This window comes from Opisthocomus hoazin, chromosome Z (genome assembly GCF_030867145.1).
Source record: "Opisthocomus hoazin isolate bOpiHoa1 chromosome Z, bOpiHoa1.hap1, whole genome shotgun sequence".
Taxonomy (NCBI): Eukaryota; Metazoa; Chordata; class Aves; order Opisthocomiformes; family Opisthocomidae; genus Opisthocomus; species Opisthocomus hoazin.
In genome coordinates this window covers 74,698,981-74,843,159 of record NC_134454.1, presented here as the reverse complement: position 1 = coordinate 74,843,159, position 144,179 = coordinate 74,698,981, and the positions used below count along the sequence as shown (strand labels likewise).

The window sequence follows — 144,179 nt, the reverse complement described above, 5'->3', positions numbered from 1 at the left end:
GTTTGCTTGAACTGATTCACACGAGAACTAAAGACTGAAACACTGAGCATGGTAAGTATTGAAAGAAGACCCTTTCCTTAATCATGCTCTTTAACACTTTTCAAAATATCATTACACCACATCTTTTAAAAGCTTTATTGAATAAATATCTGACAAAGTTTATTCTGAGCAATTTCTATTTGTGCTATTTTTTTCACGGTACCTTAGCAAGTTTACTACACTCCATTCAGTTAAAGCAAGGTGTTTACCTGTGCATTTGCTTAACAAATATTAAATTATACATCTTTCTAGATCCCACTTATACCCTGTGGCTGCTCAGGTCATGAACAGAAATTCGCCTTATATTTTTAGCCTTCAGATGCACCGGTTCTTCTATTATAATAAACCAGTACCCGATATATCCAGTGTACAATTAGTTAACATCATTAGCAGAAAAATTACATGGTACATTTTGCAGAGCCTTGTCAAAAAGATTAAGAACAATTCTTCACAAACACTAGATTAATATTCTTAGAAGTTTCAAAACAGTGATTTTCTTATCAATATCCACAACTGGGAAAAAAGCTGGCACTTTACAGGAGCTGGTATTATTTTTAATCTCCTTTGAGTTTAGAATGCTTATATCCACTTTTAAAGGATAAATCATACAAACCAGTTGATTAAGACAACATGAACTCCCAGCAGCTCCAAGTTAGTAAGTGTAGCATTACTCTCACTTTGACTAAATGGATTTACATTGTTATACACATAAATTGTCAAGCAGCAGAATATATACTGAAATTTCCAGTAAAATCTGTTATAAAGTGAACCTGTAGATAAGAAACAAATTTTAATTGCAGTAGAAGCAGAGTTCTTGCAGCAGCAGCAAAAAAAGAACAGAACCAGTTGTTACTTTCACAAAAAAAAACACAACAGTTCCTGATTAGGTAACAATTTTTACAATTATTTTCTTGGTAATTTTAAGAATTATAGCAAAAACTGCATGTTAACAAAAAAATTAGTCCTGTCCAACTAAAAGACTGCAGTAGAAATTAAGAAGTTTGCAAGAACTGAAATATGAATGTACTAGTAGTCGCTTGAGCAGCAGAATTGACGTATTCCATTTCCTCCAAAACTGTGTTTCATTTTACTGTGTATTCCACTGCAGTTCTCCCTACTTCACGTAGGTCAATAACCAAGAATGTCTAATTAGATGGAACTCGAATCACTGTTAAAGCCTAGTCCACCAGGAAATATACAATAAGTTGAACACACATGCGGTCGAACAAAGTATTCTCTCCAGCCAGTTAGGTTTCTGCAGTAGCACTACCTAGGAACTGCATATTGTAACAAATTAGTATAAGAGCAGCCATAATTACAATGGCCTGTTGTGGCTCATCACAAAAATTTCTGACCAAAAATACTAACACAAAACACTTTAAAAAGTCACAAACATAATTTTTAACCCCCCACACCTTTTCTTACCTAGTTAAGTATAGTTTGGCACCATTAATGGAAATACGTCCTGCTGATCTTCCTTCCACCAGCGCTGGAAGAAGCAGCGTTCACAAACACCACTATAATACTTCTTACCACCAGGTTCATACCTCTGCAGACTCTGATGACAAAAACTGGGATAGCTATGAATTTCTGCTACAGGAAGTATCTCAGTTGCTGGAGCTGTTAACAAATGTATGTTCCAGTTACATTTTGACTCTGGCTTGTTCTCAAATACTCCAGAGAAAAACTCAGATGGCTCTCTTTGACTTTTCAAGGTTTTTACATAAAATTCATTTTGTAAAGACAGACCATTTCCTCTGTTAAAGTCAGAGGGAGGTCTTCTGCTGACTTCACTGGAACAACACTAAACTGCATTCTTAAAAATGATGCTATGTATTTGCAAAAAGAAAAAATTAACTTGCTAGCCTAATTTGTCATCAGTCCTAAATAGTGATATGACTTTAAATGATCCTGCTTGTCCAGAATTTATGCCAAAGCAGCAACAGTGGTATTATAAACCTCTGCAGAAAGAGATTCCTAAATAAAGAGCTCCTTTATTGATCATCTGTGGGAGTCAATGTATGTAGATTGCTAAACCCTTTGATTTCAGTAGCATTTCACAACAGCAGACAACCTGGCCTGTGTGTTTCCTAATGCAAAACTGGAAATCTCTCATACTTAATTCAGGAAACCATATCCTATTATATTCCCCTTAGTAATCAACACTCAGTATAACTTGTGCTGCAGCAATATGTGTTTGCAGAAACAGAACAAAGTTTATGTATGTGTTCAATCTTCCACTTGTTTAAAAAAGTGGGCTTAGACTCAATGATGAGCCCTTCCAATATGCAGTATTATAAATGTGACAGTAAGACACAGGGGTAAGCCTGCTCAGTGGAAGAAAACTAATTCTTCTACGTAAGTAGTTATTTGTGGAAAAAAATGGTATAACTAGTTTTTACTCCCAGCAGATGAGAGTATATGAAGTGACAAATGCATCATATTCAAATAAAAAATTTAGAACATTTTTCTACGCTCATCTCCATGGACAACTAATACTATGACATTAATTTTAGAGCACCTATAGCCCTAACTAGCACACTAAAAGCATGGAAGTTGCATTTCCTTCTCCAAATAAATAATGCCTCATTTTATGTATGACAGAAGCAGCAAATCTTTAAAAAATTCAGAGAAATGAAAGTGAGAGAAATGACAGTAAGTCCACACTACTGCGCAATACAACAGCGAGAGGTTAAAAAACTGCAAGATTGATGATTCCAAATTTATTTCTTTTTATGTCTTATACAGAGATCTGTTATTGCCAACCACTGTTAAAACCAGTTACCCTCAGTGCTGGGCTCAAGTGAAACTTCACAACTTTGTAAGAATTTTAAAGGCTTATATTCCTCTTGCCTGGGTAGAAGCACAGCTACTGAAATCATTAGAAAAACTTAACGAAAAGTTGGTAGAGGTAAAAGGAGATCCACTATATGAAGGCTTTCGCCATCTACACTCTCTTCAGATCTCAGTTTGCTTTCAGTATCGAAAACAACCATCTAATTCTGACAAAGAGCATAAACATCTGTGAGGCTTCCTACACACTCCAATGTAGGTGGATGCTGGCATTGTGTGGGTGTATATACTCATGAGCTTTATACCTCATTATTCATCTTTTAATCTTTTTATTAATTTAATTAAGCATCTTCATCTCATGTTTTTGGCATGTGTTCAAAATACTTATACTTCCTTCGATTAAATATACAGTAAACTAGACCTACTTACATAGCTAAACTGTACACGAGACCTGACCCACTTCAATGGTATCAGTTCACTGGTTTTATTTCAGTACAGCTAGAACCAAACAGGAATGATGCTGGTAAGATAAAACCTAACTAGAGAATCCAAATAGATACTCATTATGTATGTATTTAAATATGAGTGATCCCAACTTAAGGAATGAGCTGAGAAGTTAAATTCCTCTGTAGGCTTGTTGTTATTTGCCACTCAGAAGAAAAACATTGCAGAGCTCAGGAAGAGCTAATAGATCTATCAGAAGCCTATCAACATTTTGGGAGAAAGACTATTTGCATAAAGCATGTGACAGCAAGCTCCAGCCTTTTTTCTCCCTTTTCTTTTAAATCCGTTTTACAGAAGCATATATTGCTACTAAATATTCAGCTTATACTAGCAATATGTCTAGCTTACATTTCAGGAACAAGGAGGAGAGATGAACCTGGCCGTAATATAAGTTAAAATAAGATGACTCATGGGCCAAAAACTTGGACTACCATTCCCTTTGCCACTCTGTAAAAATACTATACCCCAGCCCTCTTGAAGGGCTTAGTGTCTTAAAAAATGTAAGGTCATGCACATGTCAATAATGTTCAACAAATTCTCCTCATTTGTGCCCTTCTGCAATCACCACTGATGTCACTTCTACTTGGATTGTAGCATTACTGCAATATTTCAGAAATTGGTCTTTCTGGTTCTTCACAACCTGAACAGCACTCACAAGGGCTGCCTCTCCCACTTTGACAACTCCATCTTCAGATATGTTCTCCACCCTATTTCCAGATTGTCCCCAGTTACTATTGTAGTTATTAGCACATAATCTGAATTATCTGTTACCTGGATTTGCTGGTCGCCATCTCACGAACAGTAGTCTATCATCACAACAGATGTCACCACAGATATCAATGAGCAGATCAGGATTTTTTTCCCTAAGGAAGAAGGATTAATCTTCCTGCCCATGAACAAACTTTTTTTTTCTGAACTGCTGGCTCACCCTCAGCCCCAGATCTTGTCATTCCAATTTCTGAACAGATGGCCCCGTCAGTTTAAGAGAGAAATTCTGTCTCACATTTCCAAATTAGTCTTACAAATATGGACATCTGGCTTAATGAGAATAAAACTAAAGAAAAAGCATCCACTCAGACTGATGACACATGAGCATAATAGTGCAATAGAAAAGGAATAGGCCCAAGAGTTGAACTGATGTTGTGTGAGCTGTACTCATTAAAAACCTAAAAAAGCAAGGGTGTTTTCATTTGGCATCATCATGGAACACATCATGGCAAAAGGCACAGAGTTGAAACAGTACTTGCTGAAATGTACAGTTTTTTGAATAGATATTTCTTGTCTTTGACTACTTTTGTTATGACATGGATTTTATATTTGAGTTTGCTCCTGCATTTTACATCTGAACTGTATAGCATCCTCATCTTAAGTGTATGCATTAAGACCTAACTTGGAATACATTGCTTAAAAAATAACAGCAGCTGAATGGATTTTGCCCAAACAGAATGAAATAGCTGTTACACACAACAGCATAAGCACTCTTCCACATATCCGCAGAATTTGAAAGGATGATCTTTCCCAGGAGAGGCGGAGAAACAGATAGTCATAAAAGTTGGAAAGCACAGACTGAGTCACAGATTAAAAGCTAGGTTAGCAGATGTGCACAAAGTGTGTTTATACAGACAAAGCAGTGCCATGCAGTGAGAAATGAAGTGCCTCCACATGAGCTAACTCCAGTACTGGAAGCAGTGTACACCACTAGCACAGTGCTATTCAAGGCAATGTCTGAATTCTTACCAAGCTGGTAAACATGGACATTGTTATGCTAATGACATCGCAGGTAACATCCTTAGATGTAGCTTAAAGTATCTTTACCCAGCACTGTCTTGTGCCATAACTACAGGAGGCTCTTAGTACACAGGGGTGAGTTCTGAGACCACAGTCTGACATGCATTGTTGCTGAGAGCTAGTTCTAGGAAAGGGAAAAATAGGGATACCAGCAGACTCTGTAAGTGAGAGGACTCTCCTCAAAAATAAGTCTTGAATATCTTGGGTCATATCTTCAGCAACTGTAAGCTGGCACAGAGCCACTGAAATTTCAAAGCTACGCAAAACACTAGCAGCTGGGACATGGTCACAAAATTAAACCCAGTGCTGAGCAATTACTTCTGAATGTGTTTACTTGTGCATTATGCACTGGAACCTCCTTTCTTAATTATAGTAATGACCCTTGTACCTGCCAAGCCGTGTTGTATATATTCCTTAGGCATTAATGTCCCCTTTCAGAAAACATTGTCCTAAGGGTGAGAAATAAATATAGACAGCCAAAATTCATAGACGTTCAGACTGGTGAAAAGTGGAAGAATTTTATCTTTGAAAGGGCATCTATGCATATTTAGTAGGAGCTGATAAGTGATAAAAATCAGTTCTACAGTTAACAAGACTAGCAAGATATGTTTAGAAAAGGGAGTGGAGGCTTATGCACAGAAAACCAAGGACAGTGAAGCTGCCAGGTAAAATAATTTGCTGATTCTCGGACGGCCCCATCACCTGACTGTGCAAGAAGCAAAACAGATGGTAGATGTTAATACAAATAGTCTTATAAACAGCATGCAAAATTAAAAAAATATGTACTGTCTAGCATGTGCAAGGGACATCTAACCTGTATTATCCATGCTGCAATAGGAATACTTTGGGTGTAATATATTTCTTAGACTTTTCATTTCCAAGTGGTGTGGGCAGAGATATCTTCATGTCAGTCGCAGCTGAAATGCTGGAAATCATACATAAACTAGCCATGTATGTATGCTCCACAAGCCCAGGAAACAGATGGCAGAACTCAGTACAGAATTCCCAAAGATAAGTACATAGCTATATACATTAAAAAAAAAAAGATAAATTTTATCATATTATCCTAATGAAAACCCTGTGATGGTGCTATCAAAACACTTCAAGGTATTTAGACTGTATTTAAAAGACTGATTACAGGTTATGCACAGAAACTAGCCAGCTTGGAAATAGACAGAACTCTAACTGGGGTAGGGAACTGCATAATGCTGGCTGGTGTTCTGAAGTTTATATAGGTTTCCAGACATACACTGCATTGCATGCTCCACTCCATACTACCACAGTTATGTGGTTATCACCATCAGAACTACTTAATTCAGGTTGGGCATGTTGGTGTGAATTGCTGTCATACCTAAGACTTCAACACAGATATTACCTCCTCCCCCCACCCTGCAAGAAAGCCTGGGCTAATTAACCTCTGGCAACCCTAAAATCTTTGTCAAGATCTGAATGGAAGAAAAATACTAATCCTGTAAGTAAACATTTAAGAAAAACTTTATACAAATCATCAGAAAAAGCTTTCATACAGGCTGAGTAGCTAATAAAACACTGGCATGGTACAGACAGAACCTGAAAGAAAAGCAGATAGAAAAGAACAATACATCAGTAAGTTGAAGGTGGGACATCCAATCTTCCATATTAAAATGAGTCATTCAAGAAAAGTAATGAGAAACGCAACAGTAAAATCTGCAGATGACACAACAGTGTTGCAGATAATCAAGATTAAATGCTGTGAGAAGTTTCAGAGGATCTTTACAAAGCTAGGCAACAAATAAAATTTAGGACTGTGACATTCAAATCAAAGATGGTGTAATCTGAACATATTTTAGTTCCCAACAAACTGCCATTAACCAACGATCATTTACTTAGGAATGCTGCTCAGTGTGTAGTAATATCCCAAAATACATACAAAAAGCAAGCATGTTCGAAGAAATATCATAAAACACTTGCAGAAAGCAGCACTGCACTCTCACCTGCAAGACACTTTTCAGTTCTGTTTACCCTGCTTCAAAAATTTTAAAAATTAAGAGCTGTAAGAGAAACACAGCAAGTTCAGAAAAGCCTCATTCTTTCAGTTTCATCCTTACTCTGTGGACCAACTGACAGTGTTGGCTGGGCAAGGGCTCGTATTCTTCTGCAGAACTCAGAACACTTTTGGACCACTAAATAACACACACAGCAGTCTGTCATTCAGAATCACAGTAGTGTTCTTTCTCTCCTTCATTCATTTAACTTTTCCCTGTGGGCTCCTCTCCTCTGACACTCTCCTCTGTGTGAGGGATTGCTTAAGTGATCTGGACGTCCACAAATTAATGGGTCCCGATGGAATGCACCCAAGAGGGCTGAGAGAGCTGGCGGATGTCATTGCTGAGCCACTCTCCATCATCTTTGAGAGGTCCTGGAGGACAGGAGAGGTGTCCGAGGACTGGAGAAAGGCCATTGCCACTTCAGTCTTCAAAAAGGGCAAGAAGGAGGATCCAGGGAACTACAGGCCAGTCAGCCTCACCTCCATCCCGGGAAAGGTGATGGAGCAGCTTATCCTGGAGGCCATCATCAAGCAAGTGGAGGAAAAGAAGGTTATCAGGAGTAGTCAGCATGGATTCACCAAGGGGAAATCATGCCTGACCAATCTCATAACTTTCTACGATGACATGACCGGCTGGGTAGATGAAGGCAGAGCCGTGGATGTTGTCTACCTAGATTTCAGCAAGGCTTTCGACAAAGTCTTCCATAATATCCTCCTAGGGAAGCTCGGGAAGTATGGGCTGGATGAGTGGTTGGTGAAGTGGATTAAGAACTGGCTGAATGGCAGAACTCGGAGGGTTGTCATCAGCGGCGCTGAGTCTAGTTGGAGGCAGGTAACTAGTGGTGTCCCTCAGGGGTCAGGACTGGGCCCGGCCCTGTTCAACTTCTTCATCAACGACCTGGATGAAGAGTTGGAATGTACCCTCAGCAAGTGTGCTGATGACACCAAACTGGGAGGTGTGGTAGATACACCAGAAGGCTGTGCTGCCATTCAGTGTGACCTGGATAGGCTGGAAAGTTGGGCAGAGAGGAACCTGATGAGATTCAACACAGGCAAATGCAGGGTCCTGCACATGGGGAGGAATAACCCCATGCATCAGTACAGGCTTGGGGTGGACCTGCTGGAGAGCAGCTCTGTTGAGAGGGACCTGGGTGTCCTGATGGACAACAGGTTGACCATGAGCCAGCAGTGTGCCCTGGCTGCCAAGAAAGCCAATGGCATTCTGGCGTGCATTAGGAGGAGTGTGGCCAGCAGGTCAAGGGAGGTTCTCCTTCCCCTCTACACTGCCCTAGTGAGGCCTCATCTGGAGTACTCTGTCCAGTTCTGGGCTCCACAGTTCAAGAAAGATGATGAGCTACTGGAGAAAGTCCAGTGGAGGTCTACAAGGATGGTGAGGGGACTGGAACATCTCCCCTATGAGGAGAGGCTGAGGGAGCTGGGATTGTTCAGCCTGAAGAAGAGAAGGCTGTGAGGGAACCTAATATATACTTACAAATATCTGAAAGGTGGGTGTCAGGAGGATGGGGTCAAGCTCTTTTCAGTGGTGCCCAGCGACAGGACAAAGGGCAATGGGCACAAACTGAAGCACAGGAAGTTCCTTCTGAACATGAGGAAGAACTTCTTCCCTCTGAGGGTGACGGAGCACTGGAACAGGCTGCCCAGGGAGGTGGTGGAGTCTCCTTCTCCAGAGATATTCAAGACCCGCCTGGACAAGGTCCTGTGCAGCCTACTGTAGGTGACCCTGCTTTGGCAGGGGGGTTGGACTAGATGACCCACAGAGGTCCCTTCCAAACCCTACCATTCTGTGATTCTGTGATTCTGTGATTCTGTGACACTACTCTACATTCTCTGCCTCTTTGCTATGCCATTCCTCCTTGGACAAGCTGAAGAGGTGGGCCTGTGTGAACCTCATGAGGTTCAACACGGCCAAGTGCAAGGTCCTACACCTGGGTCGGGGTAATCCCCACTATCAATACAGGGTGGGGGATGAAAGGATCGAGAGCAGCCCTGCTGAGAGGGACTTGGGGGTACTGATAGACGAAAGGCTGGACATGAGCCGGCAATGTGCGCTGGCAGCCCAGAGGGCCAACCGTGTCCTGGGCTGCATCAGGAGAAGCGTGGCCAGCAGGTCGAGAGAGGTAATTCTGCCCCTCTACTCTGCTCTGGTGAGACCTCACCTGGAGTACTGCGTTCAGCTCTGGAGCCTTCAGCACAAGAAGGACATGGAACTGTTGGAGCGGGTCCAAAGGAGGGCTACAAAAATGATCCGAGGGCTGGAGCACCTCTCCTATGAGGACAGGCTGAGAGAGCTGGGCTTGTTCAGCCTGGAGAAGAGAAGGCTGCGGGGAGACCTGATTGCAGCATTTCAGTACTTAAAGGGAGCCTATAAGAAAGATGGGGACAATCTTTTTAGTAGAGACAACAGTGACAGGACAAGGGGTAATGGTTTTAAACTAAAACAGGGTAGGTTTAGGCTGAATATAACGAAGAAATTCTTTACAATGAGGGTGGTGAAACACTGGAACGGGTTGCCCAGAGAGGTAGTGGAGGCCCCATCCCTGGAAACATTCAAGACCAGGTTGGACAGGGCTCTGAGCAACCTGATCTAGTTAGCGGTGTCCCTGCTCGCTGCGGGGGGGTTGGACTAGATGACCTCTAGGGGTCCCTTCCAACCCAAAACTTTCTATGATTCTATGATTTTATGATTTGTCAAAACACAATGAACTCCACAGACAGCATAGTATTCACACTTGCAGACTGCCCACTTGAATCACAGGACTGCTTTAGCTTGTTTGATTCAAATAAATACAATGATATTCCAAGGGTTCTGCAAATTCTGACATTTATTTAAAATTACAAGCCAAAAATACATCACAATCTAATCCCCTTCCTTCCAACCTGTACCACATAAAAACAGCTTTCTGTACCGCAATTTGCCTACTTGTCTTCAAAGGCAAACTTAATTATGTGGGATCTGCAAAGTAATTGCTATATTTTTCGCATATTTCCTGCATTACCATAGAAAAATATAGCAGGTGTGTCAATAACCATAGTCTAGTTATCTATAAAAAAGCTGAAAAAAGTTTAAGCAGATAATTTACGTATTTGAAGGTAAGGGCCCAAGATTTTTCTTCTCTACCCTCATCATCTCCCAGACAAAGACAACAAAGAATTTTCCCACTGAGAAAATAAAAACAGACCCTTACTTTTTCATAATCTCATCCTTGAACGCTGTTAAACACCCAACATATTTAACAAAATCGTAATATAAAATGCCAAATAAAAGTAAACAAAGCCAAACTTGCTGAGGCTACTCATGCCACCTCTATCCAGCAGGCACAATTTTCATTCCTGACCAGCAAAGTCCCAGGAGACAAACTGAGTTTCAAAGATTCCAGCTGATGACAGCTACCCGGGAACATCAATACTGGAATTGTCAAGGGAACAAACAGCAGATTTGGGGCTTTCCTGCTCTTCGACACCCCCAATCATTTTGCTTTCTGATACTTGAAACTGCCTTCCTGAGATAATCTCTATGGGACTACCTGTTTTGTCTCTGCACAGCATTGCAAAAATGTCAGCTGTGTCCAGTTTGTGAAACTGCATTTTACAGAAGTTGAGTATGAATTGGAAATGGTACAACATGGAATAATAATAACTAGAAACCTAGACAGCATGATCAGTGAAAAAAGATTGACAATGTTTAACCTAAGGAAGAACGGAGTGAAGGTGAAATCTAAAACATACTACAGATACTCTGATAATGCAAAAAAGAGTGAATAATCTGCCCTCCACATCTTTGATGGACAGGCAAAAGTGCCGTTGCTTTAAGTTTCTGGAGCATTGATTAGGTTTAAGCAACAAGTAAGCCTTCAAATGTTCAGGAAAACTTTGTAACAGTAAGGACAGGTTAAGGTCTGAGACAAATGGCTTGAGATGCATCATCAGAGGTCTTTAAAAACAGATTAAGCATTGTGAATGACACTTTATTAACCATGCTTTGCCCTGTCTCCTATGACTGTCACTTACCCTGCTACTAAAGTGCAAGAACTAAAGACCTCTTTTCAGCATCGAAAAATACAAAAAAAGCGGTGATAATTAGAGAAGTAGATTTATTCAGTAACCGTCTGAGAATCCAGGAGTTAATGTGTTACAAATTAATAAAGGGCAGAACATATGAGCTGGTTGGCACCTTAATAAAAAAAAAAAAATCAGACTTTGACAAAGTCCCTTTCAAAATGTCAGCAGCGAAACAGTATATTAAATATGTGACCTGTGTAGTATTGTCATAAATCAAAACTGGCTGACACAAAAACAAAGTAGTAAAGGGTCAGTTTTCTTTACTGAGAAGGTAAGTTGATCAGTATGAGATCAAGATGTTTGTTTCTTTTTAAGTATAGCTTAAATAAAACTGGAACAAAGGCAGAGTAGTTAGCAAGAAAAAACTGCAGGTGCTTCAAAGTCATTTAGGGTGGTCAAGTCCAGACAGGACTGTGAGAAGTTTACAAGAGAAACCAAAGTAATCACCAAAATGGCAAATGAAACTCAATGTTAGTACATACAAAATAACCCACAATGGACAGAAGAGGGAGAGTATACTTTCATCATCCTAAATTAACTGTGTGAACTTGGGAAAATAGTCTGGTATCACTGTAGAAAACTCATTAAAGACCTCAGCTCAATGCTGAGCTGTGGTAAAAAAGCAGACATGATGTTTTGAAGGATAAGAAATAGGATGGTGAATAACACAGAAAGTATTGTAATGCCATGATATAAATCAGTGGTGGAGTCTCATCTGGAATGCTGTATGTGCTTCTGATTACCCAGTCTCAAAAAGGATACTGCAGAAGTAGGCAGGATTCGGAGAAAAGCAATGCAAATGATCAAAGGGCTGGAAACCTCATACACAATAATAAGAGAGGATGAAAAAAACCTACTTTGCTTCTGAAAGGAACAGACTGTCAGTGACAAATGAACACTATGATGAAGTATGGAGAAAGCAAACAAAGATTTTCCTTCTCCCTGTCTCATGACACAAGAACAAGGTCATTAAATGACATGAAAACATTACAAAGCTAAAAACAAAAACGGAGATACTGCACAACTAACAGATAATTAATCTGTATAAAGGATAAACATGATTAAAGCCAAGTACTTATACTCAGTCATTTTCTTTCTATATGTTGAGAAGGAATTAAAAAAAAAATTAAAGAACTACAAAGTGCTAACAAAATTTGGATGGAACAGTAAACCAATTAGGGATAAGGAGTAAACCAAACCTAGGAGGCAGATTACCCTCTGTTTTACATGCAATTTCTTGTACTTCCTCAGCTACCTGGCAATGACCAGAGTTGACTGCAGCTTGCTGAAATAAACCAGCTACAGAACTGATCTTACTCCAGTCCTTTCCTGGTGTCTGTGAGAGACAAAGAAGTGACATGCATTGTACATCAGCAATGGAGACAGCTAAGCGAGAAGGTGTTGGGAAATGACACACCATCAGTGGAAAGAAAGAGGGAAACGCGATTTACAAGAGATTATCAAAATCCATTCATCAAAATTGAATTTAAGAATGACAAGAATGCTAAACTAAAGTTGCTGACCACGGAAGGAACAAGGATGCCCTGAACACAACTATAAAATCTAGATAAACAGGGAAAAAAAGTAGTTTTACTAAGGTGTATGTGAATATGCAACTGGCAGAGATCAGGCTTAGGTCAGGAATCTCATTCTAGGCTTCTCACAGCATTAACTAACCTTGTTAAGGTGAAAAAATAATAAATTATGCTTGTTTAAAATTGAGTATATCTGCATGACAGCAAAGGTGTGCTGGCACAGGCCTCAGAAAGGCACAGTTAAAAGCTTTAAAACTCTGTCAGCATGTTATAAACAGGTGGGAAAACAGAAACTAAGTCCAGAAAGTGACTCTAAGAGTGACTGTAGCTTGAGGCTCCACAAAGGCACTTAGAAAACTAACTTCTATTTCAAAGTGCGCATCTCAGGGACTAAAAGAGTTTTAAGCTTGACTTTCAGGGACAGTAACAGGAGTTACACTTATAGGTCCCACTGATATTCAGAATAAATTGCTAATTGTGTATATAGCTTTGCCAGTTTCCTCTTCATAGAACTAAGATTCCTTGGCTATATATATACGTGTGTGTTCGTTTGTTCATTTATACATGCATATACAAGTATATATAGGCAAAGTAAATGTGGCCAGGACCATTTTCTGACACTGAGGGCAACTGGCAATGAACTGATTGAGTCTCTACTACTAAAGTGCCTTAGACCACAAAACAGAGAAGGCACAACCTAGAAATGGATATCAGGCAGTGCAAACTCCCAAATCCTGCCCAGGAATTCCTTGGGAGAGGGGCAGCTGGCCAGCACCAGGGCACAGTGGCAGCTGTTTTGGTGATGCAGCAGCAGAAAAGACCCAGTTCTAGTGCCAGGCAGATGCCCTAGTACTGCTTGCTAGCACACAGCAACTTCTGGACCCCTGTCCCTGATTACCAGCATCTGGCCTGTTTCTTTAATTTTTTTTTTTACTTTTGGTGCTATTTTTTTCTCTACAACAGTAGGAACATGACATAAAATACAATTAATTATTATTAATTTTTATTACTGTCATTAGAAAAGTCCCAAATGGATAGATATTTTTCACTCTTGCAGAAAACCTTGTTTTCCCCCTCTGATGCACTTAGTTCACACAACACGAAATGCATCTGATTCTCAGGTGACATCACAGTCGGAGTCAGCAACAACATAAAAGCCATATATGGACAAGGAGGCAGACTGCCGCCTTCTACTGCACAAGGCTTTATAACAACATCATACTGCAAGATTTGCATGACTAAAATTAGGCAAAAAATATTCTCCATGAAAGAAAGGCAAGACAGCCTATAAGCAGTAGCCAGAGGCAGCTTCAGACACGTCAATTCAGCTGTGTAAAGAATGTGCCAGTCTCACTGTTGGAATAGTTTCCACATTTAATATACAGAAGAAGTCATTAAAAATGAGGGGGAGTAACAGGAAAGGGCGAGGCATATGGCACACAGTGTGCTACCACAGCATACCATATATTCCAGACAATAGTGTGCATTAGAAAATCCATTTACACTTTCACTGCTGACAAGTGCAGCTACTGCCAATTAACCTCTCTCTCCACCTGAACTTCTGTTTCAAGGTAAATTCCTGGCCCTGATGAATCAGTGGGAAATTTGCCATAAAAGTTAGTAGGAACAATATTTACTTTTTCAGGATCCTGCAAGTGTTTATATTCCCCTAACTCAGACATGTATACTTCCCACATATTTTAATATATACCATTTATTTCACCCCTCCACAGTACTGTCCTCAATGTTTTGTATGATTATGGAAAATATTCAACCACCCAGATTACTATCAGTTTCAAAAACCTGGGTAGCTGTTTAACAGGCAGGACTCCTGCTTAGGATAACATCTCATTTCTAGTACCAGTCGTCCTTCAAGCTTTGTGTGAGTGGATCCCCTGTAAAATGAACAAGGTGAGGCATAAGCAACATCAGCCAACTCAGTTACTGGAGGTCCGTGCAGCACGAATTCAAAGTTGACACTACAGGTGAAAGATTTGCTCAGTGCAGTGACAACCACATTCTGATTGTTCAGGTCCTAATCCTGCTCCACAAACATCAATGGAAACCTAACCATTGACTTCTGTTGTAACAAAATTTGACCCTGGATTATAAGTAACATTCCACCACCTTCTTGAAAATAAAACAGCAAGTATTGTTAATTCATAAGTCAAAACACTGGTATCCTAAAGGATTCAAACAGATCAGTTCAAAAACTATGAAAATGATAATATCCCGTACCAGAGAGATCGTACACTTTACACTGTACGCATTCATGTTGGTGACTGATTAATATTGATACTCAGGAGCTACACACACCTTTTAAAGTATTCCAATGCAACAACAGATCACACAATACACACACACAGAATTCCTGACATGAACAGGTGAGAGCACAACATCAAGCTGCACAGAATACTTTTTAACTTACATAATATACTCCTCAGCGTGGGACAGTTCAATTTTGCCAGAAATTAGTGTTAAATTACTCCCTTTGCACAAACGCCAACCCATCTGACTATTGCAAAGCCCATCAGTACAACACTTCCTGAGACTGAATAGTCCCAGTGAGAATAATAGTAATATCCACACATTATGGCACTGTTCACTATAAGGAATGCTATGACTCAGTTTGGTCTGCACTTTTTATTACATATAGCCATAAACCTTACTCATAGAAATACAATTGAATGGGCTTTAATTTCATAAACAGAAAATAAAAGTGCTTATTTTATTGCAGTTAGTATGTAAACGGCCACAGGAAATTCACTCATATTTTTAATTAATTTCCTGTGTAAGATTCTGCTACCTTGGGGACATTAAGTTCAGTGCTGATATTCAAAAGCAATCCAGGTTCTAGCTGAAAACTCCATGGTTCTTTAACAATCCATAGGTCTTATGTACATTTTCTAAGCAGGAGGGGATTTTCTTCTTACATCATAATATAGACTTGTGCAGACACAAAAAATTCTTGGTCCACTTTTCTGCCAGTCTTTAATTAAAAAACAAAACCAAAAAACCTTTTGATGCTATTTCGTTCATTCCACTTTCGAAGGATGAAAAAATCTTCTTCAATGAATTAATTAGCCGGATGCCTCTATACATTGTTTTCCATTTCCATTATCACAACTCCCTCAGTGCATGAACAAGTTCAACTACATTTGCAGAAAGACTTACGGAAAGACTTCTTGCTGAGAGTGAGGGGACCAGAGGGAAGATCCAAGGCTACAGTGCATTTCCTAAAATGTAGAATTGTAGAAATTGTATGATCTAATGCTCCAGTGTAGCAATGCAGGTGGGGAAGGATGGAGGGGATATTCAGACATATTTCTAGGGCTTCAACCTAGCAGAACCCATATGTGCTAACTTTAAAATAATAAGCAACTCAAGTGATTTCAAGTCACCAGCTGTGTTTGTTGAATCAAAGCCTACAAATGCAGACAGTCATTTGTTTTGTTCACAAGAAACATTTGCTATAGAAGGAAAATGGAACAAACAGCAAACTGGTCTGAGTCAAGTTTGTATACCTGATGCTTGTACAGGCTTTATTTGGCAATCTTCTTCCCACACTAGTTCTCCAAAATGAAAGACCAATGAAAGAATGCTAATAAAAAGCAGTCGTCCAAACAAGTGAGACCATCAAAATACATTTATATTACTTAAGGTAAACTAACTCGTCCTTTATTGGATTCATCTACCTCTTTTAGTATGGGGACACTCATCCTCAGTCCAGGCCATTAAAAGAGAAAAAATTAAAGCAACACAGCAGTCAAGTGAAACAATAATCTAGTAATACCACTTCATCCCAAAATACCACATTAAAAATGAAAAAAAAAAATCAGCCCTTCTACATATAAACATGTACAATGATTTGTACACTTTTGTACCTCTCAGATCACTAGTAATGTTACCAGCCACAAACAGCATTTACCCAGTATAGAAGATCGATGACCAATCAGGACAGAGTCCATCAAAGGCAATCAAGGAAATGAGTCATATAATTTAAGCTAGGGGTGAATGTGAATAGTTTATTTCTAAAACAACAGTAAAGACAGTTTCTTCTATGCTGTATTTTCCATATTTATCATGTACTAGAATGGTTTATAAACAAGAGATGTACATATCAAGAATGTTGCCATACAGCTTAAAGGGGATGAAATAGATCTCTGAAACGTAGAGGTCCAGAGCCAGACTGCACTGTTATCTTTATGTTCCACTTAAGCCTTTGTGCTGATCCCTAATAAACTCCATTCTGAAGAAAAATTTTAAGATGGTTTCGTTCTAAGTGGGAATCCTCTTCTAAAAGGATGCTGATGTTGAAATCTTGGTTCCACTACAGTCAACAGCTGTAGCTGCTGTTGACTTCAGTAAATCAGGCTTTCAGTTTTTTGTAAAGTTGTTCTGCCTGTCATCAGAAATAAAAAGATGACAGACACATTGATTGCTAACACATCACAGATAAAGAAAAAGAGAAAAGTTTCAAAAACCAAGTCTTTGAAAATGTGTCTGTAGCTTCATAGATGTAATGCAGCCAGAAGACATCCCCTTAACTATAAATGCTTTTGCATCTTGAGATGAAAATATCAGTTGCTGGAATGACTATCTTACTTTCCAGTGACCACACATACAAATGTTGTAAGGCACAAAATGGTAATACATTCTGGGATTTAATGAACGTACCTTCTTAAAAGGCGCAGAAAAAAGCAGACAGATTTTCTGCTATCAAAGAAAAAGCTGAGAAAATTCCTTCTCTCTTCCACAGAGCAGTCACAGACATTTTATTCCCCTTTCGAATCAATGCCACTTCACAAGCATGAAGCAATTCAGTCTAAATGGCAATGGTAAACTGGCCCAAACAACTTACACCAGCTGATATTAAATAAGAGTTTTGTTGGCATGGTGTTGTTGGGTGGATGGTTGGACTTGATGATCTTAGAAGTCTTTTCCAACCTATGATTCTATAATTATATGAAGATGAACAAGAATTCAGCTCTTGTAGGTAAGTTGCTGAACATGTGATATTTGCAGGGCTAGTATAAGTTTGTGAAGAGTTTGGACAGGATCTGAATCAGCATTACAATGTGCAGGACAGACATTAAGAAATGTTGTCTTTTGATATTGAGATAATGTTTTGGCGAGCTGTGTTTAATTGGCAAGATGTGTTTAATAACAGAGGACACTGGAAACAAAAACTAGAACCAAATTGTTCCTTTGTGCCTTGGTGTAGTCCTCACAGTATTGTATCACTACAATTATTTTAACCTCACAGACTTATTTTCCATTATTTCATTTTATTACCCAGTGCTTCAGTGAAGTCTCTGTGTTCTTTAGCACAGTGAAAATCGGAAGCTTTATAGTAGCTGTCTTCAGGTCAAAAGCATGCTTCTTTAAGCCTCTTTCTTTCCTTCATTTTGTTTCTCCAGAATGAGCGGTTGAAAACAAGAGCCAAAGCACACACAGAGAGTTTACCTCCATGGTAAAAAAAAAAATCAGCCAGAAGACATGTCCATACAAAAAGTTCCCCAGTCTATTCCTTTCCTGTTCCTTGGAATAGGTTTGCAAGCTAAAGCTGAAACTCAGTCCCAGTCAGTGATTAATGAGCAAGATCTTCCATATCTTGAGGTGCTCACAGTACAAAAAACCATGTATTGCTTTGTATTTTGTCCCAGAGAGACTGCCAGAACTACTGTAAAACTGACTATAAAACAGAAACATTGCAACTGACCCTTCATAAAGAACTGTAAGAAAGGAAAAAAAAAACAAACCAAACAGAGATTAAAAACCGTTTTCTATATATTTTTTGTTTAAATCTTGTGCTTTGTATAACAACAACAAGTTTAGAAAACGTTGTGGAAATTGATTTTTAAATTAATGCTGTTTTCTTACAGGTATCTGCCCGTATCCTACCATAAGACCTTTCATACATAATACCATGTATTAAAACACAGAATTCAGAAGAAGCATTGATTACACTTGATTTTACCATTTAAGAATAAAGCATATTGTTTCAGGAAGTTTTCAGGGTTGCCTCTCTGGTCAGAGGAGACAGACAGGCACTCTCAGACCACAATTCTACATGCTCTCAGGGGAAGTCTGTATGGCACCTGAAATACTCCTAAACTCAGGTTGCTGCTGAAAGGAACAACCCCGTCCTCCCTCAGCTGCACATTCCTACGGGCCTTTGTATGTTCACATTCAATGAGATCAGGGAACAGATTCAGGTGAAAATTAACCTCCAAATTCAGGTGAAAGCACTTCAGGCAACAGTCTTTCATAAACAAAATACCCAATATGAGTCAACAAACACCAACAGAAAAGAATCTGTACGTAAAGAAAAACAGCCTGCACTCAGTTTCATTTAAAATGGTGATAAAACTGCAGCTTAAAATCGGAAGCAGTTCCACACTGCCCCTTCATTACAGAAGAAACCTAGACAACCTTATAAGACTAGCGAAATCATATGAAACCTGCTTAAGTATCTCTAAATTCCTTATATTCTACAGAGCATGGTTATGAAATTTTTCCCACAGTGCTTGTGGGGCAAACTTTTCTCTTATATATCATTCAATTAATTGTGCAAAACTTCTTTCCAGTGAAGATGTAAACAACAAAGGGAGCCTCTAAATGTAAGATGCTTTTATGCTTGCCTTTACTGTGCAGCCAGTTAGGTCCATCTTTAAAATCTCAGAAACTAAAATCATAAACCTCTTCATGTGCAACTGAGTTTCACCTTCGAAAGTTTCTAGGTAATAATTTAAGACAACTTCACATTGCTTCTGCAGAATTTATAGCCATGGAACCTGAGAGCTGCAGTAAAAGGCACTTAATGACTACTTTGTAGAAATTCTAAATCCCTGCTGAGTTGTTTCACCATTTTTTTTTGTTAGAACTTTAATTCTTTGTGTTATTATAAGTTCATAAATTTGAAAACCCTGAAAGCTGATCCTGAAGTGTTTCTAAGTACAATGAGATAATCTCCATGGATTACTTTTAGCAAATAACTTCATACCTTTAGAACAAACAAAAATATTACACATCAGAAAGTACTGAAAATAATCTGGTACATACATTTTTGCAATTCCTATGCTGCCTTTTTTGAGATTTGATACTCCAGGTAATGTAAGACTTCTTAAAAGTTAAACTTTTCCCTTAAAAAAAAAAAAAAAGCATAGCTTCTTCTTCTACTTAATACTACCTAATAATACAGTTTGCCCAGAAAAAAAAATATCTTCTTTGTAAACTGACTAAATCTGTCATATTTCAGGTGAAAGAGTAGACTTCTCTTTTTTAAGACTGAGGATACATAAATATACACAGAATAAAACTTTATTTTAGAATTTCCATCATTTATATATCACTTATGATTTTTGTAAGACTTCCCAGCCTGTTTATAAAGCTTGAGAAGACATCATCAGACCTTCCAGATTTCCTGTAAGTGGTCGGCGTGCCTTGGTACAAACCAAGTCATACACAGGACACAGTTCATTGCACGAATGTATCTGATAAACTGGTTTGTGGCTTACTGCTGTAAGACCCATTGATCATGTGGTTACAGCTGCATTCTGAGCTATTTTCATGCCTCTCCAGCACATATCTCACATTTTGAAACCTATTCCCACCAGCCAGTCTAGCAACACAATGACCAAATTTCTTCTGTGTTCTAGAGCTTACGGTGTGCATCCTCCTGGGTTTGCACCATGCTAAGTCCTGCTGCTACTAAACAGACTCACAATATGCTCCCTGGTCTACTCACTCTTTGAAGAGAGGCAAAGATCAAGAAATCCCCAAGGACTGTAAAACCACAGTCTCTTTGAGCAAACCAGGATGGTGGTGGCTGAGAAAATACAAAAAGCATGCTGTATAAAGCCTTGTTCATGCCGAGGACATACAGGTAGCTTTGCCAGAGGACAAACTACAAAATTTAGGCCTTCAAGCATATCAGACGACTGTGAGGCCACAGTGCATGAAGTCTGAAGCTAGCACAGTGTTCTTTAAACCCTTTATAGGCAGACTTCAGCTGCTGCCGTCTAGCCTCACTGTCCATTCTCCAGCCCAAGAGGTCTCCAGCTGCCAGCAAACATATAAGATAATGGTATTATCTTTTAAAACATGTATCTGAAACCTGTTTCTAGTCCTGGGTCTCAGTGTTGCTGTTTCAGATAGCTGTGTTCTTTCCCAGTTGAATTAGTCCCAATTCAGATGCTCAGAACAGTACGGCCCCTGAAACAGCTAGCACGCTTACACTCATCTGTGAACCTCTGATGTCCCTCCTCTTCTTTTTGTCTCTCCTGCTGACATATGATCAACATTACACAATTAAAATGACAATCACACCCGAGCCAATTTGTTTGCTTTCACTTCTGTACCAGGATGTTGTCCATTGCCCTGATTACAGACAAGTGGCATACTTAATCTGCTAACTATACTGGATTTTGAAAGAAATATTTTATCCAAGAAATATGATTACTCAGTGTTTAGAACTGTATACTCTCCAATTCTGTTGGGAGTACCTGTCTCACAAGTTTAATGCCATAAATTAACTCATGGCACAAAAAAATATCTTAGCAATCCATCTTCTTCATCTGTTCAAGTCTCATTCAGGAAAGTTTAACTTTGTAAAAAAACACAGCAGTACTGCTTCTCAAACAAAAGTTACTATAAGCAACACATGAGTAGAAAATGTTTACATTACCAAGTAGTATGGCAATAGGAGCAGATCTGTATCTGCAGACCTGGAAATGGAAAAACAAACAAAAAGCACTAGGTATTTTTCCTGATTTACAGTGTCCAGGAGAATGGAGATCCAGACCATCAGGGACACCAGAGAAATGAGGCAAACCCAAGAGGAGTCAGTGTTCACAGGAGCCTCTGACAAATGAAGATATGTTGACACACAACCAAAAAAAAACAAAAAAAAGAAAAAAAACAAAGAAAAGTAAAAAGAGTGAGAGAGAAGGCATTACTCAGAAGCAAAAGGACAGAGAAACTCATGGGAAGACCTTATAATTACCAAGGAAATGGTGACATGGGTTGTCCTCTGACTCAAGAAAGAAAGAGCGAAATGTTGGACTTACCAGGGAAATATTCTTGGAAAGCAAAACTGAGCCTACCTAACAGATGAGATATTTCAAAATGTGTCTCTTTCTTTCATTGCATCATTGAAAGGCCAAACTGAAAAGAAGAAATTAATTGCCTTTCAGATACTTCTTCAGTCTGTCATCGTGACCTAAATATCATACAGAGTAGATTCTCATTGCAATGGATCCCTACAGTATAGATGAAGTATAGATCTGTAAAGATCTGCAGAGTCATTATTTGGGTGAAAGGTTGTTTTTTGCAATCTAATCTCTACGAAGACAAAGGTTTGCCTTTCAGCATTCTAAACCTGAAAGGCTTAAATTATCAGTGTAAATCAAGTGGACAAAAGTTTCAGTTTCAATTCTTTGTTCAAATTTTCTTAAGTTGCTAATTATTTTTAGAAAAAAAATTAGCATCCAGCCATCACGGCAAAGGCTTAGGCACAAGTTGAAGAACAAACAAGAGTAATATGAAAAGCAAAGGGCGAGGGTAATAGTATATACTCCTACTGAGAAGACAAATTCTATTAAGGTCTAAGCTCCCTTCTTAACAACTAGCAGGAGTATCTTTCAGTGTGATTTTTAAATGTAGTTCATTCAGGCTTAAAGATGGCAAAAATTTACACACTTTAGTAGCCCTCCAGTCCTCAGGATATCATCTCCACATGTAATCTGCTGAGTCTACTACATCTACTGTAAATAGAGCTGCTTGATTGTTCATTTCCCTAAACTGCTCATCTGCTGTCAGTCTAAATCTCTTGTGCAATATTTGAGCCTTCCAGTTACTGTAACAGCAATTTTAGCTTTCAAAAGGCTTCCCTTTCCTCTTAAAGACTGAAATTTGTTTTGCAGTTCAGTTCATTATAAATATTTAATTTTCACTTGCCTCCTTAAAACTTGTTCTGAGTGGATAGTAACATGAATTTATTATGAAGTGTATTTATCTTTCTGTACCTCATTAGTGCTTAAGAGTTTTGTTGCCTCAACTAAGCATTCTACTAAACAAAATTCTGGAGGCCGAATTCAAGTGCATGGAGGAAATGAAACTCAAATTTAGGATGCACTTCTTCTTTTATGCCCCTCTGCAATCTTCCTCAAAACCACACGCCCCACTGGAGTTCAGAAATGGCATTAAGGCTGGTGATCTGAAGACAGGAGACATGATCCAGATTAGTTTTAAACTCCCCTGTTCCGTACATAAATTGCATCAACATTACTTCCAGAAACAACCCAAAGTGGCAGCTTCAGGAGTAATAAACACATAACCCAACGTAACAAAAAGGGTGAAAAAAGTCAATCTTTAAAATGAAACAAGCAAATATGAGTCCGGGCTTGTAGTTGTTACCCAGTATTACTTTACATTAGGTTTAGTCACCATTCACTTCTCTCTGAGATATGAACACAACTGACAGTTCAAACTGAATTTGAGGCTGCTTGAAAAAAACAGAAGTGAAGAATGAAATGAAGAACACACAAAAAGTATTAAGATTAAAAAAGAAAAAAAATTAAAATCCCTAACATACAGCTTGTCAGTGAAGGAATAACTGACAAAGAAATAATGGAACTTTTAGCCCATCTGCGTATCTTATCATGAAAACGGCTGATGACATTTTCAACATATTTTCAATTCAACCACAGTTAGCAAATATTCTGCTAACATAAACATCCTGAAAACACCAGCCAGGAACAGCACAGCATGATTTCAATCTGTTTTGACTTAGGTGCATCGCTACAGTTTCATACAGGTCACAATTAATGGAATTTTATTTCTCATTTAAAAATATTTATGATGCAACTTTCTTGGCTAGCTATCAAAAACTCTCTGATCTCATCCCTGCTCAGGGGAGTCACAGAACCACAGCATTATCACAGAATGGCAGGGGTTGGAAGGCACCTCTGGAGATCATCTAGTCCAACCCCCCTGACAAAGTAAAGTCACCTAGAGCAGGCTGCACAGGACCTGGTCCAGCTGGTGTTTGAATACCTCCGGAGAAGGAGAATCCACAGCCCCTCTGGGCAGCCTGTTCCAGTGCTCTGTCACTCCAAAAGTAAAGAAGGTCTTCCTCATGTTCAGCTGGAACTTCCCATGTCTGTGCGTGAATTAGACAGAAGGTAGTAACTGACCAGCACCACAACTACTTTACTTTTTATTGGTAAGTTCACAAAGGGAATCAGATTTTCTCATTAACACTAAATAATTTGGGAGCTGGAGAGTAAAAAAATGTAGAAGGAGTTAATTCATTTTTTAATTATGACATCAGAAATCATTGCAATGCTAAACGCCTTAAGTACAGTAACTGAGTACATCAGCCTGAAAGAAAACCATACATTACACTTACTATTGTTGGCTTAATGCACTACAGAGAAAAAATAAAATAATATTCCAAACATTTAACAAAAGTATTAAAAGAACAAGTGCTTCCTACTTTGTCTCTGCACAGATAAAAGGGTTAGGTAATGTATGTCGGTGCTGAATGAAAATGCACTATGCTCTTAAATCAGCAGGAAAGCATATAGTCAAAACTACCTCTGCTGGCGCTCTTGAAACGTCATGATGATCCATTTTCTTTAAAAGCGACTATCTCTGTGTACTTCAGATAAAACAACTAGTATTTTGAATAGTTCATGCTGACCTACTAAAATAGATACTGCAGTTCTCTGTATCACCAAAATACCCATTAATCTGCCACGCTTTGATACTTCAGACATCTAAACAGGTTTCTGCTTACTATAACAATAATGGCCTTTAGACCAGGTTTTATAATTTATAAAAGATTAGGTATTGCTCTAACACATTCTCTTCTTATTCCCAGACAAAACACAAGGCTTAGAACTGCCACTAACGTCGTGCAATAACAGATACAATTTTTCAAAATACTGTTCGCTACAGATGCTTCTGGCATTTAAGTTTCTTGAACAGGAACTACTCCAAAAATTGATGTGTAGAATATCAGCTTTTGTATTAACAATTTCTAGATACTAGACATTTACTGAAGTCATGTATTTTATTATAAAAATTTTGGGGCTTATGTGGGGCTTTCTTAGCTACCGAGAGAGTCTTACCAAGCACACTATTAGCAAAGCCTTGTGACAGTCAAAGCAAACTACCATAACCAGTTTAGCCTTCTTGACTATTTAACTGGATTCTGCTAAAAAATGTGCTTTGCAGTAAAGTGTTAACTTTAACACCCATCACAATTATTTAAGATTGAAGTCACTACTCTATGCTTAGTACATTACAACTAAAAGCATACCAGATTACAGCTTGAAAATACAATCTAGTTATTATCACAGTTCCTTCTGAACCAGTAGTAAACTGAAAAAAGGTATTATTTTCTTGATGGTCATACTTATTATTAAAGAAATAGAGTGAAGTCCTATAACCTGTGTATTTCCCAAACTTTGGAAGAGTTCAGATCCCTGATAAAAATGTGACTGGTTCAAATAATTTCTACTATTTAAATCATTTGTATAAGATACTCGATGAGACATTAATCTCTTAAAAGGTGACTACCAATGACTATCCAGTAAAACAGTCAACAAAAACTATGATAATAACTCAGATAAAATAGATGGGTTAGTTCCTTTAGGAAACAACAAGTGAGCAGAAAGAACATTGATACTATCATTGTCAGACATTAGTCAAGTTGGTTAACATGGTATCAAAAGTAGTCCAATAAGGAAGTGATGAAAGCTATAAACAATCTACAGAAACTATTGGTGAGATAACCAGCTTAGAACAGATACACGATGTAGCATATTTGAAGGAGCAATTTCAGACATGGAGTCTAGCAAAAAAAAACGAGAAAATGCTGCAAGAATAAGTGACAACATATATGGAAATAGGAAGCCATGAAAATAGGAGACACAAAAGAGGAGGTTTGAGAGACACATACAACACAAAAAGGATCAAAGCTGTGATAGCAGCACAAGAGATTATATGCGACTTTAAAAATACCTTACATTTTCAGTACTGACATGCACAGTTAGATCTGTATACGCATACCACAGGTAGGATTTAGATGCTTGATTTGGTGCTTAAGTTCCAAAATTAGATACTCATCATTATCACTGCTACTTAACCCTGAATATCAGCAGACTTAGCTGCTATTGCTGAAGATAGCTGAGATCTCTAGTGCCATCTTAATCAGTTTCACTTCTGCTCATATCTATGGGTAGTTCCACATTCCTCTGCTTCCCTCATCTGTGGAATCCTAATCAAAGACATCTTCAGAAAACCAGGCTGAAGACAGACAGCAAGACTAATAACAAGCGCTCCCTGGAGCTAGGGCTTAAAACCATATCTCTCTATTCCCGGATGTGTGAGCTAATCCGTAAACTGATCTTCTTTTGCACTCCCAATTAATATTTAATTATTCCACGCAAAGCGAAACACCTTCAAAAGGAGACACTGCAATCACCCCATCTCATAGTATTTTATAGCCAGAATACTTTCCCGGAAGATAGGAGATGCTGATTAGAGCTCCCTCAGGCAGAGGAAGAACAAAACGCAAGCCTTCTGCCTTTTAACTGCTGAGGTAGTGCATAGCACGCATTGGGAGTGGCAGGCAAGGAACAGAACAGTAAGAGTTTTTGAACAAAAAAGGTTATATGGCTAATTTCAAGAAAGGGATGCTGAGTTGAAGGAGACTATGGTATCCCAGTCCCAGACAACGACACTGCTTAAGGCACTGCCCCACGCGAAGTTCTTCTCATGGTCTCTCCCAAGCAGCTCTCCATGTAGCTTGCTAGGATTTGCTATGTAACTCTCCTTTTCAAAGGGGTTGCATAAGCAGCTAACCTTAATTCACTAACACTGAGCACCTCGGCACTGCAAAGCTCAAAGCTGCAGCAACTTGTGCTTTTCTTTGTGAGTGTGGTGCCCAGCAAGTCAGAGAAGAGTTCAAGAAGCAAGGTTCCACTGCCAGAGTGGGAAATATGTTGATGACTTGAGCAGCAGCGCAACACTGGGTGGACACCAGGCAACAAAATTTAAAAGCGAGCAGCCCAGACTGAAAGCTCTTACTGTAATCCAACAGAAAGTCACGAGGAAATGGAGTGAAGAACACCTTTTGGATATATGAACAGTGAAGTTCAGAGGAAAAGAAGCGCACCTACAAAACAAGTCTTCTCCGTCTCTACTTCTCCACTTGCTCCCACTGTGTTCCTCTCTTCCATTATTTCCAGTCTTATCACCAAACCTCCCACAATTTGTACGCCACACCAGCTGTCTTCTTGAAAGCTACCATCTTTCCACAGCCTTACAGATAATATCCCTTCTCTCATCACATGAATAAAATTAACACAATTAACCATTAATCATTAAAATAAAACATTCTATGTGTATCTCTCTCCCTGAACACATAAAAATTATTTCAGATTACTTGTAACACAGATGGTAATTTCCCCTAATTAGGGATACTGGGTTAGATTCTCAGTTCTGATATGAACCAGTGCATTTCCAAGAAACTATCTGATTTACATCACACAGCTATCTCATTTGTCTAATTAATATGCATCAGGGCATTATGCAGGAATGCTTTCCACATGGCATACATGTCCATGAACTGAGTGATACATCACACACATTCCTTCCAGATCTGAGATGTCAGAGGGTGTCCCACAACACTGCTATACATGCACCTGTTCAGGTAGGAGTGGTTGAAGCACCACTGCAATAAGCATATTACAGATATACATGCAGGAAGAAATTACAAATGAGATGGCATAAACCTCTGAGATTTCCATAGGCCATTATCATCCAACAAGAAACACTGCTCCTTTGCATTGTTTTCCTTTTTTCTTTCTTGTCAGCAAGCCTCAAGGGGTCTCCAATAGCACAGAAATACTTGGTACAAAACTCAATACGTCCTGAGCTAGCATTTTTCTAAGAACTGTCCAGTCATTTCCAGGATTAGACAACACATATTGTGCACGTGAAAGTCAGTTCATCTAAGAAAGGATGGGAATCACACAGATACTTCATTTACCATACTAAATCAGTCATGAAGTGCAATCCTTCACATGACATGGTGGCAGCTTCAATATTCTTTCTTTCTTCCTCCTTCCACTCCACTTCCTAAATTCATCCCCAAGTTCTTAAATACTTCTTCCAACTGAAACCAAATTAAAAAAAAACACAACAACAACAAAACTGTAGAGACACTACAGCATTTAAGTGTTTTCGCGCTACATAACTAGGAAAGAATCATGCAGAGTTCCTTGAAAATGTTCAGACCTCAGCAACCAACAACCTTTCTAAAATTACTACTAGGCTCAGCAGCACTGCACAAGATATCACAAGCCTGTACGATCGCAGGTAATTACTCATACTCAGTGCGATTTGAGCTTTCATCACAACACCAAAACTGTTACAGCTGCAAACAGTAGCTGTAGCAACTAAATGTTTAGTCAAGAATACTTACATTATCTAAATGTCTCATCTGAAACGTGCACACACGTAAAATTCAGCTACAATTTAGCGATATACTTACTGAAATTATATAGAAAAGAGTAGCAACAATGCCAAGGCACGAAAACCAAGGTTTATCTTGTGAAAAGTTACGATTCCTGTTGACATGTGGAAGTTCAGGCTGTTGCAATCAAAAGGCGTGTTTGCAAGTCTAACATTTATAATTGCACAAACATTCCCCCACCCTTAATGTCAAACACACCAAATGCCTTTCTGACAGTGAGAGGCTTTCCAGCTGGTGAAGAAAACAGCATCAGGAATTCAATTTGTAGACTATTTAAAACTATTATCTAACTAAATTTCTAAAGAGAACGGAGTTCATTTTTATTCCAGCCTGCCACTCTACCACAACTAGATACTATAATAATGAATAAAATGTATAAATACCAGATGTATCTATGAAGATTCACTTATAAACTGCTCAAAAATATTACTAAGCTAATACATATCTTTAATAAACGGTGAACTGTTTCTTACAGAATGCAGTGGTTCAAAGTTTACTTATGCCTATTTAAAATACATTAATTGCCACCACACACATTCTCCATCTGTGACAAGCTTACAGTCTCAATTAACCAGACATTAGCCTTTTGCAAACTGTTTACCAGTGAAACCGTAGAAAGTTCGAACTAAATACATTAAATCAACTATAAATGGGTCTGTCTCCTCCACACTAAGCTATTTCCACTTTGGAAGGCAACAGTGTCAGCTGACATTGCAAGGGACGAGCAAGTAACAATTTTGTACTAACCCTTTGTGTGACTTTGCTGTCCAGGGTTCCTCCACCTTCTTTTGTCTGTCTAGTGATTAGACAACAGTGATCCTGGATAAGTACTCAGCCTGGAATCATCCAACATAAGTAAGATACCTAACCAAAATGCCTGCCTTGGGAGATGAGTTGCCTGGGATTCTTGTACAGTCAGTGGAGAGCATGACACAAATCTTCTACTGATCCATACAAAAGCCTTCCTGTATTCATTTGATCATACAGAATATGGGTTTAAAAATGGAATCAAGGTAATTGGTTATACCTGTATAGCTCCAAAATAAAGAATTTAGATACATTATTCGACACCTTATACAGTCTGCGTTTTTTTCCCAATAAATAGAAAACAATAACATGTCATTTCTGAAAGCACATTCAAAACTAGAAAAAGGAGAAAAAGAGATACAGAGGGATGCAGCTAGATTTGACTTACAGGCTTACCTGACTCAGACACATATTTTAAAAGAAAATAAGAAAAAAAAGAAGTCCCATACACCACAGCAAAAACTGCAAGTGATGGTAACTCCAAGATCAAACTAGTCGTGGAAGCATTTCCACAGACATGATTGACAACAACCATATTCACAGGTTTCTTACAGGAGTACTGCTTTTTTGTGTGTGTGTGAAAATGATACAGATGTTCAAAATTAAAATATGCAGCATAGTACTGACTATATTAAGCTTCTAAGATTAATTAAATGATAAATACTAGTTGCTGTTATTTACCATTCGGTTAGGTGGTTTATCAATGGCTGTGTTGAAAACTTCACATGCCAGCTGCAATATCCGCAGAGGCCCAAAGCAGCCTGAAGGACAAAGCCATACTTGGTTTTTCTTGTGATTCTCTCAGACCACACCCTGCCTTTTTCTTTCCATGATCAATGGACCAAACTCCTCTCTCTAGAAATGAGGTATCTATGAGGAGCTGAAACACTGCTTTGAATGGAAACAAATTGTGAGTAATACGGCTTCACTGAACCATGGCAACAGAATAGCTGCGGATCCACACATCGCTTCTGTTGTCCTTTCAAAGATTTGGTGGTCACTGCACTCCCTCATGCTCTCACATCAGATGAGCTCTTGCTGCACTTCAGGACTGACAGCCACAGCAGCTTACTGGCAGGACTGCTCCCTGATGACTGATTAAAATGAAATATCAGAGAACTCAGAGTATTCCCCAAGCCACCACGTACTATCAGTATAGCAGAGAGCAGATGCAGGCAGGTACCATCACAACAATCCACAAACACAAGTTGCCCTTAAGACCAGTTGCTGTAGCAGCAGATACAGTGGCAGAAAGCAGAGTGATACACACCACCCCCGGCAGAACCACTCCCACCTTTGTACCAGGCTTTAAGTGGCATGTGTCTCACTACCGCAAAGAAGATACCCTTGCCCTACAGTAAAGAACTAAAACCAGGTACAATTGCATCAATCCAGATCACAAAGAGTTTTTAAGCAACTATAAACAAGTCAAATACTCTTCAACTAGAGTGATTCTATGCATTCGGCACCAGAAATGTTTCATGCTCTATCTACTTTACCAGCCGACAAATGAAAGTCTAGTAGCTCTTAAGCATCAGGCCAATAATGCCACTGTTCTCAGCATAAGCAAACAGCAGTAGTTCTTACAGGGCAAATGAAATGCTTGGTAGCAATACAGAAATGGGACTACTGTTGAATTTGGCTGCCTTTTCCAGTTCCAGACTAAGAACATACCGTAGCCTAACCGTATGTTTCAGTATTTGTTATTCTGATGAGGTCACTCTGTTGAAGTTAATTTTTATTGCCCTAACTCAAATAAAAGGAAATGGGAATCATGAAGTTACCTTTCCCGATCATTCCTTCAACACACCTAGCTTCCTAGAGGATAAACTACCCTCTGCTGGAATAACAGAGAATTCACAGGCAAGAAAACATTTCCCTAAAAACTACTTGCAGACCTTCTTACAGGTACTCAGCTGTAAATATTGCTTGTTGTTTGCTGCAGGATTACTAAAGCTGGGGTTTATTCCAACGATTTTCCAGCCAGTGTCCTGAGTGAAAGATAACTGGTTCAACTAATACATTAATCATTTTCATAAAATTAGCCCTTTTTCAATGAGCTTAGGTAGATTTTTCTATGAACCAAGCTTCTCATTTACAGATGGTGTCCAGCAGCTTGTTGGTTTGTATTATTTTTCTTGGTCCTGGAATCTTTCAGAATTCAAAGTTTAATATGATATAACTCACTCCATGCAAGATTTGATTACATACAGTAGTTACATAGTGTACAAAAATTTGCTGAATAATTGCAGTTGCAAGCACTTACAAAAACGAAAAATCTTTCCCAAAGAGCCCAGCCTCAGCATTTATTAGGAGAATTCTTCCACCAAGCAATGAAAGGGCCGTTGCACTGCGCTACTAACTGTTAATCCACCCTGACAGCTGGAAATGCTTTCAAGCCCAGCCCCATAGTGGGCAGGATGGTACAAGAAGAAACTTCTATTAAACTTTCAGCTGATCGTAACTCACATCTAGCCTCAAATCACATGCCCAAGCCAGCCTTCATGCTGCAGAGGTGGCATACAGCCTCAGCATACACTATAAAGGATTCTGCCCTCTTTCCAAAGATTGTCCAGGTACCTTCACAGAACAAAACAAATTTCAACTCAAAATTATTGACAGAGACAGGATAGAAACAGAGAACATAATTTGCACGGAGGCTGTACACTTTCCGGAGAAACTACAGTTTATTTTATAAGAAGGTGTTGAAAAAAGCCAAAGCCAAGTATGACAACAAAGAAAGGAATGCTACAAAACCGTACCATAAGTTAAGCCACTTCCACAACTGTTAATCTGGCTGCAAAAATCGCAAGTCCACTGATATCATCACAGGTGCCTTTGGTACACAGCTTTTAACACCTGATAAAAGTTTCAACTTTCAAACAGAAATGCACAGCTTCAGTTCTTCCTTCAAAGCTACAGAATACGGCTGTTTAACGTGCTCCTGGGTCACGTTATCACACCTCAGGAAAAAAAAGACACAGAAGAAAGCCTGCCACTTTGTTGAAATTTCTGGCACACACATACCATCGCAGAGTTACAGTCAGGATCCTTGGAAAGCGTCTTCAGCCTTTAGATCTCTCATGGAAAATCTGCAGAACAGCTAGGCTCAAGACCTGTCAGATAACTACTTCCTGTGCGAGGCTGTGTCGTTCCACCACAGCCATCGATTACTGTACCTCGTCACAACAAAATGAACCGCCACACACAGCCAACCACGGAAAGCTAAAACAAAACCAAAATTTCCAGTTGCTAATATCTACAAAGTATATTCTAAAGTTCCCTGTAAAACCAATCTAGCAAATGTTCTAAAAAGATACTAGTTTACTTCAGTGCAGGTGCCACCATTTGTGCCCAAGAGGAATTGAATTCATAACATTTTTTTCTGCATAGGGTCTGATTTATTTGTCTACTTGTAACTGATCACGTAAGACTTGAAATAGAAAAAATTATTTTAAGGGCTCTAAAATAAGAAAATATGTTGACAGCTAATTATTAATTCTCTTGTATGAACTTCCCTTTTATGCTTTTGGCCTCTGAAAGGCAAGTAAGAACTGCCAAACTTAAAAAAAATAAAAATCAGAAAAATAGTATAACCAACAGTTGAGGAAGAAGCTGATTTAACCTACAGTGCTCCAAAGAAATGGGTTGAAAAAAATCAAAGTATTTTACCTGTTAATGCAGACTTCATAACTGCTAAAATAGAACTACGTACTGCTGCAGTGACAAATGTTATTACAGAGGAAAAAGTCATTCAGTGTACTATAAAGATTAATAGCATTGTGTAAACAGGAGAAAAACCCCAAACCTCAGTAGCATGATTGACTAATACGGAACACATGACTGTGGAGTAAAATATAGAGCTATGTTTTTTGGCACGGCAGTGTCCTAGGGGAGTGCAGAGGTGCCTCGCATGCCAGAGCACCATCAGACCCACTGGCAGTGGCAGTTTGCAGCTCTCCCAGACAGTCATGCACTGAGAAGAGCCGGGGAGGTGGGGGGACAACTGCTCTCACTGCCCAGAGAATTCCCCTGCCCACGGAAATCCCCCGTTCATCAAGATGTCTTATCAGGTACAACGGAAATGTGCCAGAAGTACTAGTAATATTGCTAGTCATACTAGTAATAACCAGAACTCCTAAAATAAATTTCATGCTTTTACTATCTCTGATGATTTTATGTGAAAATATGTGGGCAGGAAAGTATTAAATGCTTAAAAAATAATTTTTTTTTATCTACTTACAACGCTATTTCTGTTCATATTACATTACAGAATTCACCACTTCCTTTCAAACATTTTTGGAACTTACTCCTTCTATTTTTTTTCTTTCTAATGATTAATTAAAGAAAGACTATTATGTAACATTTGGTTCAGTCCACTTCCATTGTCTATTAATAATGATTTTATTCTGGCATACTGACAGAGTTTAGTCTAACGGTTGTTTTCTTCCAGTGCCTAAAGTATGACAGCTGAACAAAAATTAAGCAAAAAAGCAACAAGAAAGTTTTCCCATTGAGCAATTTCCCATCAAAGGAGAAAGGTTGACAAACTGTTGATGAAATCAAGAATGTTATCAAACTTCAGATATTTAATGGAAGTTTAACATGCAAAACGTTTTTCAGACCTGTAGCATGTTAAGAGCAGTCCAAAGTTTCCAAAACTGGCTATATACCCACTTTTACTGCCCACTGAACACATAGCTCCTCCAGAAGTGGGACTCATAGGAGCACCTCCAGAAAATACCCATCAATCCACATGCCTACATGGGCATTTTGGTATTAAAATCACAGTTACATACAGCAGGGAGATTTTTGTGTAGTTTATTTGTCTATATTTCAGCTGCCCCTGAGCAATGCAGGTAAGGTTTTGGAACCATCAGCTGACTAAAGGAGCTTTATAAGGGGTATCATGTGGCAGCTGAGACATGCTGAACAAATTTGAGCCTCTTATCACACCACGGCAGAAGAAAAAAAAAAGTCAAGCATTTTAATTTAAATCTTTCACCAGCCTAGAAATATGACCCCAGTTAGCTATACAGCTCAACTAATCAAGGTATAGCAGTTGACTCATGTATTTCAGTATTAATCCTCTAAAAATTTTAACAATGTTAAAATCAGGAAAAGTTTACTCTGAGGCAAGTAAAAATTTATCCTCATAATTTTCACTGTCCATGTTTTCTAATCTAGTATTTTTTTAAATGAGTTTTGCCCACACATGATTATCACCCCAAAGTTTTCATTTTTCCTTTGTGATATTTTGACTTGTGACCTCAGCGGTGTCCACACACACAGAGGTGCTTTGGTGGTTACTCCATGCTACAGCGTGTGACATTGCTCCTACAACAGCAGGACTACTCATGTTGCAAGTGGAATTTCTTCAGTTTTTCAGTTCTACTTCATCTCTTCCTTGCTCTGAAGACTCAGGGGTTTGTGTCATTACGCTTTTCATCTTGACTAGGAGTTCTAGATATCAGAACCGTTAGCTGAAAGGGAAACTACCAGAAGTTACTGATTTTTTTCTAATAACTCCAGAAGTTTTACAGAATGTGTAGACACAGTAAGCTCACATGCAACCTGTCCCATGATTCTGTGACAGATTTCTGTCACATTCCCTAATTAAAGAACTAACACCGTTTCATTAAACTGATCTTGCTATCCTTGTACTCAAAACCACACTTTTGTTTCTTCATTGATTTTCCTGGCTTCCCTGCATTTTTAATTAGTTCTTTAGACGTATCCATTGTAAGGCAGACCTTACAGAAAGAAAAATAGCATTCACTCCTTCACACACGCACGCATGGATACTTACCCACAGAAGGACCTGAGCACTCTCTGCTAGAGACTGAGGCTTCTGAAGACACACAGTCTACTACGATATGGTCAAAATGCCTCAGAAGGCTGGATCTGCGGATAAGGAAAAAAGCGTAAAAAAGGCAGAAACACAAATCATTTCCTCTGCCCTTAGTCTTTAAAACCTCTGCACCACTTCAAGGAGGCAAGGTAACTCTTTTCCCATACTAGTAATGACTGCTGCACCTGTGTTAACTTAATCCCAAATTATGGCCTCTAATGTCAGAGCACCAAAGTCTCCGTGTAGGAAAGCAGGACTACCGAGAAGGCACGTGCAACTACACCGCCTCAGTGCAGAGCTTGCTCTGTACCTAGGTCAGCTTTCCTGGAAGAGCCGGAAAACTGTTGAAAGATAAGAAAAAACAATCTTTGTGCTGTGCTTTCTTTTGAAGTGCTTACAATTTGCTTCTGACAATTAAGCAAACTGAATTGAGCAACCTCTACTCCCACATGTAGCATTGTGCTTGATGGAATAATTTTCTAATTTTGTAAAGATTAAAGACCTGTCAATACTAGCAGAACAAGAAAAAGTTGTGTTTGTGTTCTCTGAGCAGACAAGAGCGCCACCGCTACTCTCGTTTATAGGTGTTATTTCAAAATCAACTATTTTTTCCAAACTTGTATTTTAGTTTTCAAAGCAGTTAGATAACACTAAATAGCCGATCAAAAAAAAATCACTTTTTTCTGCATGTCTGTTATACAGCATTGAAAACCGAAACTTTGTTGCCCTTCCCACAGTACACACTTGTCCTCTTTCATATGTTTTGTTCTGCCAGTACTCTTGCTGTCAGTATGTCATGTTAGGATTGTGACTTTACCGAATGCTAGGTAAGTCCACTGGCACCACCTTCACAGGCTTAAAAAAAAAAAAGAGGGGGGCAGGACAGAGAGACTGAAAAATGGTCAGGCTTCTAGAATACATTTTGCCTTTATGTCAAAGCAGAGGCTCTTGTCAGGATGCCAATGTCATGCTTCGGGGCACAGGTTTGGTGTCCTTCGTAGCAACTGATGTCACCTAACGTACACGAAAGGGCGTCAGACCAGCTGTATCCGGGTGTCTGATCCAGCAGGACGGTGTGAAGCCTTGTCCAAGACCCAACACCATCAGCACGGGGCAGTAGTGCTTAGGCCTCCAGCAGAATGCCCACGTATGACCCTGCTGCAGGGGCAGGGTTTTGTGGACATTTCTGGACCAGGGACTCCACCACCACGTGAAAAGCCATCACACAGGCATGGTGTAAAAGCCACTGCTGTCCCTCCATCAGCCCAGCTGAAGACCGAGCTATAATTGTCAGGCTTTGCCGGCAAGTGTAACCCCATTTCCAGTTCGTAAGTGATCCTCTCACAGTCAAGACCAAACCAGTTCTTGAAACCAACGTACAAACACTTCCCCCGAACGCACACACACCCTTCCTGTGTTTGGTAACCTCGCTAAGAGCTGCAGGCAGCGCACCGGGAGGGCTTCTCCTCCGCAGCGGGACGCACCGCGGAAGCTCGCCCGGCGCCCGGCTGCCCGCTGCCAGCCACCGCGCTCTGCGGGATGGCCGCGCCGCACCGGCGCTCGGCTTCGCGGTCAGCGGCCCGGCCGCGGCCTCTCCCGGCTGCCACTCGCGGAACCGGCACCCGCTGACCGGCCCCGGGCCGCCAGCCCCCTCCCTGCCCGCGAAGTACGGCGGGCCCGGCAGCGCTGCCCTTCGCGGGAAGGTGCGAGGAGCCGCCGCTCCCCGCCCGCTACGGCCGAGCGACGGGCCCGAGCGGGCGCACTGGGCCCCCCGGCCGCGGACGACGGGCAGCCGCCCCCGGCCCGCCCGCTGCCCGCCGTCCCCTCACGCCCCGCCTCGCCCCCGGGCGGCGGCTCCCGCGCCCGGCCCCGCGCAACCTGCCCTCCGCCGCGCGGCCAATGGCGCGAGAGGGCGGGGAGGGGCGGTGGGAGCTGCCCCGGCCGCCCCCGCCCTCCGCGGCGAAACTCGGCGGGAGCGCCGCGGGGAGCGACACGGCGCCCGCGCCCGCGCCGCACCGGGCCCGCGCCGCGCCTCACCGCGCCTCACCGCGCCGGCCGGCAGGACGGAGGGGGGATGAGCGGCGGGCACCGCGCTCCCGCACCTTCCCGCGCCGCCCCCGGGGGCACCTGGAGCCGCCGCCCGCCCGCCCAGGGCCGCCCCTGTGCCGCGCTGAGCCCTCCCCGGCGGTGAGGCGGCTCGGCTCGGCTCGGCTCGGCTCCGCTCCGCTCCGCGCTCGGGCCGCTCCGGTCCCCACTGCGCTGGGCGGGGGAGCGCTGCGGTCGACGGCGGCAGGAAGGGGCAGCCTCGGCTCCCCGGGCTGCGGTGGACGGCCGCTGCCGGACGGCACCCCGCTTCGGCTCCTTTTTAGGAGTTTTAAAAATTTTTTTTAACTAAAACGCACCACTTTTTTTTTTTTTTTTTTTGTCTGTGTGTGTGTGTGTTACTTCTCCCTCATTCGAATCTTTCTTTTGACGGTAGGCTGCCCCTTCCGCTCCCTTACTCTGCCTTCCCTTCTCGGACCTGCTCGTGCCTTTGCTGGGTTCTGTGGCGTGGGCATCATGTCCTTCGACCCCACCGTCATGCCACCGGTGAACGTCTCTGCCAACGGGACTGGCAGCAGGGCCGAGGGCGGGCAGCCTCCCACCATCCCCACCGTCATGTTCATCTTCGGCGTGGTGGGCAACCTCATCGCCATCGTGGTGCTCTGCAAGTCCAGGAAGGAGCAGAAGGAGACCACGTTCTACACGCTGGTCTGCGGGCTGGCGGTCACCGACCTCCTGGGGACCTGCCTGGTGAGTCCAGTCACTATCGCCACTTACCTGCAGAACCGCTGGCCGGGAGGACTGGCACTGTGTGAGTACAGCTCCTTCATACTCCTCTTCTTCGGACTCTCTGGCCTCAGCATTATCTGTGCCATGTCTATAGAGAGGTACCTGGCCATCAACCATGCCTATTTCTACAACCATTACGTAGACAAGAAGCTGGCGGGGCTCACGCTCTTTGCCATCTACGCTTCCAATGTGCTGTTCTGCGCCCTCCCCAGCATGGGGCTCGGCAAGTCTACCTTGCAGTACCCCTACACTTGGTGTTTCATAGACTGGCGAGCAAAGGAGGCCACCCACGCGGCATATTCCTACATGTACGCCGGCTTCAGCTCCTTCCTGATCATGGTCACCGTGATCTGCAACATCCTGGTGTGCGTGGCTCTCATTCGCATGCACCGCCAGTTCATGCGGCGCACGTCCCTGGGGACAGACACCACCTCCAGCCGTTTATCTGACTTTCGCAGACGCCGGAGCTTCCGTCGCATGGCCGGAGCAGAGATCCAGATGGTTATTCTGCTCATTGCCACTTCCCTGGTGGTGGTCATCTGCTCCATTCCTCTGGTGGTGAGTAACATTGTGCCACCCTTCTTCTTTTCCATCACCCACACCGCTGAGTCTCTGCTCCTCCTTGCCTGTGCTTGTAGGACAGACTCCTATTTAGCTGGTGCTGCAAGCTGTTAAAATAACTTCAAGGCTGTTAGCATACACACATGGTGAGAGAAAGTTGTGCTGATTTATATTTACGAGACATGAAACACGCTTATCCCAAGTCCTGGGCTCCTTTCATTGGTTAAAATGCAGCGCCAAAAATTCTCAATAATTTTTCCACTCTGAACTTAACAGCAAAAATCTTACTGAGAGCTAAAGGCACTTTAAAGTTCACTTCCAGAATTAATTTGTGATGAGTGAGGTTTGGGTCTGGCCTGCATTTCTGGATGTTTATTGTGTTTTGAAAATGTGCATGCTGCTGCTGAAGGGTACAGCAGTCCCTGGTGCACAGGAGGAGGAAAGAGCTCAGCTCACTTGGCACCAGCAAAGCGCACAGTGCTTCACACCCAAAACCTGAGCTGAGCTTCCCCTCCGGAGGGATTCGCCCGCCGTCTCTGGGGCAGGTCCTGCACTCTCGCATCCCTCCAGCAGCTTCTCCACTGTGGGAGAAGTAAACGTGGTGGTGCCACCCGTCCGTGTAATTCTCAGTTAAATGAGAGTCGGGGGAATCTGGCCCACATAAAACTACAGAGCATACTGAAATGTCAAACATCACCACCGCCAATGCTTTGGTAATTTTCTGAAACAGCTGACAGAGTTATTGTCATTGATTTGAACATGCAGGATCCACTTCTATTCCTCCACCTCATCTCCAAGGAAGCCAAAAAAAAAACCTCAAAACCCCACCAGCTAGAGGCTCAGTTCTTGCTTGCCACCCACCGTAACAAAACTAGGCGAACTTCTCTTCGGGCTCAGAGACGTTAAACAAATAGCTGGCTTGCCTTTTCACCACTTCCCAAAACACAGCGTAGCGAGCCAAGCAGTGGTTGTCAGACAGAAAGTGTTTTCTAGAAGGGTTGTTTTGAGGGGGTTTATTGTCGGTGATCACTCTGTCGCAGAGGGGCTATGATGTGTGTGAAATACAGCTGGCCAGCTGGGGACATGAAACGAGCAGTGTGTACCGCGGTAAGGAAGTCTGGAGAAGTACAGGTGAACCGGACTGGAGAGGTCGGCGAGTCGGTCCCCCTGCTCCAGAGGAGCGGTAATCGCAAGGGTTGGGCCAGTTTTGCCGCATTACTGACATAAACGGGAGCCAGCAGAGTGTGGCTGTGCCACAGCGCCCGCGCCCCGGCTGTCGCCCAGGGCCTTCTCCCCTCTTTCAGCATCGTCGCTTTGCCTCGCGCCGCGGCGTGACCAGGCACAGTGCCGTGTGCTCGCTGTGCGACGGCCGGAGGAACTCCAGCGGCCCCATGCTGCTGGTGTCGGTGCACGCACACGAGGTGGGACCCGCCGTCCGGCTCCCGAGGCTGCAGGGATAAGCTGATGTCCTGCCTCGGGAGGCATCGGACCACGCAGTGGCAAAAGCCCCGACAGCACCGTAGGCTGACAGTACTTAATTTGATTAATCTAGTATTATAACAGATACTTCACAAAACGACGATACTGCGTTTCCAAAAGACGTGCTGGTAAATGCAAAGAACGGGTTCTGGGAATTAAATACAGTGTCGTAACGTGATACGGGGTATCAGCTGATGGACTTCAGCAATTTCAGAAAAAAGCCAAAACTTCTCCTGCGGAGGAGCAGCTAGAGGCAGGCTGAGAAATCTGAACGTAAAATGCAAAATGAAATTGTCTATACCCATTTGGAGCTAGGTGGTCTTTTACAGAATATTAAAAAAAAAAAGGGAAAAATCAAGAGGCAGGAGTTATGAGAGAGGGAACTGTGTTGTTGGCAGTTAAAATTAATGAATCCAGGTGGGGCAAAAGGCTTATTATTTAAACAGTAGCTAGTAAGGAACTTGCATATAGCAGAAAGTATGTGAAGGTGCAGGTTATGAAGTTGTGTAGCGCTCTCAGAGCTTGACTCCACAGCTTTTAAAGGCACAGTGCTACCCTGGGAGCATTCACGTAAGTTGGCTTTTCCCTGCTAAAGCAGCACATCTTTTCTGTATCTAAAATGACGTAAGAGACTGTCATTTCACTTAGATGGATGACTAAGAAGAAAAGGAAGCTTTCTTTTTTTAAAAAAACCACAACCACATATACACACATCATCACAGTGTCCAGTGTGGTTAAATTTCTTCTTTGTCAAGTATGTTTTATAAGGAGTCATTTGCCTCCCCCCTGCGGGAATAAGCTATAGCCATGTGTGATTCGCTGTGCCGTGGTGTGCTGCTGTGCGTGCCGCTGTTTTAAGCCCTCTGGCCGCATGCAGAGCAAGGTTAAGAACCGAGATACAAACTCGGAGAAGTGACACCTGCATGCTGTAAATCCCTAGAAAGAGCCACGAGCAGAGGCAGGTAGATAACTAACACAGACGTACATTTTCATGACTCCTAGGAGCTTTAGGGAGCTCTCGCCAAGCGAGAGGCTCAGCTGCAACCGGACAGCCTGGCAGCCATCGAGAACATGCAAGTGGCAAGGTGGTGGTGGCAATATGATTCACATGCACAAAGCAGGCTCAGAGGGTGCTTTGTGACTGAAGTTTTCTGATGAGCTGACTTCCTACTGATGATTTCAGCTGAATAAACCATCACTTAACTCAAAGCACAGCAACTTCTGAAATGTTAAGCTTTAACATTTTAGAATGAACACTTTCACAATGTAATAAAATAGCAGACAGAGGCAATCCAGCAGGCTACATTTATGAGGGTTCGACAAAAGATTTTCAGGTCTTAAAATATTAAATAGCCCGGACATAATGAGGAAAGGCTTGTGTTGATTTAAAAAGCAGTTAAGGAACAGCAAGCTGAGTCACAGAGAACAGCAGTTTTTAATAATGAGATGCTCCAGCACTCAGTTCACAAGTAGGGTTGTTTTGTGTCCTAATGATTTATTCATAAAATCAGCAAAATTTTACAGTGGCAACAAGTGCTGTAACAAAATGATGGAGGATTGTGCAAAATGCTGGATGAACTTGACAGAACTGAGGGCTGATCAAATTTATCAAGGAAAGAAAAGTTGAACGAAAAACGTTAGTGAAAGGAAACTTTTGATATAACCTGCTGTGTTCTTATTGTGCAGGAAGTGATGTGAAAGACATGAAGAAGAACCTGTTTAAAAACAAAATAAGGAAAATACCTAAATTGTGTGCTGACTCTTGTCTGTACTTCACACTGCTTATCTCATCTTTTAAAGTGTTGTTTTTTAGAAAACAGAGCTGGATAGAGTTAAAAGTAGGGAATAAGTTATATTACGAGGGATTTTGTCAAGAATAGAGTAGAAATAATTATCCGGCCTTTAAAAAAACCAAACTCTTTCAAGAGTAAATAGTCACATGCTACTGAAGTCTGTAATTCACTCCAGCAGTCTGCCAGATACTCTTTAAGATTTTAAGTGCGTGATCTTTTTCTGAGCCTGACCACTGAACATTGTTGTTAAATTACGGTGAAGTGGAAAATAAAATACAAAGTTTCAGGATGTACATCTGGTTGATTGCATGAAATAATCAGGAGTTTCTAACTTAATGTTTAATGGATCTAAAAGTTTGGATTTTCTTTTGGCTTGGTTGGTTTCGACTTTTCTCTGTAAGTGCCAGGGACAGTCCGCCGCCAACAGCGAGGTGGCAGGCATGATTTCTGAGCAATGGAGTAGCCACCAAGCAGACACCAGGCCCTTGGAGGGCAAAGGTTATTGGCTTGTAGAGCTGAAGAACTTGTTCCAGCTTATTACCGTACGGTTTTTGAATTTATCCTATCAGTACGTGGGGAGATTTTGAGGGCAGGTAGAAGCTATAAAGGCAATTACCAGTGTGACTGTAACTACACAAGTCACTTCATAGAAATAATGATTTGCATGCGTAGTTAGAAAAAAGGAAAAGCGGCGAACAGCACACAGGACTCTGATCCCGCAAGTACCTATCACTTGAGTGTAAACTCAACACACCTTGGAGACGTGAGCTTCTTAACAGAACTGCAAACAAACTGCTAATACTTTTAAGATACGTTGCCTGAATTCTGCAGCTGCAAAGCTGGCATAGAAAACTCATTCTTCTGTGACTTGAATTGTTCTATTTGCTGCTTTCTTTAAATAGGATTTCAAATTGCACAAATTCAAGGACCAGATTAGCTAGTTTAGTAGTGGATTCCACTTACTCGGCACTTACTTACAAGGCAATATCCTTGATTGTGCTACATCTTGCAGCAGCAGCAGACTTGTAGCCGAAACAGGATGCACCTCTTGCTGTTCTTGTAGATGATATGTTAGTAAATGCTGTTTCACCAGTACGTAAAGAAATTACAAAATTGACATTCCAACAGAGATTAATTTTTACCTTACTGTGATTTAGATGTAATCCCAGCGCTAGGTCTGAGTTGATAATGCATTTGACATTCTGGGAGGGGCTTCTAACACGCGACATGGGACCTTTCTGGGAAGCAGAAACAGTTTTGTACAGTCTGAAGTTTTCACTAAATCGGTCCATTTTTCGAATCTTTAACCTATAAGTTTCGCGTATCCGTCAAAAGGAAACGAAGCATGCAGAGACCGCAGAAAGCACGCTGCGCCGCGCAGTCGGCGACTGTCCTCTTCCGCCACAGGGTCAGTGCTTGCAGGCTTCCTCGCCTTTCCATAACGCCTGCCAGGTAGGCAGAGAAAGGTGAAACAGGTACGTCAGCTTCGTGCGCTGCTTATCCGCAGAACAATCCCGCTATTAAATCACTGGTGTGTAACTACAGCTCCAAGTTTTAAAAAAAAAAAAAGAAGAGGAAAAAAAAGAGTCTGGGCTCCGAAGCTGGACTGTGCACTTGTTCAGCTGTCTCCGCAGTGTGGCTTCTGGCCCTGGGATCTGGCCGGGTTCATCAGCGGGTACCCTCCCCGCCGCACCTCCGACCTGCGGGTAGTGACCGCAGCGGGCTGCAGGAGGGGCGGGAAGGCCGGGAAGGCCTCCGCTGCCTCCGCGCCGCCCTTTGGACTCCTGGCGCTCGGGGCACCTCCCCGCCCGGGCATCGGCCCCTCAGGTCCCTACCCGGCATTTACACGCTTCCAGGGTGCGTTCATCCCCCTGCAGCAGGGAGTCTCCGTGCGGAAGAAGGGACACCGCACACAGACAGACGCCTCACGCCTGGCCAGGCAGGCGTCCCGCCCAGGGCCCCCGGCCGTGCCCGGCGTCTCCCTCGGCCCCGCGGGCGCCGCGCTCCCGACGGCGCCGTTTCCCGCCCGGCGGCGGGGCGCGGGGCGGCGGCGCCACCTAGCGGCGGGCGCGGGGCCCGCCCTCCGGTCCCGGCTCCGGGGGCCGGGGGCAGGTCTCCGGGCCCGCGAGCCGAGACGAGAGCGCCGAGGGGGGCAGCGCGAGCCGTCGTCGGTCTGGCGGTTGGCTGCAGAGAGGCGACACGCGCGGCCCTTCCGAAGAGGGGCTCTGCGTTACTGTGAACGTGCTTCACTGGTGGCTTTGGAGCACACTCCGAATTCCCAACCGCCGAGGGCCACCACGTTTCCCTGCCGCAGGAAAACTTCTCCACACAGAACCGTTCAGAATTTTTCACCAGACTTGGACGGCTTCGCATGCAGAACTTCTAATAAAAATTACCGAAGAGGGCTGTTCTCGTTTGGCTCCAGTTTACGTGCTTGCCTGCCCTCTTTTCTGTAACCTTCTCCTAGCTAGGCAAGGCTTGATTCATTTCAGGAGTCAAAGGCTGAGATTTAAAAAAAAAACTTATAATTTCACTACTACATTTTTATTGTATCAGATCAAGAAGATAATTAAGGGATTTATTTTGACTTACCTTAAGGAATCCAAATAAAACAGCATCTTCCATTACCGATTCTTTTCAGTGGCTTTTCTGGGCCTTCCTATAATTGGACAGTGCATAGGTCTTGCTAAAGTGGAGAGCAGCTATTTGAGACTGATCAACATGACAAACTCGTATGATGTCATCCTTAGCAACACCGGAAAGATAACAATTGATATGAAAGAATTGGACTGTGCCTTACTTACAGTAGAATTTACAAAAATAGCTGTTAACCAGGATAGGGACTGGGTTACCGCTTTTGTATGTTGGATTCAAAGGAAGAACCAAAAGGAGACATTTCTGTGTGGAAGACAGGATCCTAATTAGTCTTAAATTTTGTGCATAACAAACTAAAATTGCTAATTAAATAGCCACTTCATGCTGCAGCTTCAACATCTTAAATTCTTGACTGCTTGATCGGTATTTTTATGCTTTTGTAGTAGAACCACAGTGCTGGCTCATGTAGGAGAGCAGAGCACTCCAGTCCAGTGCTGCAATCTTCTTATCATCTTGACCTATTAAAAGTCTCCTAGCTGTGGGACCTCTCCTTTTTTTTTTTTTTTCTTTCCTCTCAATTTCTTTTTTCCATACCACTCTGCAAACATGCAAACAGCTTCCAGTAAAGACAGGTGCCAGCAAAATGCATTTCCAAATTTGGGAGCTGGCAGCTCTGGACTTGTCTAGTATTCTTGGATTATAGTCTGGGTTTCAGTTTGTTTCTAAACAAACAATTATTAGACCTTTGCTGAGGAACTGATTGTCCAGGTCTCCTCACTCAGGTATCTCTTTGCAGGTAGTGCAAGACTCGAGGTACGCCAAGGAAGCAGCATACAGGTCTGCATCTTTGCTCCTGGGTTCTATCAGGAAAAAGGAATTTTTAAAAACGTCAGCCAAAAGTTGGAGTTTCAAGGATTAATTATGAGGGGCAGGAGAGAGAAAGAGCCATTCCTCTACTACCTGTAACAAAGAAGGCCAATTTACAGGAGATTCATCTGATTTTTTTTGCTATTGCCAAAAATAAACTCACAGCTGCCAATCTGAGATGCCTGGCTTTGCCAGCCTCTTCTCTTGTCGTAGCTTGCAGTAGCAAATCTAGATCTCTGCTTTGAAACGTAAACTTGGATTTCCTGATGTAATTGTATAATTGCGTCTTTCTCTTCCTCCACCTCCTTGGGCAGGTTCGTGTCTTCGTCAATCAGCTCTACCAGCCAGAATCAGTGATGGATGTGAGGCAAAACCCTGACCTGCAAGCCATCCGCATTGCCTCAGTGAACCCCATTTTGGACCCATGGGTCTACATCCTCCTCCGCAAGACTGTGCTCAGCAAAGCCATCGAGAAGATCAAATGTCTCTTCTGCCGCATTGGTGGGGCTCGGAGGCAGCACTCGGGGGGCAACTTCAACTGCGTGGATGGCCGCAGGACCTCCTCCGCCATGTCAAGCCAGTCACCCTCCTTCATCTCCCGTGAGCTGAGGGAGATCAGCAGCACCTCGCAAACGCTGCTTTACCCTCCAGAGTTAAGCGAAAGCAGCGCTGGGGGTCGCGTGCTGCTTCCAGGTCCCAGCGCCACCTTGGCTCAGCCCGACACGACGTCACTGAGGACACTGCGCAGCTCAGAGACCTCGGACTCTTCGCAGGGGCAGGACTCCGAGAGCATCTTTCTGGTGAATGAAATCAGGCCTGCTGGTGGGGCCAGCTCCACACCCAAGGGCAGCCCTCTCCAGGTCACCTTCCCGCCAGAGACCTTGAATTTGTCAGAAAAGTGTATATAGATAGCCGCGAAAGGCATCGACCCTGGGGATACTTCCAGTACATTGGAAAAACTGGTGCAATACATAGGTGTTCTGCCTGTTTGAGGGTAGAGGGGATCAGCTGTGCTCCAAAGGGCTATTTTTCTCTTGCCATGTGATGGGCACATTTATTTTAGACTACTGAGGACTGTGTGGAACAGACACTGCGTTGGGGCCCTGCCATCAGAAATGGTGCAAGGCAGGTCTAATGGGACTGGAAACATGAACAGCCTTGTCTTGTTCTGGGACACAGGAGAGCTACTGGGCCTCTGGAAATAGAAAGACCCATCACTTTCTTTTTTTCTTGCTTTCCCTTTGCAAATCTGCTAGAGCTGTGTTTTCTCGCCCCATGGCTGCTCAGCTATCAAGAGTTCAAGCTTCTGGTACTAGAGCTGAGTGTGAGGCAGCTGCTAGGAACTGGACAGAGCTACTCCGAGAGCTGCCTGGGGCAGGATTTAAAGTGTCTCACTAAAGCATGAAAAATGTGAATTTTTACTGTTGTATATATATGAGGAGTGAAAAATATTTAAAAGTCTATTCTTCTCTGTGAGAAGGTTTTTTATTAATACAAGGTATATAGAAACGATTGCCAGCCTTCTCTCCCCCCAGTATTTCCTGCTGATAAGACATTCTTGGTTTAGATTTGTTGTCCATGCTAGATTCACAGCTGATAATTCTCTAGCTGAGAATACATAAGCACTTTCTGAGTGAAATGGGAATATGTGCGCTTTTAAGAGGGCAAAAGAAAACAAACACATCCTTTCAGTTAAGAATATTCCTTTTCAGTATATGTACATACTAAAAAGCCAGATTTTATTTATGTGCTGAGAATGTTTCTCTGTATAACACATCCGCGCCTCTCTGAGTACTTTGGCCCACATTCTGCACACACTTAGGCACACACGCAACATCACCCATCAGAGCAGTCCCTCTGCTGCCAGGGAGACTCCTTACGTGTAAAGTTAAGGACATATACAAGTGCTTTCAATATCAGGGCCTAAAACTTTCAACCCCTGGTTATAGTCTTAATATTCACTTTAGTTAAAGCATCACTGACATAATAAAGGTATTTTTTCATAACATTTATCATTTTACTTTAACTAGTAAATAGAATTTTACGACTGTGTAATCTGATACTCCATCAAATAAATGTACAAAACCATGGAAGCAGAATCTTCATTTAAAGGTACAGGTTATATAGAAACATATCCTGATCTTGCAGCCCTTGAAAATCACTTGTTCCTAGAGTTTTAATGGCAAACACATCACCAGAACCAGCTGTTAACCACTGACAAAAAGGAGTTTTGTGTTTTATGTTGTAAGGGTTGGATCTTGTTCCAGAAACATTGTTTATCAAAATAATTCTGTACAGATATTTGGAAGATGTTTTGTCAAATACTAAGCATGTTATGCTGCTTAAAGTGTTTTCATGTGAAATGCTTTATTGTAATCTTGAGCCTTATGTTGGTATGTTTAAGCAGTTGTACTGACCAAAGTAATTTTGATGATCACAATTAAATGGAAATGTTCTGCTTGATGTCAGAAGTTTATTACGCGTCTGCCATTCAGTGCCAACTCCTCACCTTAGCAAGCGTCCCACCCTGGAACGCTTTGCGGTCAGCTACTGCCAAAACATCCTTTGTCCTGTTAGTTTCCAAAACACCACAGCATGATTACCATCAGCAAGAGGCAGACATCTTCAAAAATGTCCCCAAGAGCACCAACATAGAGCCACGAAAATTCTTTATGATAACAAACAAAAAATCAAAGACATTTTTCCTTTAACAGCGGAGCAGTTAAGCTTATTTGCCTTGATACATGTAGAAAGTGACACAAAAGTTTGCAGCAGAAGCCACTTTTCCACCAGTTAAGCTGGCGAACAGTATTACTCAAGTTCCTACTGCAGTGACAGATAAAGATCTGCCTGAATTCTTTGAGATTAAACCACTTAACTATGGTCTGTTGCTTACTAGTGACCAACAAACAGAACACACTCATCGTACTTCCCCAGACAGGAAACAGTACCTGGCAGAGCGGGAAGGTGGGCCTGCCACCTTCAGACACGCCACCTGTACCAATACTGGACCACACCTCTGCAGCTGGCCCGCAGCAGCACACCAGCGTTATTGGTACCGTATGCAATGACAGAATGAAATACCAACAGTGTATAATAAGCATCTAAATAAGCAAGGGCTTATTATTTTTAATTTTTTTTATTATTTTGTTAATCTTATTATTGCTCATCATTACTGACGAGAAATACATGTGGTCTGGAAGAGCTTTAAGCAAGAATGCACCATCTTAAGTAGCTGACCTAGCTTCCCTTAGCAAACACGTACGATAAGCCTAAGGTGTTCCTCCTGCCCACGGCACTGCTGGTGTGTCAGCAGTGGACATCATCAACACTAACTCCCTCAGTAATGAGCTCAAGGATTCCCAACCAGCCCACAGATTACAAAGTCTCCTGAGCAATAGTGGAATTGCCTGCCACAACTCAATGGCGCTGCACAGAGACAAAACGGGAGCACCTCTACCGCCTAGGTGCAAACACAGATGGGCGTTCAGAAGCAGCCTGGCTAAAAGGACTGGGCACGCGTGCCTTTTTTTAGGATGACCGACTATTATGTCTCCCCCACCTGCCCAACAGTCCTGCACAGCTTTGGCACCCTCCTCCATGCTGACCACAAACACATTACTGAATTATCTTCCTCAGTCCCTCCCTGGGCATAAGAAGTCTCGTAAAATAAAGCTACAAGTTTGTAGAGATTGACTTAGCACGTGGAATTTAAAAGGTTATTTTCCTGTTAGGTTTATCAGTGGTTTCCATACGTTCAAAAGAGTTTCCCTTCTCACACGTAATAACCCCGTTCCACTCCCGGCCCCCAGAGACCCACATACCCCAAAACAGCCTGTCTTCCACATCTGCATCCACCTTCCCCAGTACTCTCTGTTCATAGAAAATGCACTAATTTGCCACTCAAAAATTTCTCATGCCAAAATTGTGCCTTCCTGGCTCCGTCCTGCTGGTCCTGTGATTGGCAGTCCCGCTCCCTCACTTCCAGCAGTCTGTCCTGCCCACACGTCCCAGACCACCGCTTCCCACAACTCCTTCCTTTCAGAGGTACTGCTAGACCTCCCACTCCATTACCACGCCCCAAACTCCAGCCCTAACTCAGTTTAAGCCCCTGTCCTGTGGCGCGGCTTAGAGAACCTACCCACCACAGGCAGGATGACAGCCAGTATCTGCAGCAGCCAGCGGTTTCTATGCAAATTTGTAAATTACTTTGAATCTCTGATCAGTAATACGAGCTAGCATTACGACTGGGCCCAGGTTTAGGGTGTAGGATATACTGACAGAGGCCCTGCGCTACGAGGGGTGGGCTGTAGGACCCTGTTTTAAATCCAGCTGATACATCTCTGCTGTCTGCCACCCTAGTGCTGCCTAACTGAAATCGGTGCTACAGGCACAATGCCAAAGCACCAACAAAATCAGTGTAATCCACTGTCTTCAAATGGCACCAGCCATCATCCTAACCAAGAACATTTCCACAAAGTTTTTAGTTCGGCTCCTAGACACAACTGCAAATCTATTCTGCTTAAGGCAGATTTACTATTAGAGCTATCAGATACCACCAGACCTTTGCACTCAACATGACACTGACCTACAACAAACACACGGTGCCTGCAAACTGTCAGTAAACCAAGCCCACAAGCGACTACTTTCCTGTGTCCCAGTCCTAACTACGCTTATTATAGTTTTATACCTATTATATGACCTCAAGACAAACCGAGAGAGCACCTGACCCTAACATTAGTTTTTACCTCCTTCCCCTCGGTTTTAGGATCTGAAGGGCACTTGCCTTGTATGGCTAGGTAAGTTTCCAGTGCTACCTCTCTCATCTTGATCTGCAACACCAACAGAGATTCAAAGACAACTTTCAGGAACTAGAAAAGTAGATGAAACTTGTTACATTTGCTTTTTTACCCTCCATAGCTACTTTTAAAATCCAATCTCTTTTGGTATTACCAAAATCGAGTCACTGCTGTGTTATCCGATCCATACTCTTTTTACCCTTTAGTATTGTCAGAAAGGATTTATTCTCTCTCAGTATAGAATCATAGAAATAGAATCATGGAAAAGACCTTTAGGATCATCAAGTCCAACCATAAACTCTGCTTTAAGTGCAAGCCGAACCACTTAAACCTTACCATGTATGTTTAGTTTTTTAAAGATACGTATCTCCATCTATAAGGGTGGAATTTATCTGCCCTGTTTCAGCATTTGAAATTAACTGCCAGTCCGTCACCTTCATCTTCCTTTGTAGTCAATGGAAATAATTAAGTACTTTAGGAGGCTGATTCAACTCATTCTAAGATACTTATCTAACACAAGACATACGAATGGCCCTCTGAGGCTGTGTATCTCTTTCCACTGGATATAAAGAGATTCAAAGGAAAAAAATTATATTTAAATGTCTAATTGTAGATTTTTAATTAAGCAAAATTAATCCACCTAACCTACTGTTGGTGTTCAGACTTCCTCTTTAACAACACTACAAGCCTTCAGCATTTTAATATGTGATTCATATGAGAGGCAAACACATGGAAGCTACTGCAGCCACTGCCACTAGTGATGATGAAGAACAATAAAAATAAACTGCTGCTGGCAAAGTGGGAGTGTGCTTCACAGATATCCTATTTTTGATAACAAAGGCTTTCTTTTTTGGGTCTCTCTCATCTGGATACCCCTTAGAGGTTTAAAATCACTGAGCACTACCTTTTTACTAAACATTTTTCTGAGATGATGTCTTTTTTTTTCCCCACTATAACACATTAAAATGTTCAGCAGAGTCAGAAGAAGCCAACTAATTAAATGAGTAGCATTCTAAAATGGTCAATGGTAACCGTTATTCTTGTTATAACCAGAAGAACAAACAGGCATCATTAAGCAGCAAAGAAGTCCGTATTTTATTCAAACAGACCCAAAAAATCCCATACATGCAAAACATGGTATGCCGTACAAAAAGCCAATGTTGGAATCATCAATTTCTGAGTTTCCTCCCAGTTTAACAGTGTCACGAGCTTACTGCTCTACAGTGCTCTATGAGACACTATAGTCCTGACGATACCTAGAATTCATAACCTAATCTAGCCAGAAGGAAAACACATTTAGTACAGGGGATGGAAACAACCACCCCTCAAACCCAGCACGGCCGTTCCACCTGATGGTGTAGATGCACACCCCTCCCTCCATTAGTTTGGCCCCACAGTACTGAAGTCAATAGGAATTTTGTGAATCATATCAGTGGAAACAGATTCTGCGATAACATGGACCTCTGAAAGGCAGGAGGCAGTCCTTCCTGTATGAGTAAATACGTAACACTGACTCAGGTATAAAGCACAAAGAAAGAAAAGATGTGCTGGATTATAGCCGAGCTCCTTTGAAACAAAAATATACCTTACAGCTGCTTGCACATTTCCTTTTCTAGTCAGAGAATGCCTCTTCTTTGAGGAAATCTGTCCAAATCCTTCTCATACTAACTCTTCCTATGGCTGAACAGATTGTATTATTTAAGTTGTTAGGAAAACGAAGATTAAGAAATTCTTCAACAGGGACAATTAAAACCGTCTATCAAACCACATCTTAATCAAATGCCTATTCAGTCAGCATTAAGATCTATGTCTGAACTGAATGAGCAAATAAAAATGTAGCATGGTGATGTTTTACATTTCTTAATATATTTTCATCACTGCAATTATTTTGAATACTCAGCAGATACCGAAAAGTGTAAACTTTTTGTGTGCGCACTTGCAAGCCCAGATCTAAAAATTCACCTATGTACAAAAATATATTCAGGAAGAATCTTGAAAAAATTAATGAAAACTTAGTAAGTACATGGCAATCAAGTTTTTGAAAGGGATAATTAGTCTCTGCAAAGACTGTAAGTGTTCTCTTAAAAAAAGATATTCAACTGAAAGTATGATCTTTCTCTACAGTACACTTTCTATTGCAAAAGTCAGTATGCTTCTCAAGCAACATTATTTCCTTTAAAAATGTGTTATTTTGAAAATAGAAACCAGATATGAAAAATCCACAGACAACTGATTTCAAAAGGTTCCACTTGTCTACAAAGCTATTATTCAAATGTTTTTATCATGTAAAACATGTTATCAAAATCAAGTAGAAATGACATGTTCCCAATCCTGAATTCTCCAGGAATTCCTCAGTTGACCATATTTTCCAGTCCATCTCTACCATGTCTCCAAGACAACGAGAAATCAGTGTCACTACAGAGCACATCAAAGAAACAGTCTGACTTTTTTTCTCTGAACTGCCTGTGTGAGGAACCAATGGCAACCCTCCCCCAAAGAAAGATGAACATTAAACAAATATCCTATGTTATGCCTTTAAGTTAACACAATGTGAATACCCACCACAGCATCAAAAAAAAGGATAAAAAGGCAGACTCAGGCAATGCTGTCCTGAAAAACTGGTTTACTGAGAACATACTTTAAATGGCAGGTCATACGAATTAGGAAAAACAAATTGACTCCCTTTATCAGATTAGCCTCACTAGGAAAAACAAGGCTAAATGTAATACACTTCAGACCTACCTATTTCCAACTCCTGACATTTTACTTCTGGTGATGTCTGTAGCACAGCACTCAAGATAAGAAAAGGCTAGTTTCAGTCTCAGCTGAATGTTCTTTCTTCTGGTGAAACACTTGGTAATAACTAAGCATTCAGGGGCTTGTTTGGTACAGAATTTCACCTATGAAAGGCTTCTACTGATTTCCTTTGACTGCAAATGAGATGCCAGAGCTATCACACACACACAAAGCAAAATAATAATCCATCTCTGCTTCATAGGAAACTTCCCCACAGAAAAAGTAACCTGAATGAAAATAAAGACTTCTGATAACAGAGAACAGTTCACACTAAGTGGAAGATAAATAACGTTAATGAATAAAGACTGAAACAGATTTTTTAAAAATTCCTTTTTCTTTTACAGTTTAAATAAAAGCTTATTAATTACTGGGAAAATTTAGACATTAACTTGTAAAATTATGAAATACATAAAGATGAAAGTAGTTGTTAGAATGAGTTAAGCATTTGAACACTGTATTTGTTTATAAGATTTTTAGAATCAACTCTTGGCTTTCGGCTCCAAAAATACGGATGGAACAGCAACCCACTGCTTTTTCAATTTAATTTTTTTCAATTTTTTAAAAGTAACTTCAATTCTTTAACTTTTGTAGGCTCTCCCATTGCTTAAAAACAAAGCAAGCCCAATAAAATAAATAACAGTATTCTTAGAACAGTACGGGCAACCCAGAACATTGCCCTATCGGGCTCTGATGAAAAGGGTTTCATCAGGAGTTGCAGGACAATTCTCCTTCTCAGTAACAGTCTCTACCGTGCCTGAAGCAGACACAATCACCACCGTTTTAGCTGCTGAAACAGCTTTCTCCTTCTCTGCAATGGCAGCACAGACTGCTACAATTTCATCACTTTCAAAGTCATAGTCTGGGATTGATTCTTGAGCAAGCTCTTTTTCTTTTGCCAGTGCTTGCACTGCCTCAGTCCTTGTTGCCTTCTGCTGTTCATGGAGTTTTCTTGCCCAGGAAAGGTCCTCTTTCCATACTTCAGGGTTCATTGGAAAGATGTGTAAGGATACCTGGAAACTTCGGATCGCCTATAAACAGAATAGGGAAGAAACAGGGACTGGAAACTTTAAAGCCTACATATTTCATCACAGAAATTAACAACAACAAAATTATGTACATCATTCAAGCAGAGACAAAAGTGATTCTACTCCAGTCTTTAGTGGAGCAATCGTCCCTCAGCTGTAAGTTCAACAGCAGTGTTACCCCCAAACAACTGTGCTTGACACAGCAAGTGTCTGAAAGTACCAAGAATGCATGAACAAATCAGGTACCTGGCAATGAGGGCACAAATAAGAGCTCACATATCAAAAATAATATTGTAATTTAAAAGGTAAAAGCAAGAACAATTTTTGGTTTGATGGTTTTCTATCCCACTTTTCTCCTATCATCAGATGTACCGGAAGGCAAAAGCACAAAGATATGGTGCAAAGAAATACAGAAAAGGGATGACTGGGATTTGAAGTATCACTAATTTGTAGTTATTTCACACACAGACCTAATACTACAGTAATCCTAGCCCCATGATCAGCAGTTTCTGTAAGAGGTTTGTGGTTGCAAAAGTAGATAAACTCCCAACTTGGAGAAATGCTCGAAGAAAGACTCTATGATCTTATAAACCATGCAGTATTAATACAATTAAGTATAGTTGATACTGTTTCTCCTGTCTTTCAGCTCAATTGGGAAAAGTTCCACATATACAAATTCTCAACAAAGCAGTTGTTAAATATAAAAAAATGTGACCATCTAATCCAGTAGATGTGATATTCGGCAATAACAAGCGATTGCTACAATACTGGAAAAATGCTAGACCAAGAATTACAGCTGTGTGGGATTTATAGCTACATTAACAGTGAAGAGGTCAAGACTGACCTCATCTATTCAGACTTATGTGTATGTACAGACAGGTATGTGTGTGTTTCACATTTATGACTGTATGGTCAGTTATGGAAAGGGACACAAAATTCTGGGTGACAACCCTCACGTGACGATGTACAGAAGCCTTCCTGTAGGGTGGGAAAACAGTGATAATGTGGATTTGGATTACATTTGGGAGGAGTTCTAGCAACTTGCGTATAAAGGCTTTAAAGACATATGAACAATGATCAAATTCCATATTCTGTTGTAGTTTATATACTTAAACCATGCAAATTAATTTCAAAAATCACAACTTCTCATCTGCATTGACAGAAACTGCCAATTCATCCTTGTGCTGGCACAGATTTATATATGAACTCCGTATGACGTGAACTCAGCAGACAACAGATATAAATCAGATTCAAGAAATACTGATTATGCTATTGGTATTACTGCTGTTGTAATAGGCAGCATTTCAGTTCCAGGAAAAAAAAACTTTATTATTGGTCCACAACCAGCTCTGAAGTGTAGGAGCACGTTGAACTTTAAATAGAACGATAAATGCAGTTTAGTTCTTACAAAACAGTGTAATTTTATTCAACTTTGCTGACTTACAATTTCCAGGGGTAACAATCTACATGTAAACACTAAATCTTCATTTTTATATTTCTGCTGAAAACAAAATATAAACAAACACCATCTGCTTTTAAGCTTTGCAGAAAAGAGGCCCCCTAATTAAAACCTGTCTGTATAGTGATGTTCATGCACATTAAACAATATTAAACACAGTAATCAAATAGAGAGTTGGGCAGAGAGGAACCTGATGTAGTTCAACAAGGGCAAGTGCAGGGTCCTGCACCTGGGGAGGAACAACCCCATGTATCAGTACAGACTCAGAGCTGACCTGCTGGAGAGCAGCTCTGCGGAGAGGGACCTCGGTGTACTGGTGGACAAGAAGTTAACCACGAGCCAGCAGTGTGCCCTGGCTGCCAAGAAAGCCAATGGGATCCTGGGGTGCATTGGGAGGAGTGTGGCCAGCAGGTCGAGGGAGGTTCTCCTTCCCCTCTACTCTGCCCTAGTGAGGCCCCATCTGGAGTACTCTGTCCAGTTCCGGGCTCCACAGTTCAAGAAAGATGAGGAGCTACTGGAAAGAGTGCAGCAGAGGGCTACGAGGATGATGAAGGGACTGGAGCATCTCTCCTACGAGGAAAGGCTGAGGGAGCTGGGCTTGTTTAGCCTGAAGAAGACTGAGAGGGGACCTTATAAATGCTTATTAATATCTTCCGGGTGGGTGTCAGGAGGATGGGGCCAGACTCTTTTCTGTGGTGCCCAGTGACAGGACAAGGGGCAACAGGCACAAACTGAAGCACAGGAAGTTCTGTCTGAACATGAGGAAGAACTTCTTCACTCTGAGGGTGACGGAGCCCTGGAACAGGCTGCCCAGGGAGGTTGTGGAGTCTCCTTCTCTGGAGATATTCAAGACCCGCCTGGACAAGGTCCTGTGCAGCCTGCTGTAGGTGACCCTGCTTTGGCAGGGGGGTTGGACTAGATGACCCACAGAGGTCCCTTCCAACCCCTACCATTCTGTGATTTAATAAGCTTAGAAGATGCCTTGATGATTCACAAAATACAGCATGAAATAATCATCTTCATAAAACTATTAGAAAAAAGGCTGTGTGACATTTTTATAAATAATTAATAATAATAATAAAGTGTTGCAAAAGATCAGAGGAATTCGTTTCAGTGTAATACTGAAAATATAGAGTTCTCATCCACATAAGATTTCATGTTGCCACTGCTTCCACAGCCATTAATTTCTATTAAGACATTATTTCTATTGTATTAATAACAGTGCTACTTTTAATTCGCTCACTGATGGAGATCTAAATCTCCCTCTTCGACTGTTCGCCTGACATCACAGGAAAATGTGGTGGCACTAGCTAAACTTATTATTTCTAGTCTCATTTTAAAGAGTAGCTGTGATCTCGGAGACCCTAGATGTAAACACTATGGGATTTTACATCAGTACTGATTTACGTATCTGCTTTTGCTTCTGTAGGGAAGAGTACTATAAAATCTACTGCAAGACATTCTCACTTGCTGAATTACATTTGAAGAAATTGTATTTTTACAGTATTTTACATTTTCTCTCACTATAAGGCAGGCTGTAGCAATCAATCTTTCATTTGTCCCACGAACAGAATCTCTTCTGCTGGTTTCAGAGTCTTTGAGAGTGAAGGGTGATTTTGATCAGACTACACTTTTTATAACATGTTTTTGTAACACATGGACCGACTTATTGTCACTATACTGTGACCTCCTAAAAAGGTAAGGGAGCATTTTAAGAGATTATGCAGTTCACGTCTATTCCCAAGGCTTGTTTTAGGCATTTATGTTACCTCTGACAGACACTACCTGACCTATATCAAAGGATGTCCATTAGTGAAGATATGTTATATCTATGAGTAATCTTTTTCTGTCTTTAATGATCCTTAAATATGGATTTTTTTACAGCATCCAACATAATACTTGGTGGTACTGGTGGACGAAAAGTTGGTCAGGGAGCCCCCAGTGTACACTCACAGCCCAGAAAGCCAACCGTATCCTGGGCTGCATCACAAGCAGCGTGGCCAGCAGGTCGAGGGAGGGTATTCTGCCCCTCTGCTCTGCTGAGAGCCCACCTGGAGTCCTGTGTCCAGCTCTGGAGCCCTCAGCACAGGAAAGACATGGACCTGTTGGAGTGGGGCCAGAGGAGGCCACAAAGATGATCCAAGGGCTGGAGCATCATATCACTGCTGAGAGCAGGGTGGCAATGAACAGTGGCAGATGGTCTCTACTAACCCCCGCCCTCCCACCAGAGGAAGGGAAAGTGGAGGAGAAGGGAGAGAGACTTACAAATGGGATATCAGAACACCTTTACTAATAACACTAATAATACCAATTGCAATAAAACTAAATACACAAAACCCAGTTTCCCAGCACCGGGTGCTGCGGGCGCTGGCGTCCCACCAGCAGCTGCCAGGCAGCACCAGGAAGCCCTGGACTGGACATTGCAGTAGATGGGAACTGGACTTGGAAATGCACAGATCGGAATCAGGATCGCAGGCAGGACAAGGAGCAGGGTCCTCTTCAGAAGCCGGCCATGGACAAAGAGAGCGAGACCCCCATGATCCCCCAGCTTTAAACTGAGTATGAGGTGCATGGCATGGAATACAGCGTTGGTCCATGTCGGGTCACCTGTTCTGCTCACCCCCGCGCAAGTGCGACCCTTTACGGCTCCTCACTTGCTGAACATAAAGGGTCTGTCAGGGACCTTGGCTGCTATAGAAATAATTATAAACGTGGGCCTTTTTCTGCCTTCCATTCCTACCGTTAGCTCAGTAAAACTACAAACACCAGGTGTTATCAGCTCTGGAGTGGACACTGAAAAATATGCAACCAACTTCAGAAAAATGCCATTACTTAGAAGAACTTAGCTGTAATGAAGACTCACTAAAAGAGAATCAGTTCTGTTTTAACCAAAACCAGGACACACCTCTCCTATGAGGAAAGGCTGAGAGAGTTGGGACTGCTCAGCCTGGAGAGGAGCAGGCTGTGGGGACACCTTACCACGGCCTTTCAGTACTTACAGGGGGCTTGTAAGAAAGATGAGGACAGGCTTTTGAGCAGGTCCTGTTGTGACAGGACAAGGGGCAATGGTTTTAAACTAAAAGAACGTAGATTTAGACTGGATATAAGGAAGAAATTCTTTACTCTGAGGGTGGTGAGGCACTGGCCCAGGCTGCCCAGAGAAGCTGTGGCTGCCCCCTCCCTGGAAGTGCTCAAGGCCAGGTTGGATGGGGCTTCGAGCAACCTGGTCTGGTGGAAGGTGTCCCTGCCCACCGCAGGGTGTTGGAACTAGGTGATCTGTAAGGCCCCTTCCAACCCAAACCATTTGATGATTCTATGACATTTATTAGAATTTAAGGCTTACTTCTTGTACTACTCACGTGAACACAAATAACTAATTTTCACAGAAACCTTTAGCATAAAGACACTCATGAAATTCTAGTATATTTAAAGAGTTCTCATTACATTTCTCTTCTTTAACAAAAAAAGAATCCATTTATTTCTGGTATTTTCACTCTAGTTTAATAGTTTATATGATACAATCTGCATGATAAATGTCTGATCTATTTTAACCTTAAACTGTCAGGAAGAACCTTTTAATAGCTGACCACATTTCTACAGTTTCTACGTTCATATTGCAAAGGTTATTCAGGTGTGCTCTTGCAAATTGATTTGTAGAATCTGATTTGTAGAATCTGATTTGTAGAATTTAAGGCATTTCTCCCTTTACAGAAATAAAGTTCTGCCTGCTCACATTTAAGTATCACTGTTGAATTACCCTGTTCAGTAAATTCAGAAAAAAGAGCAAACTGCTTTTGTAAAAGCTAAATAAAGAGGGGCTATTTTATCTCACTCTTTCTGTCACAAGTTTGACAAAAACAAAACTTCTTTTTTGTAAGCAATGAATATATTACGGATCTCGTAATATAAATTAGACTTGTTTGGAACCTATATTTTAGACTGGGGAAACCTGAAATTAAAATACAGTAAATTGTTTTTTTCCTAAGAAAAAGCGTATCAGTCATTGTCAAGAAATAAATATACTTACAACAGACCATTTAGCAGTATGTGGATAGTGAAGATAGACGTTGGTGGGGAGAAATGAAACAAAGAAGCTGCTATTGAGAAGGGTGGTAATGCCCAAATCTCAAACATTACTAAAATGCCCTGACATGTATGCTTTATTAACCTTTCTTTGTAAAAAATACAATGTGGTGAAAAATTGTAAGATCATAGTAATGAAAGGCTAATGGGAAAAGGATAATTATGACTTAGATCACCCGGTAAGAAGCCTCCATGGTTTCAATAATTATGAAATCATTTAACCTTTTAAGACTTCTTCAGTCTTAACCTTTTAAGATTCCTTAAGAATTGCTGGGTTCAAAAATAAATAGTGAACATTATCTGCATTTTAAAAGAACTCCCTAAGTGTTCATTGTACATGAGAACATATTCATCAGAAGGCAGTTCAATATGCCTCAAAGAACTGAAAGGCAAAAAAGTAGAAACACCCAGTACTAAAGCACTGGAGACACGACTAGGAGATGGGCCCACCTCTGGGCTCCCTACTCAACACAGGGCAAACTACGTGGTGATAACTCCTCCTCCCTCTCTCTTCACAGACAGTGAGGTCAATATAACAATTACAGGAGCATCTATAACAGTCTTTTGTTTCAGATGAATAATGTGCTTTTATGCAAATCTCTGATTGTTCCCACTTAAAATGTTTCATTTTGCATCACGGAATAGTCTCAAGCTACATAAACTACATTCCTTTCTAAGCAAGCTTGACTATACACTCCGAGAGCCCCTGAAGTTCTCCAAATAACAGAGCTACTCTGAAGTAAACCAAAATGCAAATAACGTGGACATTGGGTGCCCAGCGCTATTAACTCAAGTTATCCACTCCTATTGGTGCGATGTGACTTGCCAATGTCGGCAAAGCTTACAGAATCCGGTGAGCAGACCTGGTGGTGTAACTAGTATTGGTGTATCAGTATCTATAATTGACATTACAGTAACAGTAGCTTTTTTTTTAATAGGATAAGCAGCATCTGTTACCTAGGATTTTTGCAGGAATTAAACTTTGAATCTCCTGAGACTAATGCATTTAAAAGTCTCAGACATAATTTACAGACACAATTTCCAGCACTTAAAAGGAAAATAAAAATTTATAGATTGTAGATCCAGACAGGACAGACCATTTACTCTTACCTTACAGACCACAAAAGCCATGGAATGTCACCAATTATGTGATGCAGATATGCATGGACTTATATTAAATATTCCATATTACGATACTGCAACAACGTAAGATAGCACAGTACATATCTGCAACACACTGCTTTTGTCTTACATTATTCTCATTGTTTGGGTTTGTGTTTTTTTAAATACTACTTTACTACATTTTAAAAAGAAACTGCATGATTTGGTAGCCTCCCTCAAAAAAATCATAATTATTTTTCTATTCTTGAAAATTTTTGGTCCAAACATTGTAACTTTGCAAAAACACTCTCAATTAATGACAAAAGTATTTGTATCAAACCAGCACACAGCTACTTCTGTTAGATATAAAACCAGTACCTATTTTTATCTGAGAGCTCATGACAAATTATTTTTCTAATGGACTTTTGTGAACCTGTCTGAATTAAAAAGTACACTCGCTATGTTTCCACACTAACCAGTAGAAAACTATCACACTATATATACATATGCGCTACATTATTTACAGGTGTATAGCCTATAGGCAGAGGGTGATGTGACACGGGGGAAGACTCTTCCTTTGCATCACATCATGTAGCCAAGACAGCACCATGGCATACAGCTGCAGCTAGGGAAAAGATGCACTCCAGCTACTGCAGAGCATTCCAGCCTTTTTGCTATTGTTATGACAAGAACAAACTTCAGCCACCATTTTGAGTCAAGGAGCCAGAGGAAAGCATGAATGAGCACACACGATTTGCTGCACCTAACACAGGAGAGTAGGAGACAGGGAAAACAAGATACTAGAATTTTATTAGCAGGCATGTATAAAACTGAGCCTGAATATCAACTGGGACTTCACAGTACCTTCATCTTTAAACTATGGTGAACTGCGCTGAAGCAGTACAGTACCCAGAATGTAGTATGTGCAGTTATGTCGACATAATTATTCTATTGCATAAAGCCACCACGTAAATACAGTACATAACATAAAAGGCTTTGAGCTAGGCAGGCCTTCCACAAGCCCAGCAACAAAACCACACAGGAAGCATTTGTAAAAAACAACAACGTAGAGCAAATAATGGAGACAAACAACAACAAACTTTTTCCTTGCCTACTTTCAGGTTACATAACGATATTCAGCTACCTTCGTATTTCTGTACTTCATTCTCTCACAGACAATTCGGAGGATGTGGTTTACAAGTTTAGCTTATTGATGTTGTCTGTTTTCCTACCAGTGCTATCTCTCCTAATCCAAGCTGGGCACGTCCCAAAGTCTGCCAGGCATCCCAGGAACGTGGGTTTCTCTGAACAGCCATTTCTGCTGCATGCACTGCTGGGAACATTTCATGTAAAGACATCAGCACCTGTGACAGAAAAAGAAAAAAAAACAGGACTCAAAATAAGCAAAACTGAAAACAGATGAAGTGTTCTGGGATTACTCAGGCAACCACCACTGTTCCAATAACTAAGGACAGGTTCATCTCATCTAGCTTTTTCTAGTTCAAAAGTTAGTTGTCTAATCTCAGGTAGCCTGCCAGACTCATTCCATAGCCCACAGAAACAGGCATGCTAGAGGATGATTCATCTGAACTATTTAAGCAACTCTATTAGAAGCAGATGAATTGATTCTGAAGGTGTCCCTTCCCATGCCCTTCCTCCCTACAAACCCCACACTCTGTAAAAGCATCAGAATACACTGAAGGACAAACACATCGAAAATTCAACACGACAAATAAGGAAGTATTGTTGAAAAACTCCCGGATTTTATTTTTTCTTTGGAATAGAAGACTGTCATCTACCAAATACAGTTGCAGTGCACATGACATAATTATAGAAACAATCCCTGTAATTCAGCATGGAAACAGCCCTTAACAACGAATGTTGTATTTGGAGAGTAAGCATTCTGCAATAGCAAAGTCTAACTTAGACATCAAGTCAGTCACGTTAAAAATAGACAAAAAAAAGTGGTTTCTGAATGTGGAAATCTCTTTTACTCAGCAGTCCAGGTTAGTGTCAGCCTGTTACCATAGTATTCTACTCCTTGCATTGAATCTCCGTAACTAAGCCTATAAATCATAGTCAACGATACATAACGTGGCTCAAAGCTTGCAATATTTTTCCAAGACCACCATGACATTGGCACATTACCTGAAGACCTGCATCACTCTGAGATCATGACTTCAGACACCCACATGCTATGGTGATAGATACCAGTATAAGAAACAAATGACAACGGCATTCCTACAGTATGATGAGAATGTCAACCACAAGAGTAAGACTCATGTGTGGGCAACCACTTTCATCCCAACTGACCCGCAAGCATGATGAATAATATTAGAACATATTAGGACTAGTGCTGAAGTGCAAAAAGCATTTAACCTTACTGTTCTACGATATAATAAATAGATAAATATGAGCATGGAGTAGAGGAGGATTCAAGTGCAACAATCTTGAGTATTCACTTTAATTCACATTAAGTACTTTCACAGCACTGGGGTAAGTACAGTAAAAAAAAAGCAAGCTTTACTACAGAAAGTAATCCTGTACCCGACAAACACAAGAAGCCTTCTATATATATAAACCATTTGGATCCATACTCTTGCTATTTTAATAAGACTAATTTTTCCTAAAGACTAGTCCTATGGCTTCTCTTTAATTCCATTTAATAGGCTGCATACTGGAATTTAGAAGTACCTAAAAATCTTTAAAAAACAACATACAGCTGTATGTCATGTCAGTTTCCTTTTTTTCCTCAGCAGTTCCCAATGACTGTGCTTTGTAAGCAATGTTTGTAATGAATATTACGTATTTTTCCAAAACTTTCAGTTCAACTGCATTTTTGTGTGCAGTTTCTCTTATCTGCAGCAGATCTGTGAATTGAATCAAACTGTTGCTAATGGATAGGTATATATCCTACCAAGATTAAGTGATTCTGCATTTATCAGCTAGCTTTTACATTAATCTCTTAATGTGTTTGTTCTCACAATAGAAAACTGCTACTTGAAGACGGAACCAGCAGTCATTCTCTATCTGGAAAGTCATGCTGAAAAAGGAATAAACACCTCTAGCATAAAGTCTTCTTCTGCACAGATTTGGCAAGAGGTGCTCAGTCCTTTTACTGGGGCACGCCACACGGCCAAGACAAAGCCAGACGGAACAACGCGTGCTGTAGCCCCTTTGCTGTGCAATGTGCTTGTCACATGCTCCACATGCAGCCACATCAAGCACCAGATCTATGTGTATATACACATCATCCCCTGATAACACACAGTCCAGTGTGGTCTCCATTTCACTAATACGTTAAGTACCTAAAGGGTTACTGTCTCTAGTTACATATGTGCCCCTCAGACATGGTGTGTCCAAGCAGGTGGAAGCCATAACTTCCCAGATCATGTGAACTACACGGGTGCCCTTCGTCGAAACATGGATTTCTCATCCTGAGCTAGCTTAACATATCAGTCTAACAAAAACCCACAATCCTACTTCTAATTCCATAGACAGCATTTCACACACAACATATACTTCAGTATTTATACACATTTCAATACCATAATGTAATAATCTCGAGTCCTGCATGACAATACAAAGTGTGAGGCTTATTTTCAAGGACGCAGGTACTCTGAAATACTACGTTCATTGCATTTCAGATCTTCTTGCATAACTTATCGCTACTTTAAACACACCTAGAAATGTACTCCGTGCCTGCCTCCCAAAGCATCTTACTTTCTTTTATCTGTAATGCTGTCATTATCATGACCGTATCATTTTTAATTTTCTCTTCCTTCACATAAATTTAGTTTACATTTATGCCTTGTATGAAAGCGAGGTTGTTTGCTACTTGCAAACTTCTTTTCATTGCCTTGATTACGTTCTCTTTATTGTTGCCTTCCTTGATCCCTACATATCACACCATAACGGACCAAAGTCCATTTGACATAAAAAATTAGACACTCAATGAATGTCTTGTTCACAGTCTTGCTCCCACCTTCTACTGTATACAACTTGATTTCCTGCTCTTGTTTTTAGAATTTGTATTATTTTTTACTTTTATTTAGCTCTTTTTGAGTATGTTACTCGTACTTGCTACAACATGGCATCAGCATAATGGTCTATTTTTCTGGTTCTTATAAAAATGCCCCCAGGTTTTCTTTCATTTCAGCCCATATGCTTGAAATATTTGAGCTGATCAGAAAAATATTGTCTTCTCATTCAGATGTGCGACTGAAACATGAATCTAGAAGCCAGTAGCAGTCCCTACAGCCAGTATGAGCAGAATGCTTGCTGCTGCTCTTACCTTTGCTCAACTTTATTTCATATCACAGCACATTCTTTTCTTTGTAAGTTTGTTTACACTTACACATTTACCTTCAGTAATTATTTTAAAATAATTATTCTATATAAAACAGAATAAACAGAACACATCCCCAAGGGCTTCCTCCAAAATAAGCACGTTCTTTCGTTTGGTTAACTCCTTTCAAAAGAGTAGAGTGAACTCCTCTGAAGGGAGTGGATTTTGTTGGGAGCTCTACTGTACTTAATACAATAAACTCTTGACCCTCTTTTAATCCTTTATGAACTACTTCAGTACAACTGACTCTAAAATACAAGCCATCATCAGCATCAATCCATACCTGCATACAATTACATTACTTCATCAGTAGCTGTGCAATCTCTTTTGATTCAAGTTATATTCACACCAATTTCAATGTGGTTTTGGTGGGGTTTTTTTGATGGCAGAGATAATTTTCGCCCTCTGCTAGTTACTTCCTGCAAAACATTCAGATTACTAGTAAAAACAGAAACAAGCAAGCATTATTCGGAAAGGGCCAAACACCATTCCAATAGAGGACTCAGGTGTAACATTTCTTTTTTAAGCAGATGTTTACTTTTTAAATAAACTAATTCAGTTGCATTAGGGTATTTTTCACTGCCCAAACAAATAGTATGATGCTTCACAGAGGAACTATATCACTGAAAACTCCATTTAAATTCCTCTTCCTCACTGTTTTACCTTCAATGTATGAGTCTTTAGATGGCCATGCATTCATAAAAACGCGCAAATATAACCGTGTCATTTGGAAGTATGAAGATACTACGCTTTTACTAACCAAAATTATGCTGGAGAAAGCCTTCACAGAACAGACAATCCTACCAGCAAAATAGGTCTTTAACCTATTTTGAAACAAGCTATGATAGAAAAGGGCTATTTTGCCAGAATCACTTAAGGTAAAGATGAACCTCTGCATGTTTGCTTATGAACACCCTTTTAAGAACTGACAAACTAAGATTTTATTCCTTTCCTGTTGCTCTCCAGTTAATTTCTCGATGAATTTTCTTTTGCAAGCCTCATTAGCAGGATGGCACTCAAGTTTCACAGTTAAGTAATCTCACTGCATATTTGATTTATTTTCCAATCTTAGTAATAACACTTCGTTAGAAAACATTTTTAAAACTAATAAAACAATTATTAAAAAAAATCTTACAAAGCAGAAAAAAATCTCAAGACTCTCATGCACATATGTATTAAAAATGACTAGAGGGAAATGTCTTATAAAGATATTCAGTATGTGGTTTTTCAGAACTTAATTTATTCCAACACAGACTTACCATTATCACATGCATTAAAACAAAGAGCACCCATGTCACTACACTGCCTTAATTTAATAGATCTGGCTTTAAAAAAAACACACAAGACAGATTAGAAGAAATAGAAGAACTCAGTGGAGAAAAAACAATTAAACATAGCAACTGTCATCAACAGACTGACCAAGTATTAAAAATCTAGGCAGTAGAATGACCTATCCTGTCCTACCCACAATATTTTGGAAGTGTTGTGAATCTGAGTAAGTCCTGGTTTTAGATGAGCTCACTGGCTTGAAGCTGAATCACTATACATAGACACATTCTAACTCCAGTGAAACTGACCCAATTCCTTTTTCCATCCAGAAATTAATTTCTGATGAATAAAGTTTTTCCTCTACCCATACATAGCAGTTTATATTTATCCATGCTGTAAAGCAATTAATGTTGCACTGCAAAGCAACGCTTTTCGCTATGTAGCTTTCTGGAGTTTGCATCAATCTTTTCATGGCAAACTCTTCTCACTACATCCCAGTTAAAAAAAAAAAAAAAAAAGAAATAATCAGCAATTTTCAGCTGATTTGTTATAACCTACACTGGGGTTTGTGAGTCTGGTCATGTCTTAGGAACCTTATCATTTCTTAAGCAGGAAATGGGATGGGTGGAAATTGGTATTCTTTCTTCACTGAGTTCAAGACTAAGAAAACCTTTAGAAGAGAGGAAATGGAATGACTTGAATATGAGTATGATGGGTTTGACCTATTAAAAAAACCCAGAGGCATGTCTGAAATCCTGGTCCTGTTCAATGAGTGCAAATTGAGGATGCAGGGCTGTACAGAAATTACATCCTCAGACAGCTGATGATGAACATCCAAAAAGCTTATTAAATGGAGATACACCTGACTTTCTTCACATTTGTATTTATTGGTTTCTATAAATATCTATAAACAATTGTATTGTGTACTGTCATAGTTGCACAGTGTGTTTCAGATTATTATCTGAGATCTGAGGTGGAAGTACCACTGGATGAGCAACATGAACCAGGTAAATTCTCAGAAGTGGTACAGAATAGCAGAATGTCTGATTCCCAAGAGTCTGTTATGTATACCATAATGTAGTAAGTCCTCTAACATCTCTCTTCACCCAAGAAAGTGTCCCACATGGTCCAGCCTACAGACATTCAGACCTAAATCCAAAGACTTTCTCGGAGCCTGTTCCTCCATCTTTGTAATTCAAAGCAGCAATAAAATAATCCAGTCAATGTTTAAGAAACTTCGCCTGCAATGAACTGCAAGCAGTCTTTGTGACTGCATTTAATACAGGTAGTCTTCATACACTCCTCTGAATATACCCAATACTAGAATCAATACTAGGCTGTTGTTGTTGGGATTTTTTTTAAAGATTAAAAAAAAAAACCAACAACAAAAAAAGAAATTAACTGCTTGCACAAACATTTACTTGCCTCTCATTGTCAGTGCAATGGGGGAGCAGTTTAGGCTGGTAACAGAACATCAAGTATATACACTGAAAGATCTTGCATGCAAAGAACAGTTTAAGTGCACCCCCAACCTCTCCCTCATAATAATCTGTTTTTAAATGGATTAAAGAGTAGCTGAGTACAATGGAAAAAAATCTCTTTAACTTTTATGGGTTTTTGAAGAAGTTAAGCAATTCCACAACTCCCATATGTTTTTCTGGAAACACACTTACTGCAAGTGTCATTGACAACTAGGAACCTTTTAAACACTGTTTCCGCTCTTCAGAAATACTGAAAGACATTTGTCCTACATCTGTTGAAATACAGATCTTTAAGAACTTACCATAAATATTTACAGATTCCTACTGTGTCATTAGCATATTTATCTGAGCTGAACATTAAACAACAGGGTATTTAAAATGTTAAGTTTGCTGCTGAGAAAGGAAATACTAACGAACTGGGAAACTGCTATATAACCAAACATATGATTATCTTAATAAATTAAACAGGATACACCGATATTAAAGCCTGCACAAAACACTTCATCCAATGTTCGTTCTCAATAAAAAAAAAAAATTACTTCATGAGGAGACTTCTGCTCACTGAAAGAAAATTGGTACAGGCCATAAAGAATCTTTGCATAGTGCACAAAGTCAACCTGAATGTGAAGCACCTCCTCTAGTATGTGACTCACATACCAAGACAGGCAGATTTTCATAGGCCAAATGCTGGTCAAGTCCTTGCTGAAGCTGGTGTACAGTTCTTCGAAATCTGGAGCTGCCAAAGCTTTCTCATTTATCTACACACTAATAGCTGCAGTATTGGTGCTGCTACGCTGGCTTAGAATAACAGTCAGCTCGAAGACAGTATCATTTAAATATTAACCACAGTATTTTTGGAATGAATTACGTATTCCTATTTTGGCAAAAATGGATTTTTACAGCTCACATTAGTGCCTTTAGAAGTAGAAAAGTATCAAATTACACATTATACTAACCAGCTTCCAGTAAGCATAAGTCATACTGCAAAAAACAGCTGTAATAATTCTTTATGTGTACTAAAGAGATGTTACCAATTTAAAGATTAGAGGTTTTGTTAAAAAGATTCAAGAAATGATTTTATAAATGCATACTCTGTACATGAACCTCTCTTGTGTTCTCATTCACAGACTTAACAGAAGTGTTACGCGATATCAGAAAGTGAAAACAAAGAGAAACAGTGCAACTGCTCAGCACTGCTCTCCTCTTCAGAACGGCAGAAAAAGCATGGTGGAAGCCAAGGAACAGGTTCCTTCATTCTTTCAGCTTTCATTACTCTGCAATGGTTTCATTAGACAGGCAAAGTCATTTCACAAGACAGATCAGAGTCACACAGCTGGTTTCTCAGCTCCTCCTGGTCAGTAGGAAAGCCGTGTGCCCGACTCCTCCAACTCACCTTTGCCATTTACCTGAAACATAGGGACTGGGGTGCCAAGTAAGCATCCACCCCTCAGTATCAGGTATTGCGGCTGGAGCACCGACTGAAGGATGTTGTAGTAAGCATCCATTTGTGTAAATCATTCCATCACAGCTGGCATCCTGATAAGCTAACATAACTCCCTGTTCTCCTGTTATTTCCACTGTGAAAATATTTAATTTTAGAATAATTTCAATTAGAGTGCTTTTGCAGAGATAGCTTAATTCCTGCATTCACATAAGACCATAATTAAGAAATGTTACAAGAGAGCTGTCCACTAAGCTGTCCCGCTTAGCACAACTGTCCTTTTCTACAGCTTTCCGCTGCTTTTAAGTAAAAAAAAAAAAAAAAAAAAAAGTCTAATTGTTAAACACAGGCTACTTCAAAAACACCCTGTGTTAAGGAGCCACCATCAAGACCACATGAACCATTTCTTTCCAACCTAGAAGAAATCCTACTAGTTTGTCTGTTTTCTTCAAAACAGAGTTAAATCTTTAAACTATAGTAAAAAAAAAAAATAGAGGACTGATACCATTTTCATATCCTAACAGAACTTTTTTACTAGTGGAGTTAAAAATTAAATGCACAAGTGGACAGCCACATAAGTTAACAACCTTTACAACAACCTGGAAAGCTGCTAATTAAAGCAGAATTTTATTACTCTTGTCTCTTCCAAAAGTGCATAATTAAGATTCAGAACTCCTTGGCACATAGCTCTGCAGACACTGAAGGTTTACACGAGAGCAGAAAGCAATGAGACAAATTTGTTGAAGAAAAATCTTTCAAGCACTTCTAAACACAAAGAAGTCCCAGGGCCAAAACTTGCTGGAGGCTGGGAAAAGTACTGTGGGGGAAGTGCCACTACATGCTTGCACCATTTGTATGACTCTTTCCCAGCCACTCACTGTTGGAAGTTGTTAGGATACCAGGCTGAACAGATCTTTCATTTTAGCTAGCATTGATGTAAAGCACCCAAATATAAATAAATATTAAATGGAGGCTTACATGTTTAAGATATTTTGTTACCACAGAACTCCAGAAGTATCTAGGAGTCAGTCACCTAAATCATACAGGAGATACGTAAATGCTAATATGCTAAATAATCTACAGATCTGATCCTAAGTGTGCCAAAGTTAAGAGAAAGTACCAGGGCAGAATTTCCATAAGGTATGAAAACATGCATCAAGAGGGTTTGGAATTTTTTTCTAAAAAGATATATGCCTCCTATTTTTGAACTTATGAAGAAATAATTGACTACAAATCTAGTCTGGTGAGAAAGTGGGGAGAACAAAAGCCCACTTTTCAGCATCAGGTAGAATATATAATGACAGAACCACACTAGAAAAATTCAGATATTTAAAGTAAAAAATTACTGCATTGTATTACCAACACCATCCAAATTAATGCAGGAAGCCAGAAACCAACCCTTCATACACAGCTCAAGGAATTCTTCCTAACATAGCCTATCTCGATCCCTTATATATATATGATATGCTGACAAAGCAATCTAACACCCTCAGCAAGTCTGCAGATGGCACCAAGAGGAGTGGTGCAGTTGACACATCTGAGGGACGGGACACCATCCAGAGGGACCTGGACAAGCTCAAAGAGTGGGCCCACGTGAACCTCATGAGGTTCAACAAGGCCAAGTGCAAGGTCCTGCACCTGGGTCAGGGCAACCCTCGATGTCAATACAGGCTGGGGGATGCAGGAGTTGAGAGCAGTCGTGTGGAGAAGGGCTTGGGCATACTGGTGGATGAAAAGCTGGACAGGAGCCAGCAACGTGCGCTCGCAGCCCAGAAGGCCAACCGTATACTGGGCTGCATCAAAAGAAGCGTGGGCAGAAGGTCGAGGGAGGGGATTCTGCCCCTCTGCTCCGCTCTGGTGAGAGCCCACCTGGAGTCCTGCATCCAGCTCTGGAGCCCCCAACATAAGAAGGACACGGATGTGTTGGAGCGGGTCCAGAGGAGGGCCATGAATGTGATCAGAGGGCTGAAGTACCTCTCCTATGAGGACAGGCTGAGGGAGTTTGGGCTGTTCAGTCTGGAGAAGAGAAGGCTCCAGGGAGATCTGACTGTGGCCTTCCAGTACTTAAACGGGGCCTATAGGAAAGATGGGAACTGGCATTTTAGCAAGGCCTGTTGTGATAGGACAAGGGGTAATGGCTTTAAACTAACAGAGGATAGATTCAGACTGGAAATAAGGAAGAAATTTTTTACAGTGAGGGTGGTGATACACTGGCACAGGCTGCCCAGAGAGGCGGTCGATGTCCCGTCCCTCGAAACATTCAAGGCCAGGTTGCACGGCGCTCTGAGCAACCTGGTCTGGTTGAAGATGTCCCTGCTCACTGCAGGGGGGTTGGGCTAGATGACCTCTAAATTCCCTTTCAACCCAAAGCATTCTATGATTCTGTGACTCTATGAACTCTTCCCCAAAAAATTAAGGAAGAAAAACCTTTAAAGCCATGAAGTATTTCCAAAACAAATGCAAACCCAAGTAAGATCTAAACCTTTTGCTGCTATATGAAACAAAAATCTCCTTCAGTATTACTGTATTGAAATAAGCTTATGATTATTCAATTAATTATTCTGCCTAATCAAAGTTTCTTCACCTCACAGACAACATGACTGTGAGGAGGAGGAGATGTGAAAATTCAGGAAAAAAAGAGCAGTCCCCACACCTTGGAAAACTGACAGCTTTTGCTTTTTGGGTTTTACTGGGGGTTTGGGGGGGTTGTTGGTTTTTTGGGTTGGTTTTTTTAGGGGGAAGGTGGTGTTTTATTTTGTTTTTTGTAGAAACAAAGAATGATAATAGCAACAACGATTTTAAAACTAAACAAACAACAGGCTTTCTGAAAGTTATGTAACACATTCACCAAAGTACCATTTTACTTTCTCTTAACTTTAAGCAATTAATTTTTCAGCAATGTTTTGAGTAGCTACCTTACTAAAAATAATCCTTCCCATTCTAATGTGCCCAGCTGTTTGAAAGAAGCTATGCACTTCTAGTTCTCATCCTCAACTCAAAAACGTTTTTGCAGAAGAGCATTTTTATTTAACACAGGGGGGGGGGAAATGTATTTTTGTACCTTTGCACACAGATGAAGACAAAAGCTTCCCAATACAAACAAAATAACGGATCCTGGCACTTCTGCCATCTAAGGCATGCAAAGACACACTGAAATTACAAGCTGATCTCATAACTTTCACAAGGCGTTGATGGCTGCAAGCCTTATTCCTCAAAGGAGCTTTAAAATAAAGGCTTAGGTGAATCGACACCATAAGCATACTCTGTTTAATGCTGTTTTCCAAGACTAATTTATCTATGTAATACTTAATGTAAAATCAGACTGGAGCATAACTTTTGCATACAGTATTCCTGTTTAATGTTGATAGTATCAAGCCAACTCTTTGGAAAGAGCAGGGACATATCTAATGGTCAAATTTGCTAACCTATCACAGTAAGGCTCTCCCTGCTCCTCCCAATACAATTTTTAAGAATTTCAGTTGCTTTTTCCACCCTGTAACATCCTAATTCATGTTCTATTGTTTATTGTGATTGGCTGGGATAACAACATTATTTTAATCCCCTCTAAAAGATACCGTGTTGTGTTGGGGAAAAATGAAGAACCTCAGTTGCGCTGTAGTTTATGTGCACAACAACTACACAACGTTGCCCAGTATCTGTTCACAAACACAATGTTTTATTTTTTAATTTCTAAGCTGATAAAGAATTGCCATGCTTTACCTGCGATTTCATCTCATAAAGCGTAGCATCCTCTGGAGTTAACTGAAGTGCTTCATCCCACTTGTGAATAGCCTCTCGGTACCTGCAGTAAAAACAATATTAGTCTCACCATATTTCAAGGTATTAGATACTACTATTTTTATCCTGACATTGTCCTAAATAAAGTGCCATGGTTTCTCATTAGTATTAATGATTTTTCTAACCACTTCCCTATAAGACATGCTGAACTGTTGTCAGGAACCGGCTATTTGTTCTTCTGAGCAAATGAATGCTAAGTACTATTGTACAACTGGTCTCAAGTGAATTTACAAGTCAACACAGGAAATCTATGGCAAAGCAATGGCTTAAAACTAGAAATCTTGAACTGAATCCAAGTCCCTTCATTGTCAAATCATCCGTAGTCAGGCATAACGAAATGCAATCTGAACTCAACACACCTTGCTACAGTCATCATTTAAAATTTCTTTTCAGCCCAAAAAGGCTGAAACATAGGAGTTGCCCTCCTGCATTTTTGTACTGAAGATACTTGAGTAACTTTGGTTTATAAATACAAGAACAAAGTTGACAGCAAACAGTTATACTGAAATCATTCAACTCCGGGAAGATATACAGTAGCTTCATAATCTGTTGCCCCTTCCTAGCAAACTGAAGAGTTGACTGAAACCAGTAAAACGTAGGTCTGTCTCGAACACAGAGGTAAAAGCTGGACAAATGCATCCTAGGTTTTTGAACAATATTGGAGAACTGTAGCAGCATAAGACAATGGGGTTACAAGGGTACAGTCCTTCAGCCCCAAAGGCAGTCTCAGATTAACGAGTCTGTAGGGTGCCACAAGTTCTCTGAATCCATTTCAAAATCCACCTTTGTTATGGAACTGCATAGGAACTCCTAGATCTATATTAATTTCACTGCAAAGGTATGAAAACAGTTATTTTTGATAGACACACACTGAAACTTTAATACAGTATAGATAAAGCTAACGTAATTTTCACATGCACTTCATATAGAAACCATTTTTATCTTCCCCTATTCCCCATTCTTCCTCCTCTCTCCCTTCCCCATTTTTCACTCCTCCAGCTTGTATTGCACTTCCAGGTTTTCCAGAGCAGTCACACAAAGACTTCAGAAAGTTCTGAACCAATTGGAAATAGAAGAATAGACTGGAAAAGCAATGCAACTGAAGTCAAACTCTCATTCTGATCAGGTATTATTACTTTGTAAACGACACTGTGAATTACGTTTAGCACTCAAATGTCAGTAGAAGCTTTAAACTGCCACTTAGTTAGCAAGAACTAATTTTTGAGTAGAAGATGATAATTTTGTTCAAGACCTAGCACAGGCATAGCACAATAAAAATTTATATGAGTAAGGGAAATCCTCAGCTCAGTTAGGTGGTGTCCTGGCTATGCAGTAAGGTGTAATATTGTCAGTGTAGCAAAAAAGTTTAGAAGCATATGATTCTGGAAAAGAGAGCAAACACAGTAACAAAATCAGTAACCAGAAAGGAAGGAACAACGTTGACATTCTGGAAATGGAAATATGTAAGTTAAAGTCACTTTCAAGAATCACCATTTCTGCTTCTGTGGAGGAGACATCACTGCTCAAAGTGTCAATCTGAATGGGATAAAAACTCACAGCAAGAACACACTACCTCTGAAGGGAGCACCAAATTTAGAAAAATATTCCCCCAAATTCTGTTGGGTTTTGCTGCCAATTTTTCAACAGTCTGCCAACAGAATAAAGATGTGCAAGGGAAAAGAGGTTGTCCATTCGCAGAAGTGCTGTGCTATGTGTGGTCTGTGTATGAACAGCAAGTTACTCAACTCCACCTGCGAGCCTCAGAAAGTGTGACCCAAAAGAAGCGATGACAGAATGCCAGGATCACTTGCCAGGAAGGAGAACACAACAGAACACAGCTGGAGAAGGAAGATTCGTCTGCAGGTACATGCTAAACCACTGCTAAAACGACTGATTGCTGACTACCAGTTTACAGGATGGACATGGTCACACTGTTGTGAAACATCAATCTTTGCAGTGCACATACTTCTTTAAAAAGAAAGTCTGATAAAACATAACTGTTCTATTCTTTTGCAGATTTTCAGGAAAAAAAAGATATTCTAGTTGTTGTTCCAGGAAAAACCAAAGACACTGTTCTTATTAAAAAGAAACTGAGTGATGTTAATTGCTCTAATAAAGCAAACTTAGGGAAAAATTCCTTTCTATAGTCTTTTAATCAAAGAATTTTCTACCTCATTCTTTTGAAGGAAAAAGATTATATACTACATTAAATATCAAACGCCCCACTGAAAAAGCAGCCTGGGGATATAAGGTACAGTTATAAAGTCATGTTCCAGTAAATGTTTTATGAAAACCATAAACCTTGGCTGAAATAATAAGTGAATTAACACAAGGGTAGTGTTGTAAAATAAATAATTAAAAAATAGATCATTTTACTGTCTCTCAGTATCTTTCTGAGCTGAATTGTACAGGACCTTTAGCATTATAAGGAGGAAGAAATAATTCTGAAAAGGAAAATGTCAATATAAATATATCTGCATTGGGTTTTATTAACACAGATTAAATGCACATTCCATTTGCTATTCCCATTTCTTTTCTTAACAAGTAAATAAGCTCACACACAGTTGAGTGACTAGCCAGTAACAAGCACATACGGATCAGCTAAGCTGCAAAACCTACAATTACATCGCTGGCAAAACTGAAGTAACAAATTTCAGCTTAATGCTCTCCACTGAGGTCTACCTGAGCTTCTTCCCATATGCCTGACACAGAAAGAGAGCACGCATGTTCAGAACACATGCTACGGCACAGCCGATGCACTGCAACATGGATTTGAATTTTATACACCTTCAGAAAAAGGTCTAGCACTTCAAAAATTAGAATAACTTGTATCAAAAATAACATCTTGGAAACTAGAATTCAAAAATCACAGATCCATCCACTGGTGATGCTGTAAACCTCCTTCAGAAACCTCTGACATTTATCAAAGTGGAGATTAATCCCAAGCAATATTTGAGTGGGGGCCTACTGATCAGAAAGCAGCTTTGTTGATAAAAGACCTGGGGGACAAATTGTTGAGTACCAGACAGCAATGTGCTCTTGTGACAAACAAGCCCAACAGCTTCTTGGTCTGCCTCAGCATCACCGTCAGACAAAGTGGTGATCTACCTCAGCTCTGGTGAGATCACGTCTGGAGTGCCTGATCCAGTTCTGGGCTGCCCAGTATGACAGAGACATGGACAAACTGGAGTGACTCCAGAAATGGGCCACAAAGAAGATTAAGGGCTTGGAGCATCTGTCATCTAAGGAGAGGCTAAGAGAGATGGGACTATGCAGCCTGGAGCAGGGAAAGCTCAAAGGGGATCTTACCAAACTGTAAAAATGCTCAATTTGGAAGCAGGGCAGGGAGTAAATAAGATGGAACCAGACTCTTCTCAGTCATGTCCGGTGACAGGACAAGAAGCAATAGGCACAAACTGAAGCACAGGAAGTTCTGTTTAAACATATCTCCATCACTGGAGATATCCGAAACCCAACTGGACAACATCCTGAGTAACTTGCTCTAGTTGACCATACTTTGAGCAGGAGTTGGAGTAGAAAGTCTCCTAGGGTTCCTTAGGATTATATGATACTAAGATATCAGCAACGTCAGTGATACATGATTTAAGATGAAATATGATTCTCTCTTGTGTAAATGAAAGAAAAAGTAAGTAAAATACAATCTTACAGCAAACAGACTTATTCATTTTTAGATGTCTGAGATTACTATAAAAACTTATCTAATGAAACAGTAAAGAAGTCACAGAATATTGATAATGGGCATATCTTGATATTATAGAATACTGAATGAATTATTTCCAGCAAAAGTAAAATCATACTCTGCACATATATTGTAACTAAGCATCTAAACTCCAGAAATATAAAGCATTTTTAAGAAAAGACTATCATATTTTGAAGCATTTAATTACTTTGTGTGCGTACAGAGATACAGTATAGTTAATTATATCTACCCGCAGTGATTTCAGTAAAATAGCACACCTCACTACAAAAAATTCTACAATTATAACCACAATTTCATAATCGTTTTCTCTTCTTTATTGCAATGCCATTAAAAGGAATAAATTATTGAGAACTAGATACATCTGGAATGGCTTCAGTGTAGAAAATTTGATAGATATTGCCAATTTTTATTCAACAGCATATGAAATCCCATAGCTTCCCTAAAGTACTAAAACTGGTCTCTTCAGACGTGCTACTGACCATCTGGGAGCTATACAGACTTGGCATGTTTTACTACAGCTTGCTAAACTTCTGAAACAAACACCTCATGCTTACACTTCACTTTCAACAACACTTCTAGGAAAACAGGATCTCTTGAACTCTTAAACAAAATCACTAGAACAAATTTGCATTTCCATAAAAAAAAATATTTACTTGGAGGCTCTTGGGTAAAAAAAAATACCAAACCTTGTTCAAGTTACACAGATATCAGTTTCCAAATCATACATATACATATACGTATATAATGTTAAAAACCATCATCGCAGATCACGTAGGATCTAGAGTCCTGGAGCTTTACTCTAACAGGCTTGCCACAGTTGATGCTTCAGCAACACACTGAGACAGGGCATGCTCAGAGCGACACTGAAAATACCTGAGATATACTGAAGAGATGAGATGGTACCAAATTTAGACAAAATGAGACAGGCCTGCAGGAGGGATGCCGATCACAAGAGTACGGTGTCGGGAGAAGGGGCAAGGCAAGGTAACTCCTACAAATTTTTAGAGACTTTGGAGGGACATTCCTATAATCTGATGTTACAGGAGGATGAGGAAAAACAACATTAGACAGGGCTAAGGGAAGGAAGAGGAAAATAAGATTTTAAAAAGAATAAGGCTAATTGTCAAATACTCATATCATATCGTATAGACAATGAATGTGAATTGCTTGTGGCCACCAGAAACACCAGCTAGAACAATATTAACCTAGTGCAGGGTCAAATTCAGACTTTGGTGGAAGCTAGAGAAAAAGAATACTAGGATACAGAGCACATAAAAAGGAAAGAGAAATTAAAAGCAAAGCAGAAGCTGATTACGGGAATAGACTTTAAGCTAGGAGATGACACAGGGCTGGACTGTAGAAGAAAAGATTCAAAGAACAGACAAAGGAGAAAACTAAAAAGAATAAAGGAGAATGAACTTAACATGGCTTTTTGGTGTTTAACAGCTTCAGAGTCCTGCAACCCAGCTAGGGTAAAATATTGCCTCTGATGGGTGAGAGGAGGGAGATGTATGGCACTTTACAGAAGCACCTAGAGAAGAACAGTGTGCAGAACAAGAAAAAGGAAATTGTTTGCTTAAGTGTGCACAGAAAATCCTTGTCCATAGTGCCATACAGCACACTTAACATTACTGGTAATCTTTACAAGATTGGTAGGTCTTTAAACACATGAAGTACAACAGTAAATGTTCTTTTGAAGTCTTAGCAACTCCACAATATTTTCTTATTATTGCAGGCAATTCTGACACTATTGATGAATCATCATCATTACTGCAGCTCAAAAGCATGGCTATTCTATGGTAAATAAAGTGTCATACAGTACTTCCAATTATGGAGAGAGAATGTTGAAACCAATTGCTTTACTATCTACTAAAACTTCCAATACAACACTTTCATTTAACAGGCTGATTTAGGTATGGCCACACTAATTACCACAGGTAAAGAGGTGCATGACAATTCTTCAGTGGCACCTGACCATATACACGTGCTTGTCCCACAACAAATAAGAGATAAACACAAACTTGCTGTAACTTGCCCTTTGACCAGGTAAACTATACTGAATCTACCATGGGGTAGAACAGCACGCATGTAACTAATACACGTAATTTCCAACCATAAGCATTCATCAGAGTTACTATTCTGGCACATATCGGATCTCTCAGTATCAGTTCTTTGACACCTGGACACCAGCAGTGCATGTAGTGAAAGTAAGTAGGATTTATATAGCAGAATCTTATCCTACACAGCAAATACAAAGTTCTATTACAAGTAAATAAGTTGAATACCCCACAAAATTAAATAGCTACACAAATACATCAATTTCACTTAAGAACTTCCATAAAAGAAGAGACAGGAAATACCATTTAATTACATGCCAAAAGCAATTACCACCTATCATCAACAATCTACCATCATGCTAAACTACGACATCAATGCTCTATGTCCATATCGGTGCCAGTGACATGTGGTGTCCCTCAGGGGTCTGTACTGGGACCAGTGCTGTTTAACATTTTCATCAATGACACAGACAGTGGGATCGAGTGCACCCTCAGCAAGTTTGCAGATGACACCAAGAGGAGTGGTGCAGTTGACACATCTCAGGGACATAACACCATCCAGAGGGACCTGGAAAAGTTCAAGAAGTGGGCCTACGCGAACCTCATGAGGTTCAACAATGCCAAGTGCAGTGTCCTGCACTTGGGTGGGGGCAATCCCCGATATCAATACAGGCTGGGGAATGAAGGGATTGAGATCAGCCCTGCCAAGAAGGACTTGGGGGTACTCCTGGAGGAAAAGCTGGACATGAGCCAACAATCATAGAATCATAGGTTGGACAAGACCTCTAAGATCATCAAGTCCACTCATCAACCCAATACCACCATGCCTAATAACATATCCCTAGGTGCCACATCTACACATTATTTGAACACCTCCAGGGACGGTGACGCAACCACCTCCCTGGGCAGCCTGTTCCAATGTCTGACCCCTCTTCCAGTAAAGAAGTTTTTCCTAATATCTAAACCTCCCCCGATGCAACTTGAGGCCACTGCCTCTCATCCTGTTGCTAGTTACCTGGGAGAAGAAACCAACACCTGCCTCATTACAACCTCCTTTCAGGCAGCTGTAGGCAGCAATAAGGTCCCCCCTCAGTCTCCTCTTCTGTGCACTCACAGCCCAGAAGGCCAACCGTATCCTGGACTGCATCAAAAGAAGCATGGGCAGCACGTCGAGGGAGGGGATTCTGCCCCTCTGCTCCGCTCTGGTGAGAGCCCGCCTGGAGTCCTGTGTCCAGTTCTGGAGCCCTCAGCACAGGACAGACATGGACCTGTTGGAGCGGGGCCAGAGGAGGCCACAGAAATGATCTGAGGGCTGGAGCACCTCTGCTGTGAAGAAAGGCTGAGAGAGTTGGGGTTGTTCAGCCTGCAGAAGAGAAGGCTCCAGAGAGACCTTACAGCAGCCTTCCAGTACTTAAAGTGGGACTATAGGAAAGATGGGGAGAGGCTTTTTAGCAAGGCCTGTTGTGATAGGACAAGGGGTAATGGCTTTAAACTAGAAGAGGGCAGACTTAGACTAGATGTAAGGAAAAAAAATTTTACATTGAGGGTGGTGAAACACTGGTACAGGTTGCGCAGAGAGGAGGCCAATGCCCCATCCCTGGAAACATTCAAGGCCAGGTTGGACAGGGCTCTGATCAACCTGGTCTGGTGGAAGGTGTCCCTGCTCACTACAGGGGGGGTGGGCTAGATGACCTCTAAAGATCCCTTCCAACCCAAAGCATTCTATGATTCTATGATCAAGTTTTAACATAAGTTCCACTTGCCATTTTCCTAATTTTTATTTCAGCTAGTGATTACAAGACAGAACATAGAGAGCTGTATAAAAACACACCGCGAATAACCTTAATTCACCAGACGATGCACAATACTTGAGAGCTTCTTTACAGACAGGCAAACCTGTATTTCTCCAGTATCTATAGTTGCAAGTTCTATAACGTACCTGTTTGCCTTAAACACATAGTAGAACAATAATGCTCACAAGAGAGTTTCCAGAGAGGAAATAATGGTTACATTCACATATACTGTAAGTCATATTAGAGTCAACAGAAATTGTCAAGACCTTCCACATCACTGTAGAAATATTCTCACACAAAAGAACATTTAGTAAGTTCTACAACTACTGTGTCCATTTAAGAGAATTTAAAAGAACAAATATGAATTACATACACTTAACTAAAAGAAAATTTTCCGTTTTCCAACGCTTTCATGTTGAGCATTACTGTCAGAAAACTGGTAAAAAACAAAAAACACCTAAGGAACCCTCTGCAGTGTCTAGAAGCTGCTTTGCAACCATCTATAAACACATAAAGTACTTTGTTAAAGCTCAGTCTTGTAATTTAACAGCATTAAAATCAGATATTGACTGTCATTTTACAGGCGAGCGCTCTTTAGGAAGCCAAAATAAACAAATAGGAGCAGAACTGAGGTTTACACACGGAAATTCAAATCAAGAATAGGAAATCAAGTTTTATTACTCCTGAACATGCCATTTCACTATTTGAGCAATAAGAAAAGACTGTGATAACCTTGCAGTCTTCAAAAGAGAAGTAATTGTATAGTTTCAGAAAAATCAATTCACTATTCTAGTAACCTAAACAAAAGCTGCAAATGAATATAAATCAAATGAGATATTTCAATAGTTATAATATTATAGGTATCCATAGAGAAGTAATGTATGTTTATTGCTGAAATGAAGTTTCAAATGCAAAGCTTTAGTTCCTCAAAATAGCTTTAACAGTAGTTCCTCTGAAAGCAGCAGGAAGAAAAAAGTAGAAGAAATATTGTTACACTGTATTTGAAGCAATTTCAAGGTCGTATTCTGGTCTTGAGAACTATTTGTTCAGAGAGCCTTTAGAAATATAGGAGTAGAGCTAGAATGATGGGTACCATCTGTTTTCTTCTTAGTTCAGTCAGCATTTAATTCTTTTAACCTTTTAATAATTTGTGCACAGCTCTCTCTCTCTTACCGCACGTTATGATCCTACTGGTTCTCAAAAATCAGACACAGAAACTAGGGCAAGAAGTCAAAAGCTGTCAAACGCACCAAAAAAAAGCTTCTGAGATTTAGATACCAGTATTTCTCTATCTTTTTGAAGATGACTTATTGTCAAAATACGATGCTAAAGGGTAGGGTATTAACAAGGCAAAACATGACACATGAAAAGCCATGGTCTGCTCACATTCTGTTCTCAGCGGTTCCACTTCGTCTAGTTGACGTGCTCTTGTTATCTGCACTAAATAATGTAATTCCCCTTTATTTTCTTTCTGTCTATTACTTCTGGCCTCTTTACAATGTTTGCCAACGTCAACATCACAGAGTAATAATGACACAATTTATATAGAAAAACAGAGAGAAAGAGATAAAGACAGAGGACACATGCAATTCACTATGGCATTTTGAGACTTCAAGGGCCATTTTTAATTTCTTTTTCATTACTAATAAGTTAAGTAGGCAGGTACCCTATAAACCTCTCCACACAGCTGAAGCAATTAGAAAGTATCGACATAAAACAACTATAAAGTACCAATGCAAATACTAGTCAGCAAAAATGATCACATCTCCTCAAATAAATGAAATACAGAGGTGTAATAAACATCATGATCTACCTACAAGTACATAAGATACACCTATGCAGATTGTATAGAGACTAGATGTGACCATCCAGAACTAAAGGAATGTATCAGACACTTCTGAATCCCAAGATGACTAACACGGAAATCATATACATAGAAGTGGGAAGGAGAGTGGAACTCTCACTACCAGCACTGCAGAGACAAGCAGTGGTGAGCCTCAGTGTCACCAGGCAAAAATGTTCGGCAAAGGGATACATGAGGCAAGTTTGTGCTCCAATTTCCATGACAGAGCTGGTTAGTCACTTAAAAACTGTCATGTTTCTACTGATAAGCAACCTGACAAGAACCAGTAGATTCAGATTGATGATTTTTTTGGCAGTATAATTTCATATACTCATAATAGTGCCTATGAAAACAGAGTAACAGCAAGAACTGTTTGAACTGCCTTATTCAATTTTTCCACAGCACAGCATGAGATGCAAAATCAAACATTAAAGATTAAACAGAAGATTAATATTTCAGATGTTTTTATCCCCATTAGTTACTGGATAAGAATAATTTAGCCATTTACTCCACAGCATCCTATGCTTCTGAATCCTAACTTCTAAAATTGACTCTACTTCCTCCTCCTCTTATTATTCAGATCCCATGGTCTACCTAGCATGGAACATCTACAAAGAATATTTTGAGTTCTGGAACAACTCCCTTTCCATTAAACTACCCATAGATTTACAACATACTTTCAGAAAAGTAAACAGAACAACAGATACTAGTATGTTGCAATAATGCACACAGCTGTAATGCATCTGTGAACTGGAAGATACCTTCCTCTGAAAAAAAAAAAAGGAAGCAATCAAAGCTTGATAGCTTCAGTGTTGTGTCTGGGAAAAGGATGTGTGTGTCTCAGTTAATTATAAAAATATGCCCTTTAACGTATATTCCTTACTACATTCTCTCTTTCAACATTAGGTTGATTCCACTGATCAGATAATCATAATTAAGTCTGACTTGCACAAGCCTTATCTCTCTACAAATCCTTTTCCTGGATTTAACAAAAGCTACCATCCACAAACTCTAAAAGCCATCAACGAACTTTCTTTAGACTGAGAAATATACTCCCCTTGGTAGTTTTTTCCCTGTTTTGCTCAATATTTTAAATTTCTCAATCTCAGTTTATTATCACAATATGATGATCAAAAAACTTGTGCACCTCACAATCAGTTAAAATACACTCAGAAACTATAAATTACCCAGAAGAAAAAGCCAGGTTAAAGATTTCTCCCATATTTACACAATGCTCCATGTCATAGTTGTTTATACGAGTAATTTACACAAAACTTGCTTAGGTTTAATAACAGCAATTTATACTGTAAATTAATTACGACATTTCAATATTTATGGTTCTAATTTTAGTATTCATTTCTTTCAGTCTGTACGTCAACAACACTTCTAATATTTTTTCCAGTATTGCTTGGAATTCCTTTCTCACTATGAATCCCACAAACGAAATCAGCGAGTAAAAAAATTAATTTCCGAAACCTCGTTCATTCAATTCTACCCACAGTACAGAAGTATTGGAATTCTGCCACATTTTTGAAAGGCAAATACAAATATCTTTATATAAAAAGTTGCAGAGTCATTCTAAGTGAGTCCTCAAAAGTTGTTCTGCACTCTTCTCGCTTCAGTCTACTTTCTTGCCTCTGGTTTGCACCAGTATAAAAGCTTTTGCTTCTTATACCAAGTCAACAGTCTAATCCAGGTTATGACCTGTCCAAACACCAGTTTGTTTTAAAACACCAGGCAACTCCCCAGTGTAATTCTCCATCCGGCTACACAAACACAAAGAAGAGAGCTTTACTTAGGCAGCAATGACACCACCTTTCTGTGGAGAGCTGTACAAGCAGATTTTTCAATTCGTTAGTGAGAGAAAGATGGCCTAGCAATGGCTGACTAAAAGAAAATTTATTTTCTATATTGGAAAACTTTTATTTCTATCTTATCATGTGATCATACCCCCCAGAACACTTTATACAAATCTTTTTGTTATTAACCCCTTATTTAAGTACTTTTTGAAGTCTCAATAAATATCAACCAAATTCATATCAGAAATGCTCTTCAAAGAGTCAAAGTTGAACTAATTCACTGAACTAAAATTCTGTTTTAGAACGTGCAATACTTTAATTAGTATGTCCAGGAAAACAAGTTATGTGCAATACCAGGGAAAGTTAACCTCCTGGCAAACAGAAGAGTTTCACTGACAGACTAGGTTAAAGACAATTTAAAAAATCTATGTCAACATCCAAATCCACTAAGGGTGAATTTATCATCATCACAAGAGCCAATTGCCAGGAAAGGGGCATCTTGTATTAAATCTTTCAGACAAATAGAACTTTCTCCAGAGAAGCCTAGAATGCAGAACTCCTTTCAGTATGATTATGCTATTTAACAGATTTTACAGGTGCCTTCCATTTTTAGCAGTAAAACAGGATTGTGGAGCCAGCTGAATACAAGCCATTATTCATCTCCAACATCTCTTATCCACAGAACTTAGTTTAAAAAAAAATCTACAACAATGAACTGTATTTTGTCTTAACTGTAGTTTCTTAATTTTTGCAGAAGACAAAAAGCTTAAGCCACAATCTACTACGTTAGATTTCTATTACCAGCCGACAGGTCAAAGACAAAACAAACGATGTTTTTTAAGATTTGCCATTTAGTTTGCAAATTAAAGGCATTAAAGACTGGCGTAAACAAACGTCCAACACACCCTGAGAATGCCAGCCTGTAAAAATTATTAGTTTTAATTGGCTTCAACAGAGCAAATTTCAGTTCTTCATGAAAACAGTATTTCTATGATTGTTTTTCAGAAAGCAAGGAAGAGGGGAGGGATGCATTACATCTGTCACTGTAAGGTATTAATGTACCAGGCACCATCCAGAGGTAAAAAGGTATAGTGCTTTGTCTAAAACCTTTGGCTTGCAGTATTTAAACACTGTATTAGAAATCTGAGCACGATATTATAAATACCATGATTCTCCTCTTGAGATTGGGATGAATGCACTGGTCACCAAAATTACTGTAGTAAGAAAAATGTACAATGTCTACCACCTATTTCATATGTCACACAGTCTACCAAAAGTACTTGGCAATATACATCAACAATTCCCATTGTGTTGTGACTCTGTGCACCTATCCCCAGCGTATTGCTAAAATCGGAGAAAATAACTGCTCTACATTAAACACCTTACCACAGTCCCTTACAAGCTAAGTAAGCATAATCTGAGAAGAATTAGACTCAGTCCAAAGAAGATTAACATTTTAAGTTTCGAAACTGAAATGTCTAGTCTGCAAGAGAAAATATGTTCACAGGCATCCATTTCAACTCATAAGTGCAAACCAGTAACAGTAACAAAGGCAACAACTAGACAACAATACCACATAAATGAAGAATTTGGCTCCACTTCCATTGCTGTGTGGCCACTTGTTCCAATACCTGTTTTCCTGCCTATTTTTGCAAAAGCATTTGTGAACCAGATCAGAATCAGCAACCACAAAGAGCCTATTTTCCAGCCAGACGCCTTCTCCAGTCCAGTGACAAACTGGTACTCTGAGCTGGCTCCTCTCAGGGTAAAATAAAAAAATGGGACCATTGCAAAGGGGTGGAAATGAGTGGGCAGGAAAGTTGGGTCACATTGACCCTGACTGAAGTCAGCTTAACCAGTGATGGAACTGCAACCTTTGACTAGATATTTGACTTATAAACAACCAAAGTTAGGTAGCATGTATACCAGCCCTTGCTTTCAGTTAACTCAGTCCTGATGCAATGTAACAATTGTCTACAAAATTATTAAATATTTAACTCCCATGCAAATAAGTGAACAGGACAAAAACACAGAATAAATTGAATTTTTATTAATTTGATGACCACATTAGTGTGCAAGACCCTACAAGTAATTTTTCTTGTCATAGTACATTATATTGTGACGTCAACTCTTCAACAATTAGTAGTCCTGTAACACCAAATATTTCCACAAAGAACAAAAGAGAAGGTACTGCTCTTGATTTTCCCCACCCGCTATTTGAACTAACCCTTCGAAAGACCTGACTGAACAAGATGTTGTTCCTACAGTTTTTATCCCAAGCCTTTACTGCCAAGGATCCTTTCCAGTCTAAGGATACTTTCACGATATGCCGTAAGATGTGGAGGACACCATTTAGGGAACTAGAAAACAAGATGACATACATATAGAAACCAAGATCTTCGTAACAAAACACACTGTCGTATCCTACTTATTTAGAAAGCTCCTGCGACAAATGCTGATGGGCAATTATAATCCCTTAAATTCAGCACATTTTAATTTTAAAAGATATGGACAACAGGTACACATCATGTTCAATGAGGATCAGCAATACTGAATTAGTTTCAAAATTAAATTCCATGAACCATAAAGACAGTTAAAACAAAGGGGGTGGAGGGGAATATTATCTTTGCCAGCAACAACAGCTAGGCTTTGTTTAAGAGCAACTGGACAAAGGTATTAAATTCAGAACCCACTTCATATTTTTCTGTCTGTCAAGCAACAGATGTGGAAAAGGCATCAGGTTGTATTGCTCTATAAAAACTGTTTAAATTAATAATGCAAATTACTAGATTTTGCTAAGTTGTATTACACTATGTATACAAATAATAGAATTCTTTACATTTAAATGGTGCATTATTAGAATGCCTAACAAGTTATGGGCAAAATCTCTCAGCTCAACTCAGAAACTCTTTAACTTGCCATATAAACTTCTGCATTAAAGTTATTACATGAATTTCTACCCACCATCTACCAGTACAGACCTGCTAGCAGAAACTGGTTTCTGCATGACGGCAATAGTGCTGGTTCTGCTGCCACCATGCCCACCATTTTAAAAGATGGTCCCTGTCCCAGGCAATTTTTAACATCAACATCCAGCAAGAGAACAGGAATTAAGATGGTTTCAGAGATAAACTCTGAAAACAAACAAGCCAGCCGTGAGAGAAACTCACAGTGGAGCCCTTCATCTCAGCACAACACTCAGAGGAAATGAAAATGCACCAGGTCCACTCTGCTGTATATTCTTATTATCCCTCATACACAGCAAAAGGACTGCCGTGGTTGAACCCGGCAGGCAGCCGTTTGCTCACTCCCAGCCCCCACCCCGGGATGGGGGAGAGCATCGGGGGTAAAAAAAGTAAAATCTGTGGGCTGAAATAAAGACAGTTTAATAAGGCAGAAAAGGGAGAATAATAACGATTAAAAAATATACAAAACAAGCAGCGCACAATGTAATTGCTCACCACCCACTGACCGATGCCCATCCCATCCCCGAGCAGCGATCGCTGCACCCTGGCCACCTCCCCAACCCAGCTTTACTGCTGAGCGTGACGCCGCGTGGTGTGGGACACCCCTTTGGTGGGTCGGAGTCGGCTGTCCCCCCTCCCAGCCCCTCGGGCACCCCCAGCCCACTCACCGGTGGGGCGGTGGGAGGGGCAGGACGGGCCTGGGCTCTGTGTAAGCACTGCCCAGCAGTGACCAAAACATCTCTGTGTTACCAACATCATTCTCACACTAAATCCAAACCTCAGCACTATACCAGCTGCTAGGAAGAAAATTAGCTCTGCCTCAGCCGAAACCAGGACAAGGTTAAAAGTATTGTTCAAGAAAAATATCTCAAAGGCTGCAATGGCATACACACAACAGATTCAAAGAAAATTACAGACTGTCAAAACAAAGTAAAAAGGTAAACAGAGTAATTACATCTACTTGTGTACAATTTACAAGGCTAGAAATATGCCAGCATGTGTGCTTTCACATATTTTTTTAACTAATTTCTAAAGCACAGCTATGATAATGAGCAATAAAAATTAAACATAAAATATTTTCACAGTAAGTAACAAAAACTAAAAGAATAAAATAAGACATTTTATATTATCTATTCACAGTCTATTATGTTATGTGGTTCCTTATAGGTCCTTAACTAGTACTACAGAGTTATATTGGGATTAGGTGCAAGTATTCTATTTGGTCACAAACAAAAGCTGTCTGGAAAAAGCGCTAGGAACTAAACACAAGCAGCTAGCAACGTAAAAAGTCAGAAACTATAGATTTCTTCCCTATCAACTACTGAGAAGAAAATCCAGATTTTTTTTTTTTAATGAAATGTGAAAGACAGAGGCAAGTACTCATAATTTTCCAGTAACTTCACATGCATTAAAAGGACAGAAGAGAGTAATTGTCAGACATTACTCCTCTATATAGAGATATTAATACATACAAAAAAGTTAATATATAATGATGAAACTTCTGCTTAGGAACCAATTTTTTTTCATGCTTCCTCTGTTCCATTAACATACTCTACATATTTAAATATAAGGGTTTTTTTTAAGAAAACACACATTTTCAAAGAGTTCATTTAAAAAACCACTACATAGCACACACCCATTGAATACAACAGCTTTTCACTTTCAAAGTTCTGCAAATTGTATTTTGTGCATAAAAGAAACAGACCCTTTAAACTTCAACCCAAAGTCAGTTAACCCACAAATCCTCCTTCACCTCCAAACAGGTATCAGCAGTTAGGCCTGATCTACCCCACCCCAGCGCAGGTACCTAACCTCGGGCATTCACAGGGAGACCTCCATCACCCCGCACCCTCACAGGCTGCCTCCGCAGCAGCACGCTCAAGGCACCGGGGAGGGTTCCTGGGCACCGGCACCTGAGCAGTGTCGCTCTTGGCTCTACAGCACGTCCTTGGCCTGGCTGTGGCCACCCAGCGCTCCTCCAGGCTGTCCACAGCCACCCAGCGCAGGAAGGCAAAAGCACCACCACACAGTTCTCGTACATGTGTAATGTCCACAGGGTTAACAGTGACCAACAGGAACCTCCAAATCGCACTTCAAGCTCTTAAGTGAGCTGAATTGTGTCGATACCTCTTTTTCCTTACATTGTGAAAAGACCTTGAGCAAATACAGATTCATATCTTGGATGACTCCACTAAGAGCCTACAATTACATAGTGCCTAAAGCTATATAAGACAATATATAGGTATCAATTAAATTATGTTTTCTACCTAAGAAAAAAATATATATATAAACACGCTTCCATAGCCTACAGTTGTTCCATGAATATTCCTTCTGTTTCTATTTATAAATACACACCTACATAACTATGCACACATTCAAATACACATGGATATTACAATGGCACAATTCAATATCCTCAATTAACAATAATTCTAACAAAAAGATACTCTCAAAATTATTCAAACTCTGTGTGCAGTTTAAATAATCTTCAATTCTTCTTGCACACATGAGAGAAAAATCTGCATTAAATTAGCAACAATTTCAAAACTGAACTCCTGCATTGCCAAATAACCACTAGTTCTTGGAAATTAACATTTGCCAGAAAGGAAAACAGCTAAATTAAAGATAAAATGCAATTTAAACAAAAGGAACTTCTTGAAACAAACATTCTGCAAAGAACTTCCTCCCCAGTGACAAAAGACAACTAGATGCATCTCCAGGAAGCAACAACACTATCAGTAAGGGAGGAAAACCAATGAAGCTAGCAATAAAAATTAACTTAAAAGACAGAAAATAACATGTTACTTCACAAGATAATTTGCAGGAGGGTGTTAAAACACTGTAAAACACTCTGCACTTCTATTGAATCTCTGTAGAAAGGTTATGAGGCCCACAACACAAACTGTATGTTCTAACTCCTGAGAGAAGCTGCAACATGTGCTTTTCCCAAAAAATGGAGGTAAGAAGTCCATACTTTTCAGAGTCTTTTCCATTCCAGTTCACGTGCTCTGCACTCAAGAGCTAGTTTACACACTCTTAGTTTCGTTTTAGTGAGCGTATCATATGTTAGGCACTCTCAAGGAAGCTAACAGCAAGAAAGTTATATATATACACACAGTATATATAATGCTAAGCACTAAAAAACATTAAAAAGTGATCAGGTATTTTGACTAGAAATCATGACCATTTTAATCAAGCCTCTATTTGTACTACACAGTACAGTTACTTAGAGTGATAAGCCTACCTATTTTCTCTGTGTTTTTGAATGACTGACCTCAGAAAATACTCAACCTAACCAAAGCTAATGATCACCAAGCTTAAAAATTTTCACTTTGTTAGGAGAACGCTGGTATTGGTTATTCACTCTGAAAACAGGTAAGCACTATGTCGAATAGCTAATTACTCCTGGCATGCAAACTACATCCAAGACTGATACAGAACAGTTATTTTCAGCCTACAAGGAACAGCAGGAGTGAGTACTTACTACACTCATTCTCTTAGTTTCATCATCAGCATTTTCCAGTGATTTCCCCTACACTTGATTTTAAAAAGTCCAACTGCTTAAGGCTTTCATTTCACTCTTATGGAAGAGTCAACATACCTGATGCAATGTATCAGCAGTCTAACAGAACTTCAAACTTTATTCTAGGAGCCAGAAATAAAAGCTAAATTTGTAGACTCCCAGACTACCTACCGAATCAATCCTTTTAACTTTCTACTTTGAAACACATCTGTGCGTTAGAAGTGGTCAGTTAGCAGACAGATATAGGAAGAAGGCAGAGCAAAGACTGCCCATTTTTTTGCATCTCTGTTTTCTCTGTTTCCACCCACAGCATTCCACCAATGATAGAAGGACTAGTGAAACAAAATGAAAAATAAATTCAAGACACAAAGAAGTTTCCAAGCCACCAAGAAAGGTTCCACACCAAGAACTTGTACAGCCAAATTCAAGCCTGAGCAACTACCTTCTGTATTCTAAACGCATCTGTAGTTTTAATGGGATATAACTACAGAATGGCCAAGACTGGAACGGAGCTCTGGACATCATCTAGTCGAAACACTGTGCTCAAAGCAGGGTCAGCTAAAGCAGGCTGCTCAGGTCACTGTCCATCTGCGTTCTGAGTATCAATAAGGACGGGAAGTCCACACTACCCTCTGGTCAATCTGTCATCTATAAGGTTGGCCAAGCATGATTTCCCCTTTGCTAATCGATGTCAGCTACTCCCTACAACCTTACTGTACTTTCTGTGTTTCAAAATAGTTTCCAGAATTATTCACTCCATCACCTTCCCAGAGACAGATTTGAGGCTGATGGGCCTGTGAGTCCCCGAATCCTCCATCTTACCCTTCACGAAGAAAAGAAGTGATGTTTGCTTTCCAGCAGCCCCCAGTTGCCGTGACCTTTCAAATACAGTGGAAGAGTCTTCGTGATGACATCAACCAGCTCACTCAGCACTCATTGATGCACCCCATCAGGTCTCACAAATTCTTGTATGTTAGGTTCGGCTAAACATTTCATAGTCTAATGCTCTGCCACCAAGGGTAAGTCTTCCTTGCTCCAAACTTTCCCACTGGTCTCATGGGCCTCAGGCTCCTAAAAGCAAGCTTTATCAGTAAAGGCCGAGGGGAAGAAGACACTGAGTACCTCAGCCTGTTCTGTATCCTTTGTCACTAGATTCTCTACCCCATTCAGCAGAAGACGCACATTTTTCCCAGTCTTCCTTTTGCTGCTGATACACCTGCAGAAGCTCTTCTTGCCGCCCTTCACATCCCTCACCAGATTCAACTCCAGGTGGAATTTGGCTTTCCCAGTCCCACCCATGCACACTGAGACAGGGTCTCTGTGGTCTTCCTGGGTCACATGACCCTATTCCCACCTCTTGTACTTTTCCATTTTCTGTTTGGATTTTGTCAGGAGCACCCTGTACATCCACACAGGACTGCTATAATCTTTTCTTGATTTCGTCTTCATTAGGATGAGCTGCAATTGAACTTAGAGAAGACATCTTGAAAAAAATGCCACCAGCTCTCCTCTTTTCTCTAACATATCCCACTTCTCCTACGCTACTCCACAACGTAACTCCGCCTGTTAAACTGCTGAAATGCTTCTGCCAAAGACAGCTGTTAGATCTTCTGGGAAACCTCTTCATCAACACTGTATTACGTAAGTAACATCAGTTTTGTTGACTGAAAATTGAAAGACAATTTCAACACAATGATCTTTGCCCTCTGCCATGCCACTTGCATCAAGACGAATTATCAAGATAATCTGAAAGCAGCATTATTACTTCAGCACTTTCCTAACTCATTAGTAATCTGGTGCTTATGATAATCTAAACCTGAAAGACATGGGTAAATTGAACAAATACATATGTTACAAGAACACGACAGAAAGGCTTTTCAACTTTATTTAAACAGGTTTTACTATTCTGCTCCACCTGCTAGATATATTAGTTTTTTATAACACATAACCTACCACTACACTAAACACAGTTTTTATTTAAAGTAATGTGCCTGTCATCATCTGACCCTGACACATTACGGTGTCTGGTCAGAAAGACAAGCTGATTTGCAGCTTATATAGCTCAGGAATCATAAAATACCTGTGTTGAAGTGATGCTGGCAGCTTAGCATGAGGCAAAAAGTCTCAACTGCTGAAATGTAGAGTAAGTGGCACTTCAAAAAGGTTCATTTTTTTTTTAAATAGATTAGAAAATTAAGTGATTATCAAATCCTCTAGAAAAGTTTTGTGAAAATTGACCTATTATCTGGTCTGTTCATAGCACTTTGACATGCCCTTATTTAATTTGCTGCTGCAAAAGCTAAAGAAAAGAAAAAGAGTAAAACCTTATTAATCGGTCTAATTTACATACCAAGTGACAAAGTGACATTAATTACTTATTTTAACACAGATGAATCTCTGTAAGCTCAGCCAAAATGTAAGAGTGTTCCAGCTGAAAACATGATCTTCCCAAACCAGGACCTGCTTTAGAAATGGAGATTTTTTTTTAGTGCAGTATGGAACAGTAAATAAATTTTATCAGAAGCGAGAGCAGTATTACCTTTTATTTAGCAAAATTGAAAAATTAAATGCAAACCAATAAGAATTTAAACCCAGTAGTGTCTATCTGCAGAAGAAAACTAAGCATTTAGATGAGCATTTTTTTGCACATCTTCAGGGTACATTGAGAAGAACTCTGTCTCCACCTACTGGACCAGTTACAAAAATGTTTGTAGTTTGAAAACGGCACAGCAGGATTGCAAAACCATCTGTATGAATATGTAACTCAATTACCTTGAAGATACTAGTCTGACAGAAGTTTTTCTTCTCCTTGCTGTTAGCTATCCACATGCCATACGTTTGAGAACATTATACTTCATTGTTTAATCTCACCTAAACCTGTTCTTGTGTTCACAGCCAAAGACTACCTATCTACCAGTCAAAATACACTGTAACTGTAAACTGCTGTTTTCAAAATACTACAGCTGAGCACTTGAACTCTTATCCTTTTGGACTGTGCTGGATTTAAAACAGTATAGCACTATCAACATAAAAAATCAAACTTACATTATGGTGGTTGTTTTGGTTCCAGGTTTTTGTTTGTTTTCTTTTTTTTTTAATTCTAGTGTATGCGGGCACATCCATACTGGTGTTTCAAGTTGGATAAAATCACTGAATCATACAATGGTTTGGGTGGGAAGGGACCTTAAAGATCAACTCGTTCCAACCCCCCTGCCATGGGCAGGGACGTCTTCCACCAGACCAGGTTGCTCAAAGACCCATCCAACCTGGCCTTGAACACTGACAGGGAGGGGGCAGCCACAGTTTCTCTGGGCAGCCTGTGCCAGCATCTCACACAGCCCAATTACCATATAAGCAAAACCAATTTCTCATCTGGAATAGTCTCCATTCTTTCCCCCAGCAGACAATGTTCTGTTTCCCAAAAGACTGTGTGTACGTTCATACACATTTGTTTAATTGTTCCTTCCCACACATCAAATGAGCACACAAATGTACCACTTACTCCACGTATCTGCCTTTTCTGTTTGTTCTGACAGCGAGACCACTCCTTCACAAGACATCTTCATAACTGCCTTTCGATCAAGTTTCTAGTCAGAATTTCCTAAGCCATGTCTTCCACAACAAGAGACCCACTGGGAAAATCAACCAAAATCAACAACTGTTTCTGGTAGACTCTCCATCCTTTTTCCCAACCCACAAAAAGATTAAAACATGGATCTTCAGCACCATTTTTCTTCTATACGTATCTCAGTCTCGGGTTAACAGGTTCATGCACATACATTACAGTACGTAGAAATACTCCTCAAGCAGCTCCCACAAAAGCTGAAAACCCATAGAGAGCTACCACCCCTGAAACAATCCACCCATGCCATTCCTGAGTTTGTCACTGGGCAAAGAAAGCAGGCTGTACAAATTCTGACCCCCAAGAATCCCATTGCTCTTTTCCCCAAGCAGCAATGAGAGTCACTTTACAAGCACAATTCAATCAGATCTCACTTGCCCACAGAGACTTACTGCATATACAGAGACTAACAAAGCCATGCTAGGAGCACAACACCATCACTGCCTTCCCTTACCAGAAAAATAAGCTAATGGACTAACCAAGCATAAAGGTGGTAACCGCTATTCTAGCTAAATAATAGTGGAACTGTTTATAAAATTCATCTTTCATCATATTGATTTTGCCATGCACAATACCTCGGAGTCTTTTCCCCATAAGAAGTTCGCTCCTTTATTTAGCCTCTTGCTTCTTCCCAAGCCTGTTTTCTTTCAGGATCTCCTTTCTCACCACAAGTAACACCAACTAAGATACCACCTCAGTTACCCTCTAGTGCTCAGTCTTTGCTTTTCTTACAAATTTCTTCAGTGGAAGAGATCTCTAAATCCTTTTACCTAAATGCCACACCCTTTCTCTAACCGTTATTATGCTTTGACACTTCAGAAAACAATCTACATTAAGTATTTAACCATTCACATGAGTCTGCTTATGTTGTACAAATGCATACTCAAGAAATAGACCACGTGAGTCTGAAACAATTACAGCAACCACTTTCCACCAGAGAGAAATAAACAATCTTTTCAGTCTGCTCCCTCAAGTTCCAAATAGTATATCAACTGTTCCACCCGTTTAAGTAATAAAAGCCTCCCACTGTGAGTTCAGACTCTCAGCTATGTTAAATATTTTTTTGAAGAGAAAGATTTGCCTGAAAGTTATGTACCCTGACAGCACCATACTGCCATAACTGCCCAAAACTGTACAGAGCATGCTAGAGTAATTGCTGGAAACTACAATTTCAAGTTAGAACTTCTGTTAAGCCTCAAATATAAGCGTAAGACAAAAGAGTGTGACAAACCTCCCAAAAGCTGTATTTTAATATCTTGTTACTTATTTCTCATACCTGTTACAAGCCATTCAGTGTTTCTCAATAGCTCATATAAGCACTTCTGATGAGATACTTCTCACTTAGTTCACAAAAACCCTTATGTTGTTACTAACGGAGGGGTTAAGCTTTTGTATTGTCTTCTAACCGACAAAGGAAAACTCAGTCTCCAACATCAACCTCAGATATCAGAAGCACCAAAAATTACCTGCTGCTCAAAATATGCAGCAGTCTGTATCTCTCTGCCCTACCACATACACAACAGATTATTCGTTGCTGTTCAAAAACTTTATTACACCTTACATAATTCACAATCAAAAAAGAACACCAAAATCCACAAAGATATACAACATACCAAGCAAAATACAAGGAAGGCAAAGGCAGAATGGAAGATAAGACAGAAATAAAAATCAATCTCTGTTTAACATATGTAAGTACAGTAAATATTGGTGATTAACAAGTTGAATGAAAATATTTAGAAATACTTCTGTTTTCTCAAGCTTTAAACCACGATCTGTATATCCTGAAAACCACAGAACAGACTTACCTTTCTGTAGACCACAGACTGTAGACTGTTTAATTTGTGTATTCTGTGTTTTCAGCTACTAATGTAACCAACTTACGTAGCTACTGTATTACAGGTATTGATTAATACAGTGGCAGCATGGTTAAAATTGAATTAGCTTAATCTGGTTTAAATTTAAAGTCACCTTAAAAGGCTTCTAAATTTCATTCAGGAATCACACAACTCAGGACCACAAAAGGGTCTACAGAATTGAATCACCATCCTCCTGAACAGTGTCACCATTCGAGTGAACATTAAAAAGATGAAATTGTATTTAAATATTAGGAAATAACCCTTTTCTCAAAGACATTTTGTATTTACTTATTATTTTTTAAATCAGATCTGACCACGCACAGAGTGTGTTTATTATCATACATAAACTCACCTGCTTTAAACTTCTAAATTGTTCTCTCCTTCATATTGCCCATGAAACCCTTTTTAAGGATGAAATTTCATAACCCAAAAAGTTTAACTGCACCAGGGTGCATACTGACTTACTGTGGAATTGTTTCTACCAAGAAAATAATGTTCTCTCTGATCTGGAACAATGAATAATGCAGAGAAGATCAAGGAAGTAGAGTCAGGATACAGACTGAGATGTCAAGCATTCTGAAGATTTTAAGCGGACTGTTCTTGGAACTGTTTTTCCCCCCTAGACAAGATCTAACCAAATTATGTAGTTAGTATGTACTGTCCCTCTTCTAACTCTCCCCTACTCCAGAGGTACTTTCTGCTTGAAGCATAACAGGACAATGGAACCATCTTCGCAATATCCTTCCAAAATTGCTGAAGTGTCGGGACTCAGTGCTGCTATCAGCAGACGTTCAGAGGGGCCACCCGAACCTGCTTTCTCAAGAGCATCAGACTGATTACCAGTGCGTTGGTTGCTTTGCAGTACTTGCCTAGGCACTGTACACATGCAAATAAGCTTACACTTAATAAGGGAAAAGACACATTTACAAGAGAGAAGAAAGTTTCCGCAGTAGCTAAAGCATTACTTACAGTATGGCTTATTTCTTTATCTCTCTTATTTACCCTTTCGCCTTTCAGATCCAGTCAGTTTCTTGTCTCCCTTCTTCCATCTTTGTTTTGTTATGTGAGCTCACAACATGAGACAGAACACAGACTTCACAGCTGCCAACACCACCAAAGGAACAACTTACTGCCAGACAGTAAAGGTAGCACGAAAGGAACGATCAGTTTTTCAAATACGAAAAACGTGAATACAGCTGCTAGCAAATCATTTAGTGTTCAGAGAACAGATTAGATTATCATTTAGTGCTTATTCAGTCAACGAAAAATAATAAGATAACATTAGTACCTCCTACTTTCAGCCAAACTTGCACCTTCATCCTTCAGCTCCTTACTTTTCTTTACACAGTCTCCCACGAGAATTTCCTTTCTTCTCTTGGTGGCATGCACCCAGTTTGCATCATCATCATCGGCCGGATCCTTGTCCTCCGCAGCCTCTGCTTCAAACTGCTGAGAAGTAGCTTTCGAAACCTTCTCACCAATCTTTCTTTTCCACCCAAAAGAAGCCATCTAGAGCACTACAGAAAAAACGTATTTTCAGTAGTTAGCTAATTTAGCTTTTAAGCACATGGAAGAAAAAATACGCCTCGCTGATCTCGATTCTAAAACGGCAATATATCAGACTGCCACCGCCCCACACAAACCCTGCCCCATCGGCTTCACCGGAGGCGCTGGCCAGGCAGCTGCAACTCTTGAGCCCAGCTGGAAGATGTCCTCTAGCAGGAAAAGAAAGAAAAAGGGGGGGGAGGAAGCCACGGCTCCAGGGAGCCCTAACACGTCGAAGCCACCGCGCCAGAAGCCAGCCGAAGGCAGAACGGACAGGAGGCGGCCCGAGGCAGCGCCGCACGGCAGGCGTAGGCACAGCCGCAGGCGCGGCCCCGCCGCACAGCCCCGCTCGCAGCCAGCGAGGCGCCCCGGGACGCGGCCCGCCGCTCAGCCCGGCCGGGAGCCAGGCCCGGCGCAGCCCTCGGGGCCGCGGCGGAAGCCAAGCCGCCAGCGGCGCGGAGGGAGGGCGCGTCCTGCCGCGGCGTTCCCGCGGAGGACGCCCCGCCACCGGCCCGGGGCCCGCCTCGGGACGCCGCTACCTGCCGCCCGCCGCCGCCGCCGAGCGCCTCTCTTCCGGCCGGCACGCAGCACCAGCCTTGACCCCCGCCAGGAGGAAGCGGAAGGGCTGAGCGGTAGCAGCGGGGCGGGAAGGAAGGGCGCCGCCACGGGCGGCCGCGCGGGGCACGCCGGGAGCGGGAGTTCCCCCTCGGACAGCGGCCGCCCCGAGGGGAGCGCGGTCCCGGCTGCCGCTGCCCGCGCGGGTCTCGGTGCGGCCCGCGCCCAGGGAGAGGCGGGGCGGGGCAGGAGCGGCGCGCCGCGGGGGAAGATGGCGGAGGCTGGGGGGAGGCTTCTCCCCCGCGAGGAGCCGAGGCGGGACCCGCGCTGCCGGGCTCGTCCTCCCCTCCGTCACGCGGGGCTCTCGGGCGGTAGCGCCTCTGGTTTTAACACGGGCGTCAGCGTCCCCATCTGTTAACCCGTAACGTGCGCAACACGGGAAGGCAGCACAAAGGCGGTGGTTCTGTATTTCATCTTTACTTGAAGTTTCGAAAGTTTAAAAAGTTACACAGTTATAAACAAGCGCTTTCCCCGTTCAGCTCTTTCAGACGAAATTAACATAGGAAGTAGGCACATCTTTGTTAAAGAACAGGACTCCGTATCTTACAATGGTGATCAACAGGTAAAATAAAATTTATTTCCAAGTTCATATTAAACACTCATACCAAGACAAACATGAAAGTTGGGGTTGTTTGTTTTTTTTTTTTTTTTTTTAAGTATTGCACCACCAAGGCAAATTTTTATCTATTGCCTAGTGAGTTATATCACACATGGACAATCGAGTTCATCCCCGTTTTCGGAAAAACTACAATACAAAGGCAAGGCCATTCCGTGTGCTCTGGCGGGAGCGAGCTTGGGAATACCGAGGAACCGACCTGTGCACTCGCACAAGCTGCCCCCGTGCAACCCCAGCAGCTTTCCTGGTGAAGTTTTGTTTCACAGCCTATTGGCAGACACCAGTGCAACGCTATAAAAGGTCTGCAAGACAGGACGTGGAGAAAGCTGTTCCGACAGCAAGCTGTGCAAAGCCTAGGCAGTCACACAACAGACAGCCATTTTGGTTCAACCAGGCTGTCAGTCCCCCACCCACCCACCCCCTACAAAAATCTCAGTTCGATCAGAAAACTTCTGGCCATCAAAACTGATTTATCACACCAATAAAATCTACCTTGTTTATAACCAGACAGTATGCTTCTGCCAGAAACTTCTTTTAACCTCCAGCTACCAAGACAACAGAAAAACCAGGGTTGTCTCAATGCACAAGAGGGCCAAAAGAGTATACAGAAATGGAAAGCTATCTGCACCTTGACACCTTGCACTTGTGGTCAGCATACAGGAAGCAAATACCATTCACAAATATTTAGTTTGACATACACCAGGAGTGATCCCAAACCAACTCCAGGTGAGGAATTGCTATAATTAAAAAACCTGTGCGTTTGCTGTATTTGTACAAGTGCAGTATTTAACGACTTCAAAACGAAAGGGTAACAAAAATGAACACATGGATTTATTCACTACATCAGAACCAATTCTTACAAGACTGAAAACAGGACTTAAAAGTAGCATTTGCAGCTGGTCCCTCACGTTGACATCTCAGTCTCGGGAGTTTAAACCCAAAGCTTTAGCTAAGGAAAATCTTCCACTCTTGAGATACAGCAACACGACTTTGCATTACAGGGACCGTGTGTGACACTTGAGGATACAGAACTGAAGCTGTAACTTGTACCTACGTACTGGACAGACCACAGAGTCGCCCAGTTCAAAACACAGTGACAGCAGTTCCAGGGCTTAAAGCAGCTTTACATTTCTGCAGATTCCGTACATGTTCATAACAGGTGAGTTTCTGGACTGAAGCCAGTTGGCCTGGATTAAACTGCTCTTGTATCTGTAGCTAGCAGTTCTCCGTGGATGAAATCTCAGTCACTGGCAAGAATCCCCATCAGTTTTTAAAAGTCCAGGTTTCACCTCTCATAGCAATGCCTCGATTTCCAGTCCCTCCCTGGGAGAGCAAGCTTTGAAACCGAGTAGGTCGTAAAGTTTATTCTGAAGATAACATTAGTTCTTGAATGCAAAACTAAACATTTTATGACACAGTTTACTAGTTATGTCTGTTAGTGACAGATGAAAATGGAACTGTGACTAATTATATCCAATTTACAAGAGACTAAATGTTTTTGTGCAAGTACTAGCTGTGATTTTAACACACAAAGTTCAACTTTCTTCCTGAAACGCTGCAAAAACTGTAAGTGTAGAGGGATTTATGTTACTGGTAATTGCAATCTACTGTTGAAAACTCTTTGAACATTAGCATTTAAGTAGTCATAATCAGTTTTCAATGTTCAACTGAAAAATTGGACTCTAATTTCACCATTAAACAGCAAAGTTGGCTATAAAGGTGGCCTAGGAAAACACAACCTATATATGTAGTTTCTACTGCAAAGCAAATTCTATAGACTATACGCTAAGATAACATGTGATACACAGCTGTATCGAAGTATTAACATGTATTTTTAAAAATCCAACAATTTCAGGTTCTGGAATAGCATGCAACAGCCCATGGGCTGTGCGCGTAATGACACGCACATGTTTCTAGGGAAAAGGATTCTCAGCCTGCAGCAGCAGTGGGGAGCTGTGGCACTGCTACCACACAAAGGTACATGCACAGATCAGGAGCTTGCTGACATTTCTCCTTCACAGAGCAACATTTTGGTCTAGCCCATGGGGTGCCAAGTCTTCTCAACACCGAGTCTCTCGCCATGGCTGCGGCCTCCATTACTCACAGCCCACAGAATTTCACCCTTAGTGCATTACAGAGCGCCTCCATGCATCTCCAGCTGGCAGGATTTGCACGCATTTAATCAAATTCATCAGTTCTTAAAAGCAGTATATCGTAACACATTAAACTATTCTTTATCATTTACTGTCAAATGAGGGGGAAGAAACACAGCAGTTTTAACACACTACTGTTAGAAAATGTTGATAGTTCTAACCGAGGCACAACTGTAGATGGCGACCCACAAGCCGCTTAGGTCACTGAATTAGGAAATGTACATTTACTTCAGATGCGTGTATTACCTGTGAAAAAATCACGAAGGTCCATCTAACTTAAATGTTATATGCAGCCTAATGTGCACTCCATGTAAAATGTTACGAACACTGCCCCAAGGGCATGTGATTTCCTGTACCTGCATTATGCTACTGGGCAGCAGACAATCAGAATTCACTCCAGCTTCAAAATAGCATGTTAACTGCCCATAATCATTGCAATCCCTGTGCAAACTGCATTCTGTGGCTATGTTTTCAGCGCCTTAGTTAATTTAACTTGATTATAATTGGAAGCATCTGACTATGATTTAGGCATGCTTATTGCTATAAAAGAAATAAGCTCATCTTCAAAGTTATTGTGCAAGTATTTTAATAAGATTTGCACACATCTCAAAAAATTCTATTGTATGACTCCCTGGTCTCGGAGTTAAGTCAGCTGTAGAAGACTCAAGCGAAGAGCTCACTGATGAGGTAAGGGATGTATCTGCAGATTTTCCTTGTACATCAGCATCTGAATCTTTCTGACAGGATCTGTAGTTACTCACAGAACCTGATCTCTGTGGAGTTGCAGTCCCAGACTTCGCTTCAGTAATTTCATCTGGAGGGCAAGGGGAGAGAGGAGGAAAATAAGTTATCGGCATCAAATCAGTTACAGGAACAGCAAACATCCTCCCCCTCTCAAATTTCCAGAATATATAAACAGCTTTTGCAAACTGTATATATTTGAGACAAAATAAAAGCTTATACATACGGTAAGACAGAAGTGTCATGTGAATTACTCCTGTATTCTGAACTGTGCTCCAGAACTGTTTACATCTAGTTTAGACCAGCACTTGCCTTATTTTTCATGTACTAATTTCAGCAGCTAATAGTTCAATTTACACTACTTAAAATAAAAAACAGGATAGCCTCATAACGTAAAGTCCAGTAACAGTTCAAACATTTTGTAGATGCTTTTTGCTAGCATCTACTTTATTCTATTTTTGTTTTCTTTACATTTGGTTATTTATACTTTGTCATTTGTATTTTTATTATAATTCATTGATACATTAATTGCTAGCATCTACATTAAATTATCCTTCACTTTTGGAAGTTTTTTCCCGATAGTATGTTGCTCATTTGGCTGCAGCAGCTTAAGCTTACCTTCAGTATGAGAAGGAAATACTTCCATCTTAGAAGTAATGTTCTGCTGAAGTATCTCTATTTTTACTTTAAATACTGAACATTAGTTTGACTCTCGCCTGGCACCAGAAAAGCTATTTCCAGGCAGAAACTACTGAACTCAGGAAAGCCTGTCTTCTCACATCAAAGCTACTTTAAACTACAGTTTGGCAAGAGGAACAGAGAACAGTTAACTGTGGTGGAGAGAAAGGAAGTCAAAGCAGCTTCACTGTTGGAAGACAGATGGCAAACCCATGCCCTTGGGTTGTATTTCCTCAAGAGCTAAAGCCAGGAGTGCAGCAGGCTGCCCTCCCCCAGCAGCAGGGCTCTAAGCAGTCATCTCCCCTCCAACAGGGATGGCGTTTGTCCTATACTGCAGCAGGTCAGTACAGAAAAGTGACTGTTGCCGTGTTAGCAAGTACCACTGGATCTAACCAAGCACCTGTATTATCAGTCAGATCAGATTAACCTGTCATGAGACACAGCCTTAGCCAACCTATACTGTAAACCAGCTGCACTCCAGTAAATCCTTTATTCCTAGGTATGTCATCTACACCACCAGCTGTAGGTAATTCTGCTTTAGTCTACTATGTCCATAAACAAGCATTGTGGCCAGTCTCTATTAGCTTCTCCATTCGTTTTCAGGAAGCTATCCAACTGGGATTTGCATGCTGTGTTACTGTCACTCTATAAAATTTATCTTTCTACAGGTTAGAACAACAGCTTTCAAGACTTCAGTTATTGTAAGCATACGACTCCCATCTCAAATTTAGTCTGCTGCTAGCACTGGTGGGTTGACTGCCTGGCAGCTAACATCTCAGCACAATGGGAGAGAAAATTGGAAGGGCAAGTAAGAAAATAAAAACACTCATGGGTAGAAATAAACATAGTTTAAAAAGAGGAAGAAAGAAAAAACTGATGTAACAGCAATCACCCACCACCTCTCCAAAGCAGATCAACACCCAGCCAGTCTCAAGGCTACCTTCCCCACTTCCCCATCCCCTCAATTTCTCTGCTAAGCCTAACACTATATCACATGGAATACCCCTTTGGTCAGTCTGGCTCAGCTCTCCAGGTTGCATCCCCTCCCAAATTCTTGCTCACTCCTGGCCTACCCATTGAGTGTGACAAAGTGGGGAAAAAGAAAGACTAGATACTACGCAAGTACTGCTCAGCAACAGCCAGAACACTGGTGTGTTATCAACACTGTTTTAGTCATACATCCAAAAACGCAGCACCATACACGCTGCTATGAAAAAAATGAACTAATCTCAGCCAGACCCAGTACAGCAATGTACAGCCTAAGTCAAATTTAAATGTCTAGATGTCAATCTTTATCTTTACTAGGAAATGTTATTCATGTGCTTACTTCAGATCTCAATTACTGTTTAAATTTGGGGGTGACGCTCCAAGAGCAGTTTAGGTTGATCTAAGTCTCACCTCTCACAGCCCTGTCCCCTTTTGCACTAGTGGTATTAGTGCTGCTGCAGACACAAAATGGAGTTCAGGAGTTAACAGCTAATAATAGATTATTTAAGAGATGAAGCAGCTAACCATCTGATCACAGAACACTAGAACAGGGAGGAATAATGAAACGCTATTAATTTAAGACAGTCTAGATCTGTATTAAAGGTCAACGCTAACTTCACTTCTAAACAAGTAAATTCAAACATGTTTGTGTTTAGAATGATTTCCCGTACAACTTCATTAACTTATGTAAGTCTTCACATACCATCAATGCTACGAAAGTCCAGTAAATATGTCCTGCTGTCCACCTGATACAACTGTAGACTCATTTTGGAATATGCACTTGTTACTGGATTCTTCCTTCGAACACGTAGATAGTATGGATTCACAACCTAGTACAAAAAAAGGTAAGTTAATTACCAGAGCTGCCTGAATAGCACTGCATTGTTTTTGTCATTGCAACTCAGTCAATTATTAACTTGTTCATCAGTGACCTGGATGAAGAGTTAGAATGTACCCTCAGCAAATTTGCTGATGACACCAAACTGGGAGGTGTGGTGGATACACCAGAAGGCTGTGCTGCCATTCAGTGTGACCTGGATAGGCTGGAAAGTTGGGCAGAAGAGAGGAACCTGATGAGGTTCAACAACGGCAAGTGCAGGGTCCTGCACCTGGGGAGGAACAACCCCATGCACCAGTACAGGCTTGGGGTGGACCTGCTGGAGAGCAGCTCTGTGGAGAGGGACCTGGGTGTCCTGGTGGACGACAGGTTAACCTTGAGCCAGCAGTGTGCCCTGGCTGCCAAGAAGGCCAATGGGATCCTGGAGTGCATTAGGAGGAGTGTGGCCAGTAGGTCGAGGGACGTTCTCCTTCCCCTCTGCTCTGCCCTAGTGAGGCCCCATCTGGAGTACTCTGTCCAGTTCTGGGCTCCACAGTTCAAGAAAGGTGAGGAGCTGCTGGAGAGTGTCCAGCGGAGGGCTACGAGGATGATGAGGGGACTGGAACATCTCTCCTATGAGGAAAGGCTGAGAGAGCTGGGCTTGTTCAGCCTGAAGAAGAGAAGGCTGAGAGGGAACCTTATAAATGCCTGTAAATATCTCAAGGGTGGGTGTCAGGAGGATGGGGCCAAACTCTTTTCAGTGGTGCCCAGCGACAGGACAAGGGGCAATGGGCACAAACTGAAGCAGAGGAAGTTTCGTCTGAACATGAGGAAGAACTTCTTCCCTCTGAGGGTGACGGAGCACTGGAACAGGCTGCCCAGGGAGGTTGTGGAGTCTCCTTCTCTGGAGATATTCAAGACCCACCTGGACAAGGAGGACCTGCTGTAGGTGACCCTGCTTTGGCAGGAGGGTTGGACTAGATGACCCACAGAGGTCCCTTCCAACCCCTACCATTCTGTGATTCTGTGATTTCAGGCTTACCTGTTGGAGTTATGGGGTTTGGTTTGGTGGGGTTTTTTTGGTGTTTTGTTTTGGTTTTTTTAGCCAACAGAAAAACATTCCTACAGCCCCAACAGAGAAGTTAGACATGTTAGGAAAGACTTTTTTCCTGTCAGCATGAATAGCCTCCCCTAAAACCCTTCCTGCACAGCCAGCACAGGCACATGAAATTATTTTCTAGCATAGGAGAACATAGTTTCAGACTCCTAGGCTATGTAACTACACAGCTCAAAGGAAAATTTACTGTTGCCTACTGTAAAAATCTTTTATTCTTTTACCTTCCATTCATAATCCAGTTGTTTAATTGCTCGACAAACTTCAGCCATGATATCATTAGGTCGACTCTGACTCCGTATTCCCAAGTGCCACTTCGCTCTTCTCACCCCTTGGTGTTTTGACTTCTGTGGATTCAGCTCATCAAGAGTATGTCGAGGACGAGGTGCTTCAGCTACTAAAAATGGCACTCTTTCAGGATGAGGGCGTGAGAGATGGTGGTCATCAAGAAAAGAATCCGGTGGGCTTGTAGCCAAGTAGAAGTCTTTGGCCTCATTCATTATTCTTCTATTATCTATAATGAGGTGATAAGCAACCGCTAAAGGGTCCTGATGATTTCGGCTGTATAGACAACTCAGCACTTCCTCTTCAGTGCATTCAAACTTCTCACACACTTCTTTTAAGGCTTCATCATCAATCATGGTAGAACTATATGATGGGTCCTCAGGAAACAAGTATTTCGGAAGGTCCTGCTTAAACCATTCATGTTCCCTAGTTTGAAAAATAAAAAAAGTCTGAGTATATGTATGTAAATCAAGCCTTTTTAGTACTACATTGTTTAAAAAATAGAGTTGGTTTCAGTCTGTACAGGAAGAATCACAGTTGTCAGTCCAAGTCGCCTTCTGTGCAGCACAAACAATAAAACAGTACATAAAGGGAAGTAATCACCACCTTGATGAGATTTTGCTAGACATTATGCAGGAGACTGAAAAAAAAAAATCTTCTTTCCTGTAGTTTTTCAACTACCTAAGTTTCAAAAACATCTTTCTATAACTCAGCAACCAGCTTTCCATATAAATGGTATATTTTTTACTGCGCCACTATGTTAGCTTGGAGATATTTTCAACTGAAATTCTTATGCTACCCACCTGAGTTGTCCCTCCCCAAGTACACACATAACAATACATAACAAAATTAACAAAACTAAGAAATGTTGATAATGAATAATTTTTTTTGTAGATGTTTGGACAAGAGATTTTTGAACACTAAAGTCACATGCTCCCTACCCTAAGCAAGCTGCTTATCATTTTCTCATCCAGAACATCCTCAGCTGTCTCTTCCAGACTTAGGAGAGTTGAGGGAAACTATGGAAGGGTCAATCTGTACCCCTTTACTACTCTACCCACAGGCTGGTATTCATAAGATGGAAAATGAAAGATACAGAAGGAACCAAATACTTACATTGCCTAATCATACAGAAAAAAATAAGATTTTGTGCGCTGTCCTGGTTTTGGCTAGGACAGAGTTACATTTCCTCCCAGTAGCTGCTGTGGTTTTAGTTGCTTCTAAGAAGTCAAAAGACTTTCTCTAGTCCCATATTCAGCTAACGAGCAGCTTTGCAGGAGCTGGGAGAAAGCGCAGCCATGCAGCCAGCCCAAGCTGGCCAATGGAAATATTCCATACCATACATATCGTGCTGAGCTTACAAATCGGGGTTGGGGGAGGGAGAAGGAATCTTCCCTTTTTTACCATGAACCTGGGGCGGGGGGGGAAGTTAAGTTTTTTTCCTGAGAGTTTCGCGAGTTATGTGAAATTCACGAGTTAAATCCAGAGATCCTCTCTTCTCCTTGAGGGTGCTGAAGAGTATTCAGCAGTGTTTGGGAGCTGCAGGCCAGGCTCCAACACAGTGCAGTAAGTCGTGCCTCTCTGGAATAGCTAGGGTTGTTTTGGTTTTTTTTCTCTCCAAACATTCTATCACTTCATCAGGATCCTCCAGTCATTCAGGAGGTGAAGTGCCAGACGATCAGAGGTGATGAGCTTTCTAGAAACCTGCCCACATTCTCCCATGTGCCTTGCCACCCATAACCACACTGCCTTGAGGCCTGCGTGACATTCGTAAAGCATATTCTTAAGTAGTTTGTTTTCCTTAGAAGAAAAAGGAAACAATATTCCCAAGAAATACCAGTAACAGTATTTTGATTACCCAAGGATGTTCTAGATACTGAATAGTTACTGTAACAAGGGAGTAAAAAGTCACAGAAAGAGGTGGTGAAGATGCCATTCCGTATTTCCTCTACAAAAAAACCCTCTTGGATGACAAAGTATAATTGTTAATTGACTCCATGAGATGGCACCCAAAGTACAGTAACAGCCTCAGTACACAGCCCAAATACCAAATTAAGCCTAAGGCCAGTGTTTTAATAATAAATTTTCCAGGCAAAATGCCACTACACTCTACAGAGCACAGCAAACTGCAGAAGCCAAAACCAGTCTTTAACACGTAGAGCAAAAAAGGGAACACAGCACAAATCAGATAAACTAATATCAAGAATAGATAAATCAGTATTGCGACCAGCATCTGTCAACAGATATCATAATTATAAATTCCATCTAATACACTCTGTTCAAATCTGTTATAATCTCAAACCCTTCAAGCCTCACAGTGGGTGCCAAAAAGGACTGTCGGGGTTTAACCCTAGCCAGCAACTAAGCACCACACAGCCACTCGCTCATTCCTCGCCAGTGGGATGAGGGGCAGAACTGAAAGGGTAACAGTGAAAAAGAAAATTGTGAGTTAAGAACAGTTTAATAACCAGAAAGAAATTTGAAAATAAATTTTAAGGAAAAGAAAAACACAACAAAGAGAGGCAAATAAAACCCAAGAAAGACTGGTCATGTAAACAAAGCAATAGCTCACCATCAACTGACCGATGCCCAGCCAGTCCCCGAGCAGCAGTCCACCCCCACCAACCTCCCCCCCAGTTTACATGCTGAGCATTATGCCACATGGTACAGAACATCCCTTCGGTCAGTTGGCAGCAGCTGTCCCAGCTGTGTCTTCTCACAGCTTTTCGTGCACCTCCAACCTATGCACAGGCAGAGCAGTGTGAGGAGCAGAAAAAGCCTTGACTGTGTAAGAACTGGTCAGCAGTAGCTAAAATATCCATATCTGACCAACGCTAGTTTCAGCACAAATCCAAAACACAGCCCCATACAAGCTACTATGGAGAAATTTAATTCTGTCCCAGCCAAAACTAGCACAATAGACCAAGCTCTCATCAGTGTGATTCCGAGAACAAGTCTCAGCACAAGTGTGTTGAGCAAAACACACTTCCATCAGAAGCAAACAGTTAATCTGGACGTTGAAAAAGCTTCCCCTACGTCACTACAAAGCCCAGTCCCAGGTGGATGACTGCACCCAGAGGAATATTTTGTTACTATTCATTGCAGAGGGCCTCTCCTCGCACGCACTACCATCCTCCCCAGAGGAATTCAGGTATTCAACTGAACTCCGTTTGTACTTTAAACGGTGAGATTAAATGCCTGACGGCTAACAGGATAGAACTGTTTTAAGACTCATAATCCATCCATAGACTAACCAACATTCTTCAACACCTTTTTCATACCACTTCTGTTCTGGATTTACTTAACGTGAGATAAGCTAAGTTCCTATTCACTCAAGTTTTACAATACTTAGTTCTACCGTGCTTTGATTTCTGCAAGAAAGTACTTCCCATTGCACTAGATAAGAACACCACGTGTTTTGTTCTACTGAAAGAACATGAACATTGCTGATGTCCTAACTTCCAACCCTAAAAGAAGCAGCATTTTCACTAAGGCAGTGTATCAGAGCTCTCTCCTTAGAGCTTCTTACAAAAGAAACAGGAAAACCTGACTAAGTTGCTGCATGAAGTGTAGGTCTATCAGCTACGAAGTGAGGTTTTTTTTTTATTCGACCCACTGCACACCTGTCATAGCAGTCACCTTCTCCAGAAACTCCTGGTGGAATCTGGAACCCATGATACATCTCTGTAGCGACAAGCTTTAACATGTCAGTATTCAACGCAGTAATTATCACTCACGCACAAATTCATGTCAGGATTCCAAAGCTAGAAAGTGCTATCTTGCACGTGGAATATTCACAGTCTTAACAAATGATTTTTTCAGAGTCTGAAAAAATATGAATAAAAGCAATAGCTATCAAAGAGTCATAACTTCCCCTCAGACATTTACAGTACAGAATAGTGGTTCTTAACAGCAAAGACCCTTTTTTGGCCAGAGAAGTCAATACAGCGTAGTTTTTGCAAACCATTCTGCAGGTAAAGAGCTTTGCTATAGTCTTAGAGTTTCTCACAATTTCTGTGTGTAACGTGTATCGTTTGTTTTACTGTTACCTTCCACAGATACTTCATTGGCCACTGGAGATTAGAACAATCAGAGCTAAAACCAAACCATCAGAAGGTGAATTTTTGATCTCAGTCTATAAAACACAGACAAGTTGTATGAATAGTTTCTTTGTTCTGTATATTTGCACAGAGATTATCATTCCAGCATCCTGTGATCAGACATCAGTTAGAGTTTTACCTAATGTCTCTGATCGTCGCTCTCTTCATTGGATCCACTTGCAGCATGTGCTTCAAAAGACTAATTACAGACGGATTCAGGTACTGAGGGGTATAAAAGATACCATCACATATCTTCTTAAAAAGGGTTGGCACGTGATCATCATCAAATGGAAGTGTTCCACAGAGTAAAGCATAAAGAATAACCCCACTGCTCCAAATATCTACTTCTGGACCTGCATATAATCTGGGAAAAAGTTAACTATTAGTGATTCATGTTTAATACATTCAAACAGATATTTTTCCTCTACTTTCTTACATTGTGTCACAATAATTAAAAGTGTATGAACTTGGGACAACTAATCTGCAACTACTACACCACTTCATTTCTGAAGTTCAGCCCACGGTTTCTCAGCATCAAGCTTGTCAATTGAACCAGTTTCACAGCCTTTAGAATCAAGCAGCAAAATTACTGAAGTACATGCACACATGTATCCAATGTAAAAGAAACTACCTTCCTGAAATTACTTCTGGTGCAGCATAGTTCGGGGAACCACAGCTTGTTCTTAAAAATTCTCCATCTGACATCATATTTGATAGACCTGAAAGTGTATAAGAGTAACTACCAAAAATGCCAAAAACAAAATGATTTCACATTGCATATATCACCTAGAACAAATCACCAGTAATTAAAATCAGCAAATTAACAAATCTATCAAAGTAAAGAAGTAACATTGTTCGGCATACTGAAATTTTTATACAAGCATGCCACATAATTTTCCATTTAGTTTACCAGAAATTTAAGTAACATCAATCCATTATTACACACAACCTAGAAATATTTGGGAACGTATTCCGAGGCAAAAACTAGTCCAGTCTGGATGATACAGGCATGACAGAGGACAAAGTTGCTCTAAGGGCGACAGAGCAGCATAGCAAGACAGGATTTTCATTATTAACAAGAAAGTCTTAAAAACTACATTTGCTTCTAAATGCCAAAGTGGAGGACCACAGACTTGCCTGAAATTCTGTAAGAGGTTATATAGAATACGGGAACTGAGAAGTACACATGACTTCACCACAGATTAGACACCCACACTGCTCAGTGGCTTCCTGAATCACTGCAGTTCAGTAATTTGATCTTAGATACTCAGCTAGTAATTAAACTGTACTTTAGAATTCAGTATAGTCTAGTATCTATAAAGTACTACCACTTCCAGAATAGCTATGGAAAATACCTTCTAGTTTACTCAGGTGGAGGCTGCAGAATCAAGACTACCATAAGCCAGAGAACACAGTCTCCAAGGAGGAACTGTGCCCTTTTACAGTTGGGGGGTGAGGGAATGAAAGAGTACAGTTTGGTTAGTCTTCATATTCTAATACACAGAAGTTTTCATTAAGCTCTTGTTTAATCGACTAGTCACAATTAACTGACTGCCACTGCTTTGCTGATACTCCAGTTAGAGGAAGATATTTTTGTAAGTCACTGTCCTTTTCTTCACCATGTTAAGCCATTTAACCCAAAGCCTTTTCTACTCACAAGAAATCAGTACGATTCCCAGTGCCCACATACCTGAACACCATACGTTCAAAATATACTTGGAATACTCAGCATTACCTAGAACCTTTCATCAGAGACTTCAAAGTGCTTTACAAGGGCAAGTATTATCCACTATGTTCACAAGAGATATACTATGATGATAAAGAAGTACGGATACCTTACTATGCTTACATGGTGAGGTTTCCTGATCCAGATAGTTCCAAGAACTAGCTGTCAGTTTTCTCAGCAGCTGTGTCACAAACAGCTAATATAAACAATTAAGCTTTCTGATTAGTTAGGCAGGTATATAGCAAAAAAAGCACAGAAGTTTGAAGATTAACTGTTTTTATTTTACCTTTTATGCTTTAATTACATTTTTTCAATCACATCTTCAGAGTTTCTAAAGTGAATTTAGAGCAGTTTAATCAGAGGGCTAGTGTATTTTACTATAGCAATGAGGTTGTTAAACATGATGAACTGCCCCTGCACTGGACTTCCAAGGGAGCTAAGCACCTACATTTTACAGATTGTGGAACAGGCACTAAGAGTGCATTTTGAAGTGGAAAGGTCAGGAACTAAGTCTATTTGGCATTTCAGAGAAAACAGTGCTACACAAAACCGAACAAACCCGTTCACAATTTCACCCAGTCACAGGAAATACCTGAAAAGAAAGCTTCAGAGGAAAACAAGTTCTACACACGTATAAGACCATCATTTTGCTCTACATTCATACTCTTCAAGTTCTTTTGTGTCCCACGACCAGGATATTGAAGTATACACTTTTTATTAACTATTTCCCATAGTAATTAACAGGATTTAAATAACACCAGAAAAGTGATCACATATAAAAGCCATGCTTACCAAAATCAGCTATCTTCGCATTCATGTGTGCGTCAAGCAGCACATTTTCAGGCTTCAGATCTCTATGTACTACCATATGCCTGTGACAGTAATCCACGCCAGAAAGGATTTGCTGGAACAGACGTCTACTTTCTTTCTCATCAAGCTAAGACAGACAAAGGTTTTATGCAATTATGAGACAGTAAAAGATAACTCATTTTTCATTTATACGAATTAAAATTTCCCATCACCTAAAGTTATCATTTACAGTTTCAATACTTCATATAGCAGATTATTAGGACTTGTAGCAGAAATCTTCACAGCTTACATCATTTTATTTTGTACCACAGCTGTAAAATTACTAAAACAAAGCATACCAACTGGCTCAGAAAGTCACTGAAATTTCTCAATCACACTTTTGAAATTTATTAGGCAGATGTTACATACTCAATAACTAAAAACATTAGCACCCAAACAATAACTTTGTCTAACTGGAACATCAATCAACTTTGACATTTAAGCACAGTGTAAGATTTAAGTTGACAGGCAGTAAAGAAGTGATAAATTTTAGATGCTATTTATGCTATTTATTAGCAGTTATCCCCAAACAGCAAACTTAGCTGGGAATTTCCTATAAACATGTCCGAATCCGTGTCAAAGTTTGTCCTAACAACTAACTAAACGCATCCTGGCTATCTACATGGCTTGTTAAAAGTGACTTCAGAGCTTTCACAAACTGTTCTACTAGTAGAAGAGGGTAATAAGGGCACAACGGTAGGCTTCCAATAATGGTTTATAGTGAAGAAGTAGTTCTCAGCTACTCCAGCTGGATACATATCCATCCAGTTTGCACAAAGTACTATCAGTATCAGTAGAGAGGAAAAATGTTACGACAAAGTCATACATAAAGATCTGAAATGTGTCAACCTATAACTACTTTTACTTTCAGAACTAGATGTAGTCATAAAGTGTATTTTAACTGCCAACAGCAAAATTAATACTGAATACACAAAAACAAACCTTCATTTAACAGTGTGATGGGTATCCCTGCTTCCAACCCCTGGTAATGTGATTATTGTAACTACCACCATTTTATGAGGCAAGCAGCCATTCTGTGACCGAGCAAGTCACATATTCATGCCCTTTCCTTCATTATCATGCCCAGAAGGTCCTGTGAACCAAGTAGACACACCAAGCAGATTTCTGTCTTCCCCTCCCTACCAGCCTCAAGATTCCTGGGCACCAGGCAGATTACCCACTTCCTTACCAGCCTTGCAGGTCCTAGGCACCCGGCCAGCCAGGTGGTGGTGATGACCCCATCACAGAACAGGGAAAGGTAACAGAACACAGAGCACTGTCTGTAAATTCAAGCAGTTACAAGACCTAAGTGGGGAACCTAGACTAGAACCACTGCTGGACAGTGATCCATAACACCCAGCAGCCAGGGATGCCTCCATTGTTCTCTTCCTCCTCGGAGGACTGAGTGAGCAATTCGTTCATATGATTCTCCAGTCTAGACTGTGATTGTTACATTGATACAGCAAACCACACATTAAGATTTGACCCTATCTGCAGGGGGTCTAGGCAATTAGAAATCGTAAGTTAAGTTGTATTACAAATTCTGTATTACACTATTTACAAATTGCACTACATTGATTCTGCTTGTAGAAATCCCGTGTCACAGTAATCATAAATTCTGTGCTACACTAATCATAATATCCTGTTAAGAAAACAAAGCTTTAAATGCATAGATCTGCCAAGGATCCCCAAAAAGAACCTGTCTGCCCCCTCAGTGTCAGGTGACATGGGACTGTTGCAAAAGCAGTAACAGAATGCAAGTCATTGATTTGTAGAGTTGGACTACTTCTTACCCTTCCATTTTTGCAGATATAATCAAACAGTTCTCCTCCTGAAACATATTCCATCACCATGAAAATGTCAGTTGGTGTACTGATGACCTGGTACCTGATAAGAGAAGGTCTGTTAGTCTACAAACTCAGTAAAAGATGCTAGTTACAACCGAAGTTGTGCAAAGAGTCAGATAAAAGTATACTTTACAATATTCATCAGCCAATTTACAGCTACTGGAATGACAGTATTTTTCAGAAGCTATTTTTCTCTCCTTTCAGCATGTGATGTCATCATTGCCAAGAATAGTAAGAAATTTGTACTCCCCACCAGCAACATCAGTCTTTGTATTTTCAGAAAACTAAACTTAGTCCAAATTATTTCTGTGAAACAATTTACAGTGCTGCCTTGTAGACAGCTTGGTGCAGTGAGGAAGGAATTCAAAAGGACTTTGCTAGTGTCTTGAAAATACACACTTTTCAACCTTAACACGTAAAAAACTTGACTTGTGTGCTTCAAGGCTAGAAAAAATTGCTTTTAATAATCATGAATCATCTTTCAAAGACCTAAATTAGTCATTAGTATTTAAGACTATCAACACCCTGGTTATTACATTTTTATCATTCTACTTCAATTAAGTTTCAAAAAAAAATTTGGAAGTTTTGAAATAACTAGTTTACGGCCAAACTCTCCATTTAAGAGCCTTTCATTTTGTTCTACATATCCTTACCTAAAAGTTGTTTAATTTTTTCCCCTTGCAGCAGTCAGAAGTGATTGATTTTTAACAGAACAAGAAAATGAACACTGATAACACTTCAGCCAAAATTCAGATATTATATTGAGAAGACAGGAGGTAGCAATTGTACGAAAATGAACATTTCAATGTACTACACTTAAGCATGCAAATATCCAAATTGTAATAAATAACCAAATTCACACATAACCCTACAGAACTACAACGTTCTTTAAAATGCCAGCTCCAAGACAAAGGGGGAAAATACATGCTTCAGCTTACTGAGACAAGTTATTCATGAACTACATACAGAGCAAAGAGTTCTGACTATCAGGTCACATAGGCATGTGCACATGTATGTGCGTGTATCCATTTTAACAGCTTAGTATTATAGTGTTAACACTTTAAAAGCCCCAATACCCTTCAGAGGCAGTTATCAACATGAAACCTTCAAAGTTAGTTTTACCTAAAACCTCACAGTACAGATGTTTTACCTTTACCAATTTTCTCTCCAATACCTTGGTTGAAAGTACCTCATGCAGTTAAATTGAAGCCATGGCTAAGACAATACTACAGAAATAGTACTTTAATCGTTTTAACTGAAAAGTTACAGCCATGCTTCTCTATAATCGGATAATTTTTCTCGTTATAGAAAAGCAGATTGTGGAACTGTGACATACCTCTAATATCAATAAGGTTATCAAACCACACAGCATAGATGGCCAGAATGCAAAAAGACAGTTTTATGTAGGAAAACAAGATGCACTCTATTGCTAGAGGTCAAAAACCACAGGAGGAGATGCTCCAAAGGTTTTTATTTAAAGAACAGTACAGAAGAAAATCTTATTGCAACCGGCTTGGAACTGTACAGACTGCTAAAACCATGTATGAAAATATTCATAAGGCACAGCAGTGCTCTAAATTAGACACTGTCTAATTTGTAATATTATGCTGAAGAAATCCATTTACCTTTATCCCAAGTATCTTAAGTTGCTACCTAGCAGCTCCCAAGTCCAGTTCCCAATAGCACAAGCAGCGTGATCCTAAGTTACCAGCAAGTCTACCTGCACAACAGTATCAATTGTATCTCAAATACTATTTACACATAGACTAATAATCCTTCTGCTTTAGAAATGCAGGCTGACCAACTGAAAAGTTACAGATCCATCAATTCTTCCATCATCTCCTACATTTTGTCCCTTCTCTCCACATACGGGAGCAAAAAATCTCCCCATAATTCCGAGAAACTGCCATCTGAAACCTGTTAAGGTGACTTAACAGTTCAGCAACACCACAAATTCCCGTTCCACTCCCACATCTCAGTTGGTACAATGACACTTGCTACTTTGTTTTGGCTACAGGCATGTCCTTTGGGCTCGTTCAAGAACTGTAACTTGCAGCACTAGCACTTTTGCAGCCAAATCAGCTCAGCAGCCTTCTGAAAACTAACCCACTGAAGAAGTTAGTGAGTCAATCTCACACAATCCAATTCAGTTTCAGTGTAAGAGCTGTTGCCAAATTAAAGGGTGTACAGGGAAGGCATCTGTCAGTGGCAGTGGGGTCTTAAGACTCTTGCCAATAAAAAAAAAAACAAACACTAAGACCAACACCATGATTAAGACAGCGAAAGTCACCCGTGTCAACTTTACAGGAAATGCAACAAAAAAAAATCCACACTGGCGTTTATAATTTATTTCCTCAGACCAGACATGAGATGTCTATTCTGGGACATATTTAGTTGCACTCTGAACTCTACTGGTGAATTATTGATCAACTAACAGATGAAAACGGGCACCCTGTAAATACCAGACATTTAGACAAGTGGTAACAGCTATACTGAGGAATTCTGAAATATCAATCACATTCAACAAACTACACATCCTTAATACAGAAAAATCTCGCAGAGTGCCATTTACATAAATCACTGACCAGCACAACACTAAAAACATATTGCAAGTAAGAAAACACAATAAACTTGCTGTAGAAATGCCTTTGGAACAACCTTGTTCTGAATAACTCATTTTCTAAGCAGAAAAAAGATCAACTACAAACCAGAAAAACAAGACTGAAGTAACAGCTAAAAACAGAGATATGTGCTACTAGAAGTATCTATCATGTCATTACCTTTTATATACCTGTCTAAAGAATTTGTAAGCAAAGATCTAATGGAAGCTCTAGGCCTGCAGAAAAGATCAGTTTTGTCAAAACACATTACAGAGTACATTGAAAATCGTTGCACGTTTGGAAGCTGGTTACTTCCCTGACAAGACACTGCTAGTAGTATTGCCTTTTAAACATGTTTCAGATTAAAGAGAACAAAACCAGATTGCAAGCAAAACTTACAGCTTAATTATATGAGGATGCCTGAAGAGTTTGAGGTTCTGAATCTCCCTGCGGATTTTTCCTACAACATCAAGGCTGCGAATCTTCTGTCGATTCAGGATCTTCACTGCAACTTTATGCCCAGTTAACTCGTGTTTGCCAACTGCAAGGAACAAGGAAGTGTTTAGTCAGGGTTTTCAATTGCTCCGTAAAGACATAATATTCCCATTTCAACTGCAGACAAGAAATACAAGTTAAGATGTTAGCATTCCACATATCCCTATTAACTTTGCAGAGGTTGAAACTAGATGGCATGTCATTTCTTCTGCCCTGGTCCAATTTCTCCCACAAATCTATCATGAGAAGATGAATGGGATATGCAAGAAAAATCTTAAGCCTAAACCTCAGAAGTCTTGCAGCATTACTACATTTTTGCACCATTGCAACCAACTAAACAAAGCACATCCCAAAACACTGCCATCCCTGCTAATGAGGGAGACCATTTTGTGTCCCTCTAAGACACTTAAAGTTTTTGGCTCACTTGGTAACCCACTCAGACGTGTCCTCCTGCAGCTCTTCTACTTACTGAAGAAACCACTGTTATCCTTCCCTCAAGCAGCCTGTTTCAGGAATTACTCTGAATTACCACTATGAGTGTCTGATCAGCTTACTTAAAAAATAATTATTTATCTGTCCTTGGACCAGTCTGACCCACAGTCTGCAGTCAACACTAGAGCTTTATTATATAAAATAAGTGGCAAAAGCTACAAGACCTGCACAAAATCCAGTAGTTAACTAGGAGAAGCAATGCAAACACGCAACCTCATACAGTCCTCAGTTCTTTCCTACTTCGAGGAATATTTCATTTTTTCTTTCAACAGAGGAACTCAGAAGTGCAAAATATTTCCTACAGCTACACGTCTTAAAGTCCTTAATTTTGCAGCTACTATTGGAAGGAGCAGCAACAAAGTTACTGAGAATATTTTTCTTAAACCCAACACTGGATCACAGATAAACCACTGAAACTATCTCTTCCACTAGAAGGCCTTCCTATCTGCATTGGTTTCTGCATGCAGTGATTATAACTACATCACTTTCATTCATCACCCTGATTCCTACCTTTTGAAGTTAGGGACAGGGACACCTACACGGTTCATCCTTGTCCACTGGAATGGAGATTGCTAACAGACATGTGTCTAACCCATTACTCACCCACGTGGGTGCCTCTCCTCACTTGAGAATTTAACTAAGCCCCAGGCTTCAAGCTTCATTTAAACATAACCATGGAAAGCTATGATAAACAGCAGTGATCCACAAAAATCTTTCTCTATCCAACAGATAATTTGGATAGAACTATCAAACACCCATCAATCTGTAAATCTCATTCCCAACACAAGACTTTCCTGCTGCCTTTTGCCTCCATATTGACCTAAAAACTACTGCAAGTGAGAAGAAATTTTCAGCAGAGAGACAGAGATAACAATAAGCATCTGAGTCATTACTGTTACAACAAAAAGATAGCCGCTGTGCAAAATAAACCATTTTGTCTGAATTGTAGGGAAGTAACTAAGTAGCACATTACCCAAGACCCTAAACCATCACACTGCCACGGTGAGATGCCTTCTGCACCTGAGAACGCAGAAAGGCTCTGACTGCAAGGTGAAAAAACACACACCCCTCATTCAGAGGAGCTATTACCTAAAAATGGCCACAATAACCAAAACACAGGACAGGCACATTTGCATGGCTAAGGAATGCAGGACAAAGCCCACATTCATTACAGGTCCTAAACAGACCACAAAGCATTGGTAGTTGAGTGCCTAGAACTGTAAAACCACATCAACTATTAGAATTATCTGCTTTCAAACGGATCTACAATTAAAACAATCTCCTTTGTTTTCTTCAGTTCAAACAGTTAAAGGAACCCAAGAAATTATATTACCTATGTTCAGACCCTAAGGAGTAATGAATCATTAGCATTAAACGTTAGAAAAACAGCTATTCTACTTGAATTACAAAGTCTTTGCCTATCATTAACATGAACTGAAGCAAGTCAGAAGTATTGGGGGGGGGGGGGGAGATCTTTAATCGGTAAAATTTTACATTAATTTTGGTCAGTAAGAAACAGCTTCTTAGCAACGAACTAAAAAATCAGTTAGACATACGAATTTGTATCTTCCTTTGCTTTACAAAGTACATTTAAGAAGGTGTTTAATTTAGTAAGTAGCATATATATTTAAGAAATTCTACAGCTTAGCATATAAATATTCTGGTTTGACATGCATTGTGTTATAAATTCTTTTTTATCAGCTAATCTGTTTCATTTCTGATTTGTCAGTGTACCTTAGACAAAAACTGGAATTTCATTAGAACTCTGAAAAACATCAGAAAGTAACTAATTAGCTGCAGCAATCTATGTTCAATATGCAGGACACATAGGAAAAGAGTTTTGAAAAATACATTTTTCATTCAAAGTAATTACACAGTAACATTTGTAGTTGACTGAAACCAATTCTAGCTGTCACAGCCTTCAAGATTGTGTGCCTCAAGCCTTGATTTTATTCATTGACTGGGAGAAAACAAGATTTTCTGCTTCTTCAACTCTGTTTGCCAGCTTTGAATAAATTATTGTAATGAAAACACAATGTGGTTTTGTGCAGGTGCAAAGAGATCCCAAAATGCCTGTTCATTTGCTTAAGACATTTCAAACTGAATCGTTATTTTCTTCAGTAATTTTTGCCTCCCTTTTTAAATTCAGTTTAAGATAATAAGATGTCTAGCTTTTTAAAGACACTAGTTTCCACTAGCATCTACTTCATGAAATAAAACTGTTTTCTTGGATATGGTTCAGGATACCTGTTATCAGAAAAACAGCAGACACTAGCTGGTAACAGACTGCTGACCACTTCTGAATTCCTCATACAGACAGAACTGAAAGCAAGAGCTCAGATAATAATATCATGTAGAAGAATAAGCAGCCAGCGTTATCTTTCCAAAAGCTAATTTGTATTACCTCTTGACAGAAATTTTACCTATAAAAAGGATCACAAATTAGAACTAATCAAAATATATTTGTGTTAGTCAACCTTGTCCTTCAAAAGAATCACTGCAAAAAGAAGTTCACTTCACAGACCTAGTATTCCCCTATACTTCTTTATTCTCTGATAATACCAATTGCCTTCAAGCTCCACTACAGCTATGCATAGAACCAAGCTTTCCAAGACAGTGACAGAGCTTCAGACAGGCAGTGACATTTTAACTGTTGACGTGCAGGAGCGACAGTCTCTGAACTCAGTTGAGCAGGCCTTCAGTCGGAAAAGCAGACTGATTACGAGACCATCCAGAGTAAATACACCATTCTTACAAAACACAGGTAACACAGGAAGTTTGTAGAGAAAAAAAAAAAAAAGCTGAGCAAGCATATGTCGTATTTAATGAAACATTTCTGCTATAGGCCAAAAAGCAAACCCAAGGCTCAGTGGAAAGCAGTCTTTAAAAGCGTGAGCTAAGATGTTTTCACTAGCACAAAAAACCACCATGAGCTAATGCTGTGTAAAGGTGCATTGCTGCACAACATCAGACAGCAAACTAATCTGCACCATCCATTTCCTGGTCTCTGATCAATGCCTTGACCAAGAATACTTACTTACATGAGTTTTGCAGCCTGTAGAGACCAGGGGTTTTAACCTAGTTCTACAGACTGGAAGAACTATTGTATAGTTATAACCTTAAGCAGTATCCCTCATTTTCTCAGTACAAACCATGAGAAGCCTCGCTACTCTTCCTTCTATGAATTATGAAGGCTAACTTTATTTCCAAAAATATCTGGAAATAAAAGTTTGCATTTGGTTTCAGCAGGAAACAGCAGGTTTGGTTTATTTGTTTTTTTTAAAAAAACTTTACAATTGACAAAAATAGGGATAGATGTTTTACAGTGAATCCTGGTAAAGTTTAAATAAGAATGTGTCTCACATCATTGATTTAGGTTTAGTACTCTCTTCTGCCCCATAGCTTTTCACTTCTGGGGCATTTCAGCTTTGCTTAGGTATTAGAATCATGACCATCCTTCTGGGGCACAGCCAAGTGAATTGAGTCAGTCAGTGGTCAATTCAGGTTCATACAGCCAGATGAACACTTAAACTGGGAGAAACACCACATAAGTTAACAGTTATCTGTGAGGGCAAAGGGGTAACCAACAGGGCGAATTCACCTGACAGCTACATTGACAGCAGCAGACCTTTAACCATTACTAAGTACTGGTTTTCCAGTTCAATCTCTTCGGGCTACAACCACTGTTAGAACTGGAAGATCCATTGTCAAGAAGCCACATGCCTGACCCCCTACATGACATGAGCTCAGGGAAAATCGTAAGTGAATCTAAAAAATGAACACATTTGTTACATTTTTTCACTTAATTGTCAATTGATGAAGCCATATCAGAGTCACCAGAGAAGGAAAATGATGAGGGCTACAGGAAAACAGCCACAGATCCGTTATTAAATGAAGAAAGTGTGTGGTCAGGGGCCAGTGCATCAGAGATAAAATATACCCTTTATTAAATACAGATAAAGCAAGACAAAACTAACACAGGACATAATCTGGGGACAAAAAAATTAAATAATTTGTGTATGGAAACAGAGCATTAGTCCACAAACACTGAGTTGCTTCCAGACCCTAAAAATATTCCCAAACCACTGAAGGAAGGTATTCAGTAGGCAGAATAATAATGTATTTTAGCACAAGGTGATTTCTTCCCCATTCTTAAAAAAAACAAAGGTTTATAAATGCATGTGTGTACTCTTTACCTAATCCATAGTTACAAAGCAGCCTAAAAGAACACTTAATGCCAATCAAATAAGGCAGATGAGGGGTATTACGGAAACAAAGCAATAATAAACCCGGCAACTATTTTTTTCTTTTTCAGTTAAGTGTTTCAAGCTAACTATTTCACGAAGTGTTAACAGGAGTGACACTCAATAATATATTAAAATTATAACAGTAGCTCCACAAATTGATAAATTCCAAGGTTTCAACTTCAGGCATGTTTTTGCCAACACGGGTAAGAACAGCAGCAGTAGTGCAACAGCAATCTCTGAAATTTAAGAGCATATTAAAACATTTACAGGTGTGCCAACCTTGGTTTTGTGAGGTGCACTGGGGAGGGGGAAACAAAAAAACACCCAATCACTCCACGTCTTTGACCCCTCCCCTCAGCCATGTAGTCCCGTACATGCAGAAACAGAATCTGATGCCTGCCTTCTGCCTTATCTCATTTCCTCCCTACTTAAGGAGGTGGTTAAGTTCCCAAGGAAAGAAATGGTGCTCCAGCTGCAACCGTGGACTTGAAGGGCTGCACTCTGAAAATATTTTCTGCTGCTTTCCCACATATTCTTAGAGACAAACACACCCCAATTTTCTATGCATCAGTAATTTATTCAGGACATGCCAAAAGCTGAGCTTGTGCTAAGAAGATACAACAGAAAATTCTACACTGAGAAAAGGTATCGTGTTAAAAGTCAGCTAGCACATTAGACACAACAGCATATGCTGTAGTTTTTTACTGGTTATAATCTCAAGCAATCCATTAGGTTAACCACAAAAAAACTTTACGAATAATACAACCTGAGTCTAGTGTAACTCATTTGTGAAAGGATTTTTTCAGCTTGCGTACCCCAGTATTTGAACAATTCTCGCAAACACAGCGGGAACAGCATAAGCTAATGAACAGTTTTCCCACCTGTGGTGAACAGCATCAACAGAAAGTTTAATTTTTCTTTTATTTCCACTAGGCTTCACATTTGCAGCATGGCATCTGCACCCCCACTGGGAAAAGTTTTTGAAGTCTGTGCTGAAAAAGGCTTTGATAACCACTGGTCAACTAGATTTAGCATGAAGCCTTTCCATATCTGTGTGTCAGCTGTGTCACCAGTTAATAATCTTAGATTCATCTTTTTACGCTTATTTCTCTCTTTGTAGAGGGAGAAATCTTGCCTTCCTTATAAGGACATCAAGTGTTAGTACTCGTGCAGCAAAATCCAAGACAGCCCAAGAGCCAAGGCTCCCCGCTCTCATTACACAGCCGGGGCTACTTCAAACAAACGCAGCATCGTTAGCTTCCAGAAGCTATTTCCGCACAGGCAAGCGAGGAAGCTGCTCCTCCCGTGGCCACCGCCCCTCGCCAAGTCCCCCCGCACCACTCCGCTCCCGCCCCGCCACGCCCGGCCGCCGGCCCCCGCCCCGCGGACACCGCGCCTGCGGTCGAGGAGCCGCTAACGGCCCGGGAAACACCTTCCGCCGGCCGCCACCCCCCCCCTCCTCGCCGCAGCCCGGTGACTCACCCGGCCCAGCGGGAACGGCCGCCCAGCGCCCGGCACCTCCGGTTTCTCAGCGTCGCCCCCGGCGAAGCTCAGCCCGCCGCAGCGCCCTGGGCGGGAGCCGGAGCGGCGCCAGGCCCGGGACCCTCCCCGCCCACCCCCCCTGGCCCCCCACACGCCCGCCCCGGGCCCCCACACGCCCCGGGCCTCGGCGGCCGCCGTGAGGTGACCGCAGGCGGCAGGGCGGCCCCCCGCCGCCCAGTCCGACGCGCCCACTCTGCGCGCTGCCCCCCCGCTCCCCCCCTGGGCCCTGCCGCTAAGCGGGGCGGGCGGGCGGCGGCCCCGGCCGCTCACCCTTGACTTTGCCGAAGGTGCCGACGCCGAGCGTGTCGCCCAGGATGTAGTGCCCGATCTTCACCCGCCCGTGCTCGTGCTTCTGTTTATCCGCCGCCGCCATCTTGAGCCAAGGGCCGAGTCTGCGCATAGCGCCCGCCCGCGCCGGGACGGGCCGCAGCGCCCGCGGGGGAGGAGCAACCACACAGCGCCCGCCCGCGCCGAAACCCGGAAGCGAACGCCGCGCTTGCCGCCTTCCCGCCCTCCCCGGGGAGAAACCATTGCGGTTCGGTGGGGTGAGGCGGGTCGGCGCGACGGCGCCCCGGGATCTGCGGCTCCCGCTGGTGAGGCGAGGCAGCGGGGCGGGAGACACAGCCCCAAAGGGAGCGGGGCGGAGCGAGGGGCCGGGAGCGGGGCCGTTTGTACACACAGCCACCCGAGGAGCAGGGGGGGTTCCCCCCTGTTCGGGACGGGGAGGCGGGCGCAGCGCTCGTTCCTCAGCGGCGCCGGGTGACGTGAGGGGCTGGAGCTGCGCCGCGTTGCCGGCCGCCCAGGGGCTGGCGGGCAGCGCGGTGTGCTCCCAGCCCGCCGGTCGTGCTCCGCGGCGGGGAGAGGTCTGTGTCGGTGCGAGCTGCGGCAGAGCTGATGTCGCCTGGTTTCGCCTCCCTCCCTGGTGCTGGCATGCCCCAGCGCCGGCCCTTCGTTGTGGTAGTTCAGGAGCACCCGCTGCCGGGAGATCAATTCTACTGAAAAATGATTGTTGGGATCCTATGACAGAAAACGTTGCCATCCTCAAAAAGTAGTCCTCGCAAGTGCCTGTATTTCCAGTCAACCCTGTAAATTAAATCCTTCCCTTTCTCCCTTCCTCTTCCCTGGTCTCGATCTCCAGACCCCGTTACAGGAATACGAGGAGAAGTAGGACCCTCTTAACTCGTGCTACCTCGACTAGGTGACCTGTCCTCCGGTTTGTCCTGCCACCTCATTCATTCACTTTGTGTTCCAGTAGCTTTCCTTGTACTCGTATGCTGTGTATTTTCCGCGTACCAAAGACCGTAGTCTTTTATTGTTGACTAGAACTGAACTATTTTTTAACCACTCTCCAACCCTGCCTTCAAAGAAACGGATGAACCTGGAGAAGAAGTGGCGATTGGACTGGTATGTCTGCATGGAGAGACCGTCGCCTGAAGAGGAAGGTTACGGGCAGCACCCGTCTCTCCCCAGTTCTCCAGACTAAGTGAACTGTAGGAACTAAAATGCTTTCTCTCACCTACCCTAACCACAGCCCCTGAATGTCTTTGCAAATAGATACCTTACAGAAAAAATATAAAGACTATTAAATGTGCAGACATCTGGAAATTAAACAATTTTTTCCAGTGATGGTCCTAAATCTGATTTAGAAAGCATTCAGTATTACTTATATTACAGTTATTAACAGGAAGTTGGAAATCAGAAATTGTGGTCCATGGAAAATCTTTTATTTTAAACATCCCTCTACCCTAACGGGGCAAAAAATTAAGATCATTACTCTGGAAGAAAAATTCTGAAAGATTACGTAGGAAATATAAAGTTGTTTTTTTTTTTTATTTGATAAAACCAAGTAATTTGTTCAACCAGTGCCAAAAGATAGGCTGGTAAGCAATGTAGGGTCTACTTGTAAGATTTACCCTGTTAGAATTTACATGGCAGGACATAACATTGTAAACAGTAAAGTAGTCAAAACAAGGAAAGTACAACTAATAAATAATTTTTATTTGAATAATTTAGAATTTTAATTTCAAACATTTTGATGAGGATCATCTTTGAGTGGAAAATGTGAGAAGCTTTCAGCCTACACTAAATGAACAGTACAAAACTTTAATATAAACATAATTAGTTGATGTTAAAAGGTAGTATGTGATGCAGGAACAGCCAGTACAAGTGTTCCTGCATTAATGTGTAAAGATAACAGATTTTTCACTTTCTGACTTCTGAATTCAGATATGTTAATTATGCCCTTTCTGGACATCATGTGAAGAGAAATATTCCCATAGACATTCTAATTTGAATCCCAATTCATGCTCAGCATCAGCAGGCTTGCAAATCATGTTGTGCCATTTTTTTTGTTCTTGTAATTGGAGAAGAATAGAGAGTACAGAAATCTGGCAATTTTTCTGTAGCAGAACTCCTATCTTCTGCTGCCGAAGCCATCCATTCCTAACAGAGCCTTGGCATATGTACAGAAAGAGCATGGAGGGGAGCCGAGCGAGCATCAGGCTTTGTACCCGTCTGTGTCCATGTGATTTCCCACAGTTCTGCTGAAATATGAACTGCACCTCCTTTTTTTGAGAAAAAACAGAGCAAGTTCTCAGCTACTAGCTTCCATAAACATGGCTTTTAAATGACCTGAATTTCAGTTCTAAAATAAAATGAGGCCTTAGCTTTAAAAATGCTAACATTAAAAGGTATTTGGTGTTGACTAACATAAACTCACAGACTTTTTACTTTGTGGCATGTTTTATCCAGCAACACTCTGCCTCCCATATCCCACAGCAGAAAAGTAATCGGCATCAGGGCCAGACACTGTTTTAATGACAATGGATTCTTAGAAGGTCGGTTAGTAGGTTCGTAACTGAGAAGCCTTCAGAGGTGCCACAGAAGAAACCACAAAAGGTAGAACCAAGAAGCGGTTGACAGAAGTCACAGAAATACAAAGCCAACCATGTAAATAGAAACAAATTTTCAGTTCCAAGAGTTTAACCCTGCTCAGTAGGGTGTGTTTGAACCAAGTGATAGCTGGGACCATCTGCAGCTACTTGAGCCAGCAAAAAGCCTGAAATAGCCTACCAGTATTTCTAAGATTTATGGGGAATATATAGTAAGAATGCACCTATTCAGTAAAATAGCTGAAAACAGTTCCTGTAAGTGTACCTGAGCAGATGACTAGACTCTGGCGGTCAATTACATTTCGAATTCTACAGAGAAGTCAGACCTTTATAGGCCCTAGTCCATGAGAAATGTGACAAGGCATGCAGAAGGCTGCATGGTCTTTATTCCATGTTACTGTTAGTAAAAACAACATACAAGCTGAGACCGCTAACACTTTTGTCTTCAGCTATTGATCTTTTGGGAAGATGCATTATCACAGTCAAGTGGGAACCCAGGTTCGGGGTTTGCTACACCCCCCCACCCCCCCCCCCTTTTTCTTTATCTCCCTTCATCTTCCTGTAAAATGCTTGTATTTACCAAACAAGGTGATGTAATACTCAGGAGAGATCCGGCCCCACCAGCTGGTCAGTGATTGCTCTTGCTTTTATCCAGGCTATTGTAAACTGGCTGGTTTAAGTCCAGTACAGAAGAAGAGTAAAATTGAAGTATGTCTGTAAAAGTACTTAGCAAGGGGTGCTGGCTCCAACTTAGAGGCTGTGTCTAATGTCTTTAGAATTTCAGCACTTAATGTGAAGTGTCTAAATGCCTAAATTTTGTATAAGATCCTCTCTGTGGCTTTGTGGAAAGGCTAGTCTGTAACATTGTAGGAAAAGCAGTGTATGCAGGGTCATTTGTGCAAGTAGTAATATGAATGTATATCAAAACTCAGTGAATTGTTTTCTGAATGGTACACAATCTGCACAGACACACAGTTTCATACCTAGAACACCAAGCGCTAATTAAGGCGATGTGAGAATGGGACAACGCACAGAGTGCCACTTGCTGTGCAGGCTGTCCCGTGCATGCCGTGCTGATCTCTAACTGAGTGGATTCAGATGAAAAAGTGCATACTATGTTGAGTTGGCACATACAGAGTTTTAGATTGGCTTTATTGCTTTGATCTTTATGGGATATAAGAAGGATAAATAAAGATACCCACAGACTATAATATAGTAAGGGAAAGAAAAAGTTTGAAATAAAATCTGCCCTCATCACCATATAAAGCTACCATTGTTTTTCATTTCATCTCAATCAAGTGCAAATATGATATGTAAAGAGTATCTAAACAAACTTCTACCAAAAAAAGGAAAGTTGGAAAGAATAGAGTTTTTCACTTGATAATGCGTCTTCAAATCATTTTTCTTCATAACTTCAAATAAGTTTCTCTTTCTCAATTTTCATGAGTTGTATTGTATTTCTGATTGTTTTCCTATATTCTTGTATGCATATTGAAACTATATTTTTCCGCTGCTTTAACTGAATGATACATGTTGCTTCCGCTACTTCAGAAGTCTCAAATAATGTTGCACTTGTGATGGCAACCAACCAACAGCTGTTAACAACAAAGAATTTGTACTTTTAAAAAGTAGCTAAATATCTTGACAGCTGTTCCCTTAAGAAGTGCTAGAACAAAGTTGTTCACTGTTGTACTGCTGTCTCATCCTGCTCAGCGGGTAAAGGGGAAGGTGATTTTTTTAATTCTCTGCAAGGTACTGAGAGTCATAACAATGACCAAGAGGCTTAACTAAAACCAAAGCTTTACTCAGAATGGCAGAGGAATTACAAAAGAACTTCAAAACATTACTTTTGTCACAGTGGGGTTGAAATGGATATTGACTTGGCAAAAGGTTTGAACAACACAATGTCTGATTTCACAAAACCACAGAATACAGCAAGTTGACAAACATTATCCTTACGTGCTGAAAAAGTCAGAGGTAGAGAAAGAGAGGAAAGCAAGAGAAGAAGTATGAGAAAACATATCACTACTCTTGGATCCAGCGGCAGTCTCTGAGCTGGTGGTCAGGGTCCTCTGGTGATGGGCACATGCAGCAAGGCCCTTGCCCCCTCTCCTTTCATACCCTTAGGGTGCCTGTCTCATAGCTTCCCAAAAGTTCTCAAAAATGAGTCAGTGGCCGGGGGGCTGGGGTGCCATGGAGATCTCACAGCCCCCACCCCCCCCCCCCCCCCCCCCGAAGGCAAGTGCTTAACTTCCCTGCCTATGTGACACAGGTGGGTTTCACAAGCCGACACCCTGCCTCTGCAGGTTTTCACTCATCTTCCACACTCCCTTATCAAGATGAAGAAGTTCCCAAAGCACAATACCCGATTTTAGGAGTTTGCTTAATTCAAGCATCTTTCTCAGTTTCTCAAGACGGATGTTTGCGACAGTTGCCCACCCTGGCCTGGGAATGCACAACTGCTTGACTCAGATGTGGCCAGACCACCAAGTACGAGAGAATGACACAAAATAGTCAGGCCCATTTTCTTTAATATCATTGAAACATTTGACTGAGGTTTTCCTATTTGAATATCTAAATGAGTGCTTTAATGAAATATCTCAATTCATGTTTGTATTGCCTAATTGGCTCTTCTGGATAAAGCAGGAAAATCATAGAATCACAGAATGGATTGGGTTGAAAGGGGCCTTATAGATCAGCTAGTTCCACCCCCCCTGCCGTGGGCAGGGACACTTTCCACTAGACCAGGTTGCCCAAAGCCCCATCCAACCTGGCCTTGAACACTGCCAGGGAGGGGGCAGCCACAGCTTCTCTGGGCAACCTGTTCCGGTGCCTCACCACCTTCACAGTAAGGAATTTCTTCTTTATATCTGATCTAAATCTATTGTCTTTCATTTTAAAACCATTACCCTTTGTCCCATCACTACATGCTCTGATAAAGTGTCCCTCTCCATCTTCTTTAGAAGTCCCCTTTAAGTACTGGAAGGCTGCTATAAGGTCTCCCCGCAGCCTTCTCTTCTCCAGGCTCAGCAGCCCCAACTCTCTCAGCCTTTCCTCACAGCAGAGGTGCTCCAGCCCTCGGATCATTTCTGTGGCCTCCTCTGGCCCCGCTCCAACAGGTCCATGTCTGTCCTGTGCTGAGGGCTCCAGAGCTGGGTGCAGGGCTCCACCTGACAACCCCTATGTTAGTGGGTGCTAACCACTGTAAAATTACACAAGTTTTTGAAGCCCAATAATAAAAAATATTCAGCCTAACATTAGATCTTTGGCTCTCGTACATCAAGGCATAAAAAACCTGATGTTCATTTTACATTACACTTACTATACACCACACAAGCCTTAACATTGTTGATTTCACCTAGTTGCAGTTTAAATTATGTCCGTCCAGTCTTTCCTTTCAAATCATGACCTATTTCTCCCAGCGGCCAAGGTGACTACATCCAGCTTCCTGAGACTGGACGGTGACTAAATACTACCCTTAAGCTCTAGATATCTGCAGAGCTCTTACAGGTGGCACTTTTCCTTTCCAGTAGGATGCTGTCATCCAGCTGCTCTGCATCTTGATATTAGTGCCTCCTTTTTCTGAGTACATAAACATTTCTGTGGAGTTCCAATTGCTCTGGGCTCTCCAGTGGCTGTGGGAAAACATGGCAAGAAAACAAAGGTGCTACCTGTAAATGTAAAATTTCCACTTACCAGAGTGACTGTAATTAAACTGAAGTAGATCCTTGCTGTTTTGAGAAGACAGGAAAGCTCTAAGATAAACAGGCTCCTAAATAATGCTACTTAGACAAACTTGACTTGCTGTTTTGGGGAGGGATAGGAAAGCTCGAAAATAGAGACTCCTAAATAATGTTATTTGGACAGCTCAGCCTTGGGAGGGCAGATGCACCAAGCTACAGAGATAAAGAGGCACCAAGAGGGCAACAAGACCAGAGCAAAACAACCTGGAAGGACACAGTGTATGTGATCATAGAACTGAGTCTGTGCAGAAACAAAGGTCAAACAGCAGACACTGCAATGAGGAGTATAAGCTTTCATCTTGAGACACCCCAAAGACCACCCGAGGATGCTAACAGACATGCGTGAAAGACATTAACATATGCTAATTAGTTCTTGGAAAATCCATGAATATGCTAAGCATTTCTCGGAAATATAATGAATATGTATACTGTGATTGTATTTAACCTGAAATGACAGGGTGTTTGGCGCACACGTTTGGAGGAGAGATCCCCTGTGTGCCCGGCGCCGCAATAAAGAATTCCTGCTTAATAGTCTGCCGACTATTGAGTCCGCAATTCCGGCTTTTCACGGCATCAAAGGCTACCAGCTTAGAAAAGGAATATGCAGTAGCCGTTAACACATCTTGTTAACAGTATTTAGAACCACAGATGACTGAAAGTAAGATATTGTCCTGAACTTGCCTCTGCTCCTGTTCCAGTTCAGGAATCTATTGTTTCTCTGAATGGGCTCATCAGCGAAATCATTAAAGGAAGAACTGCTAGATTGGGTTGATTTTTTTAAAAAAGGCATCATCCCAGAACAACTGTTTTGATCCAAAATAAAATAATCCAAAATCCCCAGTACAAGCTTTCTATGGAGCTATTGGAGACAGTCCAGCAAAGGACTACTAAGATGATTAAGGAACTGGAGTATCTCTCTTGAGAAGAGGCTGAGAGTGCTGAGAATGTTTAGCCTCGAGAAAAGAATTCTTGGGGGAATTTTATCAATGTACAGAAATAGCTGAAGGGAAGGTGTAAAGAAGAGGGGGCCAGGCTCTTTTCAGGAGTGCCCAGTGACAGGACAAGAGGCAGTTGGCACAAACAGGATGTTCTGTCTAAACATCAGGAAACACTTCTACTGTGAGGGTAGCTGAGCCCTGTTACAAGTCGCCCAGCGAGGCTGGAGAATCTCCCGACTTGGATGTAGATTTTCAAAAGCCAGCTGGACATCGTGCTGGAAAACTGGCTCTAGGTGACCCTCTTAAACAGGAGGATGACCTCAAGAGGTCCCTTCCAACCTCAACCGTTCTGTGGTTCTGTAACAAAACTGAAGGTAACGTGCTCCAATGGAGGTTACAACACAAAGTGAAATAAAATGGAACTCCAAACACAAATGAAGTTCATACTTCTGATACAGATACATCCTGCACTGTGGCATGGATTTCTTTACGCTAGTGTCGTATACAGTTCCTTTTTCAGTCTTCTTTGAGAAAAGAAGCGTAGCTGTGTAAGAAGAGGAGTGGATGAATTGGAGATTTTTCATATAATTATTCCACTTGTTGGTCATGAGATAAAAGGTAGTTCATATCTAAAATATTTTTTAAATCACTGTCTTTGTGGCTGTTCTGTTATCTGCAGTGAGTATGACTTCAGTAATAATACATAAATGTATGTTCCATCATGCATGGGAACCAGTTACAAGACTTTTTAATAAAGTTCTAATTTTTCCCACAATTTAAGTGAAGAACAGTCTTCATCCTGTATTTTCCATGGTGTTTCCAATGAAAACAAGTTGTGATACCACAGTATTGCATTACTGTTTATTTAAATGGAATATAAATGCAAGCAAGGCCAAAGTGGAATATGAGAAAGGAAGTACTGGCCAGTTATTGCCTTGGTCCTGAATATATGCGAGAAGTAGTTACAAACGGAGAATCCTTGAAATGTCCTTTTCAATTCTGAACACGTTGAAAACCAATCAAACTGCACTGGTGTAATCTTTTAAAACAGAATTTTATACTTACAGTATAATGTAATGTGTTTGTCTTTCATAGAACAATTAATCACTGGATGGAGGAGTTAAGACAATCAAACTGGAAAGGTGTTTATTGCTGCACCTGGTCATTAAACTAATTCATTAAAGCCTAAACACTGGATTTTATTGTTTTTATTACAGATCTGCTTCTACAAAAAGTACATATAAACTTCCCTTTTTAGATTTTGTGGTTTAATTTCTTGTGTTTCTTTTAACCAGACATTTCTAGTGCAACACAAATATATTTCCCCACCCAAAGAAAGGGTATACTGTTCTGTTATCAGTGGAATCATCACTGACAATAGGAACCAGAAGTACAGAGAAACATCTAACCTTGCATTCCAAGACATGAACCTTGTCTCTATAAAAAAAAATATAAATGATGGCTGTAACACAAAACAATCATGATGTGAGGTCATTTTTCCTTGGGTGGGAATACCTTTTATTCAGGACAAGTGGCTGATGGAAAAACAACAATATTTCATGATATATGGAAGTAGTTACGAAGATTTTCAGTACCCTGAAGTTACTGACTTGTACATGCAATCCTTTTAACAAAGCATTTGGCATTTTGGATGGCCACCTTGGCTGTTAGGGAAGCAATGAAAGAAACTTCTCTGCTACATTTAACCCTTCAAATGATGATAACAAAAAAAAATACGGTTGGGCAAATATCCAAATAACATTTATCTCATTTACTGCATGTCAAAGGACTTGTTGTGTTGTTTGGTTAGACAAGGTATTTTTAGGAGATGCGAGTGCTTTGTGGAATTACATGTTTATACAAAGATGACAGGTCCTTGTCTTTGGTCTGAAGCAAAACCTGTAGAGTCTGAATCAAAATCTCATGACCCTTGGAGTTACTGCCATGACAAATGCCACAGCATTGCCACACCATGGCAAATAAAGCCATAGCATGAGTTTGAGTGCCACCTTAGAGAAGACAATCTGTAACCAGAATGTTTTCTGTAAAAAATGAATAGACCACAGAGCACACAGTACTAATATTTTAAAAAACACTGAATGTATATAAATTTTATTGAGAAAACTTTCTAGCTCCTTTAAACAGCAGAGCTGACATTTTCTGGCAATTGGGTGCTGACAAAATTATATTTTGTGGAATGAATCAGTAACACTGAGGCAAAAGCTGGCACTCTTCTCTGGGGCTGGAGCAAAGCACAGAACTCCCATGACATGCGCACAGAGATGTTACTAGCCAGAAATACTCTCCAGGTGCCGTCACTAGTGCTATAGGCAGCTCAGTTCCTGCCTATGTTTTTTGGGGACCTGGACATTTCTTCCACCCCTCAAAATTAAATTAGTGACTTTTGGTCTGTATGAGCTGTATGGCTGACAGCCTGGGTACTGCTTAAAGAGGGATGCTAACGAGGTGCCTTCTGTTGTCATCTCCCAGCAGAACTACTTCGAGGGTGCTCCTCTGGGCTTGAAGTACACCGTCGCCAGCCCGCCTCGCCCACGCCTCCGGCAGGGAAGAGCCCCAGATCTGGCCAATGCCGATCAACCTCGCCGTTACCTCCAAAGGGCCCATCATGCATTTGAGGAGGGAAAAACAGGCTGGCCCAGAAGCTCCTTGTGTGATTTGACTTTCTCCCTGCTCACGGCTTTGGCCTTGGTTTGTTTTTTCCCCAGAGCAACAGACACCATCTTCTAAGGCTATCTGCCTTCCCCCACCCTCCCAGAATGAAAAGATCTCCATCAGTGGGCAGAGGACTACAGAGCAAGGTGAGGAGGCAGACACTGAAAAGAGCACTGCCAGGTTGGTAACGGCCTCCCATATTGTCCAGAGCTTAGCCTTCACCACATAAATGTCTCTCCAGGTGCCTTCAGGCTTGGGCCGGATCTGCTGGAGAGCAGCTCTGCGGAGAGGGACCTGGGTGTGCTGGTGGACGACAGGTTAACCATGAGCCAGCAGTGTGCCCTGGCTGCCAAGAAAGCCAATGGGATCCTGGGGTGCATTAGGAGGAGTGTGGCCAGCAGGTCGAGGGAGGTTCTCCTTCCCCTCTACACTGCCCTAGTGAGGCCTCATCTGGAGTACTCTGTCCAGTTCTGGGCTCCCCAATTCAAGAAAGATGAAGAGCTACTGGAGAGAGTCCAGTGGAGGGCTACAAGGATGGTGAGGGGACTGGAACAGCTCTCCTACGAGGAGAGGCTGGGGGAGCTGGGCTTGTTCAGCCTGAAGAAGAGAAGAAGGCTGCGAGGGGACCTAATATATACTTACAAATATCTGAAGGGTGGGTGTCAGGAGGATGGGACCAAGCTCTTTTCTGTAGTGCCCAGCGACAGGGCAAGGGGCAATGGGCACAAACTGAAGCACAGGAAGTTCCGTCTGAACATGAGGAAGAATTTCCTTGGCTAAGAAAAAAAGAAGGGTCATTGTCACAGGTGATTCCCTTCTGAGGGGAACAGAGGGCCCGATCTGCCGACCAGACCCATCCCACAGGGAAGTCTGTTGCCTCCCTGGGGCCCAGGTTAGGGATGTTGCGAAGAAACTCCCTGGGCTGGTGCGGCCTTCTGATTATTACCCCCTCTTGGTAATGCAGGTTGGCGGGGACGAGATCGCAGAGAGAAGTCCCAAGGCCATCAAAAGGGACTTCAGGGCACTGGGACAACTGGTTGAGGGATCAGGGGCGCAGGTGGTGTTTTCCTCCATCCCATCAGTGGCAGGGAACAGCACTGAAAGGGGCAGGAAAACTCACCTGGTTAACAGGTGGCTCAGGGACTGGTACCATCGGTCAAATTTTGGCTTCTTTGGTCATGGGGAGGTGTACACAGCACCGGGCCTGCTGGCGACAGATGGAGTGCAGCTATCTCAAAGGGGAAAAAGGATTCTTGGCCACGAGCTGGCAGGGCTCATTGAGAGGGCTTTAAACTAGGTTCGAAGGGGGAAGGGGACATCGCCCAGCTCACTAGGGATGACCCTAGGCTTGGTGTGCCAGGGTCAGGGGGGAGATTGACAGCCCAGCTCAAGTGTGTCTATAGCAACGCACGTAGCATGGGCAACAAACAGGAGGAGCTGGAAGCCGTTATACAGCAGGACGGCTACGACTTGGTCGCCATCACAGAAACGTGGTGGGACAACTCACATGACTGCCATGCTGTCATGGATGGCTACAGACTTTTTAGGAAAGACAGGCCAACAAGGAGAGGTGGTGGAGTTGCTCTGTATGTGAGGGAGCAACTGGAATGCATTGAACTTGGCCTGGGGGCAAATGAGGAACGAGTTGAGAGCTTGTGGGTTAGAATTAAGGGAGAGGCTCACACGGGTGACATTACGGTGGGTGTATACTACAGGCCACCTGACCAGGAGGAGGAAATTGATGAGGCCTTCTACAGGCAGCTGCAAGCAGCCTCACAATCACAGGCCCTGGTTCTCATGGGGGACTTCAGCCACCCTGACATCAGCTGGGAAGACCATACAGCTAGGCAGGCACAATCCAGGAGGTTCCTACAGAGCATCGATGATAACTTTCTGATGCAAGTGGTGGAGGAACCAACAAGGAAAGGCGCTCTGCTGGACCTTGTATTAACAAACAAGGAGGGACTGGTGGAGGATGTGAAGGTCAGAGGTAGACTCAGCTGCAGTGACCATGAAATTGTCGAGTTCAGGATCCTGCATGGAGGAAGCAGGGCGATAAGCAGGATCGAAACCTTGGACCTCAGGAGGGCTAACTTTGCCCTCTTCAAGGAGCTACTGGGAGGAATCCCGTGGGCCAGGGTTCTCGAAGGCAGGGGGGTTCAAGAGTCCTGGTCGCTCTTTAAACTTCACTCCCTCCATGCTCAGGAGCAGTGCATCCCCCTGAGAAAGAAATCTAGCAAAGGAGGCAGGAGACCTGTATGGTTAAAAAAGGAGCTTCTAGCGGAGATCAGGTGGAAGAGAAAGGTTCATGGAATGTGGACAGAGGGGCAGGCCACTTGGGAAGAGTACAGGAATGTGGTCAAAGCGTGCAGGGATGCGACGAGGAAGGTCAAAGCCCACCTGGAATTGAAGCTGGCAAGGGATGTCAAAAACAACAAGAAGGGCTTCTTCAACTACATCAGCAGCAAAAAGAAGGCTAGGGACAATGTGGGTCCGCTGCTGAATGAGGCGGGTGTCCTGGTGACGGAGGATGCGGAGAAGGCAGAGCTACTGAATGCCTTCTTTGCTTCAGTCTTCAGTGCTAAGACTGGCCCTCAGGAATCCCAGGCCCGGGAGGAAAGAGAAGAAGCCTACAGAGAGGACGACTTTCCCTTGGTCAAGGAGGACTGTGTGAGCGATCGCTTAAGCGATCTGGACGTCCACAAATCCATGGGCCCTGATGGAATGCACCCATGAGTGCTGAGGGAGCTGGTGGATGTCATTGCTGAGCCACTCTCCATCATCTTTGAGAGGTCCTGGAGGACAGGAGAGGTGCCTGAGGACTAGAGAAAGGCCAATGTCACTCCAATCTTCAAAAAGGGCAAGAAGGAGGACCCAGGGAACTACAGGCCGGTCAGCCTCACCTCCATCCCGGGAAAGGTGATGGAGGAGCTTATCCTGGAGGCCATCAACAGACAAGTGGAGGAAAAGAAGGTTATCAGGAGTAGTCAGCATGGACTCATCAAGGGGAAATCATGCCTGACCAGTCTGATAGCTTTCTATGATGACATGACTGGCTGGGTAGACGAAGGGAGAGCCGTGGATGTTGTCTACCTAGACCTCAGCAAGGCTTTCGACACAGTCTCCCATAATATCCTCCTAGGGAAGCTCAGGAAGTATGGGCTAGATGAGTGGTCGGTGAAGTGGATTGAGAACTGGCTGAATGGCAGAACTCAGAGGGTTGTCATCAGCGGCGCTGAGTCTAGTTGGAGGCAGGTAACTAGTGGTGTCCCCCAGGGGTCAGTACTGGGCCCAGCCTTGTTCAACTCCTTCATCAACGACCTGGATGAAGAGTTAGAGTGTATCCTCAGCAAGTTTTGTGATGACACCAAACAAGGAGGTGTGGTAGATACACCGGAAGGCTGTGCTGCCATTCAGCATGACCTGGACAGGCTGGAAAGTTGGGCAGAGAGGAACCTGATGAGGTTCAACAAAGGCAAATGCAGGGTCCTGCACCTGGGGAGGAACAACCCCATGCATCAGTACAGGCTTGGGGTGGACCTGCTGGAGAGCAGCTCTGTGGAGAGGGACCTGGGTGTGCTGGTGGACGACAGGTTAACCATGAGCCAGCAGTGTGCCCTGGCTGCCAAGAAAGCCAATGGGATCCTGGGGTGCATCAAGAAGAGTGTGGCCAGCAGGTCGAGGGAAGTTCTCCTTCCCCTCTACACTGCCCTAGTGAGGCCTCATCTGGAGTACTCTGTCCAGTTCTGGGCTCCCCAATTCAAGTAAGATGAAGAGCTACTGGAGAGAGTCCAGTGGAGGTCTACAAGGATGGTGAGGGGACTGGAACAGCTCTCCTATGAGGAGAGGCTGAGGGAGCTGGGCTTGTTCAGCCTGAAGAAGAGAAGGCTGCGAGGGGACCTAATATATACGTACAAATATCTGAAGGGTGGGTGTCAGGAGGATGGGGCCAAGCTCTTTTCTGTAGTGCCCAGCGACAGGACAAGGGGCAATGGGCACAAACTGAAGCACAGGAAGTTCCGTCTGAACATAAGGAAGAATTTCTTCCTCCCTCTGAGGGTGACGGAGCACTGGAACAGGCTGCCCAGGGAGGTTGTGGAGTCTCCTTCTCTGGAGATATTCAAGACCTGCCTGGACAAGGTCCTCTACAGCCTACTGTAGGTGACCCTACTTTGGCAGGAGGGTTGGACTAGATGACCCACAGAGGTCCCTTCCAACCCCGAACATTCTGTGATTCTGTGATTCTGTGATTCTTCACTAGTGCCACAGGCAACATGACGGGCCCAAGGAGGACACGGCCGAGGCCTTGCTGACTGGCAGGAAACACTGCTGCCGAGCACAAGACAGGAGAGGCGGGGATGGAGTGCACAGTGGCGTTGCAGTAACGCTGGACACGTGTGTGAGCACTGAGGAGAAGGATGGTGCCCCAAGGGAAGGATGGTGACGTGCCCCAGCAATGGACGAAGGTGTCCCCGAGTGATGAATTCTGATGTTGCCGAGGCACACACTGTGACATCTCCAAGCAATGGACTGGGATGTCCTCAGGCGACGGATTGTGACCACATGTCCCTCTCTGCTTCTACCCTGGTGCTGAGTCTCACCCGGGCAGCTCGTCCCCACACGCCAGCTGAGCAAGTACGCGAGGTTGGAGTGTTGAGCGAGGCTGTTGCTGGTGCTGAGGTCATGCTCGGGGAGTTCTTCACTGCAACTCCCCCTGCCCGGCCCCAGAGCCACACAAGGATTCTCCCCGGCCCTGCCAGGTTCAGGCAGCCGGGGCAGCCAGGAGACACGCTCGCAGCAGCAGAGGTGATCTGGGCAGGAAATCCTGGCCCTGGGCAGCTGGGAGGATTTCCTTCTTGAGGGACCTGGACATTTCTTCCACCCCTCCCTGCACCAGCCAATGGCTGTGGCCTCTCTGCCTTCTCTAACGCGACATCCACTGCTGCAGCAGGGCCTGCGAGAGGGAACGGGTCGACATCCCCATCTCCCGCAGCCCACCGCAGCACGTGGAGAGCATGGCCACGGAGCCGGAGGACTGCTGTCCGATCTGCCTGGGCAGCTGGGAGGAGGCCAACTACGTGATGCCATGCCTCCACCAATTCTGCTACCCATGCATCGCGCACTGGGCTGAGATCAAGCCCGAGTGCCCCCTCTGCAAGAGGAGGGTGAGATCCATCCTGCACTCCGTGCGGGTGGACAACGACTTTGAGGAGCATGTCATCCCACCACCTGCAGCACCAGCAGTCGTCGTCTCCCATCGGACAGGAGGAGGTCCCGCACAGCCAGCTGCCCACAGCCTCCATCGCCCCGCAGCGCGCCGGCCACCAGCTGCGGGGATGCTGCCCATGGCTCCAGTGGGCAGCTTCTGCACGTACGTCTGGGCCTCCATCTTCCGCACGTACCCCGCTGTCCTCCATCCACTGCTGCTCTGGCTGCGTGAGGAGCTGGGGCGGCTCTTCGAGGGTGCCCAGGAAGCAGCAGCAGCGCAGAGCCTCGTCATAACCAGCCTGCGCTGCTTCGGCCCGGATGAGGAGGCTGTGGTGCAGCTGCTGCAGGCCTCCCTGGGCAGGCACACGAGGAGCTTCGTCCACCAGCTTGTTGACACCATCGTGCGCCGGTGCGGCGGGGAGGCCCGACACCGGATGGGCCTCGAGGACGCCTATGCTGCCGAGGGGCAGGAGGGCAGCCCCGCGGCTGCTGCCGGCCCGCTGCCTCCCCAGGGGGGTCTCCTGCCCCCAGCCCAGCCCTTCATCGGGGTCCCGGCAGCCCCCGCAACGCCCCCGTTCCCACCCATGGAGAGCAAGAAGAGCCGCGGGAGGACCCGGAGGTGGCTGTGCCCGGGCCCTCCACTGCCGGCCGGGGCAGCCAACGCTCCCGCGCGGGGCCCCAACAAGCCCCGAAGACGAGGGCCGGCAGAACTGAGGAGCCCTCCCAGCCCCGCAAGAGGCCACCCCGCCGTCACTGACACTGGGGGGCTGCCTCAGGGGACAGCCGAACCATGGCCGGGCCGGCACCTGGGGCTCAGGCCGGACACAAGGAGATCCAATAAAATAAATAAAGTCAGGAAAACTGCAGAAAAAGTCTCAGGATTACTACCAATGTGGGAGGCACTGGTATCCCCACCCGTGCGGCTTTCTCCCCCTTTCCCTAGTCCGGCGCCCACCAGTTCCTCCCGTGTCTGCTGGACCCTTCTGCCTGCTCCACCCAGACGCCCTGCAATGTCGGCACAGAGCCTGCGGTCTGGTTCTAGCAACGACAGTGCCGTGTTCCTGGCCTGCGGGACTCAAGGGACAGGGTCACACGCTGTGGGTCCTGGTACTCCGCGGGGCCGAGGAACGGGAGCAGGAGATGGGACGAGGCTCAGGTCCACGGAGGAGCAGAGGCACCAGCCCCTCTGCTTCAGTTCCCCTGGCGAAAGGTGGCAGTGCCTTGCCCCAGCCGTTTCTTCGGGGTTGCTCTGGTTTCAGGGGAGCTCCTGCTCTTTGGAAACACTCTCAGCCCGGTGTGATCTGGGGCTGTTACAAGGGCTTCAGGGAGCTCTGCGTGGAGCCCCGCCGCGGGCGCCCTTTGCAGCGCAGAGGGAGCAAGCACTGCGGGTTGGGGACAGAGCAAGGGCTTGCCAAAGCACTTCAGACTGTAGAAACTGCAGTGCCATCAGGCCGCTTGGTCTTCTCATCTCCACAGAGTCTTTCCAAAGCTGCGGGTGAGCTTTTCTCAGAAGAAATACGCAGTTTACTCTTGCCTTTGGTTTTCAAAACCAATGCGTGCCACCATAAATGACATGCTGGGGGAGCTTGTTGTGGCCTGGCAGTGGAAAAGCTGTGCAGGTCAGAGCCAGCAAGGAGACAGCAGGGTCTCAGTAGCAGTCTAGGTCTAATTTTTGGCCAGTAGGAGAAAAGAAAGGATTGCAGACGACACAAAAAATGTCTTCAGCTTTCCTAACACTATTAAATGGGGGGATGTTAATATGGATGGCTTCTACTTGCTCACATTAGGATCTCCTTGGCGTCATTGGTGTGCTTTGCTAACACGTATTCAGTTCTCGCCCTTTTCTCTTTGGTCTGTTACTCCATGCTACCTCCAACATCCTGCATCTTTCTTCTGCAGACGCCAGGTACTGTTTCCGCGTTCCCTTTGCTCCTGCAGAAAGCATGTTTTGTCCAGCTCCAGGCCTGTATCTCTGCTGCTGATTCTAGCTTTGGGGTTGAGCACAGTGCAAAAATCATAGAATCATAGAGTGGTTTGGGTTGGAAGGGACATTTAAAGGTCATCTAGTCGAACAGCCCTGCAATCAGCATGGAGATTTTCAGCTACATCAGGGTGCTCAGAGCCCTGTCTAACCTGACCCTGAAAGGCTCCAGTCAGGTCTCCCCAGAGCTTTCTCCAGACTGAACAGCTCCAACTCTCTCAACCTTTCCTCACAGGAGAGGTGTTTCAGCCCTCTGATCATGTTTGTGATGTTCCAGTTTTCTGATCATTTTGGACCCGCTCCAGCAGGTCCATGTCTTTGCTGTGCTGACAGCTCCAGAGCTGGACATCGGACTCCGGGTGGGCTCTCACCAGAGCAGAGCAGAGGGGCAGAATCCCCTCCCTCAACCTGCTGGCCACGCTGCTTGTGGTGCAGCCCAGGATACGGTCGGTTTTCCGGGCTGCGAGTGCACATTGCTGACTTCTGTCCAGCTGTTCATCCACCAGTACCCCCAAGTCCTTCTCCTCAGGGCTGCTCTCAATCCCCTCATCCCCAGGCCTGTATTGGTGCCAGGGGTTAACCTAATCCAGATGCAGGACCTTGCACTTGGCCTTGTTGAACCTCATGAGCTTCACATGGGCCCAAGTCTTGAACTTGTCCAGGCCCCTCAGGTGTGTCAACTGCACCACTCAGCTTGGTGTCATCTGCAAGCTTGCTGAGGGTGCAGTTGATCCCACTGTCTGTGTCATTGACAAAGATATTAAACAGTACTGGTCCTAGTATAGACCCCTGAGGGACACCACTTGTCACTGATCTCCACGCAGACATCTCGCCTTTAACCACTACTCTTTGGATGCTACCATCCAGCCAATTCTTTATCTATCAAATAGTCCATCCATCAAATCCATCTCTCTCCAATTTAGAGAGTAGGATGTTGTGGGGTACCATGTCAAAAGTTTTACTGGAGTCCATATAGATGACATCTGTTGCTCTTCCCCTGTCCATTGATGTAGTCACTCCATCAGAAAAGGCCACTAGTTCTGTCAGGCAGGACTTACCCTTGGTGAAGCCATGCTCGTTGTCTCAAATCACCTCCCTGTCCTCCATGTGCCTTAGCACAGCTTCTAGGAGGATCTGTTCCATGATCTTCCCAGGTACAGAGGAGAGGCTGACAGGCTGGTAGTTCCCAGGGTCCTACTTGCCACCTTTTGTTAAAATGGGTGCAATGTTTCCCTCTTTCCAGTCTCCAGGGACTTCACCTCACTGCCATGACTTTTCAAATATCAGGGAGAGTGGCTTGGCAATTACATCAGCCCATTTGCTCAGGACTCCAGGCTGCATCTCATCAGGTCCCATAGATTGCTGTATGTTCATGTTCCTCAGCTGGTCTCAAATGTGTCTCTTTACAATGGGATGGACTTTGCTCCCCCAGTCCCTACTTTGATGTCCATCTATTCAAGAGGTGTGGGAAGAGAGATTGTCTGTGAAGACGGCAGTAAAAATGTTGTTGAGTATCTGTTTTGGTTTCGGCTGCCGCCAGCAACAAAAGCGCCACGCGGCCGCCCCTCCCCCCCGCCCCCCCGCGGTGCGGAGGAGCATGGAAATAAACAGGCAGAAAACTGGTGGGTCGGGATAAGGGCAGTTTAACAGAACAGCAAACAGAGGGAACAGTAACAACAACGATAGAGGCAAGGAGAAAACACGACAAAACAGACTGCAGAACAGACCCTCTCTCTCAGACAGGACCGGCGCCCCGTGCTCCCGACCCACAAGTGACTTCCCGCCGTGCCGCCCCCCCCCCACCAGAACCCAGCGTGGCGGCACATGGTATGGAATACCCAGCTCTGTTTGGCCAGGTTGGGGTTGGGCCAGCCCACCCGGCTGTGCCCCTTCATGGATTCTGGTGAAAATTAACCCTGTCCTGGCCAAACCCAGGACAGTATCTCAGCCTTCTCTTTGTCCATTGCTATGAGTTTGTCAGTTGTGTTCATCAGGAAAGGTATGCTGTCTTTGACCTTCCTTTTCTGGGCTGAAAGGCTGGTTTCATGTGAGGCAGCATATTTCACAGGTCATGACACTTCCTGGTTCTTACCATAGTCTATTCTTCACATTCCCTTTCCTTAACAGCCTATAGTTCTTCCAACCTCCATCTACCCTTTGACAAATATTTCTTCTAATTTCCCTTAGGGCAATTGTCATTGAATTCCTAAATACTGGTGTGCCAATATGCATTAGAAAGAGTGGATTCTCCATGACTACTCTACTTTCCCAGGGGCCTTGGTACAACAGTTACGAGGCTCTGCAAGTGGGACGAAACAACGGTGAAGATGATGGTCCATCTAGCTTGCAGGTGTCACCAATGTTAAATTGACCTACACCATGCATCAAAACCACTTCCACAAAGCAAAAAAGACAGGTCATTGTCATAGCAGACTCTCTTCTGAGGGGAACAGAAGGCCCAATATGCCGGCTGCATCCATTTCTTAGGGAAGTCTGCCACCTCCCTGGAGCCTTGAGGTGATGATATGTGATGAGAAAACTTCCTACCCTGGTACAGACCTCAGATTATTATTCATTATTACTTTCCCATGTAGGCAGTGATGAAGTTGCAATAAGAAGTCCAAGGGTAATCAAAGGAGACTTCAGGGCTGTGGGACAACTGGTTAAGTGATCAGGAGCACAAATGTTTTTTTTCCTCTGTCCTTCTAGTTGCAGGGAATGATGTTGGAATAAACAGGAAGACCCAGCTGATCAATACTTGGCTCCAAGCCTGGTGCCACTTGCAGAATTTTGGCTTTTTTTGATAGGGGTCGGTCTACACGACCCGAGGCCTGCTGGTGACAGACAGGATACACCTTTTTCAAAGGTGAAAGAGGATCTTTGTGCAGGAGTTAGCAGGGCTCACTGAAAGAGCTTTAAACTATATTTGAAGGGGGAAAGGGATAAAACCAGGCTCACCAGAGATAAGCATGGGGGCATCATGCCAATGCTTAAGGGATAGTGTTCTAGCGAGGCCTTCAGTCTGCTCCATGATGTGCTGAGTACACTAGAGCATATTTGAAATACCCTTGTACTAATGTGCACACCACCTTAGCCATCTCAGGGGGGGCAGGAGATGGAGATCCATATGGCAGCAACGACATAAGGGTTGTTGATGTGTCAGAAGCCATGGAAGCACCTGACAGCAGCCACATAGAAATTAGGGCTTCTTGCCAAAAAAGGTGACAGGATCAACAGCCGAACTGAAGTGCATCTGCACTGATGCAGACAGCATGGGCAACAGACAGGAGCAGTTGGAAGCCACTGTGTAGCCAGAAAACTACGATGTAATTGCAATCATGGACACATAGTGGGATGACCCACACAACTGGAGTGTTTCATCACATAGCTATAAACTCTTCAGAAGGGACAGGCAA

General features: G+C 41.9%; 3 protein-coding genes across 4 annotated transcripts; 1 reads left to right on the top strand and 2 right to left on the bottom strand.

The window, feature by feature from the left end:
• Positions 1 to 37,316: 37,316 nt before the first annotated feature.
• Positions 37,317 to 46,783, top strand: PTGER4 (prostaglandin E receptor 4). The gene is made up of 2 exons (XM_009943662.2): positions 37,317 to 38,363; positions 45,415 to 46,783. The coding sequence occupies exons 1-2, from the start codon at positions 37,533 to 37,535 to the stop codon at positions 46,006 to 46,008; spliced, it is 1,425 nt and encodes a 474-aa protein (XP_009941964.1). The 5' UTR covers positions 37,317 to 37,532; the 3' UTR covers positions 46,009 to 46,783.
• Positions 46,784 to 47,525: 742 nt separating this feature from the next.
• TTC33 (tetratricopeptide repeat domain 33) lies at positions 47,526 to 98,042 on the bottom strand. Of its 2 annotated transcripts, none has more exons than XM_075411872.1 (5): positions 97,965 to 98,042; positions 97,169 to 97,397; positions 72,623 to 72,704; positions 61,596 to 61,727; positions 47,526 to 53,723 (listed from the first exon to the last, which is right to left on the bottom strand). In XM_075411872.1, exons 2-5 carry the CDS (start codon positions 97,387 to 97,389, stop codon positions 53,373 to 53,375), a joined length of 786 nt encoding a protein of 261 aa, XP_075267987.1. In that variant the 5' UTR covers positions 97,390 to 97,397; positions 97,965 to 98,042; the 3' UTR covers positions 47,526 to 53,372. The 2 variants fall into 2 exon arrangements, with proteins under 2 accessions (XP_075267987.1, XP_075267988.1); XM_075411873.1 differs by lacking the exon at positions 97,965 to 98,042 and adding an exon at positions 97,543 to 97,759.
• A 1,039-nt stretch (positions 98,043 to 99,081) lies between these two features.
• On the bottom strand, positions 99,082 to 123,760 carry PRKAA1 (protein kinase AMP-activated catalytic subunit alpha 1). Its single transcript, XM_075447311.1, has 9 exons — positions 123,600 to 123,760; positions 116,953 to 117,094; positions 113,900 to 113,993; positions 112,050 to 112,194; positions 110,163 to 110,250; positions 109,671 to 109,895; positions 105,371 to 105,857; positions 103,919 to 104,045; positions 99,082 to 101,623 (listed from the first exon to the last, which is right to left on the bottom strand). Exons 1-9 carry the CDS (start codon positions 123,727 to 123,729, stop codon positions 101,379 to 101,381), a joined length of 1,683 nt encoding a protein of 560 aa, XP_075303426.1. The 5' UTR covers positions 123,730 to 123,760; the 3' UTR covers positions 99,082 to 101,378.
• Positions 123,761 to 144,179: the final 20,419 nt, after the last annotated feature.

Excerpts from the sequence above, each read along its gene's own strand:
- PTGER4 (XM_009943662.2), top strand. The coding sequence starts at position 37,533 with ATGTCCTTCGACCCCACCGTCATGCCACCGGTGAACGTCTCTGCCAAC. Across the intron at positions 38,364-45,414 it reads TCTGCTCCATTCCTCTGGTG|GTTCGTGTCTTCGTCAATCA; the intron begins GTGAGTAACATT and ends CTCCTTGGGCAG.
- TTC33 (XM_075411872.1), bottom strand. The coding sequence starts at position 97,389 with ATGGCTTCTTTTGGGTGGAAAAGAAAGATTGGTGAGAAGGTTTCGAAA. Across the intron at positions 72,705-97,168 it reads AGTTTGGCTGAAAGTAGGAG|GTACCGAGAGGCTATTCACA; the intron begins GTACTAATGTTA and ends TTTTTACTGCAG. Across the intron at positions 61,728-72,622 it reads TTTATGAGATGAAATCGCAG|GTGCTGATGTCTTTACATGA; the intron begins GTAAAGCATGGC and ends TTTCTGTCACAG.
- PRKAA1 (XM_075447311.1), bottom strand. The coding sequence starts at position 123,729 with ATGCGCAGACTCGGCCCTTGGCTCAAGATGGCGGCGGCGGATAAACAG. Across the intron at positions 113,994-116,952 it reads CATCCTCATATAATTAAGCT|GTACCAGGTCATCAGTACAC; the intron begins GTAAGTTTTGCT and ends TTCTCTTATCAG. Across the intron at positions 110,251-112,049 it reads TGCGAAGATAGCTGATTTTG|GTCTATCAAATATGATGTCA; the intron begins GTAAGCATGGCT and ends ATACACTTTCAG.